The sequence below is a fragment of the Oratosquilla oratoria genome, chromosome 9 (genome assembly GCF_046742065.1).
Source record: "Oratosquilla oratoria isolate Oo_2021 chromosome 9, ASM4674206v1, whole genome shotgun sequence".
Taxonomy (NCBI): Eukaryota; Metazoa; Arthropoda; class Malacostraca; order Stomatopoda; family Squillidae; genus Oratosquilla; species Oratosquilla oratoria.
This window is the reverse complement of record NC_134785.1, coordinates 67,543,571-67,687,749: the sequence shown is the minus strand read 5'-3', so window position 1 is coordinate 67,687,749 and position 144,179 is coordinate 67,543,571. Positions and strand designations below refer to the sequence as shown.

The 144,179-nt window shown below is 39.8% G+C and overlaps 3 protein-coding genes across 5 annotated transcripts; 2 read left to right on the top strand and 1 right to left on the bottom strand.

Moving 5' to 3' along the window:
* The first annotated feature begins 19,021 nt into the window (after positions 1-19,021).
* On the top strand, positions 19,022-47,832 carry Rs1 (Dead-box helicase Rs1). Its single transcript, XM_076190726.1, has 14 exons — positions 19,022-19,044; positions 19,281-19,389; positions 23,789-23,977; positions 24,123-24,318; positions 30,557-30,732; positions 30,861-31,079; positions 36,014-36,199; positions 36,800-36,967; positions 38,683-38,835; positions 40,309-40,491; positions 43,084-43,261; positions 43,724-43,921; positions 45,716-45,913; positions 47,621-47,832. Exons 2-14 carry the CDS (start codon positions 19,288-19,290, stop codon positions 47,797-47,799), a joined length of 2,325 nt encoding a protein of 774 aa, XP_076046841.1. The 5' UTR covers positions 19,022-19,044; positions 19,281-19,287; the 3' UTR covers positions 47,800-47,832.
* Positions 47,833-53,435: 5,603 nt separating this feature from the next.
* Positions 53,436-72,558, top strand: Hacd1 (3-hydroxyacyl-CoA dehydratase 1). 3 transcript variants are annotated; one of them, XR_012966737.1, is made up of 8 exons: positions 53,525-53,803; positions 56,475-56,592; positions 56,805-56,928; positions 63,028-63,133; positions 65,334-65,512; positions 66,742-66,832; positions 66,954-67,046; positions 71,661-72,558. XR_012966737.1 is itself a non-coding variant. In XM_076190724.1 (7 exons), the coding sequence occupies exons 1-6, from the start codon at positions 53,451-53,453 to the stop codon at positions 66,816-66,818; spliced, it is 627 nt and encodes a 208-aa protein (XP_076046839.1). In that variant the 5' UTR covers positions 53,436-53,450; the 3' UTR covers positions 66,819-66,832; positions 71,661-72,558. The 3 variants fall into 3 exon arrangements, 2 of the variants coding, with proteins under 2 accessions (XP_076046839.1, XP_076046838.1); XM_076190724.1 differs by lacking the exons at positions 53,525-53,803; positions 66,954-67,046 and adding an exon at positions 53,436-53,473; XM_076190723.1 differs by lacking the exon at positions 66,954-67,046 and having other exon boundaries at positions 53,528-53,803.
* A 5,030-nt stretch (positions 72,559-77,588) lies between these two features.
* LOC143028514 (F-box only protein 32) lies at positions 77,589-133,427 on the bottom strand. The gene is made up of 7 exons (XM_076190722.1): positions 133,204-133,427; positions 95,763-95,883; positions 93,031-93,180; positions 89,378-89,590; positions 89,157-89,249; positions 86,877-87,046; positions 77,589-86,579 (listed from the first exon to the last, which is right to left on the bottom strand). The coding sequence occupies exons 1-7, from the start codon at positions 133,320-133,322 to the stop codon at positions 86,375-86,377; spliced, it is 1,071 nt and encodes a 356-aa protein (XP_076046837.1). The 5' UTR covers positions 133,323-133,427; the 3' UTR covers positions 77,589-86,374.
* Between the last annotated feature and the right edge of the window lie 10,752 nt (positions 133,428-144,179).

The window sequence follows — 144,179 nt, the reverse complement described above, 5'->3', positions numbered from 1 at the left end:
ATTTGTTTTTAACAGAGAGAGTGCATCTTTCAACATTTTACCATCTAGATCAGTGGTTCTCAACCTGGGGTTACTTAAACGGCCAGCAAAAGATTACTTGAACATTTAAATCTGCATTTGTAATATTACTGCACATTGTTGTTGATGTTATTGGTGAATGATGAATAAAGTCAATACAGTTTGAATGATTTGATATTCATTGTGGTACATTGTATATTTCATTAGTCTTAATATATTACCATTTTATATTCTGTGTCAGGTTAATGAGGGGTATGGATCAATGGTCTGGGGACTCTCATAGTGTGTAACAGGAAAAAAGGCCAAGAAGCCCTGATCTGGATGGTAAGAGTTGAGGGAAGTGAAAAGTAAACCAGTTGTTGTTTGCAGATGACATAATGCTTGTGGCTAAGTCCAAGATGGACATGAGCAGTTAGTGGTGGAGTTTAGGAGGGTATGTGAGAGGGGTAAATTTGAAAGTCTATTTATTTCTATACCAAAGGCCTCTTGCCCCATATAAGGGAGATAGCCAGCCAATTCACACACACACCCCTACCCAATTCACTACCCATTGTGTCCCTTTCATCTTAGCTCCTTGTGGATGAAGGGTCATCTCTGTCTCCTGACCACTGCCTAGGTGAAAGTAAATGTGGGTAAAAGGTAATGAAATGTACAAGGAGTGATGGTGGCATTGGGTTGGAGGTGAGTTTAAAAGGGGAAAGGCTGGAGGAAATGGAGTGCTTAAAGTATTTGGTGTCGCATGTAGCAGGGAACATGGGTGGAGGTAAATCATAGAGCATGGGAATTCAGTAGATTTTATTGTATAAATATACATATGCATTTTACCCAGGACAGTTGGCAGATGCAGGGATGACCAGTCATCCATGAGGAGCTGAGATGGGAGGGGAGTGAAATGGGTGGGAATAGGTATGTACCTCTGACTTGGCTACCTTCCTTATAAGGAAAAAAAAAAAAAAAGCCAAATCACACACCCACCCATTCCACCACCACTCTCTTCTTGGCTCCTTGTGGTTGAAGTGTTATCCTTGGCTCCTGCCCACCGCCTGGGTCAGAAGCAATGCAGCAAGACACAGTACATCCATAGGCATCCATAGGAGGGCATCATTTACACAGTGACCCTCCCTCCTCATCCCCCATGTGAAAAATAGAGAAGACAGGGAGAAATCCCTTCCCCTGCTCAACAGACATTTTCCTCTATCTCAAAACACTTCACCCTATCCTTCCATCTCATTTTTGGTCATCCCCTCAAGTCCACTCCATCTACCTCTGCCTTCCACATTCATTTTGCAAATCTTTCTTCACTCATTTTTTCAACTTATCCAAATCAACCCAAAAATCAGCCCAATCTACCATCTCAAATGCATTTTAAATTTTCCTCTCCGCCTCTCTTGAATTCCAAATCTCTGCCCTCATACAATGTCTTGGGCACAATCACCCCATTATATAATGTTTGTATCCATTCCCGGATGCATATTTCTAGTGACACTTTTTAATTCATCCAAGACATACTAGCTTCCCAACTCCATTTTCTGCCACATGTGACCCCAAATACTTAAAACCATCCACTTCCACCAGCCTCTCTACTCTAAGACTTCCAATTTACTGCTACCCCATCCCCTTGTACATCTCAGTACCTTACTTTTACCCACTTTTACTTTCAACTTTCATCTACTGCATACTTTCCCAAAATCTGTCACTACCTTAGACCCTCTGACCTTGTCACAAGTAGAGTGTTATCTAAAAACAACTGGCTTATCTCCCATTTCCCCCAACTATCTCTAACCATCTTCAATCCCCTGCCCATCACCCTTGCATTTACATCCCATACCACCCTATCCATGTTGATGTTGAAGAACCATGGGAACATGACATGGCCCTGATGCAGCCTCACCTTCACCTTAAACCACTTACTCTTTCCATTCCCAATGCTAACACAAGCACTACAACTTTCATAAAAACCATTGACTGTCATTAATAGCTTTCCCCCCAATTCCACACCTGCAATAGTGCCCAGAGTCTTTTCCTGTCTACCTTCTCATATTATAATTTTTTCGTATCCAATCTAGTTGTGTACCAAAAAGTCTCCTGTTGGCGTGCTCCTCCTTTGCAATCCTCCAAATCCACAAAGGCAAAAAAAAAAAAAAAAAAAAAAAAAATATCCTTACATTTTTCCCAAAAACTTCTTGCAAATATGTGTTGCCACATATTTAATCCATGCATTTTCCTAAACCCACACCACTCCTCACTAATTATTCCCTCTGCTCCTCTCCTAATCCTCAGAAACATCTCATAAGCCTTTTCAACTAAGCGCAATAAACTGATCCTTCTAAAACTACTACATATACATTTGTCCCCATTTTTGTAAAACAAAACTATACAGGCAATCCTCCAGTCCTACAGTACCCTCCCTTAGACACATATTAAACAACCTCACTAGCCAATCCACCATAACTGTACCTCCCTGTTTTAGACATTCTGCATGACACCCATCCAATCTAGGTGCCTTACCAGCTCTCATAATTTTCAAAGCTCCTTGTACCTCATCTTTTCCTATATATCAATCTTCCATTTTCCTTTTCCATAACTCCTCTCACTGCTACAATCTATCCCTATCCTCCCCTCACATTCAACAGCTCTCTAATATACTTTACCTATCTTCTCCTTACCGCCTTCACTTCCATTAACATGAGTCCATCTGCATCTTTTACCTTTTCCTTTATCTAACAACACCCCCTCAGTCTCTTAATTTCCTTCCAAAGCATCTTATTATTGCTTTCAAAAATTTCTGTCATACACCTACCTCATTTTACATTGCTATTCTCATTGCCTTCTTTATCATACGTTTTGCCTCTTTTTCTTGTACCTCATGTGCTTCCTGAGTCCTACTTTGCTTACTTCTCTTCTACTACCATCCTGACCTCATTCCACAGCTCACTGCCCTTCCCTCTATTCCCTCCCATCCCCCTTGTGCCATATACCATCTCTACACACCTCATCGTTGCTTCCTTGAAACAAACCCATTCCTCTTCTATTCCTACCTCTGCTCTATCCTTCACCTCCCACACTTCTCTTAGCTTCTGTTATTCTTTCTCATTTCCCTTATCATTCAATTTGTTTACTCAAAAGCGCCTCTCTACCTTCTTACCTTTTCCTCTTCTCCACTCATCCTCCACTCTCAATTTCCCTTCTACAAAAAACATCTGACTCATTTTATGAAATTTAGAACCCATCTACTTTGCTGTGCCCTGGCATAACTCTGTCTCTCTGGGTTAAGTTTGGGCCAAATCGGCCTGACGTTTTTGGCAAAATCCTTTGGATTTTTTTTTTTTTCTCCATTTTAGTCACTTATGATTGGGTCACCACCTTGCCCACATGTCGTGGGTCACCAGGCTTCTTGTGGATTGCACTTGGACACCTTGTACATACAGAACCCTTCCTATGGATACCACTACATAGTCCATTAATGTCTTACCAACCACCTTTCCATCCACCACCCTTTCCTATGGATTCCTATGCTTGGCTCTCTTCACACTGTTATCATTGTCAACTCCGTTTCTAAACACATCTCCAACATCAATTCTCCACTACACTAATTAGTAGGATATACAGAGAGCAGGATACCTAGTCCCATCACTGTCCCATTTTGTCAATTTTATGACTTACATGGGAATCATGGTGGCAGAATTGTTCCCCCTATTATGCCTTCTACTTAAAGTTAGTGATTAAATTTTAGCCAGGTTCTAATGAAATCAGAGGGAAGGAGAAATAAACTGAACATTTACCATTTACAAAAAAAAATATTAAGAATTTTATTTATGTATATATATGAAATTATAAAATATCAACACAAACTTTAGAACACAACTAGGGAGGAAGTGAGAGAGAGAGAATATTACTTCACTGGATTTGAATATTCACTACACTGATTGTTTAATCTTTTCTTTTATCCCTTTCACTTGAGATTCTTTTCTCATAAAACACTTTAGATTGTAGTAGAGAAAAGAAGTCCTTTACCTAGTTGCTGGAGGTTCCGTGAAATAACTGCTTTCCAAGAGTCCTTTGGTAATATCGTAGGACGATTTGTAAGATGCCGATATAGGATGGGAGTTCGACGATTTGATTCAAGCCGTGACGGGTCCTTCCGTCATATCGACGATCGACGAGGAGTCGATGTTGAGGGTCGACAGAAGAATCGACATAGTACGGTGACGGGTCCTTCCGTCACACTTCCGATCGACGAAGAGTCGACAGAAGAACCGACGTAGTGCGGTGACGGGTCTTTCCGTCACATTTCTGATCAACGAAGAATCGACGCAGTACAGTGACTGATCCTTCCGTCATAATACTGATCGACGATGAGTCGACAGAAAAATCAACGTAGTACGGTGACGGGTCTTTCCATCACATTTCTTATCGACAAAGAATCGACGTAGTACGGTGACGGATCCTTCCGTGACAATACTGATCGACGAAGAGTCGATGTTGAGGGTCGACAGAATAATCGACGTAGCACGGTGACGGGTCTTTCCGTCACCTTCCTGATCGGCTAAGAGTCGGTATATACTATCTGTCTCTTAGAGCATCGGTTCCCAACCTTTTTTGTCCCGTTGCCCCTTTTCCAGTCACTTTTTTACTTGTGGACCCCCTTTTCCAGTCACTTTTTCACCTGTGGACCCCCTTTTCCAGTCACTTTTTCACCTGTGGACCCCCTTTTCCAGTCACTTTTTCACCTATGGACCCCCTTTTCCAGTCACTTTTTCGTGGACCCCTACACTCCTCAATGTGCTTAAACTCGTCTAATGCCACGTCCACACGGTCGAGCACTGTCCGCCGGGCACGAGGGCTTTGCTCGACAACGGGCAATTTCTTCGGGCAAACCATCAAACTGTCCGTTCCCGGCGCCATTTGCGGGCAGTGGATGGAGGGCTGACATCGTTGCCAAACGCACGAGGTGAGGTGCGAGCAAAGTTAGCAAACCCGCTCAGTACAGACCGAAGTTACCTTACCACCATGTCCGCACCTAGTACTAGTGTGTACTGGTCTGGACAAGACGTGCTATTGGTGCTATGCTTTTCCTCATATTTGTCTCTTGCCTTTGTATATGTGGCTCCACTTTCGAAAGGACAACAGAAAAGCTGCTTATGTCCATTCTCATGTAATTGCAAAACAATTGTTCATTTTCATCCTGCAATTCACGTAGGATTGTCACTGAGCTTCCCATTAAATCACGTCTTTGTAACCACTCCCGGCATCAGACATGTCTCCGTGATTTCTTGTTTTTCTTTTTAATGCAGGCAGCAGTTATAATACTGTAAAGTGCTACATTCTTTCCAAGTATGGCGGGAACCATGGTTATCGTACCGCACTGAACCACTCCCTTCCAACCTCTGCTTGCGGCCAACTAACCTCCAACCACCATCATCAGCCATGTGGACACTTCGCGGGCAGAGTCTGCGGACTTTGCCCGGTAAAGGCAAAGTCTGCCAGGCACAGCTCAACCGTGTGGACGCGGCATAATGTTAGCTAAATACAATTAAAAGCAAGCCCCCAGTAATGAACAGGTTAATGAAGTGGCTCTGTGGTAAGTGCCAAACACGCAGTATTTTGGTAGGAGTTTATTGCGGAGGTCTACACACAAGTATGACAGGAAGTCATCTGTCACAAGCGAATGCTTGAGGGCCTAGCATGGGCATTAAGACGCGCCCGTGGCCTAGTTTCCGATACATTGTTGCTAGGCGGGAAAAGATTGGGCAAAACAATACATACTAACATATCTAGGTATATACATAAGAATGTACAGAACAATAGAACAATCACATATAATGATGAATATGCATGCAAAATGGTTAGGGGTAACATATATTCAGTACCTTAATTCTACGACGTGTACAATTGGCATAGACGCATACGCGTTTAGCGTACGCCTAATGACTTATATATATTCGGTTATATAATTATGTATAGGCACTTATATAATGTAATGACTACATAGGCTTACTTATACAAAACATTTACAATAGATATATGATGATATTAAGTACTCGAGTATAACAGAAGTGTTACATATACAATAAAGGAGATACATATACAATAAATATACACAATAATTAAGTAAGGAAGGTCTTTGCTACATTACTCCCCCCTTAAGAGTGTAGCGTCAGTGAAGAAAGTCTTTAGTAGTTGTCACAGATCACTTGTGACTTGTAAAATTTGGCTGAATTATACATACAAACAACTGTTAAACTATTATATCAATTACAGTTTGAGGAAACTAAGTGGTTTGCGAGAGTATCACCAATTTGCGTAATTGCAGTTCGAAACTCTGAAGCTTCAAAACTCCGAAACTTCGAAACTCAAACTCCGAAACGCGAAGGGTAGAGGAAGGGAGAATGACCAGAATGGACAGTCAAGAATCGACAAAGCCGGTGGAAGTCGGGACTACTGGAGCAAAAGTACGGTCTAGCCGGCGTATCTCCATATCACCATTGAGACTTCGTTCTACATCGAATCGTCTGGGTGAGCTTGGACCGGTGGAAGAAGTACGGTCGGCAAGGAGCTGCAGGCTGGACCAGTCAACTCGCTTCATCGCTCGACTTGGCGAGTGAATCCCCACCCCCCCAGTGATAGGTGTCGCCCGTGCAAATTCGCGAGTATTACAGATACTCGCGGCTACAAGAAGTTTGAAGTATTGACTCTTATAACAGTTATCTGCCAGAGTTGTGATATTGTATTTCGTAATTTGTGAACATTTGAACTTTGAACGTTATGAACACTGTGGATATTGTGAAGAGCCGGTTGTTCTCGCCCGCCGGTGAGATTCGCTGTACCAAACAGTAGAGTGAAATTGAAATCTAAACTAGTTACTAGATTGCATTGGTAATTTGTGTATGTATACATAAACTTGTATCATTAATCATTGGTGTGAGAGATTGATGGGTTTGATATGTGTGAATATATGTAATTATTAATTATTGGTGTGAGTGACTGTTCGCTAATTATTAGATTGAAATCAAACTTGTTTGATTGGCCCCGCTCTCCGACATTAACTTGTGTACCACGCTATACAGAAAGAAGTACCCACACACAATTTTAAATGTTTATGTAGAACCCTCTTAGGTCAGTGAAGCTGCCGGAGTAATTTAAATTGTGTATTGAAATTAATATTTGGTCAACTCCTACCGAGGTGTAAAGTTCTGACAGTAGTAGTAAAAATCGGATTTTTATCGTGAAATCCGACTTTTCTGCCTGCACGACTTGTGTATGGGAGAGCGGAAGTATGAGGGTGGGAGGGAGGGGAAGAGGTGATAGGGTGGCCAAGGTCATTGGCATTTGTGGGTGGTATGGGATTCGGTGGGATAACAGTTGAAGTGTCAGAAGTGGGCGAAGTAGGAACAGGAGGAGTGGAAGGTGTTGAGGGTATGTCTGGGGTTACATGGAGACGGGTCTTAGGGCGAGGAGAAACGGGGAGGAAAGCTGGTTTCAAACGATCAATAGAAACTGAGGTTTCGCCTTGAGGATGAAGTATTTAGGTTCACATCGAATGACATCATAAGGACCAGAGTACGGAGCCTCCAAACTCTTACGAATTCTGTCGACTCGTAACCAAACTTTAGAGCAAGAGTGAAGGTCGTGAGGGAGATAGGGTGGAGGTGGTGTATGGCAGTCACCGGATGCGAGGTCTTGGAAATTGACAGACTGCATTTCCTTGATAAGACGAAGGATGGTTGTGTCATCCGAGGAGGGGGTGTGTTCCTGAGTAATGGCAACAGAAGGGCATAACATATGAGCGCCAGTAACGGCGGTAAATGGGGAAAATTTGGTGACGTGAGGTGTCATGCGATAGCCAAGAAGGACGATAGGTAAGGAGTAAAACCAGTTATCTTGCCTAGCGCGGAGAGCTGATTTCAGAGAACGGTGGAAACGTTCAATCATGCCGTTAGCTTGGGGGTGATAACTAGTAGTACGCATATGGTGGAAACCAATGATAGATGAAAGCTTAGAGAAAAGTTCACTCTCGAATTGGGAACCTCTATCCGTGATGACATGAAGTGGAACACCGAAACGGCATATCCAGCCATTCACAAAAGAGATTGCTACAGAAGTGGCAGTAGTGTCAATAAGGGGAATTGCTTCAGTCCAACGAGTAGCTCGATCAATGCAAGTCAACAAGTATTTGTATGGGAGGGTAAGGATAGTTAGGAAGAGTAGCAGGGGGCAACGGTCCTATAATGTCGATGTGTACTGATTGGAAGCGGTCAGTAGGAGTAGATATAGGAGAAACAGGAGAGGAAGTGTGGCGGGTAGTCTTAGACTGTTGACACCCAAGGCATCGTCTTACAAATGTCTTTACATCTGTCAATGTGTGGCCAGAAGTAACGTTGTTTTACAAACTTGGAGGTAGACTGAACACCAGGATGAGAGGTTATGCAAAGAAGAGACTACGTCATTACGTAAGGGTAATGGAACAAAAGGTCGAGGAGTGTTAGAAGAGGTATCACACCAGAGTGTCAAATCAGAGGTTAAAGGGAATTTAGAGAGTCTGGGCTTGAAAGTTTCCAGTTCATCTGTTGTCTGACTCTGACTCCAGATCAGAAGGATGGGTGTTCGTGTCACTTGGGCACTGTCACTCCAGGTGTCACGAATTTTCTGGACAGTGGAAGGAGGTGATGGATGAGGTGGTGTGGGTAATACGTACCTTAAGTGAGTGATGAAGGGAGGAGGAGGATAGCTGCAGTTGGGGAACCGAAGTCCAGGAGATTTGTATCACCATCCGGGACCACTCGCGCTTCCTCCAGAGTGAGCGTGAATGTAAATCAAAGGGGGGGGGGTGATGGGGCAACTCGTTAAGTGAACCGTCCTAGGCTAATGAAACCCAGAACTCCTAATGTGAGTTTTAATGGATTAATTAATTCTATAATTAGACACTAGAATTATACTACTTATCATTAACAATGTGAGTTAACAATTAACTGGATTTCACATACATCCTAACTATTCCCTGCGCGCGATTACTAGCTATAACTTATACTAAAACACCTTAACTTGTGTGTCTTGCGTGTGGAGACGTCTTCAATTGGCGCGGTCTCCTGCTGAGTTACGACCGGCGCGGCTCCGCTTCTGGTGGGGTCGGGGGGCGACGGTTATCGTGTGGATCGGAGCGGGAAACTGACCGACTTCGTAGCTTGATGGTTAAGGACGGGCGCTGAGATGGGCTTTGTAAGCGACACTTCACCGACGTATTCTCGGTCAATCGTACTGCACTTTGTAGAGTTCTGGCGGGAGGGGTCTGTACCCAAATCACTTGTTTGATGTCACTTGATACTCGATCGTCACTTAAGGCTGAAAATCCTTAATAGTCACATGAGGGAGGAAAGGACACGATTGGACTTCCGAGAATGAGCGGCCCGACCTCCCTTGTTGAACCCGGTGTGAAGACTGACCTCTGTCCCGCGGCATGTGAGGTCAAAAATGCCCGCCAGTTAGCATCCAACGTTGCCAATACCTCTACGTTCCCGCCACTAGTGTTGAAGGGTACTACGAATAATGTTCATGTGGAAGATGACACAGTTCCAATTGTTCCTTGAGGTAGACACTATTCACGAGCGTGTTAGATACGATCCTAATTATTCTAATTGCCTAGGTTAAAACAAATATGTGGCAGCGCGCGGGGGGGGGTGTTTTCGCACGAAGCTGGAACAAGGTCGCTTTGTGCTTGGGCGCTGAAACCGTTGAACTAAGTCGTGTGAGAACACTTGAATCTAAAGGGGGGGGGTTCTCTAAATAAATAGAAGTTTCTCTCAACTTCGTTAAGGCACTGTAATTGATTGTCAAAATGGCACGACAGTTGATGAGGATAAGGAGAAGGAGAAATATCAAGATATAGTTACTAGGGGTCTTAAGAATTCCAGTAATTCCCAAGAGGAGAGGGAATTGGAGTCCGAAACGGGGAGAAATCGGACGAAAGAAAATGGGAAGGGGAGACAGCGAGCCGGGTGTCACAATAATATTAAAAAATTGTGACACCAGGGTCACCATTGTGGTAAGTGCCAAACACGCAGTATTTTGGTAGGAGTTTATTGCGGAGGTCTACACACAAGTATGACAGGAAGTAATCTGTCACAAGCGAATGCTTGAGGGCCTAGCATGGGCATTAAGACGCGCCCGTGGCCTAGTTTCCGATACATTGTTGCTAGGCGGGAAAAGATTGGGCAAAACAATACATACTAACATATCTAGGTATATACATAAGAATGTACAGAACAATAGAACAATCACATATAATGATGAATATGCATGCAAAATGGTTAAGGGTAACATATATTCAGTACCTTAATTCTACGACGTGTACAATTGGCATAGACGCATACGCGTTTAGCGTACGCCTAATGACGTATATATATTCGGTTATATAATTATGTATAGGCACTTATATAATGTAATGACTACATAGGCTTACTTATACAAAACATTTACAATAGATATATGATATTAAGTACTCGAGTATAACAAAGAAGTGTTACATATACAATAAAGGAGATGCATATACAATAAATATACACAATAAATATACACAATAATAGTAAGGAAGGTCTTGGCTACAGCTCTGACATGTTTACAAATTTCCATTGATTTTCATTTATATAAGCATCTTCCCTATATAATGGCTGCAATAGCTGTATTACTATTAGTAGCAATGTGAATTAATTATTGCACTTACTATTGCCATAATAAAATAAAGGTTATTTATTAATTTTCTCTCTCTTATTCATATATCACGTATATTCATGACACTCGTCATTTCAGGAGGCAATAAATCTTCCTGTCATCTCGCGGGCCACTCATGACCATCCCAAGGGCCAAATTTGTCACGTGGGCCCCTGATACCGTTAGCTAATGTAGAGCAATTCTAGCATAGCATTCAGTTTTAAGGATTGTGTACAGTAGTATGAATTTTATTCTGAGCCACATGTCTCCTAATTCCAGTATAAAAAAAAAAAAAGTAGAATCTCTATGGATCATTTTTGTGTTCTACACTCTCCACCTCTACACACTCAACTCTACCTCTTAACTCTGTTTACCCTTCGGAGGTGTTTATATACTTGCGTGGGTATGGACGTTCGATTTTCTTCACATATTCAAGTCAAGATTCATTTAGAACGTCACTCCTACCTATTCCGCTCTCACACCTCCACTAGATGAATCGCATGCGTGGTTAGGCTATACGTAGATAACGAACCTCTCTATAACGCCCGCGGTCTGGAGAGACGTTTAAAACACCTCTGCATTCGGTACGCTTGTATCTATTCTACTTATTATGTATTGCCAAAAAAATATATAATATTATGATATTACTTTCATAATCATGCAAAGACATGACACCACCCCTACCACAGGGAACACAGGGCAAAAGAAAAGGTGGTAAAGGACATTTTCAAGGGAACAACATGAAGGTGTAGTTGTAGTACATAAATGGCATCATTCCTCAAGGAGTAACGATTTTACTGTAACATAGACAAATTATGTGTGGCTCTAGTCTGTAGGGGTGCCCCAAAGCAGTCCATAAAGCATGGGCTGCATGCTGCTATACAATTAATACTGCATAATAACATGCAGTGTTGGGAATGAAAAGTGTCGTGAGAAATAGGTATCTGGAGATGAAGGTAAAGTGAGGACTGTGGGAGCGTAAACCGTAAACAACAGAAACTTGGAACATAAGGAAGCAGGAAAGAAAAACCTAAATGCATTTCAAATTAATTATTTAAGAGGGTAGGTGTTATGCGGATAGATGGGGTGAGAAATGAAGAGGTGAGGTGGAGAGCAGGGATGGGAAGGGAGCTGGCATGGTTGATCAAGGAATCCTTGGGATGGTTTGAGAAAGACCAAATGAGAATAGTGTGAAAAGTAGAAGTGGATGCTCGATTTCTACTAACAACCTACTCCCTATCATTGTACAGCCAAAATCAATGTACAGCCTTTCACATACAATGATTTGCACATTCACTGACCTATCTTTGTGTATACCAGATCTCCTAGATAAGGGGTGGGCAACCTTTTTAAATTTGTGTGCCAAAACAAGACAAATATATTTGATGCAACATCTCGCGTGCCAACGGAGTCAAGCTCCTACATACAGAGGTGGGTACGATTAGAAAAAATTGAAGTTCGATTAGCGATTTCCGAAAAAAAAGGGAAAGTTGAGGTCGACTTGGATTAATCGCAAATCGCTTTAAATTTTCGGCAGTCCGATTCCAATTATCCGATTCGGTTGGCGGGGGCTAGTCCGATTCGATTATCCGATTCGAAAATGCGAATCCGATTAATCGGATAATCGGACTTCCGAATCGGACCGACCACCTCTGGCTACATATGAGTATGGGACTCCTTCCTTCACTTCCTATTAGGGCCCCAATCCTCCTCCCAGCGCAGCATGTGGTCACCAATAGTCATACAGAAGTTGGAATTTATGATTTTTTTTTTTTTTTAATGGTGAGCTCCTGGTTTCGCGTGTCGGAAAAAAATGCACCATGTTTTGAACGTGTGCCAAGGGTTAACCACACCTGTTCTAGACTGTGGAAGGTCAATAATATCAGACCTACACTATATTTCCCACAAAAACATCAATATCTAGACCATCCCTCCACACACACACAAGATGCATTGATACCTTTCTTGACAGCTGATTCAGCGATCTAAATTTCAGCATTGCTGGACTGGAAGCCGGCATTCCAACTCTGGTGGGCAAGAAGTTGGGGTGTGTGCGTCTGCAAGGTCATAGCATTACTCATACATCTGGAGGGTAACAGCTGTTGATCACGAGTCCAACATGCGATTAAAGACGTGATAAATCACGCACTTTATTGATTCGGTTTAACGTCTCGAAGTCCCCCTGGCTAGGACGATGCCGTCCCTTACAGAGGAGTTTGTACCGTGGAATTTAATGAACCATATCCTTGGTCCAACTCGCAATATATGTATATATATATATATATATATATATATATATATATATATATATTATATATATATATATATATATATATATATATATATAATATGTGTGTGCGGTGTGCGTATGTGTGTATGTGTGTGTATGTGTGTGTGTGTGTGTGTGTGTGTGTGTGTATGTATGTGTGTGTATGTGTGTGTGTGTGTGTGTGTGTGTGTGTGTGTGTGTGTGTGTGTGTGTGTGTGTGCAGCAAAAATTACAGACGCGAGATCCTAATTTCGCAGAATACCAGCAAAGAAAACAATAGATTACAGACCGATCGCTTTCGTCCATTAAGTGATATTGAAGGTGCATAGAAGAAACAATTGTATATATGGAAAAAGAAGGGTGAGCGTGTCTGAAACCAAGCCATGACTGTCCTGCAGGCGTGAATCGGTGACCTGTCTTGAATTAAAGAGATGAGCTCACGCTCAGGGATGGCATAATCCCTTAAAAAAGTCGGTATTACACGGAAAAAGTTTTGCCTGAGGAAAGCACGTTCCGTGAGCATAAATTGCTCGAGTCGCTCACGCAATTAATTACCCGGTATGGGCTACGCTCAATACAACCATTCCGTCAGCAAGTTTGTGTTTTTACAACGGCACGTTGCTGCTGTTGAAGGTGAAAATAAACGTAGAAAAAATCACGATATCCAATTACTAAGATTTGATAAAAAAAAAAAAAAAAACTAATGATAATGATAGTAATGATAATAATGAAAAAAGTAATAAGTTTGCCAATATATATATATATATATATATATATATATATATATATATAATATATATATATATATATATATATATATATATATATATGTCCGTGCTCAATATCGCCCATTTGGAATATTTCATTATTCAACTATCTAAACATGTAGATAGATAGATAGATTTATTTGGCAAAGAATCAATATACATGAAGTACAGATGATCACAAGAACACATAGTTCGAAATAATAATTGCAAATTGCTGAGGATAACACAAAAAAGCATGTACGCTTATTTCCATTGTGGTCCTCATTAGATTGTTATTCTACACTAAGTTACACAGACAACATACAGTACGTTTAAAGGGACCAGAGACAATCATGAGTAATACCAGTCAGTACACATATGACACATAAACATTGTTATAGTTTTGCTAATATTACTAAAGTGTTCGTACCACATAGGATATTGAGACCAAAAATTGAGCACCATCACAATAAGGAACATTGCATAAAGCAAAGGAACAACAAAATAATGGTAAATGGTAAGAAAACAGTACGAGTACCATATCAGAGTAGTACCATTAATGATATACTACATTATTCTACAGCTGTATCAACATGTGAATGCTACATTGCAGCTAGGGTCACCTATTAATTAATTCTAAAAATTTACCTGTATCTCGTCTGCCACCCATATAAATCCCTACTGAACACAATTTACCGATTCATTTCATGTGGATATCACAAGATAACCTCATTAAAACCTGAAGTGTATCGCCAGACTGTGAGCAGTGATTATGCTTGTCTGAGCACGCTATGACGGAAAACCACGTTTGCCTGAGTAACATGTTCACGGGACGTGTTGTGCTCTGGCAAAATTTGTCCATGTAAGGTTTAAGAAGATAAGCATTAATATTACTATGGAGCAGGAGTGATTCTTATTATCTACATTTGCCAACTCAATGACCTGCCATATCCCATTATGTCACACGACATTGTTTTCATGTTTTGTTTCACCAAAAAAGATTGTACCTGTAGGTATAGTTTCTACAGTTTTATTGTAAACTACAGTAATTTATCGGCAGAACTTCTAGGGATTGCCCACAAGGATAGAAATAGTGGTAAATCACAGTCCAGAAAAAAGAACCGTCTTAGATTATTTCTTTGTACTGAATTTTATCTTTCATTCTTGGCTCTATTCATAAACCAGTACTAATTTACAATCACTTTCACTTTTTATTCTTATAATAATCTTGGTATCATCAGCATTTTGGTAACATTTAAACATCCGGGGCTGAAGAGAAGGAAAAAAGGGATTCTGATCACCTTATCCACGACGTCTTTGTAGTTCATCCGAATTTCTCGCTTCAATGCAGTGCTGCCTAAATGTAATCCTACGTCTTCATTCCTGACAACGAACGAACCAACAAGGCAGCTGAGGATACCGCATCAACTCTTATCGAAGCTTCAACTCCACTGTTGATATTAGACTTCTATCTTATTCTTCAGTCCACACAACAAAAATTGCTGTATGTCCCTGAAGGAACACATAACAAATGCCAGTGCCCTCTTCCCACGAGCAAACCGATTTCAGCAATCTAGCCTTGGTTGCACTAAAGTTTGCCAGAGGGTGAGCATGACCTTTGGTTCCAAGTACGAAAAAGTTCTAAGGACCCACCCAGGCATCCCTCTGGTATTTTTAAATGCTTCTGATATGTGGTATTTGAAAATATTATAGTTGCTGAGGTGAACACCAAGAAATTTCACCCCTGACTTTGGTGTGATTGCCTGCCTACATACCTTACCTTATGTTACTTTATGGAGATCTCTGCGAACACCCCCTAGCTACAGAAACTGCCGCTGCTTCCTTCCTGGCCGTGTTGCCTCCAGTGAAGTGGTATACGATGTACCATCTTGTTTTAGTGGGGCCACTTGTTATCATCGGATGGTGTGAGAAGTGTGTCCTCAATTTCTTGTATAGGAAGGCATCCAGCCGTCTTTTGAATGCTTCCACTGTGCAGGATGTGTTCTTTGGGAGTTGGCAAGACTATTGGAGAGTTTGGGAGCCGTTCTGGTGAAGGAGTTTACTCGGAGTGATATAGTGCTCCTGGTGTTGCTGGCGATTCCTTCAACATAGCAAGATTACCCTCTCGTCTTTTCTTGGCTGAGTGTCACTCTAATGTTGGGGACGTGACCTTCCAACATTTTCCACGTGTAAATGATCTGGTACCGTTGGCTGCGCCTTTGGAGTGAATAGAGTTTGAGGTACTTGAGTTGCCACAATAGTTCATGTCTTTTACACACTCAAACTTGCTGGTGAAGGTTCTTTGCTCTAATCGGTTCTTCCTCTGAATAGTCTCTCGGTTCCATCAGCCATAAGCATACTTCTGCCTCACAATCTCTCATTACCATTTCTGCAGCCTCACTATACCATCAGCAAGACTCCCAAAATATATGTCATTACTCCCTAACCACAGAATACATAGATAATGTCTCCATTCCAGCACTCTATACAGTCTTGGGTTTGTCAAAAAGGTTTCAATACGACCTCCAGTGAGTCTGAAAATACTTATTTCTACGTTTGGGACACTCAGTGATCTGGGTACCTGACTGTGCCCCACAATGGACACCTTTAGCATATCAAATTTCTTTTTTGCTTAGTGAAAGAACGGGCCTTGGGTCACTGTATTTAGCGTAGGAGATCCCATTGCTGCCACCACGTGTAATGCTCGAAATTTGTTTTATTTTCATTAATTTTTTATTCACATACTGAAATCAACTATGGGAACGGGTAGTTAAGATTCCACCACTATTTAGTCCAGTGTAATACTGGGTGAATGAAACTTACATTCAATAAGATTTTTGTCTATATCTTTATTCTTTTATTCCTACTAAACAAACCGAGTACAAATAATAACAACTGATAAACAAGGAATTTAGGGGAAAAAAATCATATTTTAATTCAAGATAAATATGACATACAATAATTACCCTGCAAATTAGTTATGAGAATTTTATTACATCAGAATACTTAAATAACTTCGTGGTAGCAATAGTCCGAGGACTCATGGCACTTAGATTTAAAGAGGACTTTTTTTTTTTTATTGGATAAGGGGATAAAATAGCGAATCAAATAAATAACGTAAGCTAATCAAGGAAGTGGGCCACTACGCTTTAATGACCTGCCGGCCAGTCTTGAAGCAAGGGAATTCTAATTACGCTTATATATCACAGACGATAACTACTATTTTTATTCTAAATCCCTATCACATGGTGTCGAGCGATGAAGGCCACACCAGGTTTCACTCCCTCTATTTCCTGTGAATTTATATATACTTTTGATAATGTATATGTTTGGACGCCGGTTTGGTCTCCCAGTACATCAAGAAGTCTCGTCTTATAATCAATTCGGATACTTAAAATTATCACTAAATCCCCCAATACCCCCACCAGAATTACTAGCCTATCATATATCAAAATTTCAGTATCGACATATTGGACTTTTCCTCTAGGTGAGGAGCACAAATAAGGATCTTATAATGATGCCTTATGTTCGATTATGCGCGAACCTTTCCTCCAGTCGGTTTCCTATCCTCCCTGCGGATTTGGCTTCATCCCTCTAATTATTTGTATGTTGATGTTATCCTAGTCGAATGATCAAAATCGGGGTCTCCTAGTTTCCTATATTCCCAGTGTTATATGATGAACACAATTTTCCCCCTTTTTAACTTATAAATGCGGAATTTTTGGTCGGTATTCACACCACCTCTTTGAAAACCTCATTTGCATTTTAAGTTCTTGGTTGGTGATCAGACCTCAGGTAATTCAAGAGTGAAGTTGTCTTCTTGATATGTTGGATGTGTTCTTATCATTTCTGAACATTTAATGTAATTTTTAACATGTTTACCAACATCACATGACGGTAATTAGCCTTTGTAATTATTTTCGAATTGTTATATTCGATTTTTTCAGCGATATTCAAGTTAATTGACACCCTGTTTTTAGGGGAGTACGCCAGGTATATAGATTTTTAATGTCACAAAGCACACCTTTTTTAAATATACATATATATATATACATATATATATATATATATATAAATATATCAAGTCATATATATCACAAATATCTCATATATACTCAAATATCTCATACGTGCTCATCAACAATGTCCTCCTCTCCCGAGTGTATTGTTTAGCAGTGTATTTGTGGTTAATGTATACAGGTAACTTTAATCGCTAATGTATACAGGGAACTTTATCCCACCGCTGCCACTAATATCGCGCTCCTTGTTTACGACTAAATATGAATATATAAATTGGTAGGTGGTAGCTGGCCAAGATAGCTTAGATCACAAGGAACACGAACAAACTTTATACATATAATTTTCACTTCACATTTGGTGGTGAATGAGACTAGTGTTTCTCAAATATGTGACTTTTATTATTTTGATATTATTACTTCAGAGTCAAAATAATGACTGTGCTGTGTACGGGTGTGCGGGTGTGGGAGGCTGGACTTAATTAATAGACACCGACCTTGTATGAATCCTGGTTGCAGTTCCAACTGTAACCTCTGATCGTTGAACGAATCACTTATACTTAGCTTTAGGCTAGATTGATATATAATAGTTTAGAGCTCTGACAACTTTAACTGAATACTTTTGAGTGTCCGAGCAGACTGAACTTGACTTAGATGTTGGCTAGGAAGAAAGCTCTTAATGATATAAGCTCCTCCTACAACTAATTTTGATTTGCTAAAAATCTCTCTGTATGGGAGAAATGGCCAATGGGGACACGTGAGAAACATACGCCTCTTCTAAGTTCCCGCCTTCCGTAAACAAGGCTCGCTCAGTTTATACGGGGGTCAGAGGTCAGAGGTCACGAATCCATTACAGAAAGGACGACCTCACGAGACAGAAAGTGTTATGGGCTGATAAGGTACCCAGCGCGCGACGCGATGACGAAAACTAGTATCACTAGTATCACTAGGTACCCAGCGCGCGACGCGATGACGAAAACTAGTATCACTAGTATCACTGTCTAGTGGTGATGATGCCGTTTAATCACGACCATTCATTATTTATTAAATACCATTAAGGCTTTCAACACGAAATGCTACAAAGACATATACACATTGACCTTACCAGGAAGATATTTTTAACATTTAATACATTGTGAGTGATGGATGCCACATGTAGAAAATATAAATGTATGTTACCTACGTGAGTTTTTCTAATTCATACGTCATTATCATGTAGCTCACTACGCCAACGAAACATATGGTTACCTGTTTTGTTTATGTGAGTAGCACACGCGGAAGGACTTGTCAAGTGAATACATTATTATATGTTGTGATTTGTTTATTAACGTTGGTGTTAAGCTGTTAATATATGCATAGATTTGGGTATTGTTTGTGGATATAGTGTGTGGTAGAGCAGTGAAAGCCGAGAATTCAAAGATCTGAAAAATTGCTACCAGAAAGGATTCGGAATGATTACTAAAATAAAAGTTCTGGAGGCAGTAGATTGAGATACGTGAATTAAGCCTTGTATTTCTTTTAATCCAGTTGAATCATGACTCAAAAACGGAAGGTAGAGGACCTTGACCCAGGAACAATCCACAGTGATGATGACATTGAAAACTTCTCAGATTCTGATTCAGAGAGTGAAGATGAGGTAACTACTAACTGATTTCCATTTTTTTTTTATTATAATTTACATTTTTCTATTATCTAGGTTTAAATTGGTTCTGGATACAATTTTTTCATATTTTTCATGTACATTTAACCAATGATGAAAAGGAGGAAAGGGTGGGGATGAAAGTGGAATGAATGGGAGTAGGTACCTTTGATTTGGCTACTTCCCTGATAAGATTAAGCGGGAAAAAGTTCTTGGTGTATAGATAGATTTAACCTAAGATGGGAATTATCGTTTGGCATTGACCTGGACAAAATCTTTTTAATGGGGAGTTCATTAACCATAAAGAGCAGTGGGGGTATTGACAGGTACTTATTATATTTTTATATGATGGTTCTGTAAAATGGATTTTACAGAAAATAATTTTCCTGACACCCATCTTCAGAACTTGTGTGGAGGTGTAGCCCATAAGGGTTATTACTTGGTCTCTAGAGGATGATGTTTTCTTTAGTTGGAACAAAATTGTCGTTGCATTGTTTACAATAAAGTCCTCACCCTTCATAGGGATCCAGTAGCCCTCAGGGTGGCTATAGCCTCTGGTTCAACCCATAAGTGACTCAATGTAACGTAACGTGCTTTCTGTCTTCTATATTTTGTATCCCTCAACCCCACACTCAACATGCTGGCAGGTGACCTGAATTCATATTTCCAAACACAAATGTGGGAAACCATACCGACCTCAAATTGTAATAGTTATTGCTTACACTCCTGCAGCAGCTGGCAATAGTCTTCTGGGTCTCCCATAGATCTCCCTGGGAAGAAACTTTGGACTCTTGTCTGTGTTGTATTGGTGTGTTGTCTGTTTCTATGTCACTGGCTAAAAGTAGTAGAAGAGGAACATTACACAAGAACATAAAGATAAAGGAGACTGCAAGAGACCATAAGGCCTACACTAGGCAGCTCTGTATTCATCACCACCTGTCATCTCCATCCATACAGTTGTCTAATCGTTTTTTTAAAACAACTGATAGTTTCAGTTGTGGTTGTGGTTGTTAGCTCTTCATGTGTAAAAATGTGTAAGAAATGGAAATTGAAGTTCGTAGGGATTTTGGGTCCAATCCAGAGATTGAATGTTGCATCTACTGATTGAGAGGAGGGGGTAGACAGGTTTTTGAAAATTTGCAGCTCTGCTAAATTGCTGGACCACCATATCCAAACGGGTACACTTTTGCTCTAATTTGTACTACATTCAAAGACCTGGGGCCGTATACACAAAACTTTTTTGTTAGCCTTAACAATCTCTGCTAGCTAATAGAAAACCACTAAAAGTTATACACCAATGCTTAACTAACAACTGTTAGCTAGCAAACAGTTGTTTGTCAAGTACCGCTAAACAGCGCTGAAGTTAGCAGCTTATGAACATGTAAATGGACGTATTATCAAAAATTGCACACATAAAACAGTGTTATTAATGCAGTTGTTCAGAATTTATTAATAAAGTATCATGATAGCACATAGATATCGTATGTATGGGTTTTTAGAAGTACTTATTAACCAACGACAGATATTTTTGGACGAAGGCGCATTGTACAGGCGGCCGTGCCACAGACAAATCTTCCGACAGAAGACTCAACAATTATTTCAGAGGACATAGGCATGGCAGAAGAAACACAGAAAAAGAAAAGGAAGCCAAACTGGTCGCAAGAGGAAACACTCCTCTTGATCAACGTGATTATGGAGAAAAAATAATTATAAATGGGCGATTCAAGCCAAGTTTAAACCACAAGGATAAGAGGGAGGCATGACAAAGCACGTTGATGCTATGGTATTGTTTTCTGTTTACATATAAATGTTCATCGACACTTGGAGCCCCAATTCTAATGTTTGTGCCATCTATGGTACCCACAACACCGGGAAACCTACAGTCTTCCATAAACTCTGGTTGTTTTACTTGCACTTCTTTGCGAGTCAATGGGAATTTTACAAACTGAGTTACAATATCTGGTTCTGATAGTGCATCAATTGTTTGAGTAATGACACGGCTGATTGATGCTTGCGAGGTCCCAAATTCGTCACTGCTGCATTTTACCTGTGGCTAAATATCATAGGGTAATTGCCACCTTCGTCTCAGGACTCGGTGGTCGATTCCGTTCTGTTCGGGATTGAAGTTTGTCCCTCACTAAATCAGCCATTTTTATTATACCAGCACGGTTCATTCTGAAGCGTTTGATGAGTTTGTCGTCATTGTACTCGTTAAATATGTCCCGTCGCTGTCGATAAACTCGCAGTCATCTTTTTAGTAGTTGTTGCTCCGCCATCTTCTCTACTAACAGGAACTTGTTAAGAGCTTAATAGTCCTCCTCAGCACTTTTATCTTAACAGTACTTTTAAGGCCCTAACAAGTTTTCTGTATTCACTGTTAGTGCTTAACAGCTAAATGTTAGCCTTAACAGGAATTTGTTACCCTTAACAGCTATTTGTTAGTGCTAACAAGTTTTGTGTATACGGCCCCTGATTACTAAATTTCAGGTTGGAGTCTTCCCAGATTCTCCTTTGCCTTAAATCTTTGGAGGACAAAAATGCAGAGAGAGGATTCCTAGTCCCCTTACTCCATTCCTTTCAGTGATCCTTTACAATGTGCATAGGAACATGGTGGTGGCATTCCCCACTTACCACAGGGGTATTGGAAAAAAAAAGTGGAGACAGGTGATAGATTGTAGTCATCAGAAAGGAGGGACTGGAATGGTAAAAAAGTGTTTCGTCATTCTTCTATAAGTAGAGGTTTTTCTTTAATAGATGAATGATGGAGAGAGCAAGTGGTTTGAGGTAAAGGTGGGGCTGCATCTGGGATGTGTCATGTTGCCATGGCTGTTCATTGTGTACATGGATGGGATGGTGTGGGAGGTAAATGTGAGGGTAATGGGTAGGGGATTGGAGATGGTTAAAGAAAATGGGGAAAAGTGGGAGATGACCCAGTTGTTGTTTGCTGATGACACTGCACTTGTGGGAGGGTCAGGGGGGGGATTAAGGGAGTTAGTGATGGAGTTTAGGAAGATATGTGATAGAAAGTTCAAGATAGATGTGGGTGAAAGCGAGGTGATGAGATGTACAAGGGGAGAGGATGGCAGCAAGTTCAAAGTAAGTCTTAAAGGAGAGAGGTTGGAGGAAGTGGATAGGTTTAGGTATTTGGGGTCTTATGTGGTAGGAAATGGAGAAGTCATGGTGGAGGTAAATTGTAGACTGAAATAAGCAAGTAAGTGCCTTGGGAGATTATAAAATGTAATGACAAATAGGCATTTGGGAATGGATGAAAAGAAGAGATTATATGAAGGCATGATTGTGCCAGTGTCACTGTATGGGGCAGAGACTTAGAATTTAAGAGAAGCAGAGAGGAAAAGTTTAAATATGTTTGAGATGAAATGTCTGAGAAGTATGGTAGTAGTTACAGGGTTGGATAGAGTGAGAAATGAGGAGAGCAGGGGTAGAACAAGAGGTGGCAGATATGGTTGGTGAAAGAGTGTTGGGATGGTTTGGACACATGGAAAGAATGACTAAAGAAAGATTAGTAAAAGAGGTGTGGAAGGCAGAGGCAGATGGAGTGAACTTGAGGGGATGACCAAGGATGAGAGGGATGGATGGGGTGAAAGAGGCATTCAGCAAGAGGGCAATGTCTGTTGAACCAAGAAGGGAGATGGGTGAGTGGAGAATGACTGTGTATAGATGATACTGTGATGCAAAGAAGGGATTGATTAGGGAGTGGTTGTGTTGATGATATTTTGATGCAGCCTAAAGGGATTTCTCTCTTTTTTTTCTGCATGAGGAGATGGGGAGGTTTTTTTTTCTGCATGAGGAGATAGGGAGGGATTGCTAATTTAGTGAAGCAGTTGTTTTGGATGTGCTGTGTCTTGCTGTATTACATCTGACCCAGGGCAGTGGGTAGGATAGGGGGTGACCTGTCATCCATGAGGTGCTAAGATGAGAGGGAGGAAAGGGTGGTAGTTGGGAGTGCAATGGGTGGGAGTGGGTATGTGGCTTTTGACTCAGCTACCTTCTTTGCAAAGGGGAGAAAGCCCTTGGTATGTGTGTATATATATATATATATATATATATATATATATATATATATATATATATATATATATATATATATATATATGTATATATATGTATATGTATATATATGTATATATATGTATATATATATATAAATATATATATATATGTATATATATGTATATATATATATGTATATATATACATACAGATGAAAGATATATGACTGGTACATAGAGGTGTCTTGAAAAGTCTTTAAAGTATTGACTACATATAGTTATGTAGTCACTACCCCTAGTATAGGATATGAAACCTGCATACAAGTAAATGTTATTGTATGCATCAGCATTTATTTATGAATGCCCTATCCTTCCTTCTTTTCTAGTCACGCCCAAAACCTCTAAAGAGCAAGTATGGCAGTGAGTTTTGTGCAGACTTCAAATTTGTTGACTCAACAAAAGAATATCAACGAGACACATGGGATGATGTTTTCAAGTATATTAAACCAAAGAGAACTGTCAACACAGATGCCAAAATTGCTAAGGTTCGGGCAGAAGAGAAGGAAAAAGTAAAGGTAAGAGTTTCTTATGTAGTAAAGATGTTAATTTGGTTTCATTTAGAACATCAATATCTTAAAGGAGCTATTGATAAGTATAATGTACTGGATTTAATGTTTGATTTATCTCTTAAACACTAAATATTTTTTCCTGTTTTGTCAGCTACAAAAGCTTAAAAACAATGAAAATAGTACAACAGAAGAAATTCCCATCAAAAAAGAGGTAGAAAGTAATGATGAAGAGGAAGACAGTGATGATGATGAAGATGAAGAGGTAAAACCAACAATTGTTGAAGATGATGAAGGTTTACTTGATGATTCTGATGATGAAATCATACCTGAAGATGAGATGAAACCAGGTATGTCTTTTGAATATTTTATACTTAGCCTTCTTTATGTTGGCCTTTTGATATATAATACACACACATGCATGCACACACACACATACCAAAACAAAAACAGGAAAAGGTGTACATCAAGTGCTAGTACAACAAAAAATGTCGTGAGGAAAAAGATAGAAGAGTCAAAGATTGGAGAAGATGGAAAAAATGGGTAAGTGGCAAATATATATCAAACTAAGAAATGAGTGTGTAGAAATATGCTGGGAAAAAAAAGAAACTATGAAAAAGACATAATAGACAAATGTAAGGATCACCTAAATTATTCTACAGATATGTAAATGGTAAATTAAAAGATAAACAGGAAATAGTGAAACTACATCAAGGGAATGCGAAATGTATAGATGTAGAAATGGCTAAAATTATGGACAAACATTTAAATCTGTATTCACAAGTGAAAATACACACAAATGGGATGAAGGAAAGGGAGAAAGATCCCCCCCTCCCCATGAAAGAAATAATTGTGACACAAAAAGAAATAAGGGACTAATTAATAAACCTTAATGTCAGAAAATCACATGACCCAGATGGAATTGCAAATTGGATACTAAAAGAATGTATTGATGAACGAATGATGAACTAAGATAATAGATTGCTCACTCAAAGAAGGAAAAGTACTGCAAGACTGGAAAAATGCCAATAATGCGCCAATATATAAAGAGGGAGATAAGGAAGACCCAACAAAATATAGACTGGTCTCCTTTATAAGCACAATAGCTAAAATATGTGAAAAAGTCGTTAAAAGTAGATGGACTAAACATTGGGAAGAAAACAAAATAGTCGGAGAAACCTACAATTTACTAAGATCAATAAAGGTGGCTTTTAATTACTTGGATGAAGTTGTACAGCCACGACAAGTCATGTGGCAGGGAACGTGACTGATGTCCACGACCTGACGCTTCTCTGCCAGCGCAACCCTGCTTGACCCGACCTAACCCAGTGCAATTACCTAATTACGCACCACGGGTAACTTGCCCACGCAGTATATATATCGGCTTCCGCTGCATGTGAAATCAGTTCACTCGTACCTAACAATAAAGGAGACGAACTCACCAAAACCTCTTTCTTTTCACCAATAGTAGCATCGCTACACTGGTGACCATTCGGAGTGACAGTGGACCCATCTACCTTCACCACCCCCTTCGGGACATACACCTTTAATTATGCCTGCTTCAGCTTGCAAAACTCAGGTGCGACCTTCCAGCGCCTAATGGACAGCATCCTTGGTGACCTCGACTTCTGCTACGTCGACGATATTCTGGTCTTCTCCAACTCGCCTGACCAGCACCTCCAACACCTGCGGACCATCCTCGAGCGTCTCCAGGACAACGGCCTCATTGTCCGCTTTGACAAATGCAGCTTCGGAAAAAAGTCTGTCCCATTTTTGAGACACCTCATCTCTCCTGACGGCGTTCGTCCCCTGCAGGATAAAGTCGCCTCAGTCGACAAATTTCCCAAACCTACTACCATCAAAGCCTTGCAGGAATTTATTGGGATGGTCAACTTCTATCACCGTTTCCTCCCTAACATCACTCAAATGCTGCACCCACTTTATAATGCCCTTCACGGAAAACCGAAGGACCTCCTGTGGAACCCTGCCATGGAAGCTGCCTTCGTCAACGCCAAAAAAAAAGCCCTTGTCCGTGCCACCACTCTCTCCTTCCCTGCACCAGGTGCCCAGCTACAACTGTCAACGGACGCCAGCAATGTCACCATAGGGGGTGTGCTCAAACAAACCCTCAGTGGCAGACCTACACCCCTCGGTTTCTTCAGCAGGAAACTCTCCAAGGCCGAGCTCAACTACAGCACCTTCGACAGAGAGCTCCTCGCCATCCACCATGCCGTCCGCCACTTTCGCCATTTCCTCGAGGGCTCCTCATTTATCATCAACTTCTGGTGCATGCCTTCACAAAACAACAGGACGCTTGGTCTGCCAGACAGCGCCGCCACCTCTCCGCCATCGCCGAGTTCAATTGCACCATCAGGCACGTCCCCGGTACAAACAACCTCGTCGCAGACGCCCTCTCCCGAATAGCCATCGACGCAGTTCAACTCGGCCTCGACTATGCAGCTATTGCCAGAGAGCAAAGTGAGGATCCTGAAACACTTGCCTACAGGACATCCATCACATCCCTTAAGTGGCAAGACGTCCCTTTTCATGACAACCACACCATCCTCTGCGACATCAGTACCGGCTGCCCACGACCCCTCATCCCAGCTGCCTTCCGACGTCAAGTGTTCAATTTAATATACGGCCTGTCTCACCCTTCAGGGCGCGTCACTGCGAAGCTCCTGAAGCAGAAATTCATCTGGCACAGCATCTCCAAGGATGCAAAGGAGTGGGCCAGATCCTGCATTGCCTTGCCAGCAAAGCAAAATTCATCGCCACACTGAATCAGCCATCGGATCATTCCATCAGCCCCGACGACGCTTCGCACACAATCATGTTGACGTCGTCGGCCCACTCCCCCTGTCGGAAGGCCATCACCGCCATCGATAGATCGACCTGCTGGTTGGAGGTCATCCCCATGAAGGATAGTACCGCCTCATCCTGCACTACAGCATTTCTCAGTGGATGGATAGCCAGATTTGGCCTCCCGGAACACGTCACTTCCGACCGAGGAACTTGCTTCACGTCGCGGCTGTGGCACTCTCGCTGAACTCCTGGGTACTACAGTCCACCACACTACCTCCTACAACCCCGCAGCCAACGGCATGGTCGAGCGAACCCACTGCTCACTCACAGCATCTCTTATGGCACGCTGCAACAATGGCTCCTGGCTACCCCAGCTACCATGGATACTCCTTGGCCTTCGGACAGCCATCAAGGACGACCTCAACGTGTCTCCAGCAGAGATGGTCTTCGGCCAAACCCTCGTCGTGCCCACATAATTCTTCCCTCCACAGGAGTTTCCCGAGAGCCTGCAACAGCTTCGACACACTGTCGGCAAATTTGCCCCATGTGTGCCGACACATCACCGGGAGGTGAAGGAATACCTCCCAAAACACCTCCACACCTCGATGCACGTTTTCCTGAGGACGGACGCTCACACCCCACCACTCACCCGTCCCTACACTGGCCCCCATCTTGTCCTTGAGCATAAAGACAAGACCTTCCGCATCTCCATCTCCGGCAGGTCAGAATGGGTTTCCATCGACCGCCTAAAACCGGCACACCTCGACACTCCACCCACCAAATTCTCACGTGCAGGACGCCCCATTAAGCCAAGGCAAATTTAAGAGGGGCGTATTGTACAGCCGCGACAAGTCACGTGGCAGGGAACGTGACTGATGTCCAGGACCTGACGCTTCTCTGCCAGCGTGACCCTGCTTGACCCAACCTAACCCAGTGCAATGACTTAATTACGCACCACGGGTAACTTGCCCACACAGTATATATATCGGCTTCTGCCGCATGTAAAATCAGTTCACTCGTACCTTATAATAAAGGAGACGAACTCACCAAAACTTTTTTCTCTTCACCAATAGTAGCATCGCTACAAAGTAATGGTAAAAAAAATTATTAGTCATACCTATAAGACCAAGATTGGAGTACACTATGGACACCCAGCACAAAAAAGAATTTTCATGAAAGTAGCAGTTGCCGACAAGACTGACGAGTTAAACACCATATGAGGATGGAGCCTTTATTTGTATGACGTTTCGCTTATCACAGCTTTTTCAAGTAATAAGCAAAATGTCGTACAAATAAAGGCTCCGTCCTCATATGGTGTTTAACTCGTCAGTCTTGTCGGCAACTGCTACTTTCATGAAAATTTTCACAACACCGAGGACAGAATGGAACTTTTATACGGTCGCTATGCACGTGCTTTGAGAAAGGCTTATAGCTTGTGGAAAAGGTGGAACTTCCTTCATGACTGCATTGAGGAAATGGTCGCCCCCCAGGTCTACGCCGCAACAACTTCTCCAATTTGACCACCCCTTTCCTGTACTTGAAAAAGCTGTAATAAGCGAAACGTCTTACAAATAAAGGCTCCGTCCTCATATGGTGTTTAAATTGTCACAAAAAAGAATATAAAGAAATTAGAAAGAATCCAAAGAGCAACGATAAAGATGGCCCCAACACTTTCAAAATTGACATACAATCAAAGATTGTCTAAACTGGAACTACCAACCCTGGAACAAAGAAGAGAAAGAAATCTATTGGCCATTTACAGAATCGTGAAAGGCATGGAAGTCCTTCACAGAGAAGACTTATTAAAGTGGGATAAAAGCAAAACAAGAGAACATGAAAAGAAACTCAAAAAGGATAGTTATAGGAGAGATCTGAAAAAAAAAATTCCCACACAGAGTGGTGGATGTCTGGAACAAATTGGATGAAGCAATAGTGTGTGTAAAAATCATACAAGATTTTAAGAACAAACTAGATGCTAAGAGATACAAAGACTGGTTACTATGAGCATAGCTCCCCTTCCCGTATAACACAACTTGGTAAATACACACACACACACTTGCAGGCAGGGCAATGGGTGAGATGCAGGAATACCCCATCATCCAGGAAGAGTCAAGTTGAGAGGGAGGGGGGGTGAATGGGTGGGAGTGGAATCATGCCTTTTGACTTTGGCTACCTCTCTTGTGAGGGGGGGGGGGAAAGCCCTTGGTATATGTGTGTGTGTGTATATATATAAATATATATATATTTATTTATTTATTTATTCTTTGTATAATTCTTATGTACTTAACTACTTATTCTTTAGTAAATATCAAGATGGAAGGCAGAAAGAATCATGTTCCTATTGCCAATTTCCAAAACCCACCAGCCCCACCTTTATCTGGAGGTACAACCTCAAGGGGCTGACACCTGTTCTCTGGACAGAGTCAAAATTTTCTCAGTTAACATGTGTTTCCTCTACCTTTTCACATAAGGAGAGCTAACACTTGGCAACTGCTTTCCTCCTTTACTTTCAGCTGGCGATATATAAGTAAGGTGGATCCTTTGCATCAGCCATGATATGCTACACTATAAAATTTCAGGATTACCCCATTGCTGATTAAAAAATTCTCAGAATTGAATAAAATTGTATGGCATTAGTCAGAACAAAAGAGTATTGGGATGGTATGGGCATATGGAAAGAATAAGGGGAGATAGACTAGGATAGGAAAGAATAAGAGAAGGTAGATAAGGATAGGAAAGAATAAGTGAAGATAGACAAGGATAAAGAGTGTGGAAAACAAGTGTATGGTGGGAACTCAAGAATACCAAGAAATTGGTGGAAGGAGGCATTGGATGCAAAAGGAATGCCTGTTAAGGAAGGTCAAGTGCAGTAGGTAAGAGATAATGGAGAGTGGTTGTAAATGGATGAGAAAGTGCTGCTGCTTTAAGGAATTTCTTCTTAACTGCCCTGCATAATTCTTGGGTGGATGAAGGAATAGGGGGGGTTCCCCATGGAATGAAGTGGTAGGGGTACACCATCTTTGGCTGTCAAGCCCTGCTGAGGGGGTACTGTGCCTTGCTGCATTGTCTCTGAATAGGGATGACCCTTCATCCATGAGGATTTGAGATACAAGGGAGAATGAATGGATGTTTGATGGTTGTAGTATTCAGCAATCAGAATTTGAGGCCTGTCCAGGGTTGGAAAAAATTCAGCATTGCTACGCTGCAAGCTGGCACTCCAACTCTGGTGGATAAGGAGTTGGGGCATGTGTATGTGTGTGTATAAGGTCACAGCATTACCAGCATTAGGCCATGCATGAGCTCTGAGCTCTCAACTGGGAGGGAAATAGCTGTTGCTTACGAGTCCAACATATTATCCAATATTGGGGCATTGCACATTACAGAACCTATTCAGCACCTTCCTGCTATATGTATTTTTGACCCTGGCACTAAATGCTTTTTTTGTTTGGGTAAAGACAAATCCTGCCTTGCCTGTGTGGCACAAGTGAATACAGCCCTAGTGCCACTGGTAAGGTTCCCTGCAAAGGAATGTTGGGGTGGGGTGGGGGACCTGTTCACAGCATAGTGACAGGATACAATCAGTTGAATGCTTATCTTTTTTCATATTCTCATTACTTACTTTTTCTACTCACTGTGGTCATTTTTGATTCATGAAAATTTTCTATTTCATTAATTGATGATTTTGCAGTTTTCTAGCACCTTATTCCTTGTCTTTCCCAAACATATTAGAGCTGCCTCTGTACTTTCACCTCTTTTCAATAATGTGTTTACTTGTTTACTCAGATCAAGTGGTTGTTAGGGATGCAGAAGTGAAGAGGAAAGAAAGAGAGAAAATGCGGAAAAAGAAGAAAAAAGGTCAGAATGATAATGCAGAAAACGAAGAATTTTTTGAAGATGCTCTTCCACTTGAGTCTAATGTGACTTTCCAGGAGATGAACTTTTCTCGCCCAATACTGAAAGTAGGATATTACACAAAGGTTGTTTGGTTTGAGAGAAAACTACATTATGGCATAAATAAGTTGTTTTTATTAAAGGAGAATTTATATGTTGTTTTTGCTAAGTTGTTCTGTTAAATGCTTCTTTTCAGGCTATAGATAGCATGGGATACATGCACCCAACTCCTATTCAGGGATCCACTATACCAGTTGCCTTACTTGGACGAGATGTGTGTGGGTGTGCTGCCACAGGAACAGGCAAGACAGCTGCATACATGTTACCTATCCTTGAACGACTGTTATTTAAACCTAAAGAAGATATTGTTACTCGAGTGCTTGTCCTTGTACCAACTAGGGAGCTTGGTGTCCAGGTATTTTATCTAATTTCTTGTAAGTTAATTATAATTACTATATGACTATGTGTGGTAGAAATCACTTCATTTTGTTTTACTAATAGTGATAGGACTTTATCATGCTTTTATGTTCTTGTAAATCAGTAGCCAACATAACATTCAAATTTTTTACTGCCATCAACAGACTTCCTCCTATCCATTATATTTGCACCATCTCTTATAACACCTCTATGTTAACCTAACCATATGCTTTCTCCAAATCCATAAAAGAAAATATCCTAGGGTCTCTTCCATCTTGTAAGGGAGGTAGCCAACCAAGGCAAGCACCCACTCCTGCCCATTTCAAAACCCATCCTCCACCCATTGTTTACCTCACAACTTAGGTCCTCATGGATGATGGGTCATCCCTGTCTCCTGCTCATTCATCTGGTTAGAAGCAATGTAGCAAGACACATCACATCCACAGCAGGGCTGCTTCATTTACACTGCAACTTTCCCTCTTTGTCCCCACATGCAGAAAATAGAGAAGATGGAGAGAAATCCCTTTGGGCTGTGTGAAATTATACACAACCATTCTCCACTCAAACTATTCCCTTCCCTCTCTCTTCCCTTTCACCCTATCCATCTGTCTCATTTTATGTTGTCCCCTCAAGTTCAGTCCATCCACCTCTTCTTTCCACACTCTTTTTTTCAATCATTCTTTCAGTTTGCCCAAACCATTCCAATAATCTTTCATCAGCACTATCTACCTGCTCCCTTTGTACCCCTGCACTTTTCCCCCACCTCCTCATTTCTCACTCCATCCAACCTTGTAACTCCTACCATACTTCTCAGACACTTCATCTCAAACACATTTAATCTTCTCCATATTGCCTCTTTAACCATTTCAATATGAGTCAACTACTACCATGCACATTAGGCTACCTGATGTACAATGATTCGATGGTGCATCACAATGCATGCAATAGAAAATATTAAGTTACAGCTCTAATATTTATTCTCTTTTACCTTGAATGCTGGTAACCACAGAAAATACTATCAAAATGTTCACAGAAAACAGGGGTCACTCAGTTACAACTACAAAATAAATATAGTCAGGATGCCGATGCTGGCATCCTCATAAACCCATTTGTGCCTCATGATGCTGACATTGGTGTCATCATATGTTAAGGATTAGATTCTAAGTCTACACCCCATACAGTGTTGTAGGCATTATCAATCCTTTATATAATCTCTTTCCATCCATTCCCAAATGCCTTTTTCTCGTGACACTTTTTAATCCCTCAAGGCATTTACTTGTTTCTTTCGATCTACAAAGTACCTCCACACCCCACTCCTCCATTTCCTGCTGCATGTGACCCCAAATACTTAAAAACCATCCATTTTCCCAAGACTCTGTATTCTAAGGCTTTCTTCCACCTCACTGCCATCCTCTCTGCCTGTACATCTAATCACTTTACTTTTACCCACATTAGCTTACAGCTTTCACCTATCACATACCTTCCCAAGCTCTGTCGCTAACTGCCTTAGGCCCTGCTCTGACCCTGCCACAAATGCAGTATCGTCTACAAACAATTAGCTTACTTCCCACTTCACTCCATTATCTGTAACCATCTTCAATGCTAGGGTAGGAAATGATCCAATTGATGGAGTGGTTGGGAAATGTGGAGTTCCAGGAAAGAATCATAGTGGAGAGTTGATGTTCGAAATGTGTCTAGAAAGAGAGTTGATGATAGCAAATACAGTGTTTCGGAAGAAAGTCAAGCATAAGTACACATGGGAGAGGGTGGTGGAGGGAAGGGTGGTAGATAGAGCATTAATGGACTATGTAGTGGTAAATAGGATTATGATAGGAAGAGTTAAGGATGTACATGTGCTAAAGGGAGAGGGTGGGGAAATATCAGATCATTTTTTGGTGGAAGGTAAGTTGAGAGTGGAGGATAGATGGAGGAAGAGGAAAGGGACAAAAGGTAGGGAGGTGCTTAGAGTGAACTCTTTAAATGAAAAGGAAAAGGAGAAGGAGTACAAGAAGAAGCTGAAGGAGGAGTGGGAGGGAGTGAAGGATAGAGTAGAGGTAGGTGTGGAGGAGGAATGGGGATGGTTCAAGGAGGGAGTCACAAAGTGTGCAAGGATGGTGTGTGGAACAATAAGGACAGGAGGAAATAGAAGGAAGGGTAGTGAATGGTGGGATGAGGAAACAAAAAATGTTGTAGAAGAGAAGAAGCGAGCTTTCACAGATTGGTTACAAAATAGGACGAGGGAGTCATATGAGAGGTACAAAGAAAAGAAAAGAGAAGTAAAGCAAAAGGTAAAGGAGGCAAAGAGGAGAGCAGATGTGAAATGGGGTAAGAGTATGACAGAAAATTTTGAAAGTAATAAAAAGATGTTTTGGAAAGAAATTAAGAGAGGAAGAGGAGGCAAATCAAGTAGAGAAGAAAAGGTAAAAGGTGCAGATGGAGCGATGATAATGGAAGAGAAGGCAGTAAGGGGAAGATGGGCAGAATATTTTAGGGAGTTGCTAAATGTGAAGGAGGATAGGGAGGGAAAGATAGCTGCAGTGGGAAATGCTAAGAAAATGACCATGATGAGTGAGGAGAATGGAGGAGAAATAAGGAAGGATGAGGTGAAGGCAGTTGTTAAGATGATGAAAGCAGGTAAGGCACCTGGTCTGGATGGATGTCATGCAGAATGTCTAAAAAAAAGGAGGTACAGTGATGGTGGACTGGCTGGTGAGGTTATTTAATGTTTGCTGGAGAGAGGGTAGAGTGCCAGAGGACTGGAGGAGTGCCTGTATAGTTCCACTTTACAAGGGAAAAGGGGACAAGTGCGAATGTAGTAGTTTCAGAGGGATTAGCTTGTTAAGTGTAGTTGGGAAGGCTTATGGGAGGATCTTGATTGAGAGGATTAGGAGAGGAACAGAGGGAGTAATTGATGAGGAACAGTGTGGATTTAGGATGGGTAGAGGTTGTGTAGATCAGATTTTTGTGGTAAGACAGATATGTGAGAAAGCTATAGGAAAGGGGAAGGATGTTTTTTGGGCCTTTATGGACCTGGAAAAGGCTAATGACAGGATAGACAGTAAGGCACTGTGGGAGGTTATGCAGATATACGGGATAGGAGGAAAGCTTCTGGGAGCTGTCAAGAGTTTTTATGAGAGTAGTAGAGCTTGTGTCAGGATTAGAAATGGAGAGAGTGAGTGGTTCGAGGTAAAGGTGGGACTTCGTCAAGGATGCGTTACGTCGCCCTGGCTGTTCCACTTATACATGGATGGGGTAGTGCGAGAGGTGAATGCAAGGGTAGTGGGTCAGGGATTGGAGATGATTAATGAAAATGGAGAAAAGTGGGAGGTGAGGTAGCTTTTGTTTGCGGACGACACTGTGCTTGTGGCAGGATTGGAGGAGGGATTGAGGAAATTGGTGACAGAGTTTGGAAGAGTGTGTGATAGAAGAAAGCTGAAGATAAATGTGGGTAAAAGTAAGGTGATGAGATGTACAAGGGATGAAAGTGGCAGTAGTCTGGAAGTGAGCATTAAGGGAGAGCGACTGGAGGAAGTGGATAGTTTTAGATACTTGGGTGCAAATGTGGCAGGAAAAGGTGGAGTGAAGGTGGAGGTAGAATGTAGATTGAGAGAAGCGAGTAAATGCCTTGGTGGATTAAAAAGTGTAATGAGAAATAGACATTTGGGAATGGATGCTAAGAGGAGACTATATGAAGGAGTGATTGTGCCAACAGCACTGTATGGGGCAGAAACATGGAACATAAGAGAGGAAGAGAGAAGGAGTTTGAATGTGTTTGAGATGAGGTTCTGAGAAGTATGATGGTGGTTACAAGGCTAGATAGAGTGAGAAATGAGGAGGTGAGGAGGAGAACAGGGGTGGAAAATGGGTTGGGAGATAGGGTTGATGAAAGAGTATTAGGATGGTTTGGATACATGGAAAGAATGGGTGAAGAAAGATTAGTAAAAGAGGTATGGAAGGCAGATGTGGAGGGAGTGAACATGAAGGGGCGTCCTAGGATGAGGTGGATGGATGGGGTGAAGGGGGCTTTGGGGAAGAGGGGAATGTCTGTTGAGGAAGGATGGGAGAGGACAGAAGACAGGGGTGAATGGAGAATGGTTGTATATGGATGATGATGTGATGCATGAGGTGGAATGGGCGGGGGGATGGGGGGGTGAGGTAGTATGTGTGAGCATATTTTGATGCAGCCCGAAGGGATTTCTCACCGTCATCTCCTTAATGCATGGGGGGATGGAGAGGGGGGGGCCACTGATTTAATGAAGTGGCCTTGCTGTGGATGTGCTGTGTCTTGCAACACTGCTTCTGACCCAGGGCAGTGGACAGGGTGCAGGGATGACCCGTCATCCAGGAGGTGCTAAGATGAGAGGGAGGGTGGAGGGGTGTGGAGTGTATTCAGGGATGGAATGGGTGGGAATGATTTTATGCCTTTTCCTTTTTGGCTACCTCCCTTGTAAGGGGGAAAAAGCCTTGGTATATGTATGTATGTATGTATGTATCTTCAATCCTTAACACATCAGCCTTTCATCTACCTCCTGTACCAACCCATCCATCTACACATTGAATAGCCATGGTGACATGACACAGCCCTGCTTCTGAATTAGTTCCCCACACTCCATACAATCTCATGGTCTCTCATACCCTACACCAATCAACTCTTATGATTAGTTTTCTCTAGATCCACAAAATACAGGTTGAAATATATAAAAAATTATATGGGGTTTTGGAAGGGGGGCTGAGGGCAATCAACTCTTGGCACTTGCTTAGGTTTTTAATGTTATTTCTATTATAAGAATTACATGTGTCATACTAAAGATACTTATTTTACAATCACTATTTAAATCTTACTGTTGATTTGCACAATTTTGCACATCAATATATGTAAGATATTGTGTAACTCCCTATACTTGAAGTGAAAATAATCTTATTGACCAACAGGTGTATCAAGTTTCTAAGCAGCTGGCCCAGTATATCAATCTGGATATTGCTCTCTCTGTTGGTGGGTTAGATCTTCGTACTCAAGAAGCATTTCTCCGGAAGAATCCGGACATTGTTATAGCCACCCCAGGACGACTTATTGATCATCTGCAGAATACACCCAATTTCAGCCTGGAGAGCATTGAGGTGTGATTCTTTGTCTTTTAAGTACTGATGTGGAGGGTGGATGCATAACCTTGGATGGTTACCTCTCTTATAAAGAGGGGAAAGTCTTTTGGTATATTAACTATAAACCGAGGGCTTTTTCCCCCTAAGAGAGGTAGCTAGCCAAGGCATGCAACCACTCCCACCCATGCCACTCCCACCTATCCCTCTCCCATCCACCACCCATTGCTCCTCTCTCATTTTAGCTTCTCTTGTTAAGTCTATGTGTCCCTTTAGGTATATAAGTAGATTTAAGGATATACACTAGACTTGTATACTTTTCAAAAGGGCTTTTTTTCCCATGTGGTGGTTGAGTCAAAGCATACACCCACCCCACACATATCCAAACCTGATAATTGCCCATCCCATCTCAGCATAGGGAAGGGAGTAATGATTTCATTTGGCCTGTCAAATTGCTCCAGTCAGTACCTCTCGTGCTCAGTTTTTCCCCCCAAAAAATGTTATCTAAACTATACCTGCTTTCTGGATTGTGTGAATTGTCAAGTAGTCAGCTTGGATTCTGTCTCATTTATATATTAATTTGTTTATTTATTTACCTTTATTTATTTGTTTTTTCTTCAGATATTGGTGCTTGACGAAGCAGACAGGATGCTGGATGAATATTTTGCTGAGCAAATGAAAGAAATCATTAAACAATGTGCTGCCACTAGACAAACAATGCTCTTTTCTGCAACAATGAGTGACGAAGTACAAGATTTGGCTGCAGTTTCTTTGAAAAACCCTGTCAAGGTTAGTGAATAAAAGAAAATAGAGTTCAACAATCCAAATGGATAATAAAAGAAGGTAGGTGAATGTATGAGGGAAGAGGTCATGGGTGAGTTGTTTGGTTTTATAAAGATGATAGATATTTCATTAAAAGGCATCTCCATTCTTGTAGTGATTGTGCCCATGACACTTGGAATTTTAAGGGAGGAGAAAGTAAGAGTTGTTTGAAATGAAGTGTTTAAGAAGTGTAGTAAGGGTTACAAGGATGGATGAAGTGAAAAATTTGGAAATGAATTGGAGAGCAAGTTGGTGGATAGGGTTGATCAAAGAATGCTTGGATGGTATGGACATTCTTATGTAAAGTCCCCCAGAAATCAGCCCACTTGAGAAATCACTCACAAGACAAGAATTGGAATGGCATGCCTATATGTAGATCACCACCCTATATTAAGGCAATACCTGTTTAAATTGGCTGAGCAAGAGACTACCACCAAATGTAATACACTAAACACCTTACACTACACTCCCCTATACTCACCACTACCTCCAGACAGTAACACAAAATCTCATCGCTGTGACTAAGGGCTTAACTGATGGCTGTGGACAGTTACCTGAGATGGATCCTCATGATATCTATTCTATGGGATCACTTCATGCAAATACCTATCATTGATTCTTATAATTCTGCACTATCAAAGGGGCTAATGATAGTCATTTGCTAGTGGGGGTCCTGCAAAATGGATTGCAGAGAGAGTTATCTCCCAGTTCTCTTCAAAATATGTCAACTCTTTCACCTCCATCTGGAGGTACTCCCATGAGAGGCTGGCACTTCATCTCAGGACTAGAATGAAAATATCTCCATCAACTACAACTCTGTTTCCTCCAGCTTCGTAAAGAGAACTGACAACCAGTGACTCCTTGCCCATTTATACCACTATAAGCTAGTGATGAAAGTCCCATTGTAACACAACATAGACAACAGTCCAAATTTTCTCAGAGTGATATGTGGGAAGACCAAAGGACTATTGCCAACCACTGAAGGGCTGTGGGCCTCCAGCCAGTGAAACTCAAGGCAACAATTATTGTTTCACTATTAGATTACTATTCACATGGTGGTCATGATGTGTTCTCAGTTAACCCCTTCAATATGGGCCACCTCGCACGTCTGGCAGCATTAGCTGCCAGACGTGCGATGTTGCGTCATAATACTCGCATTATAAAAAATAAAGTCACTGCTCTATCGCTCGTTCTCTTTCACCCGTGAATTTTGATAACCATAGAAAATATGATGAAGCCAGTTTACAGAGTATGGAGGTCATGCAGGTACGACTACAGTAAATATAATCAAGACGCTGACGTCAGCATCCTCATGTACCCACTTGCTCCTCATGACGCCTACGTAGGCGTTACGGTATGGAAGAGGTTAATACTAATTATTCTCATATTTGTATGTGTGTGCCTTGTTGTGGATGTGCTGTATCTTGTGACACTGCTTCTGACCTGGGGAAGTGGGCGAGATGCTGGAATGACCCATCATCCAGGAGGAGCCAAGATAAGAGGGAGGGAGGGAAGGAGGGGGTGAGTGGGAGTGGAGTATGTGGGGATGAAATGGGTGGGAGTGGATTTTATGCCTTTGTTTTTTTGGCTACCTCCCTTGTAAGAGGAAAAAAGCTTTTGGTATATGGGCTTATGTGTATAAATATGTATATATATATATATATTTTTCTTTTTCTTTTAAGGTATTTGTCAACAACAATACTGATGTTGCTCAAAATTTGCGGCAAGAGTTTGTGCGCCTCAGGAAAGGCAAAGAAGATGACCGAGAGGCAGTACTGGCATACTTAGTTTATCGTACCTTCCATGACCACTGCATGGTGTTTGTACAGACCAAGGTAATTAAGTATTAATGTATACTGTATATTGAAATATATAAATTGCATATTCAACATAATTTTTTTTTCCCATTAGAATATTGGTTAGTTGGGCAAGTGCATTTAATTTAAAGCAGTGTTGAATGTTATTTTTTTAAGAATGATAACTGGCTGTATCAGTAAAAGACACCAATAGAAGATATAGTCTTGAAACCTAAACCCTTCCCATAGAGTAGTACATAAAAATTCTAGGCACAGAGTTCTATGCTAGAGACCTCAAACCCAATTGCTCAACATGTATTATATGAGTGTATCCCACACAATGTTACAAAGCAACTCAGCAGCATACCAGTTGAACAGCTACAACAGCCTATCCTCAATACTCCATGACACATCCATCCAAAAAGCTCATTCACATACAAATCACCAAACATATACACCCAATTAGACTACCAAGTTCTTTACTTTACTCAACAACCACAGACATCAACCCAAGAGGAAAAAAAAGAGAGAAAGAAAAAGAAAAGAAGATATGCAAGAGAAGTACTAGGGTACCTATGTTTAGGTCATCATCTTGCACAAAAACAGTTAGCACACAATTGACTTGACAATATACACCACACATCCAAGATGCAGTGACTACACAGAAGACCTGATGCACATTATCCTACTATCTTGCACTCACCCATTCCTGACAGCTTCAGAAAGTCTTCACTGAGCAGCAGCACCAGGATCAAAGTTTGGAGGTTGGGGGTAACCAGATTTTCGTAAATGTAGATGATGCTTGGGGGGCTGCTTACGTAAATTTTGTAAATATAGATGCTTTGAGGGGGCTAACCTGAATTTAATAAGTACAGGTGACGCTTTTAAACAGACGTACTCCGCAGGATAAAGACATACATACATATACCAAGGCTTTTTCCCCCTTACAAGGGAGGTAGCCAAAAAGGGAAAGGCATAAAATCATTTCCACCCATTCCATCCCTGAATACACTCCACACCCCTCCACCCTTCCTCTTATCTGAGCACCTCCTGGATGACGGGTCATCCCTGCACCTTGTCCACTTCCCACTTAATTTTGTTTCTTTCAAAATATTGGGCAAAAGTGTACATTTTAAAATATTTAAAGTATACATTTTTAAATATTTACCCTCAATAATGTGTTGAATACCTTTCCAATTATTCTCACTGAAGTGTTTAATTAAATGCTTTAGAAAAATCTACCACTGTATTACTGCTTTCTACCACATACCAGTATATACAAGGCAGGTTTCTTGACCTCTGCAATTAGGTAATGAAAGAACAGAATTGAGGGGGGTTGTCAGCCCACCCCCTGGTTCGGACACTATCACTGAGTGATCTGTGGGCTGAATCAGTGAATGACTTAAACCAGTATCCTATGGGTTCATTGGATTGGGGCTCTTCTGCAAGAGAAATAAAAGAGGACCAGGACAACAGATTGCTATACTTAAGCCCAACTTTATGTACTTACAGGTGCAGACTCATCGTTTACATGTGCTGCTTGGGCTGCTTGGGGTAAGAGTGGGAGAACTCCATGGCAATCTGAATCAGATACAGCGTTTAGATGCACTAAAAAAGTTCAAGGATGAGGAGATTGATGTTCTTTTGGCAACAGATGTAGCTGCCAGAGGACTGGACATCAAAGGAGTCAAAACTGTGAGTCAAACAATTTAATTGAGCACGTTATTTGTCATTATTTGAGGCTCTGCTGACTGGGTTAATTTCATCCTTGAAACTAGTAACTTTGCTTGAAAGTCTGCCACAGTTCCACCTCATCTATAAACAAATTTAATGACCAAACTGGTATTTGACAAGTAAAGCTCTTGTTAAAAAAACAATTATATATATATATATATATATGTGTGTGTGTGTATATATATATATGCATATATATATATATATTTACATATATATATATATCTACATATATATATATATGTATATATATATATACATTTGTATATAAATATATATACATATATATATACATACATACATACATATACCAAGGTTTTTCCCCCTTACAAGGGAGGTAGCCGAAAAAAAGGCATAAAATCATTCCCACCCATTCCATCCCTGAATGCACTCCACTCCCCTCCACCCCCCTCCACCCTCCCTCTTATCTTAGCACCTCCTGGATGACGGGTCATCCCTGCACCTTGTCCACTGCCCTGGGTAAGAAGCAGTATCGCAAGACACAGCACATTCACAGCAAGGCCTCTTCATTAAATCGGTGCCCCCCTCTCCGTCCCCCCATTGCATAAAATGAGAGGACGGGAAGAAATCCCTTCGGGCTGCGTCAAATTTTGCTCACACATACTACCTCACCCCCCATCCACCCGCCCATTCCACCTCATGCAATCACAACATCATATATATATATATATATACATACATATAATTTTTTTATGTTGGAGACCACATGCTCTGCACTCAGCTGTCAAAGTCATTTAAATCTCTGACCATATGCATAAATTTTTTTAAATACTTCGATTGTTAGTACATACATATACCAAAGGCTTTTCCCCTTATGACTATATGCATAATTTTTTTTTAAATACTTCGATTGTTAGTACATACATATACCAAAGGCTTTTTCCCTGTATAAGGGAAGTAGCCAAAACAAAGGCATAAACCCACTCCCACTAATTCCATCCCTGACATACTCCACTCCCACCCACCCTCTTCCCTCCCTTTTGTCTTAGCACGTCCTGGGTAATGGGTCATCCCTGTATCTAGCCCACTGCCCTGTGTCAGAAGTAGTGTCGCAAGACACAGCACATCCACAGCAAGGCCATTTCATTAAATCAGTGACTCCTTCTCTCCGTCCCCTTATGCAGAAAAGGAGAAGACAGGGAGAAATCCCTTCGGGCTGTGTCAAGTTATTTCCCACACATACTCCCTCACCACCCATCCCCCACCCACTCCACCTCATGCATCACAGCATCATCCACACACAACCCTTCTCCATTCACCCCCATCTTCTGTCCTCTCCTGTCCTTCCTCAACAGACATTCCCCTCTTTCCCAACTTTCCCAATGTCCCTTTTACCCCATCTATCCATCTCATCCTAAGTCGACTCTTCATGTTCACTCCTTCCACCTCTGCCTTCCACACCTCTTTTATTGGTCTTTCTTTACTCATTCTTTCCATGTTCCATGTGTCCAAACCATCCCAATACTATTTCATCAACCCTACCTCCCAACTCCCTTTCCACCCGTTCTCCCCACTGCCACATTTCTCACTCTATTCAGCCTAATAACCCCTATCATACTTCTCAGGGACCTCATCTCAAACACATTCAAACTCCTCTTTTATGTTCCATGTTTCTGCCCCATACATTGCTTTTGGCACAATCACTCTTTCATACAATCTCCTTGTAGTATCCATTCCCAAGTGTCTATTTCTCATTACACTTTTTAATCCCCCAAGGCATTTACTCACTTCTTTCAATCTGTATTCTATCTCCACCTCCACTCCTCCCTTTCCGACCACATTCACACCCACTCTGCTACCACTTTCTCCCCTTGTACATCTCATCACCTTACTTTTACCCAGATTTATCGTCAATTTCGTTCTTTCACACACCTTCCCAAACTGTCACTAACTTCCTCAGTCCCTCCTCTGATCTTGCTACAACTGGCTTATCTCCCACTTTTTTTCAATTTTCTTTAACCATCTCCAATCCCTGACCTACTACCCTTGCACCTCTTGCACCACCCCATCCATCCAGGGTGACACAACACCTCCTTGACAAAGTCCCACCTTTACCTCAAACCACTCCCTCCATTTTTAATCCTAACACACACTCTACTACACACATATGTACACGTACCAAAGACTTTTTCCCCCTTACTAGGGGAGTGGAATTATGCCTTTTGACTTTGGCTACCTCCCTTGTAAGGAGGAAAAAGCTGTTGGTATATGTATGTGTGTATGCAAGACTGGAGAGAAATGGCTGAAGACCGGCCAGTCTGGAGAGGCATAGTGAAAGCACTGATGGGACTGCAGTCCTCATAGCCAGTACAATATAATAGAGTATCTTTATCTATATACCACAGGATCCAAACCCCTTATAAGGAAGGTAAGCCAAGGCATACACCTACCCCCTACTTTTCCCACTCCTGTCCATCACCTATTTGTTTCCCTTTCAACTTAGCTCTTCATAGATCATCATCCCTGTCTCCTGTCTACTGCCTGGGCCAGAAGTAATGCAGGTCTTATTATACCTTAATTATTTTACTTCAGGTGATCAACTTCAGTATGCCCAATACATATCAACATTATGTACATCGTGTAGGACGCACAGCTCGTGCTGGGAGATGTGGACGTTCCATCAGTATTTCTGCAGAACTAGAGTACAAAATGTTGAAGGAAATTAAGAAGAAATCAAAGGCTGCAGTTTTTGAGCGGGTTGTTAACCAAGGTATGTTCTAGCATGATATAATCATATTTGATAAGAAAATCAAACATATATATATGTTTAATACATGAATCCAGAGAAACACTGTCACATAGATATAAAAAGCTGATTGATATGTGAGTGTAATGTATTACTATAGTAGTAGAATTGATATGCAACTAAATGTAAAGAGCACATGTAAGGAGCAATGTAAATGGTCAGATTCAGTGCATTTTTTGAAAAGGCAAAAAATAAACACAAAGACTGAAGATATATAAAGTACATCATTGGAAAGCTGTGCTAGTGACCATGACTTACTTCCCCATCCTATGGAAATTAGTAGGATGGTTGTCATATAGACAAAATGTCTTGTATCTTATTTGAGGATGACAGTACTATGTGTTCTAATTGCATTGGAAAAGTAGCTTAGATTTAATTTGAAAAAATTTATATACCAATTTTACTTTTACCATTTCCTGTCTGCAGACATCCTGGCCAAGTATAAGGCTAAAATTGAGAAAGCAGAGCCTCTCATTGCCAAAGTTCTCAAAGAAGAAAAAGAAGAAAAGGAACTTATGGCTATGGAAAATCAGGTTTCCTCAATGGAGAAAAAAATTAGTGGTGGACCTCCGCCAATGAAAAGGACTTGGTTCCAAACCAAGGAGGAACGGGAAGCTGCCAAGAGTGAGTTATTTTGGGATTTTATAGAGTTTGATTATTCTAACTTTAAATTTTAAAGTAGTTAACCCTTAGCATATGAGGACGCTGACAGTGAATAACAGTAATATATCATTCAGAATATAATATTTGATGCTGTTACCTTATGATTTAACAAACACATATTCCAACCTATACCACAAATATATATATATGTATATATATGTATATATATATATATATATATATATATATATATATATATATATATATATATATATATATATATTTCCCTAGTTGTATCTTACGGGAAGGGGAGCTAAGCTCGTGGTGTCCCGCCTATGTATCTCACAATGTGTAGTTTGCTCTTAAATTCGTGTATGGTTTTTGCACATACTATTGTTTTTCCAGTTTGTTCCAAATGTCCACCACTCTGTGTGGAAAACTGTTTTTCTTCAGATCTCTTCTATAACTATCCTTTTCGAGTTTCTTTCCTTGCCCTCTTGTGTTTCTATTGTCCCAATTTAGTAAGTCTTCTCTATCAAGTATTTCCATGCCTTTCATGATTTTATAGATGGTCAGTAGGTCGCCTCTCTTTCTCTTCTTTGTTCCAAAGTCGGTAATTTCAATTTATCCAGTCTCTCTTCATATGACAAGTTTGAAAGTGCTAGGGCCATTTTTGTGGTTGCTCTTTGTATTCTTTTTATTTTCTTTATATTCTTTTTGGTACTGGGTGACCATAATGTTGCAGCATACTCCAGTCTAGGCCTTATTAATGTGACTAATATTTTTCTAATCATTTCTTCATCCAAATAGGTAAATGCCACTTTTATTGATCTTAGTAAGTTATAGGATTCTCTGACAATTTTGTTTATTTGTTTATCAGAGGACATGTCGTTTGAGATAATTACTCCCAGGTCTTTTTCAGATCCCACTTTCTTTACCGCTGTAGTTCCAATTGTATATAGTCCTCATATTCTTTTTTTACTTTTTCCAAATTCCATTATGCTACATTTCTTAATGTTGAAGTCCACTTCCCACTTCTGACTCCATTTCCAAACCTTGTTTAGATCTCTGTTTCTTAAACTTTATCACATATTATCAATAGAGAGAAAATGGTTGTTGGAAGGAAAACAATAGGAGGGATAATGGTTGAGGGATTTTATGTGAAGCAAAAATGATTGGAGGGATAATGAATGCGATTTACGTTGCATAGCTCCTGGTAGCATGTGCATCATAAAATAAAGTGGCAGAACTTTTCTTCTCTGTTACACATTTTACATCTTGTACTTTTCATATTGAAATGCTTTCTGTTGTCTGATTCTAGGTTGTTAGTTCTTGCTTTTTATAGTATTATTGATGAGTATGTATTGTATATTTCCTTACATAATATTTTTGTTTTATAACAAAATGATAAAGCAAAAAAAATCCGTAAGGAGCTGTCAATATAAAAAATATAGCTTGGCTCTAAATTATTGGCACACATCAGAATCCCTCTACCAAACTCATTGAAACCTGCTGTATTTATTCATAAAAATTTTAAACATAATTTAAGGCAACTGCTGCATCAATAGGCTGTTTTATTTCAATGGGGCGAAACATCCAATCCGTGGGGTAAATCATCTAAAGTTGAGAGTGAACTGACTGAGGGTGAAAAGACCAGATATGTTCTCTCCTCCCCTCACTATATGGCCTATCTCTTCCAACAGTTGTGTATCAGATCCAGAAAGTACTTAACTTTCTACCTGTTTCATTTTCTATGTTAACCATTAGCTCAAGTCTCATATTATGTCAGAACTAATTTGTCCATTTTTCATACAGAAAAAGAGAAAGGGGTAGAGGACAAAAAATTATCAAAGAACAAAATGAAAAAGAAGAAATCAAAACTTGAGGAAACTGAGGAAGACAGGAGGATAAGTCGTGAGATGGATTACATGCATCGTCAGGCTAAAAAAGCAAAGAAGCTGAAGAAACTTTCAGCCTTTGGGAAGACACCAACTAATGTAGAAGAATCGGCAGGTACGTGTCTACATTCCAATACTTCTTTACCATACATTCCATTCTCATGATCAGGGAACCAATGAAGGGAACCTGCTTGTGGAAGTTCTGCAAGATGGACAGCAGAAATTTAAAATCTGTCAATCCCTACACCTCCATCAAGTGACACTCTGTTTCCAGACAGGGCCCAAGATCTTTATGAACTTAACCTTCTATTTCAAATCTATTTGTATACCAAGGGCCTCTTACCCTGTACAAGGGAGGTAGCCAGCCAAGGTATGCACCCACTCCCACCCATTTCACTCTCATTCACTACCCATTATTTCCTTCTCAGCTTCTGGTGGATAAAGGATCATCCCTACCACCTCCCTATTGCCCAGGTCAAAAGCAATGCAACAAGACATTTACTCTCATTTTCCTCTCATCATATACCTTCCCAAACTCCATCACTAACTGCTTTAATCCCTCTGACCCTGCCAGAAGAGCATTGCCTTCTGCAAACAACAACTGGTTCACCTCCCACTTCTGTCCACTATCTCTAATCATTTCCAGTCCTCTTCTTATCACCCTTGCATTTATCTCCTATACCACCCCATCCATGTACACATTGAACATCTATGGTGACATGACAGTCCTGAAGCAGCCCCACCTTCACCTCAAACTACTCACTCTCTCCATTCCCAATCCTAACACAAGCTCTACTTTTGTAAAAATGCTTGACTATCTTCAACAGCTTTCACCCAATCCCATATATCTATAATACCTCCCACATTGCCTTCCTGTCTACCATGTCATGAGTCTCCAAACCCATAAAGGTCCAAAGAACATCCTTTCCTTTTGCTGAAAACTTCTCGTAAATATGCTTTACCACTAAAATATGATCCAAGCACCCTCCACCTTTCCTAAACCCACAGTGCTCTTCACCAGTTATTCCCTCTGTTCCTCTCCTAATTCTCTCAACTCCTTGCCACATTCCTCTCCAACCACACTCATGAAATTTATCTCCCCAAAACCACCACATTCACATGTCCCCCATTCCTCTGTAAAGCAAAACCATATAGGCACTCTTTCAGTCTTCCCCTCCCAGAGACACACATTAAACAACCTCATCAGTTAACCCACTATAACTGCACCTCCCTTTTTCAGAAACTCTGCATGACTCCCATCCAACCCAGGTGCCTTACTATCTCTTTACCATTTTCAACACTCCTTGCACCTCATCCCTTCCTACATCCCTATTATTTTCCTCTCCTATTACTTATTTTCTTAGCTCCCTGTGCCACAACCAGTCCCTATTCAACCACCACATTCTACAGGACTCTGAACTTTTAACTCTCCTTTTTTTATGGATTGTGCTAAGTAGATTCCATGCTTCAGCTGGGACCAGTGACAGGTACCTACTTATAGTGGTTCTGCAAGATGGACAGGATAGCTGCCCATTTTCAAAACCTGTCAATCCCCTCACCTACATCAAGAGGTGCTGGCCTAAGGGGCTGACACTTGATCTCTGGACTATGCCCAAGATATCTCTCTGTCATCTTCACCTGTATTTCTTACACCATTGCACACATAGAGAGCCAATACCTAGCAACTGCTTCCCTCCTACCAATTTCAACCAGTAATTTCTGTAATTTTGTGCTTAACAATTTATGTATCACAACAAGAATAAAAACTAATTACCATAATAATATTTAAAAAAATCTTTAATCTATTCTATACTGTCCACAGCACAAGCAACCAAACGAAAGAAGGGTAATTCATCCTTTGACAAGGAATTGACACGGACAGATCGGCGTTCAGTGAAGAAGTATCGACATGGACCATCTTTCCAGGAGCGCAAGGAAGCTTTCCAGTCCAAAAATCCTGGCAAGAAGTTTATGCCAAATAAGAAAAAACAAAGAAATTAGATTATTGTTATAATAAATTTATATTACTATGTTGATGGAATTTTTCATTTGAGCACTAAAGCATGAACATAAAACTGGTTCGACTCCTGATTGGTATCTGGAGCCAAACCAATTTTGTATGAGCACTCGACTCCAAACATCTCATCATATTACATAGGCATTACCAGCTGAACAACAGCATACTACTCCAACATGTACAACAACCAGTGCCACACAATTCATCCACACAAAAATACATTTACACCAAGATCACCAAACATGCTCTTCAAAAAGACCACTAAACTCCAACAAGAACCCCCAGACATCAGCCCTAAGAGAAGTAAGAACCACAATGGCACATTTGTATTCAGGGATCTAGCATTAATTAAAACAGTATCAACATAGATTAGGTCTAGCCACAGAATCAAACTGACCTAGTTGCAACACTAAACACATTGTACAATGCCCACACTAACAATTGCAAGACAACAGCACAGTAATCATTACCACTGCTCCAAAAGAACAACGTAATTATCTATATACCAAGTACTTCCTTCCCCTTATAAGGGAGGTAGCCAAGTCAAGGTCCTCACACACTCCCACCATCCTTGCTTTCCTCTTATCTTAGCTCCTCATGGGTGATGGGTCATCCCAGTTTCCTGCCCACTGCCTAGGTCAGAAGCAATGCAGGAAGACACAGCACATCTATAGCAGGGTTGCTTCACTTAATGGCAACCCCTTCTCCCTGTCCTCTCATGTGTAAAATAAAGAAGACAGGAAGAAATCCATTTGGATTGTGTCAAAACATCATCCATACACAACCATTCTTCACTCACCTCTATACCTTTCTACCTTCCTTGCTCAACACACATTCCTCTCTTGCTCAAAACCCCTTTCACCCCATCCATCTCATCTTCAGTCCCATTAAGTTCACTCCATCCACCTCTGTTTTCCACAACTTTTTGGCTAAACTTTATTCTTTCCATGTGTCCACACCATCACAATAATCTTTCATCAGCCCTATCAACCAGCTCCCTTTCCATCCCTGCTCTCCTCGTATATCTTTCCAACCTAGTAACCTCAACCATATTTCTGTCACACTTCATCTTAAATGCATTCAACCTTCTCTCTGCATCTCTTTAATTCCAAGTCTCCACCCCATACAGGGTCAAAGGCATGATCACCCCTTCATATAATCTTCGGTTTGCATCCGTTCCTAGATCCCCTTTTTCTTAAGAATTTTTTCAATCTACAATTTACCTCCATTCAATTTCCTGACACATGTGCCCCCAAATATTTAAGACTGTCCACTTCCTCCAGTCTGTCCTTTAGGACTTCCAACTTGATGCTATCCTCTCCCCTTATACATCTCATCACCTTATTCCACATTTACCTTGACCTTTCTCCTATAGCATATTTTTGGAAACTCCATCACTGCCTTAATCCCTTCTCTGACCCTGTCACAAACAGTGTTATCTGCAAACAAACTGGCTCACCTCCCACTTTATCCACTATCTCTAACCACCTCCAATCCCTTGCTTTTACCTCCTGTACCACCTCACCAACAAGTAAAATACAAGAATACAACACTCCTTGGCCAGACTTGGATTAGGGCTAAGCTCAGCCTTGAGGGTGATGACAAAGATCATGAAGACTGGGCTGAAGAAGACTGAAGTGATGGAGAAGGGCACATATTAATAACTCAGTGACATAGTGGATGATACTTTTGTACCAGCATCAGATGTAGTAGAACACTTAGCTCAGTTTGGATTGGTCTCGAAGGAACTTGAACCAGTAGAAGGGATGGTGTTGGGACTGACTAGAGTGGGACGGCATGCAATTATATTAAGAGGTGGTCAGGGTTGGAGAGACAAGGTTGATGAGGGTATGCTCACTATATGTGACGTCATGCGAGTGAGATATGATGATCCAGTGAAAGGATAATGGCGTACACCACAACTGGAGAGAGGTGTAACATGGTGCAACGCTAGCAGCATAGGAACTGGTGTGGTTCTGGAAATTGGAGGCGTGGCAGCTGAAGATGGGACGTGGCAGCAAAAAAAGGATGACAACCATCACATTAATGTATCAGAGTTGGGTGTGGTCATAAAAGGGATCAATTTGGTGCTGAAGTGGTGACTGTAAGAGATCGAAATCAGGACAGGCTTGGCCACAGTGGAAGGATGGATCAACTCAATGCTACCTGCTGAGAAAAGAGTATACATGAAGGGGGCAACAGAGGTCATTGTGAAACTGCTCTTTGTAATATTGAAGGAGTTAATAGAAGAGTTCAGAGTGAAGGTGAGCATAATCCAAATGCTGTCGGCAGAAAACAAAGAGGATGTGCTAACCAAAGAAATGTTGGTTTAGAGTGTCAGAAGAAAGGGAAGAGGAAAAGGTTGAAGTGTGTGCAGCAGGACCCCTACGCACAGAGGAGTTAGATGGGGCATGTCATCTAGGTGTTGACAGGTCATTGTTCTTGACAAGGAAAGTTGACCTGAATATAACGAGGGAAGAAGTCCGGCAATCTGTGAGAGCATGTATCTGATGTAAATCAATAGACCCCGCCCCAAGACCACGTGTAACGGGGGAAATCAGCTTAAAAAAAATGGAGGTTAGCGGTTGACGTAACTCGCCAGGCCCATGCAGAGGGGGGGTGCCCGAGCACCTGCCCCTTTGTCCTGTGCCCCAAAAGTGCCCATCCCTAAAACATAAAAATGAATGAAAAATTATTTCTCGCAGGCTTTTTCCATTTTCTTGCCATTCAGAAATTATAATGTGGAAAATGGTGTTGCACCCTACCAGATAGTTGCCAAATACAAATAATAGAAAAGAGTTAAGTGCCCAATTTCCAGCCCAAAGCACCTGCCCCTTGCAATGTCTGTGCACGTTACTGTAACTATCAACTGTGGCCCAGGACGATTCGCCATTTGGCAGGAGCTGAAGACGGAGACAGGACAGGAAATTACACGGGTCATGGATGAAATATTTCTGGAATGGAGTCCAGGTGATAAAGTCCTGATGGATAATGGTACCGTGTTTCGATCACAAGTACTGAAAGAAATGCTGGACTAGTATAGCACCAGATGTTTCTTTAGGGCTGCTTACCGACCGAGCCAAAATGGGACTGTAGAACGACACCATCGCACTGTCAAGTTCATCACCGAAAAGGCACTAATGTCGACCGTATAGCCAGTTTCCTGGTATAATACGTCTTCTAGGTCAAACCAAGGTGAAGACTGTTCCACAGAGGACTGCATTCAAATGTGAATGGCGACATTCCAGGGTAGCGCCGATGCTACGTACCGGACAACGTTGAAGAAGGAACTGTTTCGGTACAGGTAGGGGAGGAGGTATAGGTGAAACCAATGGATAATAAGTAAACTTTACTTCACAGTGGACGAGAGGTATAACGGGTGTAAATTCGCGAAACATTTCCGTCGAGGGAATGCCACGATATATCCTGGACCTTCATACGGTTATTGGACGGTAAAGAAAACGACGAAAAGAGTTGCAACGGGGAATCAACGCTTCGGCGACTGCAGCTTACCAGACACTCCCCAGGATGGTTGAAGGACTACGAAGTAGAAGACGAAGAATAGGTTGAACTCGAGATCAAGGGTGTGTGGTGTGAACGGGTGTGAAAATGGTGAGTCTGGGTGAGCAGTTGGCATCTCCGGCACGGGGGCAAAGGTCACCCGTAGAATGTGAAGATGAGACGTCGAGCGAATGAGGGGAGAGAATGTAAGAGGCCGGTAGTTGTACGAATGGTAATCAGGTGAAATACATGCTGAGTCAACAAGTCAAGATTCGACGCCTACTGTTGTTATAAACAAAGATTGGAAGGCGTCGTTCTGTCTATGTAAACACACCGACGGAGGTGACTGCTTTATAATCGCTGATGTAATCTAAACTGTGTTAGCTGCAGACCACCTCCGTGAAGACATACCACTTGCGCAATGACGTCATGTTTTTGCTTCTATGCTTTTGCTTATGCAGCAATAATTCTGGAAGGACTGTAACAGCCTCTCGGATTGGAGGTAAATGGGTATGTAGAGTAATACTATTGGCTTTAAAAGGAAAAGACACGCCCTTAAGGTGTGTCACTTGTGTTGAAACGTAAAAGACTATTGGACGAATAAAAAGTGACGTCTGAACGAAGATGCTCTGAAGTATTGGAGAGAACCGGTGGGCACTCTCTCTGCGTGTAGTCCGTTAGTTTAACAAGCAAGAAATTCACCACCCTTTTATTAACCCAAAGGTCGAGAGAACTAGGCATGGGGCCTAATGAAATTGGAAACTAGTGAGACTAAAGGAAATACAAGGCATAGGGCCTACTGCATAAGAAGAACTTGAACATTTAGTGAAACTCACGTAACGAAGGCAAGGGGCCTCGAGACGAGTGGAATTACAAGTCAAATATAAGTGTAATGGTCGAGGACCGACAGTGGTGGTGACAGTGGTGACAAGGGTGGTGAAATAGAAAAGGAGTGATTAAAAGAAGTGCAGTGGAGGAAATGGAAATAATAGTTAGGCCTAAGTGATATAATTAGGTATCATTATAGTAGACGCAACGAGAACTGGCCGCTAAGGCGGGGTTAGGGAATTTCCCGGTATTGCCACATCTCAACAGATAACACGGCCCGCACGGCTCGCCCACCCACCCGCCCGCCCGCTCTCTCTCTCTCTCTCTCTCTCTCTCTCTCTCTCTCTCTCTCTCTCTCTCTCTCTCTCTCTCTCTCTCTCTCTCTCTATATATATATATATATATATATATATATATATATATATATATATATATATATATATATATATATATTTATCCATGGCGAGAGCGTGCGTGTGGATGCAATGTTTTCTGAATGCAGTGTGGGGGCGTGGCCAGAGAAGGGATAGAGTGGCAACGTCGCTCTCTCCCGCACATATGCCATGTCCACGAATCGAGGAAACGAAACCTTTGTATAGAAAACATTGCTTTGATTTATACCTCAGTGGTGGTGTGTGACAAAAAATTATAATATAATTATATGTGGCAACATTATAAAATCATAAAATAAAGTTTAAAATAAAATAGAATTATAAAATAATTATATGTGGCAACACAGGGGGAATCTCCGTGCTCCGCCCTAACGGCCAGTTTTCGATGCACCGAGTATAGTGAGTGAGTAGTAAGTGACGTCACGCGTTGTGCAACAACCCAGAGAAGGAAGAACCGCTAAGGCAAGTGAATTACGAGCCTCGGTCACAGTAACTTTGGTTTTATCTTTTTGGAAAGGCTTTAGAATTCACAGCTGGTTGATGATAACTAGGTTTCTGAACTCAAAAGCTCGTGCCAGCAGACCTTTCAAATAGAGGCAAATTGTGCTTCCAGTTCCTTTCACCTATAGGAATATGTGAAAAACGAGTGTTCCTGTTGTTCCTCTCTTATCCAACTATGTATGACAGTAAGCCTTGTTTCCAACAAGGGAACGAGTCTTGTTTCATACCACATTCAAAGCAGTGAGAATCAGTAGCTAGTGCAGCGGAAATGGCTGGTTAATCAACCCGTATCGCTGAATCCAGCGATTTCAGAAGTTCGTGTGACCGGGGCTTCAATTTTTCAAATGTCGCGCTCGGTTACTACAAGTGTCGACAAGCAGATGGTTATGGTTGTAAGATAGGGATATCTATTGATGAAAATACATTTTTTATTTAGGTTTGTCGCTCGTATAATAATAACACGGTTTTCACCTTCTTATCAGTGTATACCGTATGAAGGGTATTAGGTGTGACGTCACTTGTATACAACAGCAGACGAATGTCTTTCAGTGTTTTCGTTTGATTGGTCCCTGGACACAAAAGACAGTGACTAGCATAACTTGTAGTAAGTCCAAAAAACTTGCACAAAAACAAGCCTAGGCTTTTTTCTTGAACACACGACGTGAAGCACAAACCTACCAACAATGGTGACCAAAACGAGTAATAAGGATCCAAGTTCTCCATCCAATTTATATTTAATTGGTTACAATGTATTTCAAACCTTAGGGTGAGTTAATAACTTAATATCTTTGGGTAAAAATGATAATGACATTGTCTGAGGTACAATACACAATTAACGAGAAAGGTTTGAGTATGTCCATGGCCTACTTAAGGACTGGAATACAATTGGGAAATAGATTTAATGGGTTACATATGATATATGATAATATGATATGATATTGGGTATTGATAACAAAATCTATGACATTTCTATGACTATGGCACTGATTGAAAGTTGTAGGAAGAAGAAAGCAGTCATCAGATTTCATCTCCAGATGTGTGGAAATGAGTAAGAAATACAGCTTAAGTTGATAGAGATCTTGAGCTCAGTCTGGAGACTGAGTATCAGTCCCTTAGCCTTAGGGGTGCATCTCCTGATGTAGGTGAGGGGGGTTGTCAGGTTTTGAAAAGGGGCAGCTTTGTTGTCCATCATGCAAAACCACCACATATATGTACTCATTATTGGCCCTACATATATAGATAGGTGTAGGGTGAACTCAGCCCATCGCCAACTCTGCCCATATACTTGATCAAGTTAGCCCGCCATGGTTAGGTTAGGTTAGAGTAGACAAATTCACGGTTAAATTTTAGTTGTCCATACCTATGTGATATAGCAATAGAAAATTGATTAATAATTTTGTAAATTATAATAGATCAATGTAACATGTGATTTTCTTGGTGGAAATCAATAACAAAAATAGTTGCTAAAATGTATTTTCTTATGAACAAAGTTGCGGTGGTTGAATGATATGCCATGTTTGTGTTGATATGTGCAGAGGTCAAAGAAATAAAAGGATGATAAATTAGTCTATTCTAACAACCTAACCTACCTAATCTAACCTAACAACCTAACCTAACTAACCTACGTAACCTAACCAATGTTTAGTAATTCGGTACCTCAAATTCTAAAGATCATCTGGGTCATCGTCATCATCACGGATGCTGATGGTCTGAATATTGTTGTACCTCAGGCAATTAACAGACTATGGCAGAACCTTGTGTTCTCTCATAAAGTCCAAGGAAGCCCCATTGTATCTGTAACAGCACTTATTAACGTCTCCTAGAGTTGGAGAACACCCTGTCCACAACGTGAAAGCCATCATCTGATGGTGACTGGACTGGCATGGCATCCATACCGTATCCTAGCGGGTTAATTTGTTAGTAAATTTGCTTGTAGCAAGGTTTTTTTGTTTTTTATTTCTGCCAAGAAACTTGCATATTACGTTCATGTATTATAATTTACAAAATTAATATTCTATTTTCTAATGCTTAGGTGTGCACAACTAAGATAATACTGAATTTATCATACTTTAATTTCTTTGACCTCTGCATCTATCAAAACAAAGATGGTATCTCAAGCAGCCAATGGGCTGAGTTGGCAATGGGCAGAGTTAGTTGGCAAGCCATAGATACATATATGTATACATATATGCATACAATATAGTTCCAGACACACACAAGCACGGATATTTAAAGTGAAACTTATATTGTCCAATAACTCCTAACCTAACCATTCCATAGAAAAAATAGATTTTCAAATGCAGAAAAGAAAAATGTGTTTGTGTGTTACTGGAACAGAACCATACATACATATGTACATACATACATAGAAACATATATTCACAGATACTTACATAACTACATAAGGTAAAATTGCAAATTATTAGTTTCTGAGAAAAATGCAAATTTTCCTGTGTACTACCAAGTCCCATAATATCCTCTTGCTGTCAGTGGTGAGAAGCCTATGCAAGGAGGTACATGACAGCTTTGCGCAGTGTGCTTGGATAGTTTGGACTGATAGCAGTTACTGCTGGGAATCGGAGAGGAGTGCAGGATTTGAACCCACAACTGAATGTGAGACCAACATAGTTCTGATTATGCCATGAGCTGTTGAAACTTACATATGTTTGTGTATTCTTCATGTGGAAACTGTATGTGCATGTAGATCTTCACTATCTATCCACAACTTCCACTACATTTTAATTGGCTGGTTGCGTCTCACATGATTTTGTCACATAAGGAAACTTTATTTTTTGGGGTGAATCAGTGATATCTAAATATTCTTTATCACCCCATTTCAGTTAATAGTATTTGTATTCTCACACAAATGAAGTTCACATTGACAGTGCATTAGGTGCTTGCACTCAAAACAGAAGAATGTGCACAATCCTCTCATTAAGAAGGTAGTGTTGTATACATTTTACCCCATGATAGATACCATTCACCCCACTGAAGGACCCAGCTAAGCAGTACATACCTTACCATGAGGTATGGGGGCCAATGCCCCCGGCTATGGAAAATGCTCCCCACTTGGTGCTTCAGGCAATAGTCACCTAGGTTGGTAAAGCACACCTACCTAAGGGGTCCAGGGGGCCCCCCACCCTCCTGCCCGCTCCAGATGACTATGCAATGGGGAGGAGGTGAAATTACACTGTATACTTATTTCAGAATTTCATAGATTTTCAATCTCTAGATGTTCAATCTCTAGATGTTCTCATAGATGTTCAATATGTTCAATGTCTACTAACAGGGATGTCAGTTATGATTTCTGATCATGAACATGAATTATAGATAGTCTCCATGAACTGTATCATAAATCATACTGCCTGTTGGGTTAGGCCCTTTCATCAGAGTAATTTTAATCATGTAGCATCAGTTTATTTTTATTTCTTTTACAGATGGCTAATTATTTTGATTCAAACACTAAATCATTTGGTGGATCAGCATGAGGTGAAGAGGCTTTGGATTACCACTCACTCAGTGCTCAAGATCTTTCAAACCTTGGCTATATTGGAGGTAAGTAGCCTCTGTACCTTTACATTCTGGTTTAAGTGAAAGTTCCAGTTCTCATAGTTTGCTATTGAGAGTGATATAATGTGTAAAGATTTTTAAGAACTTTAAAATTAATTGTAGTGTTCAGAATAGAGGAACATGAACAGAGAAACAATTTAATTCAAGAATTTGTTCAAGGAAGAATTGTGTTGGTAATTATACTTGTTTATTTTCAGATATTTCACTGTGCTGTAGGAATTGTGCCTTCCAGTGCTGTTCTGACTGCATTCCAAGTTTTTTCACGTGTATTCATCCTGTGGCCTGTGTTGAACAGATTCCCAGATTCTCAAGCTAGCATAGGTAGATTTATGATGTTTACATATTTGTTTCATTCTTCAAAATATATATAGGAGTGGAATGTGTATATTTATGATGATTAACTTATTTTTAAGTTTTAGTGAAAAAAAATCAGGAAAAAATATTATTACATTAGAGCACCAAACAATAGTTCAGAAATAGATATACACTAATATTGCATCTACTCAAGACTAATAGACATAATACAAGAGAGAGATGGGTGGGCAGACTGTGCCTTTCTGGACCTACAAAAGGCATTTGATAAGGTACCACACAAAAAACTAATAAAGAAGATTGAGTCAATAGGTGGCATCAGAGGAAAATTATTGGAATGGATGAAAGACTTCCTGATTGGGAGGAAAATGAGAGTAGTAATTAGAGATAAATTCTCAAACTGGGAAGAAGTGATAAGCGGTGTCCCACAGGGATCAGTACTGGCCCTGATCATGTTTGCCATATACATTAATGACATAGATGAAGGTGTAGAGTGTTATATGAATTTCTTTGTAAATGATGCAAAGATGCTAAAGAAGGTAAAAATGGAGGAAGACTGCAACTCATTGCAACAAGATTTGGAATTGGACTCAAAAGTGGGAAGTAAAATTCAATATAAAGAAATGTAATATAATGGAATTTAGAAAGAGTAAAAACAAAATATCGAAAGATTACAAAATTGGTGAAGAAGAGGTGAAAAAAGTAAACTTGGAGAAAGATCTTGGAGTTATGATCAGCAAGGACATGGCACCAGATAAGCATATTGATAGAATATTCGGAGAAACCAACAATTTATTGAGGTCAATTAAAGTGGCGTTTGCTTATTTGGACGAGGAAATGATAAACAAATTTCTAACTACACTAATAAGACCAAAACTTGAGTACGCAGCAACACTATGGACACCTAGTACCAAAAAGAATATAAAAAAAATAGAAAGAATACAAAGAGCAACAACAAAACTAGCACCAACTCTTTCCAAACTGACATATGAGCAAAGACTGTCCAAAGTAGAATGACCAACTTTGGAACAAAGGGAAAGAGGAGACTTGCTGACTATCTATAGAATAATGGAAGGAATGGAAATCTTAGATAAGAATGACTTGTTAATATGGGATAATGGTAAAACAAGAGGACATGAAAAGAAACTGAAAAAAGGATAGTTACAGAAGAGATCTGAAAAGGAACAGCTTCCCACACAGAGTGATAGATACTTGGAACAAATTAGACAACGAAACAGTGTGTGCAAACACTATTCAAGATTTTAAGAAAAAATTTGATGCTGAGAGATACAAAGATGGGTCACCACGAGCATAGCTCTCTTCCCATATAATACAACTAGGTAAATACAAACACAACTGATTACCATAGAAATACCACACTGCTTAAATATCTACAACAATCTACCACACACATCACACAATATGTTTATGTGAAAATACATTCTTTCTCAGATCACAAAGCAAGCATTTCAAGACTGACCCTTAACTCCTTGTCTCATTAAACCCCTCTAGACGTAAGCCCTACAAAAACTCCCAAGAAAAACAAGAACCACACTAACATGACTATATTCAGGTCACCATCTAGTACCAAAACTGTGCTATCATAGAATAGGCCTGACCATAGAAAGAAACTGCCCCTGATGCAACAGTCAAACAGAAGATGCCATACACTTCATCTTACACTTCTTCACTCTAGCCATACACAGAGAACAACACAGTGTTTCTTCTATGAGTAATTTATGGACCACTATGGTGGAGCTGCCAGTTACCTTGGAGTTGTGGGTCAAAAGATTGATATATACATAGTTGATACATGTCTGAGGTAACATTCTCCTCCATCAAGGGTTGTCTCTTGTGGAGAGTACCCTATGAGGAGATGAAGGGGATGCCCAAAGAATTCATGGCTGTTGCAAGCTGATTGAGTCTGGAGAGTTGTTTGGAGTAGGAAGGGTGACTGCATAGGAGGTTGCTTAGAGGTTGTCATGGGGACTGGGAATGATATGTATTTACCTAATTGTAGTATACAGGAAAGGAGCATTGCTCATTGGATCCTGTCTCCTACTCTTCACTTAATCATACCTAGCTTTAAATTCATGTTCCCAACTTAGTCTATATCTTTGATTTCCAATTATTGTATTTAGATTTGAATTCATGTATTGTTTGAGCTTGGGCTGTATCACCTTCTAAGCTATTCAGAGTATATATGCATCCATGTAGGCAAGTGTATTTCTTCACAACCTTAAGATGCATAGTCTTCTTTAATTTGTTCTCATGACCTCTTAAAGCCCTCTTATTCTTAATTAAAATATCTCTTCTGTGAATGAATTCTATCCCATTTAGTGACCTGAATACTATAATCATATCACCTTTTCTCTTCGATCTTTCAAAGTTGGCAGTGCTTTTAGTCTTTCCTCACGTGGTTTATCTGCCAGGCTGGGAACCAGTTTGGTTGCCTTCCATTATATTATCTCAATCTTACTTATATACTTAACTCTGTGTGGGGACCTACCATTAACACATTTCTAATTTTGGATGGATCAGAGTTTCTAGGAGTCTTTTCATCATCTCTTCATCCATATAGTGAAAAACCACTATAATCTTCAGCAGCAGTCCATATTTCTCTCTTGCAATCCAGCTGATATGTGTCAGGTGACAGGTTGTCTTTTATCATTGCTCCCAGATCTTTCTCTTCTTATGCTTTTGTAATGGGCTCATGACTCATGGAATAGTTAAAAAAATGTTTGTTTGTTTTTTTGCAGCTAATGCCCATTTTCAGTACTTTGCATTTTTTAATATTGAACTTTGTTTTCCATTCTTGGTTCTATACAAAAATAGTATCTAGATCTATTTACCATAGCCTACAGGCCTTGTTTTTCACTCTCATGATTTTTGCATCATCTGCAAACATGTTGGCATAGCTTGTACCCTCCATCATATCATTGACATAGATAAGAAACATTCATGCTAGCACTGAACCTTGTGGAACTCCACTCATTGGTGCTCTCCACCTTGATATCTTATCCTTTACTACTGTCTTCATTTATCTTCCCTTAAAAAAATCTTTCATCCATTCGAGTAGTTTCCCTCTTAGTCCTCCATCCTCAAATGTGCTCCATTTTCTACATAAGGAGACTGTGAGGTACTTTATCATAAGCCTTCTCTAAGTTGAGGTACAGTCCACCCACTCCTCTCTCTTGCAGCAGATCAGTTACTTTCAGGTAAGAGCTTAAAAGGTTTGACACACATGAACTTCCAGATCTGAAGCCAAACTGACTGCTTGCCAGAATGTTCATCTCCAAGATATTTTGTCCCTCCATCTTTCACAATAGGTTCACATAATTTCACTATTGTGCTGGTCACTGATCAGCCAATAGTGAAATGGTGTCTTCTTATTTCCGCCTTTGTGAATTGGTACCACATTTACCCTTTTCTAATTAAGCAACATTATGCGAAACAAAGCGCTCCTTGGCATGTGATCCCAGTTGATGATGATTAAGTAAAATTCTTATGTGTCTTCTTTAAGTGATTATGAAATACGAGTTTTTTCATATTCACTACTGTTTGTGCTGTGTCTTGCTGCATTGCTTCTGACCCAGGGCAGTGGGCAGGATACATGAATGACCCATCCACAAGGAGTTAAGATGAGAGGGAGGAAAGGGTGGTGGATGGGAATGAAATGGCACGGAGTGGGTACTTGCCTTTTGACTTGGCTACTTCCCTTGGTGGATTAAAAAGTGTAATGAGGAATAGACATTTGGGACTGGATGCTAAGAGGAGACTGTATGAAGGAGTGATTGTGCCAACAGCACTGTATGGGGCAGAAACATGGAACATAAGAGAGGAAGAGAGAAGGAGTTTGAATGTGTTTGAGATGAGGTGTCTGAGAAGTATGATGGGGGCTACTAGGCTAGATAGAGTGATTAATGAGGAGGAGAACAGGGGTGGAAAGGGGGTTGGGAGATGGGGTTGATGAAAGAGTATTAGGATAGTTTGGACACATGGAAAGAATGAGTGAAGAAAGACTAGTAAAAGAGGTATGGAAGGCAGATGTGGAGGGAGTGAACATGAGGGGACGTCCTAGGATGAGTTGGATGGAAGGGGTGAAGGGGGCTTTAGGGAAGAGGGGAATGTCTGTTGAGGAAGGACGGGAGAGGACAGAAGACGGGTGAATGGAGAATGGTTGTATATGGATGATGTTGTGATGCATGAGGTGGAATGGGCGGGGGGATGGGGGGTGAGGTAGTATGTATGAGCAAAATTTGACGCAGCCCGAAGGAGTTTCTCCCCGTCTTCTCCTTTTATGCATGGGGGGACGGAGAGGGGGGTCACTGATTTAATGAAGTGGCCTTGCTGTGGATGTGCTGTGTCTTGCAACACTGCCTCTGACCCAGGGCAGTGGACAAGGTGCAGGGATGACCCGTCATCCAGGAGGTGCTAAGATAAGAGGGAGTGTGGAGGGGAGTGGAGTGTATTTAGGTATGGAATGGGTGAGAATGATTTTATGCCTTTTTCTTTTTTGGCTACCTCCCTTGAAAGGGGGAAAAAGCCTTGGTATATGTATGTATGTATGTACTTCCCTTATAGGGGGAAAACATTTTGGTATATACAGTATCCGTAAAAAGTATAGTGCGCCCCTCCCCTTCAAAGGAAAAAAACACAAACATATGAGATTGCATCCATGTACTCAAAAATAATGTTATAAAGTTAAACAATACTCAGTTTTTAGTATTTGGTCATCTGTCCTTTAGCTTTGATGACCCTTTGTAGACATTTTGGCATTGAATCAGACAGTTTTCTGAAGTAATCCAGCTCCATATCTGTGGTCCACATTTTCAAGATCTTGATGTGTTGCAGGTTGAGAGATGATTTTTCATATAATTCCAACAATTCTCAATTGGATTTAAGTCAGGAGAGTTACCTGGCCACTCAATAAGCTCAACATTATGATCAGAAAACCATTTCATCACTGGTTTTGCCTTATGGCTTGGTACATTATCCTGCAAAAATTTCTCACATCCATGAATCTCATAAAAATACAACATATGGTCATCTAGCACTTTGATATAATTATCAGCTCTCATTGTCATGTTTTTTGGAAGGAAAAACAACCCTGCATGAACCCCACACCATCACACTGTCAGGATGCTTCACTGTTTTGCGGGTGTACTGAGGAAATCTTGGGACGTCTGATCCTCCTTGGGTGTGGTCTGACACATTTGAAGGTACTTTCATCACTGAACAGTACCTTCCTCCACTGTTCAGTAGTCCAGTCTTTGTATTTGTGTGCAAACACAAGTCTCTTCTTCACCATTGGCGGGGTAAGGAGCGGTTTGTCAGCAGGCTTGTACGTGGGTAGGTCGAGCTCCTTCAGCAACCGATGCTGTATGGTTCATTGGGACACTCCTTGCAGCAAAGTTGGATGCCTTCTTTTGAGTTCACCTGCTGTAATCTCTGGATCCTTGAGTGATTCATGTCATAGGAGGTTGTCAGTAGACTTAGAGGTCTTTCTAAGCCTTCCAGGGACAGGTTTTCGAGGTGATATAACATTGGGAGGGAGGCCATGAGCTGTAGTGACCAGACGTCGAATGGTGCTCTTACCTCGCCCTGCATGTCTCGGAATCTCTTTCGTCGACACTTTTTCAGTCTTCCAGTCCAAAATACGAGCCTTTTCCTCACCACTAAGGTTAGTAGGAGCCATCAGGATGAATGTCTCCTAAAACTGCAGCACCACAAAGTGAAATAACAAAAATAGGAGGTAAGAGGCTGGAGCAAAAAGTAACACAACCCCTCTCCACAAGAGCTCGAAGAGCACTGAGGCAGGGAAATGCAAACTGGCTGAACTGCCTGAGAACTGGCTGAGTTGCCAGATGTAAAATAGTAATGACAAAATGCCTGATAGCGGCGGGAAAAGCAGAGCACTTTTTAGCCATGATTTCAATGGGGATTACTCTATACTTTTTGCGGATACTGTAGATAGACAGACTTCTGTTTGTAGTCTGATGTTAAAAAGAAAAGTTAAAAATTCTATTTTATTAATAGTTATTAGATTTCTTAACACAAAACACACTATGTAGTGTTTGACCAAAGATTGATTTTTGTATTTTGTAGGTTACCCAATGCTTCTTATTGCCTGGAGTGTGACAGAAATCATCCGGTATTCATATTACTTCCTCAACATCCTTAGCTGTGTACCAGAAACATTAACCTTTCTTAGGTGAGTAGTAGTTTCGTTTTAATTTTCTTTTTTCATCAGCTTATTCATATGATATATAAAATGATATATATATATATATAATATATATGTATATATATATATATATATATATATATATATATATATATATATATATATATATATATATATAATATCTATGTAAGGGTAAAAGTAAGGTGATGAGATCTACAAAGGGAGAGGATGGCAGCAAGTTGGAAGTAAGGAGAGAGGGTGGAGGAAGTGGATAGCTGTAGGTACTTGGGGTTACATGTTGCAGGAAAGGGAGTGGAGATAAATTGTAGATTGAGAGAAACAGTTAATGCTTTGGGGGATTAAAAAGTTTTAAGAGAAATAGGTATTTGGGAATGGGTGCAAAGAGAAGGTTATATGAGGGGGTGATTGTGCTAATAGCACTGTATAGGGCAGAGACTTGGAAGTTTAGGGAGGTAGAGAGGACAAGTTTCAATGTGTTTGAGATGAAATATCTGAGAAGTATGGTAGGGGTTACTAGGTTCAATAAAGTGAGAAATGAGGAGATGAAGAGGAGAGTTGGGGTGGAAAATGAGATGGCAGATAGAGCTGATGAAAGAGTATTGGGATGGCTTGGACACATGGAAAGAATGTGTGAAGAAGGATTAGTAGAAGAGACGTGGAAGGCAGAGGTGGATGGAGTGAACATGAAGGGATGACCAAGGATCAGATGGATGGATGGGGTGCTGAAAGCAGTGTTGAGCTAGAGAGGGATGTCTGTTGAGCAAGGAAGGGAGAAGGCAGGATATAAGGGTGAGTGGAGAATGACTGTATAGATGATACTATGATGCAAGGAAAGGAGGGTGTGGGGGATAGAAGGGTTAGGGAGAGGTTGTGTGTGTGAATGATATTTTGATGCAGTCGGAAGGGATTTCTCCCTGTCTTCTTTTTTTTTTTGCATGAGGGGATGGAGAGGGGGGTCACTAATTAAGTGAAGTGGCCTTGCTGTTGATTTACTGTGTGTTGCTGCATTGCATTTGATCCAGGGCAGTGGATGGGATGTAGAGATAACCCATCATCCATGAGGAGCTAAGATGAAAGGGAGGAAAGGGTAGTGGAAGGGAGTGGAATGGGTGGGGATGGGTATAAACATTTTGACTTTGGCTACCTCCCTGGTAAGGGGGAAAAAAGCCCTATGTATGTATGTATGTGTGTATATATATATATATATATATATATATATATATATATATATGAAAAATTTTAATTTCTTCACCACAAACAGTGGAGTGTTCAAATTTAACATACATATACCAAAGGCTTTTTTCCCCTTACCATAGAGGTACCCAAAAAACAAAGGCATAAAATCCACTTCCACCCATTCTATCCCCATATACTCCACTCCCATCCACCCCTCTCCCTCCCTCATATCTTGGCTCCTCCTGGATGACAGGTCATCCCTGCATCTCACCCACTGCCCTGGGTCAGAAGCAATGTTGCAAGACACAGCACATCCACAGCAAGGCTACTTCATTAAATTTGTGACCCCTCTTTCCATCCCCTCATGCAGAAATGGAGAAGATGGGGAGAAATCCCTTTGGGCTGCATCAATTTATTTTTTCACACATACTTCCTCACCCTCCATTCCCCACACACCCCTTTTCATGCATCACAGCATAAATTTATTTTTTCACACATACTTCCTCACCCTCCATTCCCCACACACCCCTTTTCATGCATCACATCCATATCATCCATTTAAAGTGAAATTGATTATTTCATGAATATATACACTGTCTCACTGGCTGAGCAGGTTAGAACGTTGTTACTTGCGGTGAAGGTCGAGGGGATGGCAGTTCAAATCTTGCCACCAGCGAAGTTGAACCAAGGGCATGATTCATTAAATTCTATGCTACAAAGTCCTCTATGAGGGGTACTGTCCTATCCTTCCGATAGGGGAGAGTTTGTGACATTAAACCATATCATATACACTGTCTCATAAATTATATACAAAAGAATGTATTGTGATGAAGGGTCCATTGATGATTGCCTAAATTGTTGAAGAATGGGTGATTGCAAAGGTTGATTAGAATAATGAGTTCAAAATAATTTTATTTATATATTTTTTTCCCTGTGTGATAATTAGACTTGTTGAGGATCGGTAGTTTATAATAAAATTGGAAGTTTTTGGAGAAGTGTGTACTTTTATTTATTATTTTGATTTGGACAGGTACACCCTCTTCATTGGTTTATATCCTTTGGGTGTAACTGGAGAATTGCTCTGTGCATATGCTGGCTTACCAGAAGCAGCCAAAAGCCGTCCCTTCTCTGTCAAAATGCCAAACCTTGTGAATTTCACATTTGATTTCTATTATGCACTTATAGTCATCATGTTTCTCTACATTCCAAGTAAGTAATGTATTTTCAAGGTGAGTACTTTTTTCTTTGGGAAGGAAATATTTTACTTCTTTTATAAAAAGAAAAAAGTAAGGTGGTTATGCTTTGAACAATAAGTAATAAACTTCTCATTATTGTGGGTATATTTTTTGTTGATGAGTATGGAAAGAAGATTGACAATAATTGTTACTTATTTGAGATCATTTTAACCTCTTCCACACAATGATGTAGGTGTCACGAAGTGCGAGTGGGTATATGAGAATGCTGGCATTGGCATCTTGATTATATTTATTTTGTAGCTGAGTGACCCCTATATTCTGTGAACTGGCTTGATCATATTTTCTGTGGTTATTAATATTCAGAGTGAAAGAGAACAAATAATACAGCTGTGACTTTATATTTTATAATGTGAGCATTGTGGTGCCTCATCAAATCATTGCACATCATCAGGCAGCTGATGCTGCTCATGAGAATTTGACTTGTATTGAAGAAGTTTCATTTATGAAGGAAGATCACAGGTCACCCCCACTGTACACTCTTCCCCCTTCCCTATCCATTTCATAGGAAGATTTTCTCTTGATAGAAATAAATATGTATTATATTCCATCCATCAGTTTAATGAACAAAAAGAATGGGGTGAGGGACATTGGTCTGATAGATATAGTAGATTGAATATATATGGTTGGGATGATTTGGACATAGAAATAATGAGTGAAGAAAGAGTAGTAAAATAAAATAAAGGCAGAGGTGGATGGAGTGAACATGAGGGGACAATCAAGGATGGGATGGATGGATGGGGTGAAAGGGGTGTTGAGCAAGGAAGGGAGAAGGCAGGAGATAGGGGTGAGTGGAGAACGGCTGTGTATAGATGATACTGTGATACATTGTGTTAAGGATTAGGATGACCCTTGATCCATGGGATGTTCAGATGGGAGGGAAAATGAATAGGTATTTGTGGGTCTATGCTTTGACTCAGCCACCCTTCTCATGTGGGGCAAAAAGTTTTTTGATGTATACATATTTACTGAATTAAATGGAAACTTCGAATTATTGAAAATACTGCAGCCAATTCAGATTTGTAACATTCTGTTGAAAAGATAGGCTCAAAGAGGTAACAAAAGTTTGCCTCGTCTATTTTTCTGCTCATCAATAAAATAATTGTGTAAAAATATATATTTAAAGTATATTCCTATAAATTGTCTGCAAGTGAGAAATGTAAAGATAGATTTCTTTTTTATTAGTCTTCCCTCAGCTGTACCTGCATATGTTTGCACAACGTCGCAAGATTCTTGGAGGAGGAAGCAAGAAAATGGATTAATAGCAGAAAATAAGGTAATTTGTGTTTTTCCATATTTTTCATGACTATTGCTCAACTGTGTGAAAATTTATTCATAATGTGATAATGATTAAATAGCAGTACAAGATGAAAATGTGGGTATCATTTATGTTTCAGATGTAGTTCAAATACAAGTTGATGAAACATCCTGATTCTTTGACCGATATCCTGATTTCATTTATGTATTTTGGCTACACTATTTTAAGACAGGTACAGCATGAGCATTATACATTATCACATATCTGCATGTGGGGAAGTGAAGTGGCCTTGTTGTGGATGTACTGTGTCTTGCTACATTGTTTCTGACCCAGTGCAGTGGGTGGGATGCAGGGATGACCTATCGTCCATGAGGAGCTGGGATGGGAGGGGGAAGGGGTGGTGGATGGGAGTGGAATGGGTATTTACCTAGTTATATTATACGGGAAGGGAGCTATGCTCGTGGTGACCCGTCTTTGTATCTTTCAGCATCAAGTTTATTCTTAAAATCGTGAATAGTACTTGCACACACACTTTTTTTATCTAAGTTATTCCATATATCCAGCATTCTGTGTGGGAAGCTATTCTTTTTCCTATCTCTTCTATAGTTGTCCTTTTTTGAGTTTCTTTTCATGATCTCTGTTTGCTGGAGAGAGGGTAGAGTGCCGGAGGACTGGAGGAGTGCCTGTATAGTTCCACTTTACAAGGGAAAAGGGGACAAGTGTGAATGTAGTAGTTTTAGAGGGATTAGCTTGTTAAGTGTAGTTGGGAAGGCTTATGGGAGGATCTTGATTGAGAGGAACATAGGGAGTAATTGGTGAGGAACAGTGTGGATTTAGGACGGGTAGAGGTTGTGTAGATCAGATTTTTGTGGTAAGACAGATATGTGAGAAAGCTATAGGAAGGGGAAGGATGTTTTTTGGGCCTTTATGGACTTGGAAAAGGCTTACGACAGGGTAGACAGAAAGGCACTGTGGGAGGTTTTGTGGATATACGGGATAGGAGGAAAGCTTCTAGGAGCTGTCAAGAGTTTTTATGAGAGTAGTAGAGCTTGTGTCAATATTAGAAATGGAGAGAGTGAGTGGTTTGAGTTAAAGGTGGGACTTCGTCAAGGATGCGTTATGTCGCCCTGGCTGTTCAACTTATACATGGATGGGGTAGTGCAAGAGGTAAATGCAAGGATAGTGGGTCAGGGTTTGGATATGGTTAAAGAAAATGGAGAAAAGTGAGAGGTGAGCCAGCTGTTGTTTGCGGATGACACTGTGCTTGTGGCAGGATCGGAGGAGGGATTGAGGAAGTTGGTGACAGAGTTTGGGAGAGTGTGTGATAGAAGAAAGCTGAAGATAAATGTGGGTAAAAGTAAGGTGATGAGATGTACAAGGGGTGAAAGTGGCAGTAGTCTGGAAGTGAGCATTAAGGGAGAGCGACTGGAGGAAGTGGTTAGTTTTAGATACTTGGGTGCAAATGTGGCAGGAAAAGGTGGAGTGAAGGTGGAGGTAGAATGTAGATTGAGAGAAGTGAGTAAATGCCTTGGTGGATCAAAAAGTGTAATGAGGAATAGACATTTGGGAATGGATGCTAAGAGGAGACTATATGAAGGAGTGATTGTGCCAACAGCACTGTATGGGGCAGAAACATGGAACATAAGAGAGGAAGAGAGAAGGAGTTTGAATGTGTTTGAGATGAGGTGTCTGAGAAGTATGATAGGGGTTACTAGGCTGGATAGAGTGAGAAATGAGGAGGTGAGGAGGAGAACAGGGGTGGAAAGGGAGTTGGGAGATAGGGTTGATGAAAGAGTATTAGGATGGTTAGGACACATGGAAAGAATGAGTGAAGACTAGTAAAAGAGGTATGGAAGGCAGATGTGGAGGGACTGAACATGAAGGTACATCTGAGGATGAGGTGGATGGATGGGGTGAAGAGGGCTTTGGGGAAGAGGGGAATGTCTGTTGAGGAAGGACGGGAGAGGACAGAAGATGGGTGAATGGAGAATGGTTGTATATGGATGATATTGTGATGCATGAGGTGGAATGGGCAGGGGGATGGGGGGTGAGGTAGTATGTGTGAGCAAATTTTGACGCAGCCCGAAGGGATTTCTCCCTATCTTCTCCTTTATGCATGGGGGGCCGGAGATGGGGGGTCGCCGATATAATGAAGCGGCCTTGCTGTGAATGTGCTGTGTCTTGCGACACTGCTTCTGACCCAGGGCAGTGGACAAGGTGCAGGGATAACCCGTCATCCAGGAGGTGCTAAGATGAGAGGGAGGGTGGAGGGGTGTGGAGTGTATTCAGGGATGGAATGGGTGGGAATGATTTTATGCCTTTTCCTTTTTGGCTACCTCCCTTGTAAGGGGGAAAAAGCCTTGGTATATGTATGTATGTATGTTGTTTTTCCATTGTTATTTTTTAGTAAATCTTTTCTGTCAAGGATTTCTATTCCTTTCATGATTCTATATATAGTAAGTACATGCCTTTTAACTTGGCTACCTCCCATATAAGGAGGAAAAGCTCTTGGTATTTAGCTAGATAGACATAAGCAGGACCCTGCACAAGGTGGTCCTATGAGAAACTCAGAAAATCATTTCCCTGCTGCTTTTGTTCAAGTCTCATTAATAGCCTCACCTCTGTTTTAGGTAAAGCCCTTAGAGGCTGGTACACTCTCAGAACTGGATCCAAGATATCTCTTTTGTTAGCTTTGATGGTCTTTCCTTTATTTATTTATGTAAGGAGAGCTCACAACCGGTGACAGCTTCCTTCCTTCTTACCAGGTGGTGACATGGAAACTGACCCACTTTACTAAAAAATAGACAACAGGCCATTGTTTCTTCCTGGAGAGATGGGAATTGCCTGAAGACCATTGCCACTCTAGAACTGTTAGTTTTCAGTTATTGAAACTTCAAGTAACAATTAATATTATCAATTAAGCAATCACACACATACACAAGACAAGAGCTTGGGATGAAACTGAATATCAAGAAATGTTAAAGGATACAACTCTTTTCCTAAAGAAAAATATTGAACAAAGTAGTAACATAGTCCTTATTGGAGATTTTAATTGTGGTGACATCAACTGGGAGGAATGGGAAGCAAGCAGCAAAGCAGATTCCTGGGGAAATACACTGTTGAGTATAGCAATGGAGAACACAATGACCCAGTGGGTAAAGGAAGTGACCCAGGTAAGAGGAGATGACACTCCCACAAGATTAGATCTGTTACTAACCAAAGAGCCAGACATCATCAGCTCCTTGAACTACCTTTGCCCAATAGGAAAAAGTGACCATGTTACAATTGAATTTCAGCTGGAGGATGAGGAAATAGAGCCAAGGAATGAATCACACAGGCAAGGGAGACTCAATTTTAGGAAAGCAGATTACTTAGGGTTGAGAAAATTCTTTGAAGAAACAAACTGGGAGAAATTCATGAATACCACAAAAATAAGGAGGAAATGGGAAATCTTTCTTGATATTTACAGCCTAGGAGTGAAGAAATGTATACCAAAGAAAGAGAAGGGAAGAAGCAGAAACTGGATTGGTTTAACAAAAAGTGTGATGAGATTGCAAAAAAGGCTGGGGATATGGCTTGGGGAAAATGGAGAAAGAAAAGAAGCTTACAAACAAGCTAGGAATGACTACCAGAATTCACAGGGAGGAAGAAGGCAATTTTGAAAGAGGTGTAGTAGAAAAATGCAAAGATGAGCCAAAACTGTTTTACAGGTTCATAAATAGTAAATTGAGACACAGGGAAGAAATCACTAAGTTAATAGTAGTGTTCAGGGCCCTTGATTCTAACTGTGTACCTAACATTTTCATTGTATGTTCTGTTCTATGGGAATGATTTTGGCATGTGTGTAGGTGTTCTATAGGGATGGTTTTTGTGCATCCTGTTGTTAGTCTCAAGGTTTTCTTTTGTATAGTTTGTAAGGTGTCTACGTTTTTCTGATTGTTTGGAACCATGCTATGGAAGTGTCGTTGAGTGGGTCTCAGGAACTGGTCTTTAGATTATGGTTAGAGTATTCTGCTATTGAAAACCTGTACTTGTGATTGGCTTTAGTATATTTCCTTATTAACTTTCACAAACATATCTTTGACATGTGGCCTGAAGGTCATATTAGTGTCAAAAGTTAGGTATGAAATTTTTGGGTTCTATTTCAGTGGAAGGTTTTGGCCACTTCATTTTACAATTTAGTATTTCTTTGACTCGTGGTTGAGATAAAATTGAAATATTGTAACTGAATTTAAAAACATTAAAACAAAGGTAATATAAGATAAACTCCACTGTGTGAAATTACCTGGATGACCCGTCATCTAGGAGGTGCCAAGATAAGAGGGAGGGAAGAGGGTTGAGGGGAGTGGAGTATAATAGAGATGGAATGGGTGGGAGTGGTTTTTATGCCTTTGTTTTTTGGCTACCTCCCTTATAAGGGGGAAAAAGCCTTAGGTATATGTATGTACGTGTGAAATTACACCTGCACAAACATGCTTTGGTTTAATATCACAAATCCCTTTTCGGAAAGGGCTAAGATGGCACATATGGAGGAATTTTGAAGCAGACTATATGATATACTATGCCCTGTTGTGAACTTGTTTGCTGGCAGGCAGGACTCCATTTACCTCTATTCCCAATCTCTACCACAAGTAGCAACATTCTAACCTTAGTTTGCAAGCATCATCTTTTATCATTAAGAGAGGAAAGCATAGTTTATAAATTGATAAATAGGTAACTTTTTTATAGTATCCTTAGACTGCCAAATTTACAAATGTCTGATTAGTTTATACATGTATATCAAAACTCAGCTTTATCACTGATTCTGCCTTATAGAATAATGCATATTTATCTTCTTTTTCCACAGGTTCATAATTTTCACTTCAGGAGAAGTAAGCACATTATTCAGCAATGTTACAAATATGTACAGGTTGTAGAAAGAACAAAACTATACTCAATACTCAGTATTAATTCAGTAACATAAAAATCATTAAGATGAAAGTTCACTGATTAGGGACCAAAGAATAAGGGAAAGGTTTTCATGTAAGTGAAGAAATGAGGGATGATTAACAAATTTGTTTTAGTGATGATTTGATGGGCACTGTTTTTGAAGGATGATATTAATGATGGTTTCCAAATGCTGTTAAAAATATTTTATTCTAATTTAATTTTATTAATTTATTTATTTATTTTCTTTGTGTATTTGGATCCTAGAATATTGAAATGTTTTTATACTTTTTCTTGTCTCCTTTGAATTGAGTTACAGTTACTTATATTTATGAATTTGGAATTTAAGGATATTAACCAAGTTTGAACTGTAGATGAATTTGAGGCTAGATATGGTAAACAGGAGAGTAGGAGACAGGACCCCATAAACATTGTTCCTTTCCTGTATATTACAATTAGGTAAATGGATACTTATACAAAAAGTCCCTTTTGTCCTTATAAGGGGATGGCCAAATCAAAGTATACAACCACCCTACACCTATCTCACACCCACCCAAATACCCATTCATTGTCCTTCCCATGTTAGCTCTTCAATGAAAATATGTAAAGAAAAATCTAAATACAGAATAAGAAAGCTTATCAGAAGCAATGGAGGAAAATACTGACTACAAAATTGTTCAAGATATACTCTTTGAAATAGTATAATTTATGTTATTGAAACTAGGAAATGTTGGGGTAATGGTAATAGGTTTTAAGGTTTTTAGAGTAGGGTAGGACCAATTAACATTAACATCTTTGTAAATAAACTCATTTGTCAATTAATGTGTTTGTTGTATCTTTGGTTTTCAAATCTGACTAAAATTAGTACATATCTAACAATCTCTGGTTGTCAGATTCTGTATGTGAAAAGGTAGGTGAAATATAGGTGAACTTAGTAGAGAGCTTGGAAACAGTCATCATGAGTCATAATGAGAAAGCATGTCAACAGACCTTTTGATAAAAAAGAAAAGAAAATAAAGAAAAAAAAAGCTTAGATATTCATGTGAGTACATTCAATTGCCTTAACCAGTAGTCTTATTCCATTCATTGGTGATGCATGATGTAATATGACATACTCTCAAGTCATTGCTGAGAAGAGAAAATATCTGAAACTTAGTCGTATCTATTACTTCATAGTAGCCTTTCTCTCTCTCTCTTTCTCTCTCTCTCTCTCTCTCTCTCTCTCTCTCTCTATATATATATATATATATATATATATATATATATATATTTTTAATATAAGGAGGTCAGTACTCAAGTGCCTGCCCTCCCACACCATCTTCTAGCTCCAGAGACATAAAAGCCAATCCAGGCCTATACACATGGCCTACATGCGAAATGCCTATAAATTACTCTCACATCCATCAAGTGTAACACATCCACACATGGGTCCATCTTAAATGCACCACACTTGACAGTACAAACCAGTATATAAAGAATTGGAGCTGCACCCACAACACATCACCATTTGGATCCAAAAGCATAATAGGATAAAAACATACTATGCATACTACAATTAAACACCAGCAATATTGTAAACAAACACACAAAGCTACCTCAGTTCCTACACAAACATAGATACATAGCACTAGTACAGAACTAACAACAGTTCACACTACTTGCATTCACAGAATACACAACAGTTAGAGAAGACTGTTCTAGTCTTGGCATTCCTCAGGACTGCTCAGCCAGACAATCTAGTGAACAACAACAACAACATAATAATAATAATAATAATAAATACTAACAGACAGCACAACTGATCCCAGTTGAAACGCAGATAAAAAACTAACTACATCACAAATATTTATATACCACCCATCACATCAAGCCCCAGGGGGCATCCCCAAATTACAATCACTCAACTTGTATATGAACCATAAACTGGAGTTAACATGAATGCACACCACCCAAGTTGACTAGATACACAAACAGCAGACCAAAAAGGAAACAAAATATATTACTAGAACTAGTTCCTAATCTAAACATCCTAAATTCCAACAACCACCCAACTCTTGGACAAGAACCCAAATATTCTGGGCCTCATATTTGATACCCACACATCAAAGACCTGACAGTGAAAAAAAAATTAAATCTATAGAAAGCATTTGCTTTGGATAAAGTTTAATCACAATATACACAAAATTCTTGAGCACTACACTTGACTGCTTCTGTAGTATGTTTCCTAACAATTTGGAAGACAAACATAAGACACCTTAAAAACTATACAAAAAAAACATTAAAAATAATAACAGGATGCACTAAAACCACTCTGATAAATCTGCACAATGAAACCAAAATCCTCCCCATGGAATATCACATGCAAATGATAGGTATACAATTTTATGCATGAGCACCTTCTCACCCATCTCATTGTATCACACAAACACTTTGATCAGAGAGTAGTCAGGAATTAATTAAATTTTCTCTCTAAATTCATAATTTAAAAATTCACCATTCCAACTTTTCTTGAAATGGATTTGCATACCAGTTGTTGTTGTTGTTGTCGTTCCCTAGACTGTCTGTCCGAGCAGTCCCGTCTCCCCAAGGAATGCCACAGCCGAAACTGGGTTTTCCCACAAATCCTTTATAGAGTGTATGTTGTGTTGTTTGCGTGCATGATTGTGTATAATGCAATCTTCCATTATGTGTTGTATGGTATGGGGTGAAATGTTACATCCTGGGCAGCTCTTCACAATGCGGTCATCCAGCCTCTTCTGGTAGCTTAGAAGTGCTGGGTGGTGGCCACACTGCAGTCTGGCCAGATGGACTCTGTCCTTTCGTGGGAGAGAGGATTCAGAAGGGTGGATATCAGGGGGTCTGGCATGCAGCAGTGTGTTGTCTTTCAGTGTGTTAATGGAGTGGTGAGTGATATGATTATGAATATGTTTCCGGAGGCTGGTATTTGGTGGTTGTGGAGGAAGAGAAGAGAGTATCTGTATGTGATACAGGTCTTTGGGTGTTGTTTTAATGTTTCTTGGTGTGTGTGGGTGTTCTGCTATGTAGTGTAGCGGGTGTGATGTGTTTGTGGTGGCTGCGGCAAGTGTTTGTGTGCCTCTCATGTCGAGGTGGTCCTTGACTTTGAGGACTTTTGTTTCATGGTGTAAATGGTCTGTAGGTGTTGTATTTGTGCAGCCTGTAATTGTTTTTAGGGCTTTGTTTTGTATGATTTGAAGGGTGTTGTGGTGTGTCTCACTGAGATTAGGAGCCCATGCAGGACTCGCATAATTCATCACTGAGCGTATGCATCGTTTGTATATTGTTGTATTAGTTTCTTTGTTTTGTCCAAATGTTGTTCCAGCGATTGACTTAAGTGCGTAAAGTCTAGGTGTGCATTTGTTTTTTTATGTTTGTGATGTGTTGTTTGAAAGACATGGATGTATCGTATGTTACACCAAGAATTTTCGGTGTGTTTGTGTGTGGTATGTATTTGTGTTCTTTTGTCCAGTTGGTGAGAAGTGTTGCTGTAGATTTGGTTGGAGCTATTTTGAGTCTGTGATGAACCATGTGTTGAGTGTATCAAGGTATGGCTGGATTATTTCTGTAGCTTTGTCTGTGTTACGATGAGTGCATGTGATTGTTATGTCGTCTGTGTAGGAAGAGATTTGTATTTCTGAGGTGTCTGGTGTGGGTAAATCATGCATGTATAGATTAAAGAGTGTGGGGGATAGAACAGAGCCCTGTGGTACTCCATTCTTAATGTTTCTGATGTGTGATGATTGGCCATTATATGACATGTAAGCATTCCTACCTGCCAGATAATTGGCCAGCCATCTTTTGGTGTTATTGTGCATGTCTGTGTTATATATTTTATTTGTTAGCATCAAAAGCTTTACTGATGTCTAATGTTATACCAGTAGATCATTGAGATTGATTTATGGGCCCATCAACACATCATTCTTTGAAATTAAAACACTTTATAAGAATAAATAAATTTAGCAACATTCTTGTTCTGACAATAGTAAGGTAGGTATATGAAATGCATAACTGTAGAGAAATATTTATTTCATATTTTTCAGTCACATTTTACGACAACTATCTACATTTGTTGAAATATTGTGGGATTATGATTATCACTCCAATGCTAGTCAGCATTAACCTCTTGTATGTTATCACAAGGCCTTATACAAAACAAACATTACAAAATGGAATGTCCCATGGTGGCAATACCCAGAGTACTTTTCAATATTATAATTAGCAAACATCTTGGTTCAGTGCATGCACAAACCATACTTGAGATGACATCTTATATGTGGAGAAATGGCACAAATCAGCATTATATAAACAAAATTAAATATATATGAGAGCAGTATATCCAAAATATGCATATTTATTTGGGAAAGAAGGGACAAAGTCATAGGAACAAAGTGAAGACCACATACCTCAAGGATGTGAAGAGACTTTTAATTACAGATATATCCACGCCTGGAATAACATGATGACCCAATGGGAGAAAGAGTTAAAAATATACCAGCAAGATTGGACTTGATCCTAACAAAGAAACCTAAGGTGACTGAAGTATTGACGTATCAGTGCCCTGTTAAGGGTGGTAGCCAAAGTCAAAGGCATAAATCCACTCCCACCTATTTCATCTCCACATACTCCACTCCCATTCACCACCCCTCCCTCTTTTCATGGCTCCTCTTGGATGACAGGTCATCCCTGCATCTTGCCCACTGCCCTGGGTCAGAAGCAATGCAACAAGACACAGCACATCCACAGCAAGGCCTCTTCATTTAATCAGAACCCCCCCCCCCTTTCCATCCTGTCATACAGAAAAAGAGAAGACGGGGGAAATCCCTTTGAGCTGCACCAGAATATCATTCACACATTCTCCCTAAACTCCCCATCCCCCACTATTCAATGTTGACTATTAAACTTCTATTTGGCTTCTATTTGTGAATAACTGATGTACCTCAATCTAGAGAAGGCTTTTGATAAAGTACCTCATGATCAACTTATGTGGAAACTGGAGCACATTGAAAGTAAACTATACAAATCAGTGTAAGGTTTTGTGAAGGGAAGATACATGAAAAGAGTAGTAAAGGGTATGGTGTCAGGATGGAGAGCAGTGACCAGTGGAGTCCCACAAGGCTCAGTGCTAGCACCTATAATGTTTCTTATGTATGTTAATGACATGACCAAAGGTACAACAAGCTATGTTAACATGTTTGCAGATGATACAAAGATCATGAGAAGAGTGAGGAATGACGAGTGTAAGCTGTTCCAAAAAGACCTAAAAGTAGACTATATTTGCCTAGAACTAAGAATAGAAAAATAATTTCCGTATAAAAAAATGCAAAGTATTGAAAATAGGCAATAGCTTTAGAAGGAAATACCAAATACAATACAATCCATCATTAAACTATTCCTTGAGTAGTAAATCCATTACAAAGGCAAAAGTAGGGAAACATCTGGGAGTAGTGATAAAAGACAGCCTGTCACCTGATAGACATACCAGAGATGTTGTGGGAATAATGTATGGATTGCTGCAAAACATTAAGATGGCTTTTTAATATATGGATAATTTTTTTTTTACAATTTTCATAGATACCTTAATTCATCCAAAACTGAAATATGCATAACCAGTATGGTCTCCATACAGAGCGGAAGATGCAAGATCAAAAGGATATAAAAGGCAGCAACCAAAATGGTTCCCAGCCTGGCACAACAGTCATATGAAGGGTGACTAAAAACATTGGGCCTCTCAATGTTGAAAGATTGAAAAAGAGGTGATTTGATTATAGTGTTCGAGACACTAAAGGGGGCAGGCCACAATGACAGAATATATCTCTAGATTAAGAATGGGAGGGCTTCATGAGGTCATGAGAACAAATTGAAAAAATTAAAAATAAATAAATGTCTGAAGGCTGTGAAGAGATACAATTTTCCATTCAGATGTATGAATACTTAGAATAACCAAGGAGCCAATATAGCCCAAGCTGGAACCATAAATGATCTAGGTATAATAACTGGAGAGTAAGAGACAGGACCCCACAGGTATTGTTCCTTTCCTATATGCTACAGTTAGATATAATTAGATAAATACACACACACACACACATCTAAAGGATGCAAAGAAATACAGCTTTCCATATAAATGCATAAATACTTGGAACAGCTTAGAAGGTGATATAGCCCAAGTTGGAAGAGACCATGCATTCAAAACTGTAAATATGATAATTGGAAATAAAAAATATAGATTAGTTGGAACTGTATATGAATTTGAGGCTAGATATGATAAATTGGAAAATATGTGACTGGTCCCAATAAGCATTGCTCCTTTCCTGTATACTGCAGTTAAGTGAATACACAAATACATCTCTTGATTAAGGATAGGAGGACTTTAAGAGGTCATGGGGACAAATTAAGAAAAATCACAAGTCTAAAGGATGTGAAGAAATACATTTTCCATATAGATGCATAATTATTTGGAATAGCGTAGATGATAAAACCCAATCTGGAACAATACATGAATTCAAATCTAAATATGATTATTGGAAATCAGGGATATAGATGAAATTTGAACTGTACATGAATTTGAGGCTAAGTATGATAAAATTGGAGATTATGATACAGGATTGCAAAGTATCATTTGTTAATAGAGACAAAAGTTGTTCACAAAACATTTTTGTTAATTGATTTTTTATTAAATGGGGCATTTGTTATCCAATGTTCAATTGTACAAGGAAACAATGTTGGGTACATGCATGTGGTAGTCCTTCAAGATGGACAGCAAAGTTGCCCATTTTTAAAACCCGTGTACCCCCTCACTTCCATCAGTAAGGGTTGCCACCCAGTCTCCAGACTGAATCGAGGATATCTTTCTTTTAATTCCAACTGTATTTCTTACACTTTTTCATACATAGGAAGCTTATAGCTGACAACTGCACTCCTCTCTCTACCACTCTCAATAAGTGACAAAGAAACCGTTCCACATTTATATAACATCAACAACAGTACAAAGATTCAGGTCTGTAGGAAATTCCAAGGACTATTGCCAGCCACTGTGGGGTTGTGGGTTTTCCATTTAGTGAAACTTGAGGCATCAATTGAATTGAACTAAATATCATATGTAAAGAAATGATCACTGATTATAGGACCACTCAGTATAGGACCAGTGATGGGCACATGTTTGTGATGGTCCTGCAAAAAGGAAAGCAGAGCTCCCAGTTTTCAAAATCTGTGAACCCCTCACACCTCTATCAGGAGGTGCAGTCCTGAGAGGCTGACACTCGGAAAGAGATTATGGTTCCATTCCAAAGACTCTGTCAACTTCAGTTGTATTCTATACATGGAGAGCTTACAACTGGTGACCATTCTTCTACTTTGAGCTGGTGACACAGAAACAGTCCCATATCAATGCAACACAGACAACAGTACAAATTTTTTTCCCAAAGAGATCTGTCAGAGGAACCAGGGAATGTTGCCAGCCACTGTGGGGCTGTGGTTTTACCACTTCATGAAACTCATGGCAATAATTATTACTATTATAAACACTAGGTAAATTCACCTCTTGAAGAGGTGAGCTTACCTTCCAAATTATAACCACTTCAGACTATACACACCTGTAGTGCCCCAGCAATCCCACTATTTAAGGATATCATGCTCTTGTATGTACAGACCCAATACAATCCTTGATATTGTGATACTGTCCTTGAGGAAAGTGCTGGTGAATTGTTGGCAATGAAACAATATAGCACAAAACTAGGTACAATATCTAGGGCTAATTCCACTCTGATACTTCTAATATGTGTACGCTAATACAAGTTCAACCAATGTTTAATTTAAAACATTAACTGACTTTGAAGGTTTTTCATTCACATTTGTATGAATTCTGTACATCTCCAAAGTAGTGACTGCATGTGCATGAGTAAACATTAAAACATTCATAAATTGCCTTAAAAGGTCCCTCATTCATTTTGTATGAATTCTGTGCATCTCTAAAGTACTGAATTTGCACGTACATGAAAATACAAACATATAACAACATGTACATATGAAATAATTATAGTCTAACATGATTTCCCATTTGGAAAAATTATATTCCTGAATACAGCATATGACTACCCTAATGTCATGATATGTTTTAAAATTCAAAACATCAAACAAATCCAAAGACTAACCCATAATGTAAATAAAACCTGAATTTGTCACAAAATTAGGTTATGGTACATTCATTAGCATGAAAACCATGAGATCAGTTCATCAGTGATATTGAGATTCTTCATATACCAGTTTTATAAGATTCCAAAATTCATTGTTTTTTTTACTTACAAAAAATATGTTCATAAGATTTTCAGAATTACTCCAAAATTAGACAGCTTTGAAACAAATTTACTGACTGAATTCATAATATACCAAGGTAGTAACCCAATGATAAGTGATTACTAGAGGTGGTCCTCAAAATGGATGAGAGAACCATTTCACTACTGCCAATCTTCAAAACCAGTGAACACCCTTACCTCCATCTAACGGTGTTCTTGGTCACTGGATCAGGGTGAAGACTTCTTTTAATATATATATATTTTTTATTTCCCCTCACTTTTTCACAAAAGATGAACCAGCAACTTACAAATGAAGTGCTTGAGGTGTTGGGAGGATGGATAGTGAGAAATGAGGTGAGGTGGAAAGCTGGGATGAAAAGAGCACTCTTAGATAGGTTAGATCAGTGCTGAAATGGCTCGTGTATGTGGAAAAAATGAGTGAGTAAAGATTAGCAAAAAGGTATGCAAACCTGAACTGGTTGGACTGAACTTGAAAGAAAAACTTAGAATGAGGTGGATGGATGTGGTGAACATGGCACTGGATGCAACAGGAATGTTTATCAAGTAAGAAAGAGTGTATGCAAAAGGTAGGAGTGAATAGAGAATAGTTGTAAATGGATGAAGAAATGGCATGGCCTGAAAGGATGTTTTTGTATGCTCTGTAAGTTGTTTCAGGTGAACAAGGAGGGGCAGTCATTATATAATGAAGCAATGGGGGTGAACCAGCTCTCTGTAGTGGAAAATCTGTATCACTGTATTGTTGAAACAGGGGTCAGCAATGACCCCTTTTCCACAAGGTGCTTACATGGGAGGGGTAACGAATGTCTTTTGAATGAGTATGGATTTGGTGTAGTGTGGGTGTGTGCTTTGATCTGGCCACACTCTCTTAGAAGAGGGAAAAGACCTTTTGTCATGTGCACATAAACAATGAACATTCATATGATATGAGTTTGTGCACCTTACTTTTGGTTAAATGACATCAGATACTTTGTACACCACTACTAGCAGAATCAGTTATTTTATTTTATACTTATAATTCAAAAGTGATAAGATGGAAAAGAATAGAATAACTAAAGTCGGTGCAAGATAGAGGTGAGTGGGGAAGATAATTGGGCAAGGGGAGGGATGAGAGAGTTACAGTGAAGGAAGATGGTGTGGAGAATGTGCTGAAGGTAAGGCGAAAAGAAAGCTGTGGGAAGAGCAGTGAAGAGAAAACAGGTAGGTGCCTATTAACCTTCATGTGTTCACTTTGGGATTCAAACAAAAGAAATAGACAATACTAAAATCCTTACATTCAAAATTAAGTTGGAAGCTATGGAATGCACAACAATGTAGGATGGGTGAAATATGTCATAGTTTGTAATATACATAACACACATTCATGTATGTCTGAAAAAAAAGAAGGAAATCTCATTTTGAATGAAAAGATCATCTTGGGTAGAATAACATCATCTAAGATGTGATGCCCATGTCTATTATAATGTTAGTTTGAGCTTCTACCTCCTGTCTAATAATGCCAGATATTTTGAAAATATACATGTATTTAGAGCAATAAATTCATAAAAGTCGAAATTTGGATGAAACTGATCAAGAATTAAACTGGCAGACATGAGACTGCTGGAGAATTCAACTAGTTTCGACTCTTGTTATTATAGTGCCACCATGGACTTCCATGAATTTGTCAAAAGATAACAGCTGCTATTTGTACACTGCATGGCTACTTAGTGCTTTCATTATTCCAAAAGAGTAAGAGCATTGTCAAATGAGAATAGATGGGGTATTGAATTTATATCCCTATGTCATGTCTGTTTTCACTCGTCAAAACAGTCACTCATCAGCCTTACCTACTTTCTTAACACAAAAATCATCATAAAATTATCATGTTAATGTCATTATTGACAATAAAACTCCTTGGAGTGAGTAAGAATACCTATACTTAGAAAGAGCTACTTAAACAAAATAACCAAGGAGCTCAAATATCATTATAACTATAAATATATATACATGAGGAGGGAAAACCATTTGTTTTATGTGTACACATGGAAAAGTGCATGAGAGCTTGACAGTGCATCCGCAAGATTTTGTGATTTAAGATATATAACTGCAAACTTGAATACACAAAATGTATATAGAAGGGTGCAAGTGTTTTAAGGTATGAATCTGTTTACATTTGCATAGGTACATACAGTCTGGGAAACAAGTTCAACACTACTAGCAACTTTTGATATTAAAAAAGTACCAATTGAAAGTTCACACATAACTGGAACAAAGGTAGTGATAATATATGTTAACAGATGTAATGTTTTTGCTACCAGATACCAAAACTACAAACCAGAAAGAGACCAGCAACTTATTTTCTTAACTACATTCAATTACTAAAATCCCTCTATCTATCCTGTTTCACAACAGCCATTAAAATTCAGACTAAATCTAAAACAGTGGACAAGGTTATGCAATCTCCAACAGATTGTGGTAATGTCAATCTATTACTTTTAGAGATAAAGCATCTGTGCACATTAGTAATGTTTGTGAGGCACAGGAATTAAATGCACTTTAGCAGTTGACTGGAAAGGTACACAGAAGAATTTGAGTGTGTGTGTGTTTACCTAATTGTAGTATACAAGGAAGGAGCAATGTGTGTGTGTGTATTTACCTAGTTGTATTTTACGGGAAGGGGAGCTATGCTTGTGGTGTCCCGTTTTCGTATCTCATTTTATCTAAACTATTTTTAAATTCATGTATTGTTTTTGCACACACCACTTTCTCATCTAACTTGTTCCAACTGTCTATTACTCTGTGAGGAAAGCTGTTCTTTTTCACATCTCTTCTATAGCTGTCTTTTTTTATTTTTTTTTTCCATGTCCTCTTGTATTTCTGTCATCCCATTTTATCAGATTCTCTCTATCAGTAATTTCTATGCCTTTCATGATTCTGTAAATAGCTATCAAATCTCCTCTCTCTCTCTTCTTTGCTCTAGTGTCTGTAGTTCAAGTTTTGCTAGTCTCTCTTCATATGATAGTTTTGAGAGTGTTGGTGCCAATTTTGTAATTGCTCTTTGTATTCTTTCAAGTTTTTTTATGCATTTTTTTGCACTTGGTGACCATATCGTTGCTGCATATTCCAATCTTGGTCTTATCAGAGTGATTAGAATTTTCTTCACCATTTCTTCATCCAGGTATGTAAATGCCACTTTGATTGTTCTTATTAAATTATAGGTTTCTCCAAAAATCTTATTTATATGTTTCTCAGGGGACATATTATTCATAACAATGACTTCCAGGTCCTTTTCATTTTCTACTTTTTTTATTCCTTTTTCTCCCAATTTATATGCTCCTGTTATTCTGTTTTTACTTTTTCCAAATTCCATTATACTACACTTTTTTGTATTGAACTCCATCTCCCACTTCCTACTCCATTCCTGTACTATATTTAGATCTCTTTGTGGTGATTCACAATCTGCTTCCGTGTTCACTCTTTTCAATAGTTTTGCATCATCTGCAAAAAAGCTCATATAGCTTTCAATTCCTTCATCCATATCATTAATATATATAGCAAACATTATTGGGGCCAGAACTGTTCCTTGTGGAACACCGCTTATTACTTCATCCCATTTTGAGTGTATTTACCTAGTTGTATCTTACAGGAAGGGGAGCTATGTTCGTGGTGTCCTGTCTTTGTATCTTGCAGTGTCCAGTTTGCTCTTAAATTCATTTATAGTTTTTGCACACACTATTGTTTTATCCAGTTTGTTCCAGATATCCACCACTCTGTATGGAAAACTTTTTTTTTAGGTCTCTTCTATAACTATCCTTTTTGAATTTCTTTGCATGTCCCCTTGTATTTCTCTTATCCCAATATAATAAGTCCTCTCTATCAAGGACTTCTCTACCTTTCATGATTCTGTAAATGGTCTGCATGTCATCTCTTTCTCTCCTTTGTTCCAAAGTTGGTAATTTCAATTTAGCTCATCACTCCTCATATGACAGGTTTGAAAGTGTTGGGGCCATTTTCGTGGCAGCTCTCTGGATTCATTCAATTTTCTTTATATTCTTTTTGGTATTGGGTAACCATAGTGTTGCAGCATACTAGGCCTTATTAGTGTGACTAGTATTTTTAAAACTATTTCTTCATCTAAATAGGTAAAAGCCACCTTTTCTGATCTTAGCGAGCTGTAAGATTCTCTAACTAAACCATGTTTTTCCTTTAGTACATTTACTACAATACACTTTTTTCTATCCACTGTATCTCTGACCCAATTTGCTTTTTCTTTGATTACTTGAATAATTGTGTCCTTTGCATTTTCCTGCATCTGTTGTTGTACTATTTCTTTAAAAGCTATCTCTTTGTTTTCTCTGTTTTCATTCCATTTCTTAATCTTCTGCAAATTTTCTTCACCTAAGTTTTCTTCAATTCTTTCAGACATTGCCTTATTTTATGATTTACCTCTTTTTTTTTTTTTATTCAATATTGGTAGTAGCATTGTTTTTCATTTTTTCATCTTCACATTTAACCTCATTTAGTTCTTTTTTTAATTCACTTAACTCATTATCTATTTCAGAATTCTTTTTTAGTTCACATACCTCTCTATTGACTTCAAAATAGTCTTTCCTTAAAATCACAATCTTTTTCTTTAATTCCATGAATTCTCTCTCTCACAAGTTTCAATTAAAATTCATCTCCCTTTCCATGTTTATGATTCAACTCAAATTTCTTTTTTTGTACTTACCAAAGCCAGAAAATAGGTCATTGCTGTACAATCTACCAACCCCTCTTGGGGTTTTAAAGCCTCTATTTACATTTAGTTTCAGTATAGTGCCTCCAGAGGGCTATGTTTATGTCAGCATTCAAATCAAAATTATTGCCTTTTTCTCCTGATCTTCCTTGGTTTCCTTGCATTTTCTCACAAAAGACGTGTTCAGCACTGCACACAGATCATTTTGGGTAACGACAAGTGCTCCCTCTCCCACTCAATACAACCCAGGCCTATTGCTTTCCTTGCACTGTTGAGAATTTTCATCTTATTCGGCAGCCTATGGAACTCTAGTTGACAGCTGTTGACAGCTCGGTGGTTCGTTTGTTTGTGTGTGTGTATTTACTTAGTTGTATTCTATGGGAAGGGGAGCTATGCTCGTGGTGTCCCTATTCACCTGTCTGTCCAAATATCCAAAAATGTATACAGGAATTTAAAGTGAACATAATCCCCTGCTTGTTCACTAAAATCACAGTTTCCTGTTTTTAATAAGAGGATAGTGATCTGAATTACAACACATGAATAAGTGACTTCAAAGTCTAGAAATTCAACAAAATTGTTTTTCTGACCAATAATGATAATTTTGGTAATGAGTGCACTCTTTGTACACAGAATCAAGAATAGTGTACAACCACAGCTACAAGATTGTAGGTAAAAATTTCTATCACCTAAAGTGCCTTCAACACAGATCAACAACCAAAGCTGTCACACTTCACTGGAACAGTTACTATTCACATAATGAAATAACTGATATAGTAAAACATGAATGATGTTAAGAGGGAATTAGAACATGACTGCTGTTTAATCACAATAACACAGACTAGTTAGTATTTAAAGCCACTACACATAAAATAAAGAGCAACTTAAGCTCAGATATTGAATATAAATTCAATTTCTATGTGATATCTTCACATGAAATTATACTCATAATGCCATTATTATTTGATTTTAAACTTCAACAGTTTTTTATAAAATATTTAAGAAAGCATTTTCTTTTATCTAAATGCCCCATTCTCCAATAATTATAAATGTCCATCTAATTAAAATATTATGCACAATATCACAAAGTAAAATAAACTTAAGATAAATAATCATAAGTATTTCCAGGACAATTAAAATAAAATAACAATAGAAATAAAAATAACAAGAATGCTCAACAATATCCCTTCTCTATGGGTACTGATAGAGTAAATTCTAGTATCACACACAAATCTTTCTAGGAAAGAGTTGCAGTTATGAAAGATAATCCTATCATATATTTACCATATCACATACAGATTGTTTACCTGAATCTGACATGTTGAGAGAGGAGTGCATACATTATAAAAACAATCCAGTAAATGTTGGAAGATATTAGATATTTTGTTCATCTAATTAGTCGCACTTAAAATAATATCATGGAAGAAAGCTGCCTTTGATATGCATAATGACAACCATAAAAGAAAATATAATTTTAGATAAGTGAACCACTAGTAATGAGAATTATGTACACACTAAAACAAGGTGACAATATTCAATGAAAATTTCTAAGATTCTACAAGAGATCTGCAGGAACTTTGAAGACGTACAAAGTGAAGACTATATGGAAAAATAAGTAAGAAAATTTTTAGGAGTAACTGGCAAGTAGACTGTGGATGGGTCTCTCTGGTGTTCTGATACCTTCTCCTTGAAATCTGGATTACTATCTAATATGCATGGGTGACCAAATGATTTCCAGAACAAACAATGACAATACAGGCACAAGAGCAGGATCTCTGCATATTCTTCTCTTAAACCACAAGATCTGAAATGAAAATTTGAATTTAGTAAATACTAAATATCACTACAATATTACAATAGAGCATTTCAATCAGTAATGTAGTGAAACTAGCAAAGAAACATTTCTTGAGTACAAACACCTTTTCATAGCCTAAATCATGAATGACTACAGAGGGCAGTCTCATTTCTGATTTTATGGACATGCATGCCTATACAGTCATACACCATGTAGAGGAAAGGCAAAGGTTTTATCTAAGAGCATAATATTCCATAAAAAATATTAATATTATTATTTGAAAAAGTCCTTTTAATCTAATGATACCTTCTAAGTCGATGATATATTTTCTGCCAATCTCTTTTAACCTGCAGCTCCTTGTGTTGACGGATGATGTATTCAATCTGATGGGGGGTCCAGTGAAATCTGCATAGTTGTCTCCATATACTCTGCTCCTCAATTACTTTGGCCATAACACTATATGCCTCTGCTGATGACTGGAATAGATTAAGACACTGGGATAGGTAGCACTGAACATCCTCTACATAGCCTAAGAATTAGATGATAGTAATTTATAATCCAACAAGTTTTGCTAAATAGAAAATATATACAATTATTTTCAGCAGGTAGTGGTCTATGTGGTATCCCTAACTCCCCCACATGAGCTATGCAATATTTTGGCTTATAGTATCATTGTTGCAGCATGTGGGTGGACTAGGAATTTATGTGTTGTGTAGAAACAGCTGGCCTTTGGCTCCATATTACTAATGTGCAGATTAAGTCCATATTGTGCCTGTACTATGGTCATTTGTATTCTCGTGAAAGTATAATTCTTAGCCCTGCCAAGCAATTTCTGTGTGATCTTCCTAGGTGCTACTTTTTGGTATGCATCAGTGTTTATAAACAGCCAGGTCCTGTTACCAGAGCCCAGTCCTCCTCTGTACTTTTAACCTCTTCACTCCGGGGCACATCGCACGTCTGGCAGCATTAGCTGCCCGATGTGCGATGTTGCATCATAATAATCGCATTATAAAAAATAAAGTCAGTGCTCAATCGTTCGTTCTCTTTCACCCTTGAATTTTGATAACCATAGAAAATATGATGAAGCCAGTTTAGAGAGAATGGAGGTTACGTAGGTACGACTACAATAAATGTAATCAAGACGCCGACGTCGGCATCATCGCGTACCCACTTGCTCCTCATGACGCCTACATAGGCGTCATCGTATGGAAGTGGTTAATACACAGCTAGGCCTTGTGGTCAAGCTCAACCCATCAGGTGACTGCCAGACCCAGAGGCTGACACTCGCACATTCACCAGAATAAAGCTAACAAACTAAACATGAGCTTCATTCAGCTCCCTAAGTTCACCTAGTCAAGTAACATAATTTTATGTTACACTGGTGACGCTGGAGTGACCCATTTGCACAGGTTCCATACCTGTGTAGAATGAGGATATTTCTGGATGAGAAGTGTGCTTGGCCAGAATCTGCTCTCTCTGGACTTTGAATCTGGGTGTGAAAACTCGCTGGGTCAGAGTTTAAGTGTCTACCAACTGTGCCATGGGAACGGCCAGCTGTTGTGCCCCACACTCCAGTAACGTCATGGCTGCCTCCCCACTCGGACATCATGATCAACGTAGATCAACATCACGATCACCACAGATTGCCATCATGATCAATGTAGATTGATGTCACTACTTCAGGGATGTCACCACTTCTAACATCGCTGCCACAACCAGCACAGCCTCTAAGGCATTATTGCCACATCACTATTGCTGCTGTTGCCTATATTGCTGCCGCTGCCAATGACACCCAGCTCCACTGACATCATTCACGACTGCCTTCCCACACCAGACACCACTATCTCTACAGATCAATATCACTACCCCAGGGATGTCACCACTTCAGACATCACTGCCGTCACCTGCACCAGTGTTGCCTCCCAAGCTACTCTGCCCCACCCTCTGTCTCCCTGTGGTGTGACCCTTTCCATCTGCTATGCCTCTGGGGACTGATGCCTCCCCATGCTTTGCAGGGGAAGGAGGGTAATGTGGTGTCCCTTACTCCCCCACCAACTTCTACATGACATTTTGGCTTTTAATGGGAAAGAAGAGCATATAAAAAAAAAAAAAAAAAAAAAAAAAGGAGGGGTAGTCTCAAACTCTCAAAATATAAATCACAAGAAACACTCAATTAGAGGAAATCAATTAGGGTAAGTAGACACAGACATGTTAGGTGGAGGAGCTGTTGTCTGTGGTGAGTAGTGGGATGCTGATATAGGGAGAGCTACTTTTCATACAGCTGATGATATTGGGTGCTAGCTTTTCAGTGATGCTCCCTATCACACATGGTGCAGTGAGCAAGATCCCATAGTGGTACACATTCCCAGACTGGCAGAGGCCCAGGGAAGGGCAATGTGCAAGTGGTCACTAGAGGTGACTGTGGTGTAGTCGGTAAGCATGCCTGCCTGGACAGCAGGAGGTCCTGGGTTCAATTCCAGGGTGGTACCAGCTTTTCGGTGATGTTCCCTATCATACACCTGGTAATGTCTTTATGTATGTATTGTTTATTATTTACTACATCACCAATGTTGCAATGTGGCTTACCTTGAGGTCTTTATGATTGTCTAGCCTTCTTAGAATTTCACGTATACATTCTTCTGGCAACTCTTGTAGTTTAGGATGTTCATCTTCATTTGGCTGTGAACATTTATACACATACACATGAGTTTCTTATTAGCATTATATCATAGGTGAGATTTAGTAAAACCTACAATCTAGTAACTCTTGACTAGGTACACTGTGGAGGAGAAAAAAATAGTTCATACCCCAGTAATTTGTATAGTTGTGGCTATTGATGTTATCTGTTGAAGTTTTTTCTCATGTTCAGTCCAGAGGATATTTGAGCCAAGTTTCATGCCCCACCAAAGGTAATCTTGAAGTCTTGACTGAAGTTCCTTAATAAGATGGTGAAGGACATGGAGGTTTTGTTGACTGGTTGAAACTTCCCATGCTACCTCTTCTAACATGGCAAACAGCATCTGGAATAAAAACATTGGAGCGCTACTTTTCATACAGCTGATGATATTGACTGCAAACCACAATTACCAACCGAGTTGATCCTTGACACTTTTTACCATTGAACTATATCTATGTATTGCAGTACTGTTCTTTCAGTCATATGAACATGAAAATGGAAGAGACTACAAGAGACCATAAGGTTTACACTATGCACTTTACCACCTGTCATCCCTATTCATAAAGTTATCTAATCTTCTCTTAAAACAACCAATTGTTTCCATGTTCACTACAATATTACTAAGCTTGTTCCATTTGTTAACCACTCTGTTGGTAATCCAGTTCTTCTCTATTTCCTTCTTAAACTTAAATTTCTCCAATTTAAATACCTTACTATAAGACCTGCCCTGCATCATCCTTGTTAATGCCCTTGATCTATTCTAATACCTCTATCAGATCACCCCACAATCTTCATCTTTCCAGAATGTGTAAATTAAGGTGCCTATGCCTGTCTTTGTATGGTACATTTCTAAGCCCTTGTATAATTTTGGTCATTCTCCTTTGTACAGATTCAAGTGAAGTAATATCCATTCTATAGGACAAAGACAAACTGTACTGCATAGTCAAGGATGGGTCTAACTATCATCAGATGGAGTTTAAGAATTACCTCTGCACTTTTGTTTATAACCATACTAGTAATAAATCCTAATGCTCTGTTAGCTGTATTCATGGCACTAATGCACTGTTTACTCAATTTAAAGTCCAGATTCACTTATGCTCCTAAGTCAGTGATGTGTACCATATTGTGTTGGAGATGATGATGGAAAGAAAAGAATTAACATGTTACACAGCCAAGCCATAGTCAAGGTGCTGGCTCTACACATATACTATCAAAATCATTTAGTAGCAATTTTTTCTTATAAACATTGGATCATCTGCAAAAAAGTTAGTGTACCTTGTACCTTCCATTATGTCATTCATATAGATCAATAACCAGAGCTGGGCATGTTACTGCTGGACAGGTAGTGCATTACTGAAAAATCTGGGGTGCATTTCCATCAATGCGTTACCAATTTTAATTTCCTTAGAGCAGTCCATATTACTGCATATTATGTGTGTGTGTATATATATATATATATATATATATATATATATATATATATATATATATATATATATATATATATATATATATATATATATATATATATATATATATTACACACAGGAACCCACAGTCGGAGAAAGAATAAACTTCGAATAAAGAAAAATCCTATATTTCGGCTATCAACTGTAGCCCTCTTCAGGAAAGTACATAAGATAGAGAACAGAGGGGACTTATAAACTACAGTAAGAAGAGATGTGGACAGTTGACCTCACTCAGGCGCGGGGCAAACTGGGGTGGCGGAGGAGGGAGGAGGTGAGGAGAGGGGAGGATGTAGTGTCCGCATCAACTTGGCTACTGCTGCGCGTGAGATAATGTCAGGTGTCCACTGCCCTTTAGAAATATTAATATTAGGGCATTCCTCAATTAATGCTGATTCGACTATTTTCCTCCTGAAACCGCAGTGGGACTTGAACACTAATCTGGCCTTACCCCAGTCGAAAGAATGATTCTTATTTTTGACATGAAGAAATACAGCCGAATTTTCTTGCCCATACCTAATTGACCTTTTATGTTCTGAACACTAGATTGGCAGAACATAAAAGGTCAATTAGGTATGGGCAAGAAAATTCGGCTGTATTTCTTCATGTCAAAAATAAGAATCATTCTTTCGACTGGGGTAAGGCCAGATTAGTGTTCAAGTCCCACTGCGGTTTCAGGAGGAAAATAGTCGAATCAGCATTAATTGAGGAATGCCCTAATATTAATATTTCTAAAGGGCAGTGGACACCTGACATTATCTCACGCGCAGCAGTAGCCAAGTTGATGCGGACACTACATCCTCCCCTCTCCTCACCTCCTCCCTCCTCCGCCACCCCAGTTTGCCCCGCGCCTGAGTGAGGTCAACTGTCCACATCTCTTCTTACTGTAGTTTATAAGTCCCCTCTGTTCTCTATCTTATGTACTTTCCTGAAGAGGGCTACAGTTGATAGCCGAAATATAGGATTTTTCTTTATTCGAAGTTTATTCTTTCTCCGACTGTGGGTTCCTGTGTGTAATTTACAAATGTGCTACTACATTTCTGTTTATATATATATATATATATATATATATATATATATATATATATATATATATATATATATATATATACAGGTAAACGTCGACTTACGATGGCATTAGGTTTCGATAGAGCCATCGTAAGACGATCTCATCGTAAGTCGATCCCCACTCTGTTCCGTGGTCACTGTACCTAGCCTACCTGTATATTAACCACCAGAGATACTGAATATAGCCTATTAAACATGTACAGTAGTTTATTTAATTATTTTTATCCTTTTTACCATATTCAAACACTATAATATGTATTTTCAGTACGGAACTTAAATCTCGCGGGCAGCAGCCAATGCCAGCCGTACGACGTGACGTAATAATACTCGCATCATAAAATATAGTCACCGCTTATATCGATCGTTCTCTCTTTCACCTGCGAATTTTGAAAACCACAGAGAATGAATCATTTGAGAGAATGTAAAAACACAGGGGCGACTACAATAAATATAATCAAGACGCCGATATGGCTGCGTCGCGAATCCACTTGCTCCTCATGACGCCTACGTGTGCGGCACCGTATGGAAGGGGTTAAATTATCATATCGTCGTCGTCGTCGTCGTCATCGTAAAGTCGAACAATCGTAAGTCGCGGCCATCGTAAGTCGACGTTTACCTGTATATACACACATACACATATGCAGTAACGCGAACCACTCTAAGGAAATTAAAATTGGTAACACACTGACAAAAATGCACCCCAGATTTTTCAGTAACACACTACCTGATGTAGTTTCATGGGTGCTGTGGATTTTATTTAATAAGTGAGGAGCCTATCCCAGGAGTATAGCTGCCACTGAAACCATCACCTTTGTCCTGTGATGTTGGAATGTTAGGGCAAGTAACAGTTACTCCTAGGAGTTGGAGAGAAGTGCAGGATTCAAACCTACAACTAAGCAAATGGTATACATAATTTATGTAACAGTTAGATATTTATATCACAAGGATTCTACAGCTTACTCAATTTGGCACCAATGACAAAATACAGTGATCTAATCTACAACATTATGGCTAAGAAATTATGAAAAAGTAATTTTTCCATCACAGGAAAATGGCTTCATGCATAGCCAATGTCATCAGTATACAATGCATATTGTGTATGGTAGAAGCAATCACTACCATGCAGCTCATATACAACCTAAAGTCCAGTATTGGACTTAAGATGTACATCATATACTTCAACAATATTATCACATCACAAGTATGAATAAAAATAAAATAAGATTCATATAATAATGTACCATCTTACCTTCTGTGCACCCCCTGTAAGTGTAGCAAGTTTTTTGGTAATGAGCAAATCAAGAATGGTGCAAATATAATTGAAACGTCTTCTGTCTCTCACTGCATTGCGGAAGTCTAACTGCTTCAGTGCCTCACTCAGACCATTAAAACCAGCAATCTGTAAAATATATGTATACATATAGTACATAGAAGAAGTTGAGGAGCATATGCCAGGGGCATGTGGCTACAGACAAAGTTGCCACCTTTGCCTAATGCACTTGGACTGTTGGAGCAGGTAACAGTCACTGCTGGGAATTGGAGAGAAGTAAAGGATTAGAACCCACAAGTATGCAAGTGTAAGACCACCATGGTCTTGAATCACGAGTCCAACATGTGATCCAAGACCATGGAGGTAAGCACACTTCTGATTACACCACCAATACACATATACGATATATACTGTATGTTATATTGTCCAAAGTACTGTAAATGAAGCATTTGAGTCACAGCATAGACTTGCTCAGTTTTATAAATATGACTGCTGAAAACACTATGAGATATATAGATATGCTCAGTTAATGATGATCCTACCCTCCTCTACTTCTCACCCAACCCTTCAATCCCCACTTGGCCCATAGCATTAGATCATCTGAGGGTATGTATTTCTCATTGGATGGTAATTGAATGTCATTCTTAATCTTTCCCTGTATAGTAAGTAAAATTCCCTGTTATGTTATATCATTATAACCAGTATAAATTTTGTGTTCATACTTATATGTTTGTATTTCTGTATTTTCTAGTTTTTCCTGAAGATGTAAACAAAACACTGATTAAGATATTAATTGGAAGTTTTTGGTGAACTAGTCTTCACTCACCCCCCTGGAAAATACTAATAAAAAGATTATCAAAAGTCAGAATGCTGTCAATTTCAATATCAATTGTGTATGTATATATATATATATACAGTATATATATATATATATATATATATATACAGTATATATATATATATACAGTATATATATATATATATACACATACAGTGAGTCCTCATTATATGGTACATATATGTTCCTGAAAACCTTACCGCAAATTGAAATTACTGTATACCGAACCCAAATTTCAACTTATGGCAGACGTACCTTCTCCCTGCTGTTTCCTCTTCAAAATATCTAATTTTACCTCCAAAACATGAGCGGATACCGTATCTGTGAATTTTTCTTACTGTAAATAGAATTGAGGGTAGTAATTACCAAATACCGTAACTGTGAATTTACCAGATAAAGAATTACCATATAAGGAGGACTCACTGTATCACAAGTGGGAATGATGTGTACTGAAAACTGAAATTGATAAATGTTACTCCTATATTCAAAGAGGGTGAAAATTAGAAATTAGAAATCCTGACCTATAAGTGTAACTTCATTCAAGGGAAAATAATGGAGCAATAGTAAAAGATGCCATTAAACATCACTTTGCAATTGTCTAAGTATACTTACCTAAGCAAGTTTTACAGTAACAAGTCTGTCACTGTATCCTGCCTCCTATTTACATTATTTCAAAACCTAAACACATGTCTTCTGAAGCCTCCAGATGTACTAGGTGATATTAACCTCTTCAATATGAGTAAAATTCTCGCATACAATATCGGATGCCTAATGTATGATGCATCACACTATTTGCATTATAGAATGTAAAGTCACTGCTGTATTACTCATTCTCTTTCACTCTGAGTAATAATAAACATAGAAAATGTGATTACATCACTTCAAAGAATTTGGGGGTTACTCCTCTCCAACTACAAAATAAATATAATCAAGACGCCTATGCTGGCATCCTAATATATCTTACTTGTACCTCATAACACCTATGTAGGCATCATTGTATCGAAGAAGTTAACCCTTTATAGGTTAGTTGTATTTTGTGAGAAGAGAGTTATGCTCGTAGTGACCTCCTATTGTATATTTCCGCATCCAGTTTTTTCTTAAAGTCATGTATAGTTTTAGCACTCACTGTTTCCTCATTCAGTTTGTTCCAGATATCTATCACTCTGTGTGGGAAGCTATTCTTTTTCAGATCTCTTCTGTAACTGTCTTTCTTAAGTTTCTTCTCGTGTCCTCTTGTATTTCTTCTGTCCCATTTTAGTAGGTCATCCCTATCAAGAATTTCCATCCCTTTCATAATTCTGTAAATGGTTAGCAAATCACCTCTTTCTCTTCTTTGTTCCAGGGTTGGTAAATTTAGTTTATCCAATCTTTGTTCATATGTCAAATTGCAAAGTGTTGGTGCCATCTTTGTCATTGCTCTTTGAATTCTTTCTAGTTTATGTTTTTTTTTTTGTGCAACTGTTTGCAAGTGTCCACATGCACATGCTACCACCTGTCCAGTTCCCTGTCATCTGTATATATATTTTTTCAATCCTGTCCCCTTTTTTTTTTTTTCTTATCTGACAATAATTTCTATCTACATTGTACTGATCATATATGTTTTTTTTTAAATCTTCTACGGTTTATGTCTACACATTGTATTCTCTCTTTTTTATGCCTTTACGTGTGGAGGCTACAATCAGTGCTGCATATTCAAGTCTTATACTCACCAAGAAAATAATATTGAATAAAAATTAAACTAGACACATGAGTTATGATGATTACTTTAAGGATGGTGGCAGTAAGCACCAAAATTTTCTTTCTTTTGGTCTAGAAACAAATGATGGCAGTTACTGGGAAGCAAGAGACATGAAAGTGCTGTGTGATTACAAACCTCTCGGGTGCATTTGACGGTGATGTGGCAGTGAGGCTGTGCCACAATTATCTCTTTGCTGCCACGTCGTGCAAGGACAATGTCTCCAGGGCCCACAACTTCCTCATCATCATCATCTAACCTGAAATCATGATGGCACAGGATAATGCTTATATATCTTTTATGTGACACATATGGGTCTGTCATAACATTGGTAAATTACTGCAGACTTGTATGAATGGTTGGAAAATAAACTGGGGTAATACAATAGACCATATAGTTCCGAAAGGAGCTAACAAGGGTAACAAATGGATTTTAGATAGGAATGGAAAGGGCCTTTTGGTATACAGGGGGTCCTTGAGTTATGTTGGAGATACATTCCTACAAACTGACATTAGGCAATTTTTGATGCAAGTTGAGATTACCATAGCCTACCTACTTACCTAACCTAAAGCACCCTAAAGTCATATGTATATATCAAAGAACAAAACTAGGCCTTAGGAAAATGAAAGGATGTACATAATTACAGTGCAGAAAAGTTACTGGTATGAAAAAAAAACAAAAGGAGAGAGAACAATCCCCAAAATGACACATGGATCTGTACCTTCTGTACCACCTTAAATTCAAAATGACACATGGTGAAGACACAAGTCAACGACTCCCTGTATGTCTGTATATCATTTTAAATATAAAGACAGTGGTGAACTCTGTGTATATTATGTAAAGAAGCATGTATTTACTACGGTGATAAACTGTCATTAATAAAACTTTATACAGATCAAATGAGTACATGACGAGAGATGATATTGTTATATGGTTATTAATGTTACTATTAATTCTAATACTAATATTGATGTTAATATTAATATCATTATCAATATAAATGTTAATATTAATATCAACCTAATAATTTGGTATCAATTTAGTGTAGTTAGTTTTGGTTGTTCTTATGTGGAAGTTTAACCTGTTGGCAATTATTTTCATAAGGAACACCAAATGGTCTGACGTCACTGAGAGAACCCAAATCACTAGGAGAATGAGTTTGGCTTAAAGTGTCAGAGAGAGGGGGTTGAGGTGTCGCCTTATTGTTGTCGTTGTTGGGGTAACTGTAGGACAGGGTGGGACAACAGCACAAGGGTTTTGTTGGGTTTGGTAGTGCTGCTGCAACCTCCATTCATCTATTGGTTGTGTCATTTCATATAGGGTATGGTTTCTAGCCCCTTTCCTATTTGAGGCAAGCAGAGTGTATCCTGGCAAGTGATGTGCAAGCAGGTGCCAAGCTGTTCTGCTACCCAAATCCCAGTACCAGATGACCACTAGTCCTGCAATGCCCATGTGGATTGTGAGTAGAGGCTTCCAAAAGTTCCAGTGACACCTTTTCTTACCCCAACTGCCACACACCATCAGTGATGGAACTTTTTTTTAGTGTGATAGCAGAAGGAATAGTAATAACAGCTAATCAGTCACTACCTTACAGGGTACTGCTGGTAATTTGTCTTAAATTTTTGCCTTTGACATAATCAATCAATCAATTGCTACTTCAAGTTTCACTGACTGGAAACCCACAGTTCTATAGCAGCTGGCAATGGTCCTTGGGGGCTCCCATACCTCTCTCTGGTAAGAAATCTTGGCCTGATGTTTGTATTATAATAGTGTGGGATAATTTCCATGTGGACCACTAAAATTAGTAAGAGGAGGAGAGTAGTCACTAGATGTCAGCTCTCTTTGTATTTAAAGGAAGCTGAGTCCACTCTGAAAACTGGGTTTCCCTCAAGGAAGTGAGGAAGTTGATGGGGTTAGAAAACGGGTGACAGGGAAATGACTCTCTGACATTGTTCTTGCAGGACCACCTCATATAGGTACCCGTTGTCATTCCCTCTGATATACTGAAGTGGAGCACTTTTTTTTTTTAGATATTTTTACAAAACAGAAAAAATGCCACTTGTACAACTACTTCATCTATATATACAAAAATAATTATCATAAGTAATATACAAGATCATACGTACAAAAACACTGCATATAAAATACCTATACTAAAATGCCAATTTGATCCATACAGTATTGCTGAATCAAAAAACAAACAATACAGGGCCCAATGACAGGTACCTGCATGTGGTGGTCCTGCAAGATGGAAAGCAAAGCTTTCCATTTTCAAAACCCACCAACTGCTTCACCTCCATCATGAAGTGCAGCTCTAAGGGTCTCTGGACTTGACCAAAATCTCTCTTAATCAAATTCAACTGTATTTCTTATACTTTTTCTCACATGTAGAGTTGACTACCAGTAAATGTTCTCCTCTCCCTACTATTTTGATCTGGTGACATGAAAACAACTGTATTTCTTATACAGTACTTTTTCTCACATGTAGAGTTGATTACCAGCAACTATTCTCCTCTCCCTAATGTTTTGATCTGGTGACAAAAACAATCCCATACTGATACAACACAAACAACAGCCACTGTGGGGCTGCGAGTTTTCCACTTGTTATAACATAAGGCAACAACTGATTCATTCATTCATTGATAAGCAATACATCTCTACAATCTAAGCTGCTACATTCACAAATGGATTTCATACAAGTTGTCAGGCACAGTTTTATTTCTTAATTTTCATATGTTTCCAAATTATATTTCTTCATATTGTATTTAACACATTTATAACTCTCAAAAAATATATATTACTGTAAAACAGCCTGGTAGAAAAATTTTGGGGGGCAGGGGCGAGAGAGGCCATTGTGGATTATGGGGAAGATAGAACATAAGGAGACTGCAAGAGACCATAAGGCCTCTACTAGGCAGTTCCATGTCCATTACCACCTTTCATCCCCATCCATAACTCTAACCTTCTCTTAAAACTAATTATAGTTTCAGTGCTCACTACACAGTTATTACAGTAAGTATTCCATTTGTTGACCATTTTATTGGTAAACCAGTTCTTGCCCATTTCCTTCTTAAAATTGTCCAATTTAAATCCATTACTGTGAGTCCTACCCTGTTGTTTTAATATGATGACCTTGTCTGCATCACCCTTGAAGCCCTTGATCCACTTGAACACCACTATTAGATCAATTCACACTCTGTATCTTTCTAGAGAATGTAAAGTAAGGTTTTTAATATATATGTATTTTACAATTTAAAATAAGGATACTTTGATGGAGCCCAAAGGGATTCCTCCTTATCTTCTCTTTTTCTGCATGAGGGGATGGAGATGGGGGTCACCAATTAAGTGAAGTGACCCTGCTGTGAATGTACTATGTCTTGCTACATTGCTTGTGACCCAAGGCAGTGGGCGGGATACAGAGATGACCTGTCATCCATGAGGAGCTAAGATGATAGGGGGGGAAAGTGTGGTGGATGGTGCATTCCTTTGACTTGGCTACCTCCCTTATATGGGGGAAGAAGCTCTCAGTATATAGATAGTAAATTAAGGTGACTAACCCTATTCTTGTAAGATAAATTTCTGAGCCCATGTATCATTTTGGTCATTCTATTCTCCTCTGTACTGATTCTAGTGAATTTATATACATTCTACTGGACAGAGACCAAAACTGTACCGCATAGTCAAGGATGGGTCTAAATAATGCCAGATAGAATTTGATAACTACCTCTGCACTTTTATTCATAACCGTCCTAGCAATGAAACCTAATGCTCTATTAGCTCTATTCCTGTCACTAACGCACTGCTTCCTGGTTTTAAGGTCAGGACTCACTAGCACTCCCAATTCTCTCTCGCACTCCATTTTCTCTAAAAAGGTTATCTGGACTATATCTGCTTTCTGGGTTGTGTAAACCAAAGTTTAACACACTACACTTTGAGATACTGAAGTCCATTTGCCATTTCACCTACCATGTGAACCAGAGCCCCGTGCAGAGGGGGGATGCTGGGGGTGCCCGAGCACCTGCCCCTTTGCCCTGTGCCCCAAAAGTGCCCTTCACAAAAATATATAAAAATGAATGAAAAATTATTTCTCACAGGCTTTTTCCATTTTCTTACCATTCAGAAATTATGTGGAAAATGGTGTTGCACTCTACCGGATAGTTGCCAAATACGAATAATACAAAAGAGTGAAGTGCCCAATTTCCTCCCCAAAGAACCTGCCCCTTGCAATGTCTGTGCACGTTACTGATGTGAACAATTTGTTAAGATCTTCCTGCAGTATCTCGGCGTCTTTTCCTGAGCTGATTTGGCGTCGTATTTTAGTGTCGTCCGTAAACTTACTAATATCACTATTAATCCCATTGTCTAAGTAATTTATATACATAATGAGCAATACAAATGTATTGCATAGATGTAGCACATGCCCGTAGGATGGGGTGGTGTCGAAGTTCCCAAATACCTACACAATTTCGTGTAGACTGAAAGTTTCCTACTGCTGAAAAATGAAGGGCTTTGTTAATAGCAAGCGAAATTATGGCCGAGGAAGAATGCCTCACTCGCGGCTGTAGTAGCTTCAGGTTCCCGTAATCGATGACACCGCAATTCATCACAGGCTCTGTCGACGCTTAACCATATTTGGGCATATAAGACGCGCGCGGCGACTACGAACCGCGAAATTACGGCCGAGGAAGAATGTCTCACTCGCGTCTGTAGTAGCTTCAGGCTCCCGTAATCAATGACGCCGCAATACATCACTGGCTCTGTCGACGCCTGACCATATTTGGGCATATAAGACGAGTGCGACGACTACGAACCTTCCATGTGAGTGCAGGAAGAACTGTGCTTAGTTCGGAATTCCGTGGCAACACGGTTTTAGTTAGGGTGAAATCTAGATTAGATAATAGACGGACGCACGCACGCACACGAATCCATTACAAAAGTAAAAGAGAGAGATTTGGGAGTGTTGATAAAAGACATCCTATCGCCTTACAGACATAGCAGGATTAAGGGAGAGACATGTGGGCTACTGCAGAAGATTAAAGTAGCCTTTCACTACGTGGATGAAGAGATAATAAAAAATAAAAAAAATAAAAGAAACTCTGATCCGTCTAAAAGTGGAATATACACCAGTGGCATGTTTCCCACACTGAGTGAAGGATACAAGCAAGATCGATATAATACAAAAGGTAGCAACCAAAGTGGTTCCCAGCCTGACAGACACTATACGAGGGGAGACTAAAAGCACTAGGTCTGCCAACTTTGAAAAACCGAAGAGAAAGTGATGATATGATTACAGTATTCAGGTCGCTAAAAGGGGTAAACTACACTGACAGGAAAACTCTTATGATTTGGGATAGGAGGGTTTTAAGAGATCATGAGAACATTTCTAGAAAGACTACATGTCTAATCGATGTGAAGAAATACACTTTTCCAAAGAGATGCATAAATACTTGATATAGCTTAGAGAATGATATAGCCCAAACTGGAACAATACATAATAAAAATATAACATGGCAACTGGAAATTAAGCATAGAGACCAAATTGTAATCATACATGATTTTGGGGCTAGATATGATAAATCGCAGTAGGAGACGGGATTCCACGAGCGATACTTTCCCTGTATACAATTAGACAAATTCACACACGTAAGCATTCTCATACACGCGCGCGTGCGCGGTTAAAATGTCCTTACCTGCTATGAATCCTATTTCGAAACCTTGCAGTCGTCTCTGTTTCGTCTCGTACTTATAAGAAGAGGACGGCAAGTTCTCGAAGCGGGATTCGTAAGCAGGATGAGAGGAAGCAAACAGCTGCCTCACCACCTCCAAATAGTGCCCCTAGGTTAGATTCCCATACATGAGTTGATACCTTGAGTAAGGAAGCGACTGAGACTGACAGTTTATTCAGTCACATCCAATCTTCTTCCCCAATACCAATAACTATTCTTTTACATAACAACCATAAAACCTCCGACGATAGTGCGTGATGATGGAGGCAAGAGATGATAATCTCTGGGAGCCTTTAGTCCCAACTCACAAGATAGGCGGTGTAGGCCCAAGGCCCTGTGGTAGGATGAGGGAGTAACACAGGTCTGTAGCAGCCTAAACATCTGAGCAGCCTTATTCAGGATCCGCTCTGCTCGCGCTACACAAGGGAGCTGGACGAGGTGCTCTAAACGAGACTTCCCTCAAACTTGCCTAGCTGGAGTCCCGGAGTTACCCGGATCGCAGCATGAATAATAATTACTAAACAACACCAGGAGTTTGTGGGGAGGGGGGACAACGGCCCTCCCAAAACAAAGGATCTTCTGTTGCACTCTCGCTCTGTCCCGCCCTACGGCAAAACCGTGTGAGACAACCCTCTCCCCCCTCGTCAAGCTCGGAAGCGGTGTACAATGGTGACATCGGAGCAGATGCCCACCCTCTCTTTATAGGGTGGTAGTCGCCGCCGTCGGCGTTACCATCGTACCCAGGCACTACAATCGGTGACTGCAACCCCGATATCATGGAAACTCCATTCCTAAGCATGCCCTTCCATGCCAGGATAAAGTGAACCCTAGCTTGTACTGCGAACGCTTTTTGGTACCGAGGTCTATCAAGAGAGGGTCAATGACAAAGACATACGCTCCCCCCTCCTCCCATAACAATGCCCCGGGAGAGAGAAGCCATATCAATGAAACTATAACAGAACTAAGAGCTCAATAGGACAAAGTCGAAGTCTCAGTAGCCTTGGCTGGCACCCAAATCCAAACAACACCGCATGGAACATTTTACACCATCTTTAGAATGTTGTCTGCATTTCCCGTTTTTCTTCCCTTGACGCATTCGTAACCTACGGTGAAGGTGTGCGTGCACACACACACACACATTATAAATACATACATACATAATGTACTCGTATATATGATCCCTGAGGAATTATTACCCCAGAACGTCCACTTGAAGAATTGTCACCTCAGAACGTCCACCTGAAGAATCATCATCCCAGGATAGCCCACTTAAAGAATTGTCGCCCCAACCAACATCATCTGAAGAATCGCCACCCCAGTTAGGATAAGTTAGTTTTAGGTAACGTTAGGTAAGGTAATGTTAAGTTAGGTAAGGTTAGGTTTAGGTTAGGTAATGTTAAGTTAGGTAAGGTAATGATAAGGTTAGGTGAGGTTTGGCTAGGTTAGGTTAAGTTAGGTTAAGTTAGGTTAAGTTAGGAATCGTCCCCTTAGGATAACCCACCTGAAGAATTGTCACCACAGAATAGCCCACGTGATGAATTATCACCCTGTCGAAATCTGGGATGACAATTCTTCAGGTGATCATAATATATATATATATATATATATATATATATATATATATATATATATATATATATATATATATATATATATATGCAAATGTACAAATGAAATGAGGGGTCGCGCCTGGAAGGAGAAAATAATGGTGATTCCTGAAAAAAAGTACAAACGGAGGGTGGGGGTGGAGACGATGAGGTTTCCAATAAAGACGGGTAGGGGTGCGGGTGGTGTAGTGTGGATGAGACAGCCCCACCATATTTGGCATTGACACGCGCGCGCGTTGAATTTGTAAACAAATGCAGATTTTTTTAAATTTACAGTAAAACATTTGGATACTATATCATATTAATGAATATGTAACATAATGTACTTATTTCTATCAAGGCAATGGTAGCTAAGGACATGCTGAGCAATATTTTTCAATCTCTATTTCTTTGCTCGTAAATTCAAAGTCGATCGGAGGCTGATAGAACAACCGATTATCAACGCGCGCACACACACACACACACACACACACACATAAATAATTACAGATTTCATATGTATCATCTGAAAATAGATTTGATTTGCATAAAGACAGGACTGTAGTTCAACAAGTGCTACTGAATATGTAATTACAGACTTAGTTATAATCATCGATAATGCTAATCTCAGTTACAGGTTTGATGGTAACGGGAAATTGGCATTCTTTATCGCGTATTTTTTCGATGATTGCACCCATTTTCCATGATCATGCCATCGTGCAATCACTTTCTGTATATTATGATCAAGAATTGACACATTACCCATTTCCAAATTAGTCTGTGCGTAACTTGATATAAGAAGGTATTTGATTGTTGTACAACTTTACAACTCTGTGTAAACTTACCATAACACATATGCACACAATGAAGTTGGTGTATGATTCACCATAGTCTTGGATTACGTGTTGGACTCATGACCGACAGCTAAATGCTGTGACCTTACACGCACACACGTACCCAACTCCCCACCCACGAGAGTTGGAGTAACGACTCGCATCGCAGCGATATTGAAATTCAGCCTTGGGCGGGACTCGAACCCGGACCGCCGTAGTGGCTGCCAGGAACTCGTGTGTGTGTGTGTGTGTGTGTGTGTATTTACCTAGTTGTATTTACCTAGTTGTATTTTACGGGAAGGGGAGCTATGCTCGTGAGGTCCCGTCTTCATATCTCATTTTATCTAAACTATTTTTAAATTCATGTATTGTTTTTGCACACACCACTTTCTCATCTAACTTGTTCCAACTGTCTATTGCTCTGTGAGGAAAGCTGTTCTTTTTCAAATCTCTTCTATAGTTGTCTTTTTTTATTTTCTTTCCGTGTCCTCTTGTATTTCTGTCATCCCATTTTATCAGATTCTCTCTATCAGTAATTTCTATGCCTTTCATGATTCTGTAAATAGCTATCAAATCTCCTCTCTCTCTTCTTTGCTCTAGTGTCTGTAGTTTAAGTTTTTGTAGTCTCTCTTCATATGATAGTTTTGAGAGTGTTGGTGCCAGTTTAGTAATTGCTCTTTGTATTCTTTCAAGTTTTTTTATACATTTTTTTGTACTTGGTGACCATATCGTTGCTGCATATTCCAATCTTGGTCTTATCAGGGTGATTAGGATTTTCCTCACCATTTCTTCATCCAGGTATGTAAATGCCACTTTGATTGTTCTTATTAAATTATAAGTTTCTCCAAAAATCTTATTTATATGTTTCTCAGGTGACATATTATTCATAACAATGACTCCCAGGTCCCTCTCATTTTCTACTCTTTTTATTCCTTCTTCTCCCAAATTATATGATCCTGTTATTCTGTTTTTGCTTTTTCCAAATTCCATTATACTACACTTTTTTGTATTGAACTCCATCTCCCACTTCCTACTCCATTCTTGTACTTTATTTAGATCTCTCTGTAGTGATTCACAATCCTCTTCAGTTTTCACTCTTTTCAGTAATTTTGCATCATCTGCAAAGAAGCTCATATAGCTTTCGATTCCTTTATCCATATCATTAATATATATAGCAAACATTATTGGGGCCAGAACTGTTCCCTGCGGGACACCGCTTATTACTTCATTCCATTTTGAGTGCTGATCTCTTATCACTACTCTCATTTTTCTTTCTTGCAAAAAGTCTTCCATCCAATTTAGCAATTTACCTTGTATTCCTCCTTCATATTCTAATTTCTTAAGCAACTTCTTATGTGGTACTTTGTCAAAAGCTTTTTTTAGGTCTAGAAATGCACAATCAGCCCATCCATCTCTTTCTTGTATTATATCTATTAGTCTTGAATAGAAACATATTAAATTGGTGACGCATGATCGTCCTTGTCTGAATCCAAATTGCCTTGGATTTAGTACGTTGTTTTTTTCCAAGTATTTTACCCATCTACTTTTGATAATTCTTTCACATATTTTTGCTATTGTACTTGTTAGAGAGACTGGTCTATAGTTGGTAGGTTCTTCTTTATTTCCTCCTTTATATATAGGTACTATATTTGCTTTTTTCCAATCTTCTGGAACTTTTCCTTCTTTTAAGGAACTGCTTATTATGCTATGTATTTTGTCTGCCAGTTCATTCCTACATTCTTTCAGAATCCAGTTTGCTATTTCATCTGGCCCATGCGATTTTCTGACATCAAAATTACCCAATTGTGTCAATATTTCATTCTTCGTTACTTCTATTTCTTCCATAGGGGGGACTTTTTCCTTCCACTCAATCTCTTCAGGTTGTATATTTTCCCTTGTAAACACTGATTTAAAATGTTTGTTCATAATTTCTGCCATTTCCATTTCCTCAGTGTATTCAACTCCTCCTTGTCTTAATTTCTCCAAGTCTTGTTTGTTTTTCAGTTTATTGTTTACAAATCTGTAGAATAGTTTTGGTTGATCTTTACACTTTTCTATAACATCTTTTTCATATTTTCTTTTTTCCTCTCTGCACTTTTGTACATATTCATTTCTATAACCAGTATATATTTTCCATTTTTCAGGTCTTCTGTCTTTTTTCCATCCGGTCCAGGCTTTGTCTCTTTTGTCTTTTAACTCCCTACAACTTTTGTTGTACCAGCATTTTACATATTCTTTTTCTTGTTTTTGTCTTGGGACATACTTTTCCACTCCTTCTTTGTAAATTTTTGTCAAAATATTCCATTTCTCTTCCACTGATGTTTCTTCTTTGTATATTTCTTCCCAGTTTTCTTGTTGGAAGAATTCTCTTATTTTATCAAAGTTTGTTTTTTCATACATCATTCTTCCTTTTCTATATTGTTCATTTCTTTTCATATATTTTTCTTCATTAAGTTCCAGTTCAATCAATATGTGGTCACTTTTACCTATTGGTGTTTTATATTCAATCTTGTCCACTATTCTAGGTTCAGATGTAATTATTAAGTCTAGCCTCGATGGTTCTTCTTCATTTCTATACCTAGTGTTCTCTTGTATCCATTGTGTCATTGAATGGTCAGTAATCATCTCAAGTAGAGCATTTCCCCATGAGTCATCACCACTCTTTACTGTCATTTCTTCCCAGCAGATTTCTTTGCAATTAAAGTCGCCCATCATAACTATTCTTCCTCCGTCTTCCATTATTTTAGTTAATGCTATCTTTGTGTCCTCTAACATACTTTTATGTTCACTCTCCTCCCATGAGGCTGTTTTCGGAGGCACATAATTGATCACAAATTTTCTGCTCTTCTTATCTCGGTCTTCCACTTCTATCATAATCATCTCTACTGTATTCTTTCCATATATGACACCTTTCACGTTTATATCCTTTTTTGTCAGGAACATAACTCCACCCCCTTGTTTTTTCTCTCTGTTTCTAATCCAATAATTGTATGTATCATGTCCTACACTGTTGGGTGGTAGTGGGCCTTTTAATTTTGTTTCTACAATTCCCATTATGTCCGGTTCTTTTTCTTTCAAATAATCATTCAGTTCATTCAATCCTGTTATCAATCCATCTATATTTGTGTAAGACACTCTTAGTTTTCTGCCACTTCCATTGTGTTCTCTGTTTCCCTTATGTTTTTCTTTAGTATGTCGAACTGCTTTATTTTCATGTTCACTACTCTCCAATAGAATCTCTCTTTCTCTGACTCCGTTCTTTCCTCGTTTTTTGCCTTAGCTTCAATTCTTTTCTGCTTTTCTGCCTCTCTTTCCTCCTTATTCATTTCTCTTTTTATCCATACCTTTTTATATTGATCATTTGTTGCTAGTTTCCCTGTCTTGGATAGAATTTTCTCTGCCGTTGTTTGTGACCTGAATTTAATCTTAATTGGTCTGGTCTTATCTGTACTATATTTTCCGAGTCTGAATTTTTCCTCAATTTCCTTTATAATTTCTGGTTCATCTTCCTGGACTAATTTTAATAAACTGCTTACCCTTTCATTTTCCTCCTTGATTCTTGCGGTTCTATCTGGGTTATGTTTCTCTTCCATTCCTAATATAATTATACATTTCTTTTTGTCAGCTAATTCTCTTACTATATTCTCCTTCTGTCTCATCACTTTAATAACTGAGTCTTCATTATGTTCTTTCAATTGCTGTTTGACTATGTCAGTGAATGAAACCTTATTCCCTTCTTGAGTTATTCTCCAATTTTTAGCTTCTGTAGCTATTTTCTCACTGTTTTCATTACTATTCTTCTTCAATTTCTCATTCTCCTCCTTTACATTTCCTAACTGTCTTTTTAGGTCCTCTACTTCTTCAGTTAAGTTTCTGTTAGCCTTCTCTAGTTGTTCCAATCTTTCAATTCTCTGGAAGATGGAGTCTACCTTACCTAACTTACGTTCCAAGTCCTCGATCACCTTATCAACTCTCTCCTCTAGTCTTATCAGTCGGGGGGGGGTTGTGTCCCCCCCACCCTCTTTAAATCCCTGGAACATATTCTCGTCACTTTCTACTGTATTTCTCCTCTCTATACTTCTAATCTTTACATTTTTATTTGCCATTTCGTCATCCGGTGGTCGTTTCATGTTGACCTTACGCCCGTCTGCCTGGGCCAAGTCCTCCACATCCTCATTTCCTTCCATTTCCCCAGCAATCCCTTCCCTTCTCCTCTTTTCCTACTTACCTACTGCCTCACGAGCAATTTCCCCCCCCCCCTGCAAACACAAAAAGGCACTTCTCTTTGCGTTGGTATCCACAATCTGCACTTTTCTTCAGAGCGTTCGTCAAGCCGTCCGTTCGTTGAAAGTGTGTGTGTGTGTGTGTGTATAAGGTCACAGCATTACCTATGGACCAGGCATTATATGAACTCTGAGCTCTCATCCGGGGAAGGTAGCAGCTGTCGAACACGAGACCAGCACATGATGCATGGTGAATCATACCACTCTAGAGGAGGGCGAATTCCAAGAGGTGGTGGCTGGATGAGTGGTTGGCCACGGAAGTGGAGGGGGGAGGGGGGGTATCGATCGCATAGTACGTATCACTTGGTTGGCGGGAGGGACCTAACCGTGACTGGAACGGAGATTGCCTTATAAGGAAGTGGAGAGGGATGGGTCACGGTCAGGTCTAGATTCCATACTCGCTAGTAGATGACGTCACGTTTTTGTGTTGTTATCACTTCGGGCAATGTCGGGTATTTTCGGAAGTTTCCGAAGTCCGATGTGACGGAAGACATTCAGAGGCCCAAATAAAACGCAATATTAGACTTCAAGCTTCTTTTATGGAAGAAAATTAAAATATCAAAACTTTATAACATTTTTTCATGTGGAATGATGAATTATATAATAAATATATTACTATAACTGGGTGGACGTTTTTTACATTAAAAAAGTTTGAACTGCTAGGAAAAGACAAGAGACTTGAATTTTTTTTTTTTTTTATAAAAATGGTCTTTTTTATTTACAGCAGAACAATATTAAAATACATGTATGTGGAAAATCTCAATTTTAAATACATGTATGTGGAAAATCACTTATTCTTATTTACAGCAGCACAATTAAAATGCATGTAGGCCTATACATGTAGGTGGAAAATCTCTACTGGTAAAAACACTTTATTTTTATTTGCAGCACATTGAGGGCAAGTGTAAGTGTCATCTGTGCACATTTCCCTGACATCATGCACAGACAGATTTACACAGTTATGATACCATTGTTTACAAGAGCTGCAGTCTATCATCAGTTTTCCAGGACGATAGACATGACACAATATTTGGTGATAGTTTCATACCTCTCATTTTGTGGCAATCTAGCTTTATTGAGTTTTTTTTTTATGTGGAAACATGGTGAAATCTCCCTTTTCAAGACATACTACAAGGTGTTCCCTCATTTTACTTGCACAGGATCTGACGTATACATCCTTGCATATGATCCCGTGACGTCATCTACTAGCGAGTATGGAATCTAGACCTGACGCGGGAGAAGGAAGAGCAGGCAGAAGGTGGGAAGGAGGGGACTATCCTGTGGTGAACAATAATGATGCAACTGCAGAATGCCATGCACTGGTTTCGTCGTACCTGTCCTATGTATCTTAATTGATTCATTGATTAATTTGTTTAATTTCAGGTTCAGTACCATTATCGTGATGTGCATAGTCTTTTCCTTGTACATTGAAATGGGGTGCAAACATTGCAAGCGGTTAAGAACCACTAATTTCTGAGAGTATGACTTCGCGATGCTGAAAAAATTAATTAGAATGGGGTTGGATTCTATATATTCATCTAGGTATTTATTTGTAAGTGTCAAATGTATTTGAACTTACAACATGAACAGGTAGTTTCTTCCAAACATTTGCAATACGGTTAAAAAAATCATTAGTGTCTGATCTCTTATAGACTATTTTGTAACCTTTACTTCTGGTGACATTAACGAAGCCGCGAAACTGTTTTAGACTTTAATTACATCACCCCGTATTCTACGTTTGTATAAGCTAAATAAATTAAGTTCACTTAGTCTTAGACGCTCTTCATAGGGTTTATTGCGTGAATGAGGGATCATTTAAGTAATTCTACGTTGTTCCCTTTCTAATGTGTCCTTCATAAGAGATGGGGACCAAAACTGAGCACAGTATCCGAGATAAAGTCTTACATGAGAATGAGATATGGAGTAATTATTACTTTCCCAGTCTTATGTTCAAATGCTCTTCTAGTAAACCTATTAATTGGTTATTTCTGAAGTTGATTGGAGGTTATGCAATAACCATTACAGTTGTTTTGTTGCCTTTATGCAAAACTTTACATTTATCGATGTTATATTCCATTTGCCATTTAGTACTCCACTCAACTAAACGATCTAAGTGGGTGTAGCTGATCCCTATCTACTGCATTACTGATTTTACAAAAAAAAAAAAAAACGAGAAAAAAAAAACATTGCAACATTAGTAATGTAGTGAATAATAAACACTACAGACATGAAGGTATTACCAGGGAAGCCATGCAACATATGGAAGCACAATACAGTACAGGGCAGGGTAACAACCAAACTGGTCCCCAGCCTGGCAGATAAACCATATGGGTCTACCAAGTTTGAAAGATCGAAGAGAAAGAGGCGATACGATTCCAGTATTCAGGTCACTAAAGGGGATAGATTACACTGACAGAAGATATTTCTTGATTAAGGATGAGAGGGGGAGGGCTTTAAGAGGTTATGAGAACAAAGTAATAAAGACCATAATTATTTCTAAACCATGTGAAGAAATACATTTTTTTCATATAGATGGTGATATGACCCCAGGTCGAATAGTACATGAACTGAAATCTAAATATGATAACTGGAAATGAAGGATATAGATTAAGTTGGATCTGTACATGAATTTGAGGCTAGACATGATCATTTGGAGAGTAAGAAACAAGGCCCAACGAGTGGTATTCCTTTCCTGTATACTAAACATAGGTAAACACACACACACACACACACACACACACACACACACACACACACACACACACACACACACACACACACACAATAACACGGCTCGGTGGCGGATTGGTAAAGCACTGGCCTCACAAGCCAGAGAACCGGGGTTCGATTCCCCGGTCGGGCGGAGATAAGTTGGGTTTGTCTCCTTTCACGTGTAGCCCCTGTTCACCTAGCAGCGAGTAGGTACGGGACGTTAGTCAAGGAGTTGTGACCTTGCTGTCCCGGTGTGTGGTGTGTGAGTGGTCTCAGACCTACCCAGAGATCGGCTAATAAGGAGCTCTGAGCTCACTGCCGTAGGGTGGTGTCTGGCTGTCTCGACAGAGACTGCAGCAGATCCGAGGTGAATACACACACACACACACACACACACACAGGGCTGAAGAAATCAGCATCGCGGTATTGTAAACCGGCAGTCTACCTCATGTCACATCATTACCCATAAATCAGGCCATATATGAGGCCAGACCCCTCATCTGGCATGGTCATTTCTGTCGATTTCACCACGTGAATTAAGACTGTGATGGTGAATCATGCATACACGTACACACACACACACACACACACACACACACACACACACACACACACACACCAACTCTTTCCAAATTAACATACGAACAAAGATTATCCAAACTGGAGTTACCAACACTGGAGCAGAGAAGAGAAAGAGGAGATCTACTGACTATCTATAGAATCATGAAAGGAATGGAAATCCTTGATAGGAATGATTTACTAAAATGGGACAATGGAAAAACAAGAGGACACGAAAAGAAACTCAAAAAGGATAACTATAGAAGAGATCTGAAAAAAATAGCTTCCCACACAGAGTGCTGGATACCTGGAATAATTTAGATAAAGAAACAGTGTGTGCAAACACTATTCAAGATTTTAAGAAAAAACTTGATGCTGAAAGATACAAAGACGGGTCACCACGAGCATAGCTCCCTTCCCGTATAATACAACTAGGTAAACACACACACACACACACACACACACACACACACACACAAATACACTGGTTGGCAAGGACTTGGGTATTATGTGTCTGTAAGGTCAAAGCATTACACATCGATCTGGCCATATGTGAGCTCTGAGTTCTCATCTGGGAGGGCAATATCTGTCGATCACGAGTTCAACACGTGATCCAAGACTGTGGTGAATCACACACACACAACTACAAAAGGGGAAAAGGAGAAATATCCAGGAATGTTGATGATGGACACCCTGTCACTTGGCAAACATATCAATAAGATTGTGAGGGAGACGTAAGGTCTGCTTAAAAAGGGAATAAATAAATACATAATCGCCCGAGACTGGAATATGCATCAGTGCCAGAGAAGTCCCCGCACAGAGGAGTCCAAAATGTAACAAAGCTCGAGAGAGAGAGAGAGAGAGAGAGAGAGAGAGAGAGAGAGAGAGAGAGAGAGAGAGAGAGAGAGAGAGAGAGAGAGAGAGAGAGAGAGAGAGAGAGAGAGAGAGAGAGAGAGAGAGAGAGAGAGAGAGAGAGAGAGAGAGAGAGAGAGAGAGAGAGAGAGAGAGAGAGTGTGTCTGTCTGTCAGAACAAGACTTGCCATCGTTCAAGGAGGACTATGGGAGGGGACTTGGTGGCGGTGTTCCCAGACCTGAATGCAGAGGATGGAAGGACACCGGTGACGTCAGGAGGGCATCCAGAAGTCAGGGTGTCACACTCAAACGAAGGGAATGAGGAAAAAACACGTAAATACACCAATTCCTGGAATAACCTAGGAGATGCTACGGCACCAGCAAATTTTAACGAATTTAAAACGAGGTAGGAGAACTTGAAAGTGAGAAACGGGACCACACGAGCGTAACTCATTTCCTGTCTGAACGCATGCGGCACACACACCCACAAACACGTACGTGCACGTACACACCCACAAACACACAGCTCGTGGCGCAGTTGGTAGAGTTCCTGGCTGCCACTACGGAGGTCGGGGTTCGAATCCCGCCCACGATTGAAATTATTTCAGTATCGCTGCGCTGCGGGTTGTTACTCCAACTCTCGTGGGCGGGGAGTTGGGTGTGTGTGTGCGCGAAAGGTCACAACATTACCCATAGATTGGTCATATACGAGCTCTGAGCTCTCTCCCGGGAGAGAAATAGCTGTCGATCACGAGTCCAACACGTGATCCAAAGACCATGGTGAATCACACACACACACACACACGCGCGCGCGCGCGCGGGGCCTGTTAAAGCTGAAGTATCAACTGGATAACCACGATGGTTTCACAGTCGACGACGGCGCGTCAATTCTTCATTATTCCATCCAAGAAAAGAAGAAGAAGAAGAAGAAGAAGAAGAAGAAGAAGAAGAAGAAGAAGAAGAAGAAAGCCTCGACGGAACACTTCCCCGACTTCGGATCCTTTCCTCCTCCTCCTCCTCCTCCTCTTCTTCTTCCTCCCACTGTGGCACCTCGGGTGAAGTCAAACCCCCACCCCCCTTTCTCCCCACCCTCGGCCGATATTTTGACGTCGTCCTTTTCCGTAATAAATTATGTTCCACGTACCTTCACATGATTTCTGACACACTATGTCGAAAAGAGGATAGGTTAAGAGAATTGTGTGTTCAGTTCCGACGTCGGGTAGGGAAGTGTTACTTAAGAAATTACCTTTGAAATTTACGTAAATTGCGTAAGAAATTAACCTCGTTAAAGAATGGGTGAAGAAAGATTAGTAAAAAGGTGTGGAAGGCAGAGGTGGAGTGACTTTGAGGGGACGACCAAGGATGAGATGGATGGATGGGGTGAAATGGGGCGTTGATAAAGAGCGGAATGTCTATTGAGCAAGGAACAGAGAAGGCAGGAGATAGGGATGAATGGAGAGTGACTTTGTATAGATGATACTGTTATGCAAGGAAGGTAGGGGGGGTAGGGGGTGCTTATGTGTGAATGATATTTTGACGCAGCCCGAAGGGATTTCTCCCCGTCTTCTTTTGTTCTGCATGAGGGAACGGAGAGGGGAGGAGGGTCGCCGATTAAGTGAAGCGGCTTTGCTGTGTACTGCCTTATTACATTGTTTCTGACCCAGGGCAGAGGGCGGAATACAGGGATGACCCGTCATCCAGGAGGAGCTAAGATGACAGGAAGGAACGGGTGATGGAGAGGGGTGGAATGGATGAGAGTAAGTACGTACCTTTAACTTGACTACCTCCTTTGTAAGGGAGAAAAATCTTTTGGCATATAGACAGATAAACCAATTGTCTAACGCTGACTAATCCAGCCTCATTCTATCGTTACCTGTTCCGTCGCCAGGGGGACGCTGGAAACGATAACAAATAACCACAAGTGAAGGGACAGATAATAAAAAGAGACTGGGATGAGGAGATAACAACACACGCGCATACGCAAATACGTGTTTCTACCATATCTTAATTGTTTCCGCATTTACACTTGTTTGTTTGTATGTGTGTGCGCGCACTTACATGCACGGTTTGTTGTCCAGACGATACCACTGTTATTAGTGAGGGCACTCTGATCCCAGGGGAGGGGGGGGGGGTATTACTGAGCCGCAGACGGCGCCAGGGGGAGGGTATGCCCCCCCACCCCCGCAAGAAACTGAGGGTTGCTGCCTCGGAAAGGGACACAGTGAGTAGCGGTCCAAGTCCTAAGCGAAGAATGGCCGTGCCTTTACACTCCAGTAGTAGAGGGGCTGATGCATCTTGGCCCCACATGTTTTGTAGCATTCGTGATTGTCTATTCCCGCGCGTAGCACTTGCCACCCACAGCGATATCTTTGTCGGATCCTGTGGACGGTAGATTCCGCCCTTCTAACCGGAGCCAGGAGGACTGCCTCGTACCTAGTGACGAGGTTGTACCAAAGCGCTGATCCCGAAGTATGAAGTTTGCTGCTATGGTTGGCCCTGGACTTCTTGATGATAACGCTCTTGATCTGTGTGATCGTGGGGGCCAGGGGCAGGGTGATTTTTGCTGAACCTCGTCGCTGCCTTGGCAGCAGCATCCACAGTAGTGTTCCCTGGAATCCCGATGTGACTGGGGATCCAGTGAAATCTTGTAGACCTTCCATGTTGGTCCAAAAGGTGCAGCAAGGGTTTATGTCATTAAGCAGACGTCATCCATTGTCTTCATGGATCGAATGACGTCAATAGCACCCTTTGAATCTGTGTGGATCGCGACTGCCCCTTACCCAGCAGAGAGAGGACCCTGGAGATGGCAGCCAGCTCCGTCTGAAAAGTAGAGCTGTGATATACGGGAAGGGAACTACGCTTATGTGACCCAGCCTCTTATTTTCCAATTATTATCATTCCTCCTTTTGAATCCATGCAGGGTCCCAGCTTGGACCATATCATCTTCTAGCATATTCCAAGCGTTTACGCATCTATTCCGAAAATGTGTATGCATATGTATATCGTCTGATGAGCTCCCATCCCAAACCAAGATTTCCTTTCTTATTTCATCCAACCCCTTCGTTGTACACACACACACACACACACACACACACATATGTGTATATATATATATATATATATATATATATATATATATATATATATATATTATATATATATATATATATATATATATATAAGTATGGAAGACAAATGAGTGGAAGGGTGGTGAGTTAGACACAGAGAACAGTTGGAGTTTTATTCACTGACGTTTCGTCCTTACCAGGACATTCTCAAAGTACATACAGTTTCAGAAAATTAACAGCTTATATAATCCATCCTTGCCGTGTTCCCCTCCCTCTATATTCTCATCCGTCCTCTACCCTTTTCATTAACTTAACTAATGAAACTGTATGTACTTTGAGAATGTCCTGGTATGGACGAAACGTCAGTGAATAAAACTCCAACTGTTCTCTGTGTCTAACTCACCACCCTTCCACTCATATATATATATATATATATATATATATATATATATATATATATATATATATATATATATATATATATATATATATATATATATGTACATATATATTAAATAACACAGGAAACTTTTTTATTGGTAATCTTTTTTACCAAGATTTTCTTCAAAATTGAAAAAGAACACATTACCATAAGAATGCACGTAGGGATTGATTTAATCGGGTAGAATTTATATGTACAACAATTAATGATCCTGAGAAAGGACTTGTGAGGGGCTTACGTGCAGCACTCTAATTCCCTCCTGGAGCTCCGTGGTATGCTCCGAATAACTGGTATCACACATATTTTGATGGATATTTATGACAGTGAGACGATTTCTAATGAACATAGATTTCCAACAATTCAGCTTCGTTCTATTCCTTTCTTTAGAAAAATACTCTCTCCTCATTGGTCAAAACATTCTCTTTCATTTTCTCAACAATACCATCAACTCGCCAGCACAATGATCTTGACAATTTCCGGTCACCTATGGTTCACACCACCATCTCCTGCTCGTTATCATCATCATCATCATCACCACCATCATCACCCCATGGTGGCGACAAGAGGTTTCTTGCCGCCGCCGTGGAAACGGTCTGGCTGACTGCCGCGCTTTGAAGGCCATGGGCGGCCCTTTGGCACCCAAAGAACCATCTTAAGAGTGATCTTCTCGACCGAGTCAGATATGGCGGCGGCGTCACATTAGTCGAAATAATTGTTGTCGTTGTAGCAAGTCATCGTCATAGTCGTAGTCCGCGTCGTCGAAGCCGTTGTCGAAGTCCTAGCGATCGTCGTCAACTCCTAGAACGAACAAGCTTGTTTGTGCCTTCGATTGGAAAAGATGGTGGTGGTAACGGGGTGCACCTATTCCTGGTTGCCTACTTACCTGTTTGCCTGCCAACCTGCCTCCGATTCGTTACTTCCTAGGTCACCGAGGAGAACGAGGTCATACAAAATGTTCTGAGCTCCTTTCATGATGTAATACTCTCCTCCTCCTCCTTGCCGCCCCACCCTCTCACAGCAATCAATCTCCCCCTTCACGTTCGCCCCCCCCACCTCTTCCAACTCCTCCTCCGCCACTTTCTCATTTTTCTTGTAACTCCTTCTATCCCTCTTTAAACTCGTTTCTTTTCTTCCTCATCGACCACCTCTCCCTCTTCTTATCTTCCTCCTTCCCCAGACTACCTCCTTCTCTTCAAACACCTATTCCTCCTCCCCATTCACACCTCCCATTTCCTCGTCTACCTTCGCCTCCTTTTTCTCCTCTTCTTCATCCCAGGTGTCTCCAAGAACTGTGGTGGAAAATGACGAGTGCCCACACGGCCTCCCGTCAAATTTCCGCTGCCCCGGGGTCAGACGGACGGGCCGGCGGGCGGATAATTAATATACTGTAACTGGGTCGCAGTCCGGCGGCTGACATGGAACATCCTATCTATCAGTCCCTTTCCCACTTGCTCCTTTCCTCCCCAGTCACTCTCGTCGTCGTCGTTGTCTCCTCCTCCGCCGGTTTCCTGCCCCTTGCTGGCATCTCCTTTTTTTTGTGTTCATACTGCTTTTGAATGCGGAGGACTAAATGCACCAAAGAGGAGCTGAGGATTGCTAAGTTGCGCGTCTACTGACCTCCGTCCAGTTATCCATCTCTCCTAAAATAATTCTTTCATCTCCTTTTAATTCTCTCCTCTGCATAAATTCCGTCTACTTATTGAAATAATCGAAAAAACCATGGTATACTGTACAGTAATAGGAACGACTGTACCAACAAATCGGCACCTTATGAATAAAAAGCCGCATCGTCCGCAAAACAAACGAACGACGAACAAACAAGTTTTCGAATGCCGTGTTAATGCTCCGACTTGTTTTGACCAAATCAAAGGACAATCACTGTGACTTTATTTACCCAAGCCTTTGTCTACGTGCCCTGCATTCGTTCAGCCTTTGTATACATAGAGCCAATTATACATCAATCCGGTTTAAAGTTACAAATTCTCCCAATTTCACCTGGCCCATAAGGTCAAACCCAACCTATGTATGTATCGATATATAATCAACCTCCGTGCGGTCGAACCTTCGAGTGTTTCCGGCTGACGCCCCTTGATGCTCGGGTCAGGTGCAACTTGTTGTCCTGCATCGCCTCTGACCAGGCCCTGAGCAGAGATCAGGGATAACCCTTCACCCACGGGGAGCTAAGATAACAGAGAACAAATAGGTGTGAGATTTTCAACTGAAGTCTGGGTGTATGCCTTAACTAAGCCACTCGCCTTGTAGGCTGGCATCTTTTTGAGGATGCCAACCTGTTAGTTTATTTCATTTTTATATATTCAATTTGTACCTTATTCGCCAACAAAATTCTATTATATCAAACAAGGAAGATCCTGGAAGACTGAATGAGACAAGTAGTATGATTGTTTGAACCAAACCCACAGTTTCGCACACCTCGTCGACTAGCTACGAAAGTCTGTCCCAACCCTGCGCTTCCCTTGGCTGAGTAAAGGCGTTATCTTCTCCGACAGTTGGAGGAGATTTGCAGCCCACAGCTTTCAGGAAGCCATCTGATATGCTGAAGGAAAATCATTTTCCTCCAGCATATCAAATGACATTCAATGTATTTTTGAGAAAACAAAATAGTTTGTCATTATGATTTTACGGCGGGAAAAGTTCTGGAGGTGGGTGGTATCGCCGATTAATCGGCCGTTGGAGGTAAAAATAGCCTAGTTTGATAACCCCTTAGGCTCAATATCATTGCTCCGGCCGACGCCTCACGGGAGCCAAAATATCGAATTCGTTCTCCCCAGAGCGGTCATTGGACACTGCTGTCACCCAAAATAACAAACACAGGAGGGGGGGGGGGGCGGTTGTCTGAAGAGATTTATCGGGACTATATCACCTTCAGATTAGTTTACATAACTTCGTAGAGGGAGGGTGGTTTAGCTGGGACCAATTTTCCTACTGGAGGTGCCAAGATAGGAGGGAGGGAGGAGGGTGGAGGGGAGTGGAATATATGGGAAATGAAATGGGCGGGAGTGATTTCTATGCCTTTTTCTTCTTGGCTACCCCCCGTGTAAGGGGGAAAAAGCCTTTGGTATATGTATGTATGTATGTAAGTTTCCTACTGACTGGAACGGGGTCATACAAAGGTCATGGAGCGGTGCTACTATAGTATGCAGTCTACCGCGGTATGAATTCTATCATGACCTTCCCTCGCCTCTGGTTCCGCCCTAACCTAACCTAGCGATATAAGAAGAGTTTATCGATGAAATAAATGTTTTGTGGTTTAAAACGTGTTTATTTTGTCTTCCTGCTATATGGATATATTGTAGATAAGGTTGATTTTATGTTATTTTGTTAGACAGCCCTGGTATATCACATACTATAGTAGTAAATGAGGTAGACCACTTGCGCTAGTGTCTGATACCGCGATAGACCGCATACTATAGTAGCACCCTTGCTTCCTCGAATCACCTACACATCACAAGGGGAAAAACCAGGACGGTGAAAAGCTACAGCAAAAATCCAGAGTAAATACTTGACGATTCAACATTTCAGATGGACACCATCGAGGGCATAAGGTAGGGGGGGGGGGGGCAAGTGTGTCTTACTGAGTGTCTAGCTGGGGGGGGGGCGAGTGTGTCTTACTGAGTGTCCAGCTCGGGGAGGGGTGGGGGGGGGGCAGGACGCAGTTTGAGGTACCCAACCACACACAGCATCCCGATCCGAGTGTAAGACAAAACATCCCCTTACGTATTAACGGTTTGGTTACCAATGAAAGTATGTCATAGATATAGAAAAAAAAAATCGTATTTACTACGTAACAAATACCACTGGGTTCTAAAGCTTGTCAACATATCTATCACCGCCTCCGGCACATCACCACCGGTACATTATCACCATAACTATCACCGTCATCATCATCATCACCACCATCAACACTACCATCATCATCATCACCACCACCATCATCATCATCACTACCACCACCACTACATCACCGCCGCTATCAGCACCATCACATCACAATCATAACTATCACATTACCACAATCATAACCATCACATCACGACCACGGGTATAATATAATAGGGGTGTTTTGCCCGGAGGGGAGGGGGGTGTTTCGTCCGGGGGTGTTTTGTCCGGCTACGCTTCCCGATCTATCCATCCACTTATGTAGCCACCCGTCCTCAATGGGCAGGCCCAATTCAGCCAGACAACCCAATCTGTCTAAATTTAACTCGTGCCTGTGTGTTCACGCACAAATGCTTTCCCATTGTCATCCACCTCCACCATACCGAAATGACACATCAAGAGCCGTCCAGCGAATTAGAATTAATGGATCCCCTAAAAAGGTGCATGAACACGCTCTATCTCCCTTTTTCTATTATGTGTATGGACTCGTGATCGACAGCTATTACCTTCCCGGCTGACAGCTCAGGTATTATATATGACTGATATATGAGTAATGCTGTCACCTTACACACGCACACACACACCCAACTCCCTGCACATGAGACTTGAAGCAACGGCTCGCAGCGCAGCGACACTGAAATTATTTCAGCCGGATGTGGGATTCAAACTCGGGAGCGGTTGCGAACGCTACCACTCCGCGTGAGGATTTGTGTGTGTGTGTGTGTATGTCATATATATATATATATACATATACATACACACACTAATCCTCCAGCCTGTCACAAAATAAGATTGATATGAACACTGGAACAAAGCTGGAAAAGGTCTGTTCCTCGGTGAATGAGAAACGTCGGGCAATAAACCTAACGGCATTTTGAGTCTGTCGTTTACGTATATATATATATATATATATATATATATATATATATATATATATATATATAAACGTATGTATATATATATATATATATATATATATATATATATATATATATATATATATATATACAGTTATATTTTCGCGATCTTAATGTGATTTACTATCTGTGTTCAGTGACAAAGATATTTATTTTGGCCTTGATGCAAGACTAATCGAGACGAGGTTTCCAACTGAAACACACGTGATACGTTATTAAACTTTTACTTAAATTATACGCTGATACTGATGTTTAAAAAAGAAATGTAGAATTATTTACTTGCGAATCTGCGGTACAGTTTTTGTCTCCGTCCTACAGAATGGACATCAATTCACTAGAATCAGTACAGACAAGAATGACCAAAATGATACATGGACTCAGAAATTTGCCTTAAGAAGAGAGGCTTAGGCACCTTAACTTACACTCTCTGGAAAGACGCAAAATGCGGGGTGATCTAATAGAGATGTTCAAGTGAATCAAAGGCTTTAACAAGGATGATGCAAACAAGGTCATCATATTAAAACAACAGGGCAGGACTCGCAGTAATGGTTTTAAACTGGACAAATTTAGATTTAAGAAGGAAATAGGCAAAAATTGGTTTACTAATAGGGTGGTCGACGAATGGAATAGACTTAGTAACCAAGTAGTAAGCGCTGAAACTATCAGTTGTTTTAAGAAACGATTAGACAACTTTATGGATGGGGATGACAGGTGGTGATGGATACGGAGCTGCCTAATGCAGGCCTTATGGTCTCTTGCAGTCTCCTTCATTCTTATGTTATTATAAAATAATACCTAAATTACGACATTAATATTCCTTATTCTAAACACAATTTTGTGTGTTTAGAATAGGGAATATTAATGTCGTAATTTAGGTATTATCTTATAATAACATAAGAATGAAGGACCCTTATGATAATTATAGTATGATGGATATTTGACAGTATCACAATATCATTTAATCTTTTAAGTAAACTTAGTAAGCTTTGTAAGATATCAGGCATATGTTATATCTGTAACATAGGTAAATGAACTGTTTGTCAGATTCGTTGTCCTTAAACCGGAAATGATACAGCGTTTTTAATTGAATGTGTATACATTCATATCTGATTGAGGACAACTTAGAGCTCATACCACTATTCACTAGATGAAGGCTCTTGTTTAGAAAGTTTGAGAGTGCGTATTTTCACTTCAGGTTGAGTAGAACATTTGAAATCAAGATGTCATTTCTTTCTTGCTATAGTATCCGCCTCACTGCTCCATCTTAGCTGGTTTTTGAAGATAGCTTTGAGGCTTGAATATATAAATTCTTGAGGCTTCAGGGGTATTTGTGAAGGTCTCGTCCGTTTGCACAGCCTTGTGAATATTTTTTGTATTTATATTGCGACAAATCCAACAGCTTTTCTTAGTAACGATTCTTTTGTAATTAATATTCAGGGATAATGAAAAAATAATTCTAGCAACTTTCCGCTACACGCTATTTTGTCTCACCTGCTCGCACAACAATTTGTATATTTTTTGCATCTGTATTACAACTCCAATAGCTTTTCTTTGTAACGTTTTTCCATTAAATTAATATTAAGGGATGATGAAAAAAAAATATTTCCCGCGATCTTCCCACCATCCACACGCCGAAGTGGTGTCACGGCTGTCAAGTCATAAAATGCAAGATGTACGTCTGTCCCTGCACGCATTTTTATGTTAGGTTAGGTTAGAATAGGGAGAAAAACATACATTTCATGAAAGAAAAAAAAATAGTAGGTGATGCTCGCAACAAGAATGGCGTTCCGTTGGCGTGTAGCGGGAAGGTTACAGTTTTTTCACCATCCCTTAACATTAATTTCCGCAAGAATCGTCATTAAGAAAAGTTGTTAGGTTTGTGTGAGCGGACGAGATAAACTTCACAAATTCCGATGCAGGTAGCGACGATTTTTGGATACATACATACATATACCAAGGTTTTTTTCCCCCTTACCAGGGAGGTAGCCAAAAAGGACAAGGCACAAACGATCTTTAGATAAATAGCTAATATTTCGGCAGAGCTCAACTGATGAGTTGTTTCTTTTCTTAGGTCTAGCTGAGAAGTCGTCGACCGTAGAACACGCATTTTTTAAAATTGTACACGAGAATATGGTCATGCACAACAAACATGAAAATATATGCATGAAACAGGAAGATATTTGTTTATAATAGAACATATAACACCAATAAAATGCATAATAATCACATAATGATTGAACATTAGGGATGTGACGTCACATTTTTATTAAATGCAGAATTAAGCTCGTAACGTCATGCTGTCGTTGCTTACGCGGTCACCTCCAAACTATTACATGCAATACTACGCATCACCATGAAGTTAAAGTTTCGCCTTCCTTTACATGTATATTTATAAGATATAACATATATTATGCGTGGGTCGCGACTATATATATATATATATATATATATATATATATATATATATATATATATATATATATATATGTATGTATGTACAGTATATATATACATATCACAGGTGAGAAATGTAGTAACACATTTGTAAATCACAACTAACACCACAGTCGGACGAAAGAAAAAGTTGCGTAAGCGGAACTATATATTTCGATTGCTACCTGCAATCCTCTTCAGTAGTACAAAGTGGCAGGGAGGAGGCTATCTTAAGTAGCAACCTCTTACAAAAGAAAGGGAACATGAGAAGATAAAGAACATCACTGCCCCAACCCTAGTTGACCTGAGGCTGACACGAGGTCGGGTCAGGGGGAGGGGGAGGAAGCTTGTTGACAATATTTTTGGTGATGAATAGTCCTGAAATGATGTCTGGGGTCCATTGACCCTTGGAAATATTCATCGTGGGCAGATAATCAATTAATGTTGATTCCACCATTTTCCTTCTGAACCCACACCCTAATTTATAAATGAGATCAGATTTCTCCCAGTCCATCCGGTGATTAAATTTATTAACGTGTTGAAACACTGCTGAATTTATTTGGCCATATCTAATCGACCTTTTGTGTTCATTTAATATTGTCGGTAGGTCTCTCCCCGTCTGGCCAATGTATGAAAGGTTACAATCTTTACATGGAAGGGAGTAAACACCTGGGATATGTTCTTCCTTCAACCTCTGGTGAACATTAACAACTTTTTTATTAATAGTATTAGGGTAAAATGAACACAAAAGGTCGATTAGATATGGCCAAATAAATTCAGCAGTGTTTCAACACGTTGATAAATTTAATCACCTTTTCTTTCGTCCGACTGTGGTGTTAGTTGTGATATATACATACATACATATATATATATATATATATATATATATATATATATATATATATATGTATATATATATATATATATATATATATATATATATATATGTTGAGAGTTGAGACACATGCGACAAGTTGAAAAAGATTGAAAAGGAAGACACGGGAGTATTTCGAAAGATTAGCATTGTCCATGGTGTTATGGACTCGCTCAATCAGAGTATAATTCATGGCGTTGTCGTTATTCATGCAGGGGTACTAAGATTAGAATCTTCAAGTCACTTGTCCTCCCTGCCTTTACAAAATAAAAAAAAAAATAAAAAAAAAATCATACCGACAGGAGACCTTTTGGTCCATAACCAGGTCGGATGCTAAGAATAGATAATTATCAAAAGGAAATTATCTAGTTGGTTGAAGACATATGGACTTTTGAAATCAAAAGAACGTGCAATCAGTACTAGAAACTTATTTGCTGTCTCTAAAGGAGGAATACAATGCTTAGGTGATTTGAGAACGCTACTGATAAATATATATCTAATTACACCAACATCTTTTTCACTCCCCACTTTTGTTAATGTTTTTCCAAATAACTGTAGGCGTACTTGTTATTTATACTTAAGTGCATAATTTTACATTTACTTTAGTTAAATTTCATTAGCCTCTTTTCAGACCATTGCTGTAGTTTATCTATTCTTGAATATCCAACTGATTCGAGTTATCACTTACTATTCTACACAGCTTTGTATCGTCAGCAAATTTAGAGAAATTATATTTCAGATCATGGTAAAGCTTCGGAGAATCGTTGTGGTATCGCTGGAATTGTTTTGTATTAAACCAGGGACTGTACTGTGAGATTCAGTCTCGGCCAGTTACCTTAAGCATAATTCGTGAAAGACAACTCTAGCTCCATGGACATGCGTCTCATGAGGCAACCCACGATGGAAATGGCCACAGAATTCATGGCTGAGGCAAATTAATCGACCCTGTCGAGAGTTCTTTGGAATGGGAAGGGTGCCTGCATGGGAGCTTGCTTGAAGAGACCGTGGGGAGTGTATGAGGCAACGCGCTCCCTGGCGTATGCCAGCAAATGGTGGTGATGACGATGGTCCAAGTTTATTCCTGACTATACAGTTCTGTTTTTAATCATATATTGTCTTTTTTTTCCCCACCTCTTCTATGCCTCGTTCTTTTCCTTCCAGTCCGCATCTTCCGTTAAACTATTTTTATATATCTATTTCCGTTTTATATATATATATATATATATATATATATATATATATATATATATATATATATATATATGTGTGTGTGTGTGTGTGTGTGTGTGTGTGTGTGTGTGTGTGTGTGTGTGTGTGTGTAGTTCTGCCATTATTTAATACGTATTTTCTACTCCTTTGGTACAATATATATTGTAAGATAATCCATTACTTTTCTATATCCGTAGTTTCATAAAACGTCCCCAGTCTGCATCTTTGTTTATATATATATATATATTCTCTCAAAGTCTGCATTTGAAAAATTATATTTCCCTTGTCTGCACATTTTCTTTCTTGATTTTGTCTTCTCCGCTTCCAACATAAATTCTAGATCCACACAATCACTCTTCCCTAATGGGCATGAGTAATCCAGTGATTCTATCATCTCAGGTCCAGTCTCGCAGATGTATCGTCGTCTTTGTCCATTGTGTTGGTTCTTGCACTCACTAGGTCATTATATTGTCCATTGCTACATTTAATAATATGTGCTCCATGATTCCCCACTAGCTACCGTTTTCCATTCTCCCCAAATTACCTCTCCATTGTAGAAGTCGCCAATAAAACTAATATTTCCACTTTTCTCTATAAACTCTTCAAATTGCTCGTTTGTATTGTTTATCAGTTCTGTATTCTACATCGTTCCACGTTTTCGTCTTGGAAGGCTGATGTATGCTACTGTATGCATGTCACTTGTCCCATCCTCTTCGTCCCTTCGTTGATATTTTCACTTTACCTTCTCTCAGTTACATCACTTCCACCTCGATGCATTCCCTAGTGTCATCACTCCTTCGCCTGTTTGAGTGTCAATACTTTCGTTTAGCTTGGTTTCAACTACGCATATCATGTCTGGTTTCTTCTCTTAAATAATTGTTTATCTCCATTTTTTATACCATCTATACCTGTGTAGGGAATATTAACACTCGTTTCTTCATTGTTTCCCTTTCTTCTTGGTTTTAGTTTTCGTACCACTTTCTCGCTCTCTGATCTACCACTCTCCATTCTTGTGTTTCCTTTTCGTTCCTCTATTTCTCTTTTTTTTTTTTTTTGAGGGGGGGCTTCTTGTACAATTGTTATTGTTTTTTCTCTTCTTCTGTTGTGCCTCTTTGTACCTATATTTTTCCTGCATTTGCTAGTTTCCCTGTGATACTATATTAGACACCACATTCTGAGACTTTGTGTTGTTTTTGAACACACTATTTTTCGTCTAGTATGTAACATCCACCACTCTGTGGGGAAAGCTGTTTTTCAGGTCCCTTCTATAATTGTCCTTATTGAGTTTTCTTGCATGTCCTCTTGTGTTTCGCTTATTCCAAGTTAGCAAGTCATCTCTATCAAGGATTTCCCCACCTCTCATAATTCTGTAGATGGTCAACAAGTCACCTCTTTCTCTTCTTTGTTCTATAGTCGGTAATTCTAGTTTTGACAATCTCTCTTCATATGACAGTTTTGATAGTGTTGGGGCCATCTTCGTAGTTGCTCTCTGGATTCTCTCAATCTTCCTTATAGCATTTTTAGTACTGGGTGACCATAGTGTTGCTGCGTACTTTCATTTAGGCCTTATCAGAATAACTAGAATTTTCTTTGCCATTTCTTCATCCAAGTAAAAACCACTTTTATTGATCTTAGCAAGTTATAGGTTTCACCGACAATTTTGTTTGTATGTTTGTCAGGGGACATATCTTTTGTCATAATCATCCCCAGGTCTTTTTCAGATCCCACTCTCTTTACTTCCTTTTCACCAATTTTATATTGTCTTGGTGTCCTTTTTTTTTTTTTTTTTTACTTTTTATAAAATCCATTATGCTCTTCTCACTTCTGACTCCATTCCCAGACCCTGTTCAGATCTCCCTGTAGTGAGTCACAGTCCGTTTCAGCACTCTAACAATTTTGCATCATCTGCAAAGAAGCTCATGTAACATTCCACACCCTCGTCCATGTCATTCACATAGATAGCAAACATTGGTGTATGTGTGTGTGTGTAAGTGCATGTGTGCGTATGTGTTTGTACATTTAAGGTTGTTTTGTCGAAGGGGGTGAATAAATTAAATAAAAAGAAAAAATCCACCATGCATCCTCACCTCTCTCAAAAATTGATCACGAAAAATATCTTAACAATAGCCACAATAAAAAGGTGTAAGTACTGCCAAGTAAGAAGTGTAAGTACTGAGAAACATACTGAATCAAGCTCCATTAAATCGTTGATAGAATAACTGATGTTGGTACAACAAACAAGCATTGAAACAACTATACGTGTGCTTCCTAAATATCTGCATACAACTAAGCTTCTTCTCCCTTATAAGGGAGGTAGCCAGTCAAGTCATGCACCCACTCCCATCCGTCACCCATTTCCCTCTTATTAGCTCCTCGTGGATGAAGTCCCATCCCTGTCCACTGCCCAGATCAGAAGCAATGCAAGTTCATTTACACAGTGACTGGTCCTGCTCTAAATGTGCTTTGTCTTGCTGCATTGTTTCTTATAACAGAGTGTGAAAGTGTTCCTTAAGAAATGGAAGAAAATTTGACTTATTTTGGTAGGAAGAGTCGAAATGACTACATACAAAGGTACCTCAAAAAGGTACGATTTCCATGCAACTTCGAAAGACCATACTGCGCAGAGATTGCACTGTATACTCCCCACAAACAAATGAATAAATAAATAAATGAATAAATAAGTAAATAAATTAATTAATTAATTAAAAAATGCCAAGGAGGCGACAGCAACCACGGGGATGACCATCGTCTCCCGCCAACAAGGGCAGGAGCGTCGTCCCACCAAGCGAGAACAGACGAGATATCCCATCGTTCCGCCGAACCTGAACAAAACAGCTGACTATTGATTGACCTGTCAGTTCATCGTTGCCATGGTCGAGCAAGGCTCTCTCCTATTGGTTCAACCCATTACAGACAGTACTCGTGATTGGATCCTGCTTGTCCTACCCAGCCATTTCATTGGTGTAATATTACAAGCAATTCCAGTGTGTATTCGTCTCCAGGTGATGCAGTGGCAACAGAGCGCGCGTTCAGAGCTCAGAACCACGTCCACACAACAAAATACCACTTCATGAAATGCCTCCTTGACTCGTGCACCAACCTTGGGAATCCCTGCAGATGAGGATGGGTGGGGAGGGGGAGAGGAAGAAGGAGGTGATGGAGGAACAAGAGGGATTCTCAACAGACAGTTCCGTCGTGCGTGCGTGCGTGCGTTCGTATTGACTTAATTGTAGTATACAGGAAAAGGTGCTACGCTCGTAGGCATCTCCCAGTTTCCACGTATTAAAGCTCTTTTTAATTAAATTATTTTTCCAGCTTGGGATGCATATTCTTCTAAGCCACTGTTTCTTAACCTGGATTGCTAGCGAACACACGGAGGGGGGCTCAAATAAATTTAATCATGGGGTGATGGAAGTATGTTCCTGATTGTATAGGAGCAGTTATAATCTCTGTTAACAGACGTTTGGGGCGCTAGTCTGTCTAAATCTTACAAGGGGTGTTGAGGTCGGACAAGATTAAGAAATGCTGTTCTAGGTTACTTCAGGGGTTTACGCTTATGTACGGAAATTTATTTCCTCCCGTCCTTCAAATACGTTACATTTTTTTTAATGTGTCACCATGAATGCCCTCCCGCCTCAAAGCCAAATGACCTTCTCTGTCGATTATGTCCTTCCCCCTTCAATGCTCTGAACACTGCGATCAATTCAAATCTTTCTCTTCGATCCTTTACCAATTGCAGAGCCAATGCTTCCAGTCCCTTCTCGTCCTGTTCATCATTACGGCTGAGGACCAATTTGATCGATGTTCCTTGTATTTCCTCGAGCTTGTTTATACCCTTCACTGTGTATAGATAAAATACCACCATTGTGTATTCCAATCTAGGTCGGATTAGTTTTTTTAGCCCATGTTCTTCAGCAATCCAGATGTGTCGCCAATAATTTTACTAGTATGTCTATCAGGTTCTAGAGGCCCGTCGAGACGAGACGAGATTGGTGTCCTAGTCCAGTCGGCGCATCACCCAACCGGACGGACGAACGAGTTAGAAAAAGATTTAGCTTAAACAGATATTTGTGGACGATAAAATAATGAAGAAGCAATAAAAGTGATCGATATGTTTCTTTAAGTTCTGATTAGTCTTCAATTTTAATTAAGCTGTATGACTGATTCTCGTGGATGGCACAGTCCCGAAACTATATAATCATTGACTATGCAAAACAAATGCAGTCTTTACACTATAAGAAGAGGGACAGAGGCGTACGTTTTATTTATTCATTTATTCATGTACTTGTTTATTTCATTTTAACAAGCGCAACTATGTGACGGATGGTTGATAAAAGGGAAATGTGGGGTATTGTAACCCCTAACCCACCAGTGCAACAGACACTATTCTTCACGCGTACGTTCGAATACGTTAGTGGTGGGTACTGGCGGATCCAGGAATGGGCTGGGGCTCACCTAAATTTGCTTTTTCATTACCTCATTGCAGAGGTCGAGAAACTTGCCTCGTGTACACCGATCCGTGGCATTTTTTCCCCAGCATTTAATGAAACACTTCAGTAAGAATAATTGGAAGGATATTCATCACATTAATGAAGGTAAATATTTAAAAATGTACGATGAAGTATTACTTTTTGCCAAATATTTTGAAACTAAATCAAGTGAGACCATGTACTTCAATTTACATGATAAATATCGTATTCGTGTTACAGAGTATATGTTTTAGACACCGTATATGTTTACAAAACGATCAACAGTCACTTATCGTCGCGACAAACCTTCCTACGATTAGGCGGCAAAGATTTCCCAGCGCTCGATGTAATAATCGAGATAAATTGATACTATGTTAACTATTCCATACGTGATTTGTTCTCAATTTGTTCTGAGATGTTGAATCTTTAACGCAAAGACTTATGAAGTTCAATCAAATTAATTATATTCAAAATATTATATTGGAAATATAAAATTTAATGTATCTATAATCTAAATGTAAAACCAAGCTTCAAATCTTGATGAAGTATGTTTAGCATTTCTAAAACCGTAGAAAAATATACAGATTTCATTATTTTGCGACTTCAAGTGTGCTATTTTTCTAAGTGTGTGCTTGGTTTGTTTTTATTATATTTGTGTTAATAAAAGCACTAGTTAAGTGGTTAAGTATCTAGAAAGTTTGCATCATAGCCAACATTTTCCCCAACACTAATTTTATGTTTATTGAATAAACACATAGTCACATCATCATAACTCCTGTAACAAGAAATTATGGCATGTTATTTGAAAAACACTTGATTACTCATCACTTCCGAGCCAGTCGGGTGGGTCGGACGTCAATGGCAAAAAGCGTCTCCCTACGCTTGTTATCTCTACTAGTAATTTGGTGATGTATCTAGGCCTCCAATTTCAGACAAAAATAAAACGATCATTTTGTTGTCTAGCAAGATTTAATCGCCAACATAGGACAACTGGTTAAAACAATAACATCTTGCATTATTTTTTTTATAAACTGAAATAACTAATGATGTTGCGGTTAACTTTGCCACATATTAATATTGTTAACAATTATTTGAATGTAGGGTTGTCTAATTTGCTATATAAGTCGAATCACTACCAAGTGTCACTTAAGTAATATCGTTTACTTTATAGCTAAGAAAAACAGGTGAAAACTCTGACTGTTTTTTATTTATATTTGTTGCACATACTTTTATTAGGCTGAAGTGGAGTAGGATATCCCAGTAGGGTCAAAGGTTGCCCATCAATTTTTCCCTTCCACTCATCTTTAATCATTTATAATTTGATTATATAGCGTCATCAAACAACACTCCTAGGAACTATCAGAACAGAAATCAATCATACAACTTGAATACAGGAAGACAATACTTGTTTTTGTTTAGTTTGTGTTCGCAACCTAATTTATATTGGATTTACCCCCAATAAAAAACAGGAAGTTGATGTTCGTGTGAAATACCATGACCAATGCTGTTTTTTATTAATGTGATTAGATGCTGTTATGAACACTTTCCTACCAGTTTATGTTTATTATTTATAAGTCATACTTGTATACTGCTATACAGAAAGTTACACACACACACACACACGCACACACACACACACACACACATATATATATATATATATATGTTTTTTAAATAATTGCAGTTGAATGTTTCTTCTATTATAGGTGACTAAAGTACAAGGAAATCTGAAAAATAATTAATAGATTCAGTATCATATATCAGACCACTCAGAGGGAGGAATTCAGGTTACCCCCCCCCCCACACACACACACAATTTTGATCTTGGATCCGTCACTGGCGGTGGACGTGACGTGACGTAGTCTGGGATGCCACAAGAAACTACTTTTGTGTCACGTGGCACCGTGGCACGTGCAGCATAAGTCAAGACAGGCAGAGCGGTGAGAAAGGATGGTCAGTCAGACGAAAGAAAGAAATGCATTGCGAGGATGTTTGTGCACTTACTAAAGGCAAACGAACGAACACGCTTTCACTAGGTTGAACCGAACCAATACATAGGTTCGGTTTCCCGTCAACCTGACCAACAGGGAGTGGCTGTACCACATGTCAAAGTACAAGGCATGCCGACGAGACTGATGTGCGAAAGTAAACGTTGGAGATTCAATTTACTTAAGAACTGGAAAAGTAAATAGATTTTTACCATCCCATCATGTCAACATACATCACGTACAATATATGAGCAAACGGCAATCTGTAATGCCACATACATACGCCATACGATTTTAGTCACCAGTGGAATTACTGAAGGACGTTGAGAAATACATAGGTGCCTTAATTTGTGAAATAAACGAGAAGAAACAATATATATATATATATATATATATATATATATATATATATATGTGTGTGTGTGTGTGTGTGTGTGTGTGTGTGTGTGTGTGTGTGTGTGTGTGTGTGTGTGTGTGTGATTCACCTTGGTCTTTGGATCACGTGTTGGACTCGTGATCGACAGCTATTTCCCTCCCGGAAGAGAGCTCAGAGCTCGTATGACCGATCTATGGGTAATGCTATGGCCTTACACGCACACACACACACACACACACAACTCCCCGCCCACGAGAGTTGGAGTAACGACTCGAAGCGCAGCGATACTGAAATAATTTCAGCCCTGGGCAGGATTCGAATCTGGCACCGCCGTACTGACAGTCTGGGACTCAACCAACCGCGCCAACGTGTGTGTGTGTGTGTGTGTGTGTGTGTGTGTGTGTGTGTGTGTGTGTGTGTGTGTGTGTGTGTGTGTGTGTGAGAGAGAGAGAGAGAATTGGAAAAAATCAGGTAGACACAGAGGCGGGACCCGTTAAACATAGTCCCAATCCTGTGTATTGGACTGAGATAAGTCATAAAACAGTCAATTCAACGGCAACATTCCACCACATTTTCAGAGGGAGAAAATCACTAAAATCATGGAGGATCAGGGGGCAAGTCCTTCGTCCCCTCACTCCATCTCTCACAATCGCTTATTAAGACACACCAAGGGAACACGATCGTGTTATTCTTGCCCCCCGCCACAAGTTACTCGGTGAATTATAAAAACGCCCACGGCAGGTGTCCAACCTCGCCCATCCCTGTGAACCTTGTCACAGAACAACGCATGGGATTACATACACGAAGCTGTGAATATGCACCACCAATACCTAAACTGCATACTATCTTCCATTCCTTACTGAGCCTAAACAAGTATAAATCTCACGTCAGTATTTGACACAACCGCTCACCACACAAACACTTACATTGGCATCGTTAGCTGATTCTCATGGATGGGCTACATATCCCTTTCCACCCTACTACTGCGACTTCCTAAATCCTTTTCTCCCAACAGCAGGAAACCTAGATCCAATGAGTCTGTCCCCATACATTGTGTGTCGGCCGGTGTCACGATTCCGTTGCATTCAGGAGTGCCTGCCTGAGGTCACTAGCGAGCATGACACGACTGTTGGGCCATGGACAAACGTCTCCAACCAAAGTCGACATTCCAGGGGCTGTCGACAACGCATTCCATGGTGACATATCACCTGTACTTAAACAACACCACACACTGTGGACGTAGACGCATTGTGAAGCCTGATATACAAACGCCACGTTCAAAAGGACCGTAAATGAAGAAGAAAATTTGAGTGAGCTACCAGACACGGCCGAGAACAAAGGGAAGGTAGTACTCACCTCTCCTCCTCTTCTGATGATCCTCCACAATGCACGACTTTCTTTTTCTCCCAGCCTTCCTCTGTCTTAACCCATTCTTCACCGGGTCCTCTCCAGTCCTTATATAAAAATGGCATCATTTTATTTGGAATGCAAAGTGTGCGCACGGCAGAGATATTGGCACGGAGCCTCCGCACCTACGATCTAACATCACTGGTGCATGGGTTTGTTGACAACAGTCTGGAGACCAGCTGATTTGGACTGCCATAAACTGCTAGACTATGTATTTCCATATGGTTAAAACAATCCCATTCCAAATATCTTGTGCGAAAGAAAGTATTCTCCATATACCATATAATGCTACTCTAACTTGAAATAAGTTCATTTTATGCTCATTAATATCTGTGTAACTTATGTAATTAGTAACTGGAAACAGTTTTACACGTGCGCTTTGTTTTGCTCCTTCACGGGACGAGAAGTCTATACAGTATAGATTGGCCATATTTTCTTGAATTGTGATTGTTTGAAAAGTGCAACCACTGTTCTACAAGGGAAATGGTGATTTATTAAGTTCAGAGTACTATAACTCACAAGTCACTGCAAAAATCGATCAACTCAATGTCAGTGATATCGACGATGGTAGTGCATGGAAATGATAGAAAACGGACAAAATATCCGAAGAGAGAACGTACATCAATAGTTTGTTGTCCTTCAGTTTTTGTTTCCCTCCCACGAGAGAGAACACTTCGATCGAAAAGAAGAAATCTCAGAGCAATTTTATATCAGGTCGTATCAGCTGCCTAACCGTGTAATGCGAGATATAAGTATTCGTACAATAGATATTGTATGAAAATGTTAATCAAATGCAGGCTTATTCTCAATACAATGTGGGTTTTCAATAGAATTCTAGTATGTTTTTTCACATTCATTCATGAATGCAACTTATCATATCAACCCACTTTTTTCTTTTGCACCATGGTAAGGTGTGTGCATTTCTTTATGATACCATTACTACTTGCATTGCAACAGGTACCGCGCGCAACAAAAGCTTTATTGTACGCTCCATCACTCCGTAATTCTAAAATAACATAAAAAGATAGATTGCGGTTCTATCCACCGGGATGTACTGTATTTTGTCTCAGATAGCGAGCGTGAAAGTCTATACTTCAGCATCTTGTGATAGAGGACAATGAAGGTGGCAACTGGCAAGAGAGATTTAAGGGTGAGGGTGGTAGGGAGGATAGTGAAAAAATATGCGCGCGCGCGCACACACACACACACACACACATTTCCCGAGTTGAGACGATGAAAGTAAATTAGGAAATGGAATCAGGTGTGAACATATTCACACCAAGACGTGTTAGGGACGAAAATTTGAAGAAATGTACGTAAAGGATATTTTTAAGTTATTGATGACCAAAAAGTCCTCTGTATAAATTAAAAAATTCCCTTATTATCTTCTACCATTGGTTGGAATGTCACACTGAAGAGGGTCGTAGAGATAGTAAACAAGAAATTTGACCAGGGTTGCAGTAGATTTATTGATTAATTTTTATTATTACTCTTTAATCGTGAAAGAATGTTGAGCAACTCTAGTTCATAGAGATGTCTATAAAATCCCTAAAATATTGACCACATCAAATATCCAGCCAATATATTTTACGGTGTGCATTAGGAAAAAAATATATACAGGGAAGAAGAAGAGGTCAGGGGGGACGAGCATGATGAAGACAGCTCCGGGCGTCGTACGAGGAAGATAGCGTGGGAATATGTTAGAACTTGAATGAAACGCAAACAAGCAGACATAAATAAACAAATAGGAAAATGAATAAACTAGGAAATAAATGTTATAAGAGTTTTTTGTATTTCCCGTTCATTATTATTACTGTTATTATTAAACTGGATCTATGTAACTGATCGTTCAAAATTGCGGAACTTTTTTTCTTTTTCATAGTTCAACATGAAAAAGAAGTTTCCAATATTCATTTGTTTGACCAAAATCTGCAGATTCCGAGGTTTGTTGCCTCCTTTTCAGATGGAGTGGAATACTGAAGGTGTCAATAATCGGGGTATATATGATCAGATGTGCGAATGACCTATCCGAGCTTGTGACTAAATGTCCATAAATGATGTGAGCAGCCTGTTAATCGAAAAATTCAGACCACCATTAAATACTTAGCAAAATAAATTAATATTTCCCTAAGGAAGAGAAGAAAAAGTAGAAATTCTCAGTGGCAGGTTGTTCACAGCATTTATGGATATTTAATCACAAACAACACTGGGATAGGTCATTCACACTTTTGAGCCACACAGATCGTCAGCGGTTATTCAGTTAAAAAATTGTATAAGATCACACCAAGAATATTGTTATTGTCAACATTTATTGTCATTATTTTCATTATCATTGTTATCATCATCATTCATTGTCATTAATATAATTATTACATGATGCCGCACGTGACTACAGTACTGTATTTCTCCCACGTCATCCACCAAGCGGAGGTCAGGATCGTTCATCGGATGCCCCAAGTTTGCCCAGAGCCTGCGGGCGGCCTCAACGGTCACTGGATGGGAACGTTATGTGACGTTTCTGTGGAGGTATGACGTCAAGGTAAAGTCTCACCATATTCTCGTTCTTACATTGTTGTGGTTCGGGCGACTTATGCCGCGTGGCGTGCTTCCTTTCCTTGTGACGGCGGAGGAAGTTGCCAAGCCGTTGCTGCTACTGCAGTAAAATCCGTTCACTGTAAATAGCACAGGACCGCCGCAAGGTCAAGGTCTAGTCAGAAGCCAGTCCCGCGGAAAAAGTAAAATCATCTTCGTGGCGGTGCACACCCTTCCTCCGGCAGTGAACGGGTTCTCTTAGCTGGAAAACGGTGCAGTCTGACTCCGTCAAGCCCCTGCTGGCACCTTTCCATACTATTTGATGTAGGGCTCTGTTTAATCAATTTCTGTGACTCCACACTCGGTTGCGATGGGGATGATATGTTGTCTTCTGTGAATTTCCTTCGTTATTTTGAAAACGATTTGAAGATAAGTCTCCCACGCCAATTTGTGCGGGATTTTCCTGGGTGACGAAGTGTCGGTAGTGACGTGGTGTGGAGCGACGAAGAAGGCCAGCAAGTCCGGGGCAGATCATCCATGTGCCAGACCTCGAAACACATTTGTGAGAAAATGTTAATGCAACATAAGGAAAGGTTCCGCAAACGTTTTCTCTGCGGATAATTCTATATAATTTAAGATGTATTCCTTGAGAACGACTAAACAGTAGGGTAGAAATATCGTAACACTGGTTACGAACTGGATATTTCATCACGAAAAATTTAGAAATAAAACAAAATAGTGCGCGTGCGGATGGAATGGTTTTCCTCCTCGCCAATCTACAACGGGTAGCGGGAAATATGAAAAATAAACGAACCGGAAGATGTTTAACTACACCTCTCTGAAACGCTACGGAATGCTCAAAACATCAAGTGCCCTGTTCATCATGATGTGCTGCCTAGTGCATATAACACGTCGAGCCTTCCCAGATGAAGCAGTAAAGGGAAGGACGGGAAGTATGAGTATGCAGCCTACCAAGCCGACCAATACATTTCCACACTTCCAAAGCCTGCATCTCATGTATGATCAAGTGAAATCAACCTTAGACTATAAAGACGAGAAAAACGACTGGCACTCGAACGACAGAGAAATGAATGGCAGAAGTATAGAACAGATGGATGAATCAACTTTCAAACATGCTGATAAAGGAATAACTGACAGCAGAGAATCTTATGGAGTAGGAGAACTAAGATTCAACAGAATCGTGCTCAGGAATGAGGATAACGACTTCGAAGCTTTGGCCAGGATGTTGACGAATGTCTTCGTCAAGTGCCGGATGCCAGAGACGGCCATCGCAGACGAGGCTCCTCACGGAAGGACGACCAGTTCGAGGTTGTGGGACGACCCACGTCGTCAGGAGACGTTGTGTCGGGGCCCAGGAAAACGAAACTGCCGCTCTGGTGTTTGGGTATCGCGTGCCCGTGTTCGTCACGAGTACTGTTCTGCAGTCAATGCACCACAGCAACTGCCAGCTTCAGATGAAAGCTCCCGTGTTCACCTTAATAACACAAGATACAGGGAGGAACGTTTTTGTGTTTTGCATATTAATGCCAATTACGATTTCCTCCAGGAAATCTTGAGGCTCCAACGGCGCCCTGATGTTGTCAGGATTAAGTTTATTTTCGATTTGTACGGTTCGAACACGCTGCACAAGCATGAAGTTGCGGGGAAACTCCAAAAGGTAACCACAGCTGCGTTGCTCTATACATATTCTCATTTTCATATTGAGAAAGCGCGCGCGTGCACGCACATGCACGCGCGTACACACACACCACGAGCATAGCTCCCTTCCCGTGTAATAAACTAGGTGAATACATATACACGTACACACATACACGCGCATACACACACATACACGCGCATACATACACATACACGTACACACGCGCGCGCATACACAAACATGCACACGTACACATACACACACAAATATACACACGCATGCACACACATAATTTCACATAAGCAAGCAAGCGCGTGCAAATGCACAAATGCATACACACACACACACACACACACGTACGTACATACACACACATGTGCACACGCATACACGAACGCACACATAGATAGATACGCATGCAGACACGTGCGCGTGCACACATACACCCGTACACACGCATGCACACATACACAGACCCATACACACACACACATTGTGTATACTTAGTTCTGGAGGAAGCTTGTGGTAAATAAGCATTTTATTTTGTGGGAAATTAATAATATGGCAGAACTTGTAGGTGAGCTCCTTGAATGGAAGAGCGATTTCCTGAATGTGCGTGTGCGCGCACGTGTATGTGAGTATGTGAATGCGTAAGTGTGGACGCAGTGCCTTGTCATGAACAGGAACTGCCGAAAGCCCATCCACAAGTCACTATCTCTCTCTCTCTTCTCTTGGCCGCCAGGTTCTGCGTTTGGTCTTCCTTCGGAGAGGTTATCGACTCCTGCGGACGTCGGCTCGCCGACCCCACCTGCTCGAGTACCTGCAGCAGGAGTCCACGGCGGTGCCTCTCACCGTTCTCAACCTCTGGGTGCTGGTGAAATAGAATCCCTGGACATAGATGATCATCAACTCCCTTGTATGTAATGAGAACTCATAAACCGGGCCCAGCTTTAATAGGTAACCTATCTCTTCACATGTTATCTATAACCCTCATGCCTCAATTTTTTTTCCTATGTCTAGAATTTGTAATAGAATACTTGCTTCATTTCCAGTGTTTTGTATCTATCCAACATTCGCAATTATACCTTTGTCCTTTACAAAATAATTTCCATGATTGAAATTAACCGCAAATATTTGTTCATTATTTCAGTCAGAGTTGATGAACCTGAGAAGCAGATTAGGTTGATCTTTGCATTTATCGATAAGTCATTTATCAAAGATCCTTTCTACCTCTTTTCAGATTACATTGTATTTATTTCTTGCTGTTTTGTGTACGCTTCATTTGTTATATTATCTAAATTCTTCCTATTTAGAAACCTTCAAACCTATATTTTTTGTGGGGTTCGTTTTTTCCATGTGCTCCTTTTTTTTTACAAACGAAACCTCAAGCGCAATATAATAAAAGAAAATAAAAAAAAAGTGCCAGTCTCAAAAGGGCGTTTGCACGTGATGTCATCACAACCGGAAGCCGCCATTTCGGAAGGCTTGGAAAGTAAATATACCAGCATGACCAGAGGCAGGTGCGCTTGTTCAACGTTTGATAAATGGTAAATTATATATCGAGTTTTTGGTTGCACGAACCGATCAGATCGTGAAAAGCACCTAGAACATTACAAACTGCCAAAAATCATAGGGAAATAGCAGCAATAATTGTTAGTAACGATGGTAATGAGGCAGAAGTTATTATAATAATATCCATAATAATGAGGCAGAGACGACCATAATAATAACAATAATAACCTGGCAAAGGCAACGATAGTAGTTTCTAACGTTAACAATGCGTTATAGGCGACGGTAACAGTTTGTAACGATAATTATGAGGCAGAATCGACGATAATTATGAGGCAGCTCATAATAATGAGGCAGAGGCGACGATAATAATAATATAATTAACCTGGCAAAGGCAACGATAGTAGTTGGTAACGATAACAATGCGTTAAAGGCGACGGTAATAGTTTGTAACGTTAATTATGAGGCAGAATCGTCGATAATTATAAGGCAAACTCGACGATAATATTGAGACTGGCGACGATAACGACAATAATGAGTCAGGAGGGCGATAATAGTAACGACATTATAATGAGCAGAGGTGACGATAATAGTAATGGCAATAAAGAGGCAGAGGTGATAATAATAGTTATTAATTATGATAATGAGGCAGAGTTGGCGATAAAAGTAACAATGATAATGAGGTAGAGACGGCGATGATAGTCAATTACCATGATAATAAGGCAGAGGCGAGAATGATAATAACGATAACAATCTGGCAGAGGCGACGATAATCAATAGTAACGATAATAATGAGGCAAATGCGACGATCGTAACATGCGAGTATGTTACTTGGGCTAGGTGACGTAGGGAAAGAGTGGTGCGCAGTTTCGTTTGTATTCTTTATTCTAGTGCAGCGCTTCTTAAAATTTCCCGACCCTAGCACCCCTGTTGTCAGGACTAGGCAGTGTAGCACCCCTTAACTGTGGTCAATATCTGATTACAAGAAGGATAAACGATAGTAACGTGAAGTATTCAGCACTTCCCATTACCCCCAGGTTATGAATCGCTGCTCTAGTAAATTTAAGGGCGCCTAAGGTTGTGCCTGGACCCCGCCTGTTGACCTGCAGATAGGACGCGTTGTGAACCGGGCTTCCCGCTCGGGGCAGGCAGTTTATACTGTAAGTGGTGACTGACCCGGCTTGACCTAAGGCGGTGACCTTTTCTGGCCTTTCTGACTATCGTCACCAACAGTCAGGTACAGTACACTATACCTCCAAATGCATACAATTTGCACCGATGCTTGAATGCTTGTGGGGCACATGTACACAACACGGTGATAACGAGGCAGTGGCGAGGATAATCGTAACAATAGTTGTGAGGCAGAGGCAACGATAATTATGAGGCACAGGCAACAATAATTATGAGGTAGAAGCAACAATAATTATGAGGCAGAGGCGACGATAATAGTTATTAACGATGATAATGAAGCAGAGACGACGATAATAGTTATTAACGATGATAATGAGGGAGAAGCGACGATAATTATATTATGATAGTTATTAACGATGCTAATGAGGCAGAGGCGATGATAATAGTTATTAACGATGCTAATGAGGCAGAGGCGACGACAGTAGTAAAGATGATGATGAGGCAGAGGCGATGATAGTAGTAACAATAATATAATGAGACAGAGGCGACGACAATAATGAAGCAGAGGCATCATTTACCACACAAAAAAGGACATGAGAGACCAATACAATAACGAGTACATTCTGCACTTTTTACTATCGTAATGCCCGACAGTGAACAAATTGAATATTAACAACTTTTCTGATTAGAAGTATTGATGACCATATTTTAGGCAGCTACACAGTTCAGTCTACCAACATGAATCATGTATAATACAGTCATTTCTTTTTGACAAATCTCATCATCACGAATTATAAATTATGAATGTAATATACAAAATAAAAACAAAGATAGTTTAGAAAATTACAAACAAATTAATTATAACCGCGAGAGGATCCTTATTACATATTTGATTGAAAGTGATATATAAACTAAAGAAAATAAAAAAAATCAACACATACAAATATATTCTTGATTTCTTCCTGCGGATTCTGGACCAGCTGAGCAGCTTCCGTATCAGTGTACGAGATGACAGACAGCGTTGGAGCCATCTGTCGGGAATATCGAGAGTAGTCTGTGCGTTTGTTTGTTAGGGTGGAAGGGATGTTTGTTTAACTTCTAGCACAGTCACTAGGAGTATACTTTTATGAAAGTAATATGTAAGTACATCACCGAGTATGCTTCAAGAGGGAGTACACACGTAGAATGAAGTATCCATTGCTATGTAGTATGTGGCTTAACATAAAACAAGTGATAATCTTGAGCGAGAAGTGTCCAGTGCATAGGTGTGAGGTGGGTTGGATATAGGAATTCACAGTTCGAGGGCTTAAATAATTCCAGAAACTAAGCAGGGAATACTTTAAGATATTCAGTTGGACTAATATGTTCTAAGTATAGTATGCTGGACTACCACATTTCTAAGATAGACAGTCACAATAGTTGAATAGGCATACGGTTTGTCCCATAGATCAGGTTCTACCTACCTAGCATTAGTTAGTGTATTAAGAATAATACCACCTCTAATATACAGTGCCAGCCTTCTATTGCTCATAACCTTTAGTGGTTATCATATCTAGGTTTGAATTTGGCTACGTACATTACTGATATTACTTTCAATCAATCCGTTGCTCCAGGTCTGTTGCAGAAGACCCATGCCTCCCAGGAAACTGGCTGCAACCACTGGACTGGTGCACAGTCACTCAAGAAAGAGATACTGTGTTGTTGTTGTTTGGGTAAGGGCAGTGTAGAATGAGTTGTTCAGTTTTATCTGTGTGGTGGTTAAATCTGGGGAAATTTGGTTTTGTGGCCAAACCTATTTTCTGTAGATATTGTTTTGAAGTTGGGTACTGGCCAGAAACCAGGGTAGTATTCCTTGCTTCATTGTTTTTTTTTTTCTATTTTAGTTCATTTCACCTTGTCAGTGACACCACGAACAATGAAAGCAATGTTTGTGTTGTTCTTCTAATAGTGGGAGAGATTTATCTGTTGGACAATCAGGGAAAATTTTGTAGAATAGGGAGTTCAGTGGTTGGTCATGAAGTGCTTGTTTTATGATATAAGTGTAGTTTTCTTTACTGATGCATTGTGAGTGGAGTGCAGATGGAATGCTATTTTAGATGCCTAAGAAGGTTGTTATTATATATGTATATCAGGCATATGAAAGTTCAGTATTTCTGTGAAGACTGAAGTTCCATGCATTAAAGAACACAATCTTGAGGTTTGTCATTATTTCCACTTTTTTTGTAACAGGTATAGGCTTGTAACTTTTACTCATAATAATTTTGTGCCATTCTCTATTGATATTCACTGTATGAGAATTTAATTAATTTGTGAAAACAAATTGTCCCCATTTCTGTGGAAGGGGAAGACACCCCCTCCTACCCACACCCGCTCTCCCACCCACACCCATCACTCAGCCAGTTCATTCCCTCTTAAATTTCCTCATCTTTTTCAGATCCCCCTCACATGCTTTTTATTATTATTATTATTATTATTATTATTATTCTGTGCTACAAAGTCTTCTGAGTAAGGAGCACCATCCTAGCTTCCTGATAAGGGGAAGTTTATGATGTTAAACTGAATCAATCATCACTTGTATTCTAACCTATCTTATGGTGCATACACTTGTGCCAAATAAATTTTTCTGTATCTTATATAAATGTTCATAGTGATGGTTCTCTCATTCTTGTATTTATATTATTAATTCTATGTTATGATTCTCCTATTAATCTCTTTATGGCTAGAAGCAGATTTACACCATATACTACTAAAAATCTCGTTATGTGGTGTGAATTGGACCCACTCCCTCAGTGACATCCAAACATAGCAGTGACCCAGTACTGTATGTGCTGCTATCATTAAAGTGCACAGTAAATGTTATATGCAAATGTGTAATAAATGAGTGAAAGGCAATAGATATTGAAAAAATATTGCTGAAGCAGAAAACATAAGTTATATTTCTGGTGGATCATTAACATTATTTCACAAATGACTATGGAAATTTTTATTATGCAGGGAAAGAGTGACAATTAAAGCTTCACCCTGTTTGGACTCTTGATATCCTTTGCATATTTTCAGGTATTACTTCTCTTCCTTTTTCAATCCTGGTTTCACACAGTCCCAAAATATCAAATTTCCTTTCCCATTATACCTACATACATATACCAAGGGATTTCCCCCCCCCCTTACATGGGAGGTAGCCAAAATCAAAAGGCATGATTCCACCCCCACCCATTTTATCCCCTCTCACTCCACTCCCGTTCACCATTCCTCCCTCTTCTTGGCTCCTCCTGGATGATGGGTATCCCTGCATCTTGCCCATTGCCCTGAGTCAGAAGCATTGTTGCAAAACACAGCGCATCCATAGCAAATCCACTTCATTTATTAGGCAAACCCCCACTCTCCATCCTCTCATGCTGAAAAAGAGAAGATGGGGGGAAATCCCTTCAGGCTTTGTCAAAATATCATTTGCACATAACCACTCCCTAACCTCCCCATCCCCCACCCACACCCATGCATCACAGCATCATGCATACACAACAATTCTCCATTTACCCCTATCTTCTGACTTTTCCTATCCTTTCTCAACAGACATCACACTTTCTCAATGCCCCTTTTACCCCATCCATCCATCTCATCCTCAGTTGCTGCCTCCTGTTCACTCCATCCATCTCTATCTTCCACACTTCCTTTACTAATCTTTCCTCACTCATTCTTTCCATGTGTCCAAACCATTCCAGTACTCTTTCATCAACCATATCTCCCAACTCCTTTTCCTTCCCCCCACTCTCCTCCTCACCTCATTTCTCACTCAATACAGCCTAGTAACCCCTACCATACTTCTCAGACATTTCATCTCAAACACATTTAAACTTTTCTACAATTGATTCTTTTCCTTTATAAGTTTTATTATTTTATCCTCCTTATCTTTAATTGTTGATACATCAACATTGGCTATCCAAATGTTCATTTTCATTCCTTGTCATGGGGATAGGCCAGTCTATTCCAAGGCAGTCTGTGTCACTGAGTTGCTAGTTTCATCATGACTTTTACAGAGCCATGTTAGCTGCCATTGACATTACCAACACCATGATCATAAATGTTGTATGCCAGA

What these genes read in the sequence shown, in the direction of transcription:
- Rs1 (XM_076190726.1), top strand. Translation starts at nt 19,288, where the DNA reads ATGACTCAAAAACGGAAGGTAGAGGACCTTGACCCAGGAACAATCCAC. An exon ending in TGAAGATGAGATGAAACCAG is followed by an intron (nt 24,319 to 30,556) that starts GTATGTCTTTTG and finishes TTGTTTACTCAG; the next exon opens with ATCAAGTGGTTGTTAGGGAT. An exon ending in GGAACGGGAAGCTGCCAAGA is followed by an intron (nt 43,922 to 45,715) that starts GTGAGTTATTTT and finishes TTTTTCATACAG; the next exon opens with AAAAAGAGAAAGGGGTAGAG.
- Hacd1 (XM_076190723.1), top strand. Translation starts at nt 53,721, where the DNA reads ATGGTGACCAAAACGAGTAATAAGGATCCAAGTTCTCCATCCAATTTA. An exon ending in AATGTATTTCAAACCTTAGG is followed by an intron (nt 53,804 to 56,474) that starts GTGAGTTAATAA and finishes TTTCTTTTACAG; the next exon opens with ATGGCTAATTATTTTGATTC. An exon ending in AAACCTTGGCTATATTGGAG is followed by an intron (nt 56,593 to 56,804) that starts GTAAGTAGCCTC and finishes GTTTATTTTCAG; the next exon opens with ATATTTCACTGTGCTGTAGG.
- LOC143028514 (XM_076190722.1), bottom strand. Translation starts at nt 133,322, where the DNA reads ATGATGCCATTTTTATATAAGGACTGGAGAGGACCCGGTGAAGAATGG. An exon ending in CCGTCAAATGCACCCGAGAG is followed by an intron (nt 93,181 to 95,762) that starts GTTTGTAATCAC and finishes TATATTTTACAG; the next exon opens with ATTGCTGGTTTTAATGGTCT. An exon ending in ACAATCATAAAGACCTCAAG is followed by an intron (nt 87,047 to 89,156) that starts GTAAGCCACATT and finishes AATCTATTCCAG; the next exon opens with TCATCAGCAGAGGCATATAG.